The sequence below is a fragment of the Accipiter gentilis genome, chromosome 15 (genome assembly GCF_929443795.1).
Source record: "Accipiter gentilis chromosome 15, bAccGen1.1, whole genome shotgun sequence".
In the NCBI taxonomy this organism is placed as follows: Eukaryota; Metazoa; Chordata; class Aves; order Accipitriformes; family Accipitridae; genus Astur; species Astur gentilis.
The window spans coordinates 1,390,451-1,513,253 of record NC_064894.1 but is presented as its reverse complement, the minus strand read 5'-3'; the positions used below and the strand labels follow the sequence as shown (position 1 = coordinate 1,513,253).

General features: G+C 41.2%; 2 protein-coding genes and 1 long non-coding RNA gene across 6 annotated transcripts; 2 read left to right on the top strand and 1 right to left on the bottom strand.

The window, feature by feature from the left end:
- Window positions 1-3,623: 3,623 nt before the first annotated feature.
- PTP4A1 (protein tyrosine phosphatase 4A1) lies at window positions 3,624-18,786 on the bottom strand. Of its 2 annotated transcripts, none has more exons than XM_049818232.1 (6): window positions 18,542-18,786; window positions 10,125-10,675; window positions 8,550-8,642; window positions 8,054-8,184; window positions 6,319-6,393; window positions 3,624-5,232 (listed from the first exon to the last, which is right to left on the bottom strand). In XM_049818232.1, the coding sequence occupies exons 2-6, from the start codon at window positions 10,227-10,229 to the stop codon at window positions 5,115-5,117; spliced, it is 522 nt and encodes a 173-aa protein (XP_049674189.1). In that variant the 5' UTR covers window positions 10,230-10,675; window positions 18,542-18,786; the 3' UTR covers window positions 3,624-5,114. The 2 variants fall into 2 exon arrangements, with proteins under 2 accessions (XP_049674189.1, XP_049674190.1); XM_049818233.1 differs by having other exon boundaries at window positions 10,125-10,672.
- A 161-nt stretch (window positions 18,787-18,947) lies between these two features.
- On the top strand, window positions 18,948-121,193 carry LGSN (lengsin, lens protein with glutamine synthetase domain). 3 transcript variants are annotated; one of them, XM_049818229.1, is made up of 6 exons: window positions 18,948-18,969; window positions 56,820-56,949; window positions 59,749-59,862; window positions 108,062-109,058; window positions 117,573-117,751; window positions 119,994-121,193. In XM_049818229.1, the coding sequence occupies exons 2-6, from the start codon at window positions 56,920-56,922 to the stop codon at window positions 121,191-121,193; spliced, it is 2,520 nt and encodes an 839-aa protein (XP_049674186.1). In that variant the 5' UTR covers window positions 18,948-18,969; window positions 56,820-56,919. The 3 variants fall into 3 exon arrangements, with proteins under 3 accessions (XP_049674186.1, XP_049674187.1, XP_049674188.1); XM_049818230.1 differs by lacking the exons at window positions 18,948-18,969; window positions 56,820-56,949; window positions 59,749-59,862 and adding exons at window positions 100,687-100,716; window positions 106,864-106,926; XM_049818231.1 differs by lacking the exons at window positions 18,948-18,969; window positions 56,820-56,949; window positions 59,749-59,862 and adding an exon at window positions 100,687-100,716.
- On the top strand, window positions 81,150-86,959 carry LOC126046179 (uncharacterized). The gene is made up of 3 exons (XR_007508247.1): window positions 81,150-81,595; window positions 82,620-85,319; window positions 86,011-86,959. It is a non-coding gene; the product is annotated as an uncharacterized LOC126046179 (long non-coding RNA).
- Window positions 121,194-122,803: the final 1,610 nt, after the last annotated feature.

The window sequence follows — 122,803 nt, the reverse complement described above, 5'->3', positions numbered from 1 at the left end:
GCCCATGGATCAGGAAGAAGACTTTATTGTCTTCGATTATTTCTCCTCCAAAGCCCAAATGTAATTCAAGTTCTGTCTTCTTCAGAAGAAGCATCTGTGAAACCCGCTGACAAAGTATTGTCACGTGCAAATTTATATGGACAAGGATCTGCTACTGCTGTTACTCCACCAATAAATTGGAATTAAGACTCCAGCCCACTACAAAGTACTCTTTCCATATACTTACTTAGGTTTGTTAAACTGACACAGGTTACATGTAGCGCTGAGAGTGGACGTCGTCTGTTATTTGAGTATTTCTATGCTGATCATTCCCATGTATCTAAAGACCACGGTATCTTGTTTTCTTCAGCTATGCTTTGAAAGAGTTCTCATTTGAATCAGAAATTGAAGCAGGCAACTTGATCTCCTGGCACTGTCCTTATCGTTTCTTGTCAGACCACTGTTTAACCACTATTACCTCACAAAGATGTTTTCCACTGATAAGTAACTTGTGTTGTTATTGAGATAATTAATTATCAATGCATTGAGGACAGAACACTTAGAACAATATCTATCAAAATTAACAGCATTCGTGCCGGCAATCAAGAGGAAAATAATGCCTAATAGGGCTTGCTGTGGTTACCTGTAGCATAAATCCGTATCAATAAAAGTCCAGTCAGGTTGTAATTGTCAATGTTTATTACACAGTAAGAGCAGTGTATGTTGAGGGAAATACCCAATTCTTTACCTGGTACTTTGAACTACTGCACTTAGACAAGTTAGGTGAGCTTTACTTAATCTACCTGTAGACACCAACACTGCAAACTGACTTTGCTGTCCCACACTCCCTTTATAGACTGTGCTCTCACCTTTAGAGAGCTCTTCATCTAACCCGTTTTAGGTATCTCTTGGCATACAATTAGCTGCGCATTAAGTGCAAAATTCCTTTCGCCAAGTGGAAGGGAAGCATCTACTCGCATGTAGACATCAGTATTTGTTTAGATAAGTCCCTCCCAGCTACTAAAAACCCCTACTAAATTTCAGCCTGATTTTAAGATTTGAATTCAACTTGCAAACTATTCTTCTTAGCACAGTGGGATTACACAAATAGGTACAGAAGAGAAGATTGTTCCACATAGATTACTGTGATCTCCAGTTTGACAACCTCCCCCCTACTTACAGAAAATAGTTGCTTAATGATACAGCAAAATCCCAACAGATCTAAAATATAGTTTTGAATACTACCTCCCAGTAACTACTTGAATTATGTTGCACATATTTAAAAAAACCCAAACAATATTGAAAACCCAGTGTTGTTAATGCTGCAGTCAAGCACTCAAAAGCTTAAAAATGATACAGGCAAGGTCATCTATGAAACCTTAGTCTGGGCCTCTCCAATACTTACAGCAAATTACACCACATTTTTTCCCCCCATCTCACTTGTAAGGATGAGCAATGCTGACATGAATGAGCAGTGCTTTACTACTTTTCTTATGGCCAAAGAAGATCTTAAGTCTAACCTAGAATTTGTGCTCAATACAGAATTGCACATTTTCCTACTGCCTCTTCTGCAATAATACAGATGGGTCTGACTACTTCAGAAATCACTGCTTATCTCCACAACTGCCCTCCTTACGCGAGGACTGAAATAAATTGGGTTTTTAGGCACAAAGAACTGAAGACCAGGTAGAACAACAACCAGAAGCATTTCCTAGTTGCAAGTACTCTATCTGAAATGCTTCAGGACTATTCAGAAATACGTAGTACTACATAGTTTCATGTATTTTAAGTACAGTATTTACAGAGTTCAGTTGAAACTGACTGCTCAGCACTTCTGAGAATCAGATTCAAGAAAATCACATTTAACTTCATACCTGATTTTGCATGTCCAGTAACAGAGTATGTTGTTTGACTGTCTTTCCTCAGCATTATTTAGGGACTACATGACAGAACAATATAGAGAGCCCATCAGTGTTCTGCTGCAATAATTTCAAGATCATGCTCTCCTCTTATTCCCTGTAAATATTTAACTTCTGCTACATGCTAAGGAACCCTATAAACACCACCACCATTCACAAACCACACTTTAGCCAAGCTATCAGGTCTACAGCCCAAAACAGCCTGGCAGATGACAAAAATGTGCTACCATATAATTAAGTACTGCCACAACATAACCCTTGAAGACCCTTGAAGAAAGGGCAAAACAGTTACATAGTCATTTTAAGCATTTAAATTAGATGTAACATTAGAGCCTGGCTTTAGCCTTAAGGGAAGATACAGTAATTTCATTTAATCTTTTTTTCCCTTTTATTTGTAAATTCATATAAATTACATAGAACTTTATTTAGCCTGCTTTATGCACTTCCATCTGCTATCGTATCTTCATGTTTTGAGTCTGGTCAACGTTTTAGTCCCTCAAACCTACCAGAGTTTTTAGACAAAAGAGGAAAAAGACATTTTCTGTTCCTTAGGGATTCATGTCTAAATGTGGAAACAGTTCAGAACTTGACTTGTTCTTTGCTTTAAACAGACACACACTCATTAGACAAAAGTTTCTCCTCTTCAGAAATCTGTTTGCTGAAACCAACTACAGTCAAGCCCAGTCTCAAGTTTAAAGAGTTCAAGGGAACAAGCTCCCATCACCAACACGTTAGAGCTCTTGAATCTAAACGCAGCCCTCCTTACACATGTAAATCCTGCAGAGACACAGCAAAATGCGATGTATAGTAAGTAAAAAATTTCACAGGCATTTTACTGGTAGTTGTTTTACTAATTCCTCCCAGTTCCATGAGTGACCAAATTAATATTTTTAACTCAATTTGGATACTAATTTGTGTTAAACCAGTATTTACATCAGCCTGCTGTACTGCCGAGTTACAGAATTTTAAGGTTTTGTCTTTGCAATTGCTCCTAAACTCCATTTTGACAACAGAAACGTCAATGACTTTGGACGGTACTCCAAAAGAAAAGGCCTTATTTCCTCAGCCAACTGAAGCTGTATTCCTTTAATCAAAATACCCTTTAAACTAAGTTTAATTTCCAAAGGAATGCTGAACTAGTTAAGAGTTTATTTTACTACTTTACAGGCTAAGTTATATTCAGTTTCAGGCATTTTTAAATCATACAGAATTTTAAAGTGCTCTTTATAAATGAGACTATACCTTTCCAAAAGCAATCCTTCAAAAGTCTCACTGAAGCTTATGTTGTACATAGCATCCCACCTCACCATTTAGAAAGGCAGGACACGTTTAACCAACCACAGGTTAATTTCAAGCAGACATGGGCCTGACCTTACGATCACTAGAAAGAACAGTATCTCACCTGGCTCCTCAGAGCATCTTCCAGTTCTCATCAGGAAGTTTGGTCACCATGCTGGAAACTCAAACACAGGCCTTAGCTCACATAATTTTGGGGATATCTTCTGTTCGGACATAGCTTCAGTCTTGACGAAGCATTGCATGACACTATTTTGTAATTAAATTTAATGCTACTGATTCAAGGGTTCTCCAAGCTTTACAGATGCACATACTCTTCTACATTTACTGCAAAGACAGTTTCAAGAAGACTAAGCAAGTAACCTATTCTAGTACTGGGGAAGGGAAGTCACAAGTAAGCTACAGAAAGAAATACCGTACTTTCTGCTATTAATTTTTGTCCACATTTATTTATGAGTAAAACAAACAGCAAACATTACAGCAAAGGGGACGTTCAGGCCCAGATTTAAAAAAAGAAAATGGATGCCTGGAGAGATTCTGAATGTAGGCACCTCAAGATGGCTGACAAAGTACACAAAAATAAGTGAAAGTCATGAGCGTTTCAGCAAACTTCGTAAGTGCATTTCAGTATTTATTTAGATGTTTAAGCTCTCGCACTAGATTTTACAAGCTGGTGAACACTGGCAAAATTATTTCTCCCACAGAACTATAACCACACATTCCCAAGACAGTATAAATATATGGTTGAACTAACATTAATACACATCACCATTTTATCAATTACATAATAAAACAAATTATCAAGTATCCAAATATTAAGTTACGCAGCTTGAAAGGCATACAAAATATTACAGAGGTCTGCCCAAGTCATAGCAGAAACTCAAGGAGGAAAAACAAAAGAAAAAAAATAAAATCACACTTTCAACAAAGCAATAGTTGGTAAACAACTTTCAATAGGTACAGTAAAAGAAACTACAAGATTTTTCAGAAATTTTCTGATTAAGAATTTTTAGCTACGATAACAAAGCATTTCTACGTTTTAAAAAAATATTTACTAAAGTAAAGGGCATATTCTATACTTCCTGCACAAGACAAAGGCAACATTTTACTAGAAATATTAAATAGCCCCTCCCAACCTTTTCAGGCCCTCTTTTAAGTTGCACGTGAAGTGCCAACGTTAATTTTACTGTAAGGCTTTTTGTCTGGAGACATTAAAGACTTGTGTGCTTCTGTACAATTTAAAAGATTTTCTACATGAGTAACCAGAGAGTAATGATATGTAAAATGGAGAAATTCAGGTAACAGAAAAATACAGACGCTGGGGTAAAAAGTTGCTGTAATTCATAGTATTAAAAAGACAGACTGTGCAAATCCTGATAATTCTAGTGCGATCGTGGGAGACAAAACATACAGTGAGCAGGCAAGACTACCTTAGAGGCCATATTCTTCAATATTGAAATGAGTGTAGAAAAAAAGATAGTAAGGTCCAGATAAGCTGGTAGTTCTCACATCATCAGAGCTATGCTCATTTATAAGGAAAAAACATATAGCTGATATGCTGGGTATTTTGGCACCTAATCTCTCTACAGATTGATTTATTTTAGTACCCCAATTTTTAGTAGTTGAAACTAGGTGGGAAAGACTCAATGGCATGATTAAAGGATATTTGAACTGGTAATTAATGAACAAGGAGACAGCTCAGAAACAGGGTACAGCAAAAACATTGACTGGTCTCCAAACAGATGGATATTTAGCTAAAGATAGAAGTTGCATTTCTACTAAGCCTTTAGCCTATTAAATACTCCTAAGGAAGCTTCCTTTACTACTAAAAAAATATCAGACTGATGTCTTTGGCATGCAGTCTGCTTAATTGTAGTTTCCATCCTTTATTCCCAAAGGAGTACTAAAGGCTGTTGAGCTTTACTGAATACAACAGTTATTTCGGTGACCATTGGAGTCTTTAAAGCGCAAACGCATCTTGGGGCGGTATTTCTCCAAGTACAGAAGTTGCTTGCTGTTAAAAGCTCCACGCCGCTTCCTAGATGGAGGAAAAAAAAATATTTTGAACAGAACATTAATCTACTGCCCAGTGAAATAATATCACCAACCAGAGAAAAATATTTTTAGGTCACTGAAAAAAAACCCACCATTAAGTCAAGACTGTAACCAAAATAAGGATAATTAAAAGTTAAGTGCCAGGAAAGAGGGTGGCAGCTTCCTTTCACAAATACCTCTAATGACCACATGCTCAAAGGAGTACACAGCATTTTCTACAGTGTTTTAGCCTCTGATATACACAAGCCAAAGATCTTACATTAAGATCTTAAAAGGAAGCTATAGTGCAGATGTGAGATGGTCGTCTTAAGAAAGCTGAAGTTATTCAGTCTCTGAAAATAATTATGAAGAATACTGCAATATTAAAAAAGTACATAAACATTGTAACACTCCATAATAAGAAGTTGAACAGAAATTGGGCTTTCTTGGTTTTCTCAAACTAGAAATGTGTGAAAGAAGGGTACATTTTTGTTGAGTGTTTGGAATATGTACCAGGCTTCCTGTTCCTCGCTTTGTGTACACAAGACTGCCAAAATGTCAAGCTATTAAAGAATTAAATTCAGCTTGTACAATTATGCAGGAAGTATTTTGGTATTGTTTATACAAGCTGCTGCTTTTTTAAAATATAGTTGAAACCTGCAAAATTAAGGCATTGAGATTAAAATTGTTCTCATCCAACTCACATATATTTATAAAAAAATCCAAGGAAGTAGTTTTCTTCAGTAGACTAACTACCAGAAATGACTAGGAGGAATTGTTTGGGTCTTGTTTGTTTGTTTTGGTTTTGTTGGTGTTTTATTTTTTCCAACTTGGTCAAATAATTACCTGCCGATTCTGGTTGCCACGTGAACAGAAAACACCCATCCCACAAGCCAAGTCCTACAACACTGACTGTATGCAGTATGTGTGTTAAAAAGTTCACAGGTACCAAGTATTTTACAAAAAAAAAAAACCCAAACCCAAACCCCAAAAACCAAGACAAGAACAGCGTACAGAATTTCCTTTAGCGTCCACGGACATATCAACGCGATAAATCTTGGAAACTGCTAAATGTTAGCTTCACACTTACTGTCTTATGAACTGCACTGCATCTTCATACTTCATTCCACATTCTATCAGTGCAAGAGCAACTAAGACTGGAGCTCTGGTCAAAATAAATAAATAAATAATTATTATTTTTTTTTTTTTTTTCAGTTTAGCATTTGCCAACGCATACTTAGAAAAAAGTATGAAAACTTTCCCCAGTTTTCTTTTCCATCCTTCTGTGTATCTGATGTTTCTTCTCTGGGGAAGTAAAAAAGACAGGCAGAAGGCATTTCTACATTAACTGAGCCATTATACCATCTGTTTGAGCTACCTGTCCTCATTAAGAAAGGGGTTTACATTAATTCTGGTCAACCTTAGCTTTGTTCATCTGACTTTAGGTATGGGAGAGGACAGCAGGAATAAAACGCAAGTAATCTTTACCCATTTGTTTCAAAACCAATTGATTCCGGGGAAGAGTTGCATGTGTTTCTATTCCCACAAACAAGCATGTTTAGAAGCAGTCAGGACCCCAAAGCAGAAATCAGAAGAGGGTTCAGATTCAATAAGAACTGACAAGTCTTAGAACTAGCGTCACAAGTTTTAGGAACAGATGCAATCCACAGGCTGCTGCACACCCCTGAGGATTTCCTTGCTTGCCACAGTATTCTTCATTGGACAGAATACAGTTTTCCATTAGGAAAGCTTGACACTAATCAAACTCAAATACATCAGCAATTTATGGCTCAAGAAAAAAATTCAAGACAAACCCTCATGCTACACACTAGCAAGAGACTTGTGCATCTAGTAGCAAGCTTAAGTGGTTTTTCTATGTTCAGGGATTTTAAAAAAACTTACATGATAAAGAGCTAGGATCTTCTTTCAACCTGTTAATTGCTCAGTTTTGAGGAAAAACCAACAGATATCATTGTAAGCAGCTGAATAGGACTTCTTTTGGTAGCATTCACCACTACAGTCAACTTTTGTTACGTGTGAAGCCATAATGCAAACAGTGGATAAGCCAGGCTTATGGACAGCAAGACCAGAAACCTCTGTTTTATATTGGACATGCTGAAACCCATGGCTAGAATATGGCAACTGCTTTTTGAACAGATCTAGTTCCCAGGTAGTCTAGAACAATAGCAGCAAAACCATTACCTTCTTACAACTGTTGGAATTGTATTTAAGATAGTGGCAGCAGACAGAGGGAACAGGGCTAAGAGGAGAATATTTAGCATTATCTGTAAAAATTTTGAGGCTCAGTGTTAGAAATGTGACAGAAACAGAGCTTTGGGACTTTGGAGAACACTTTTCATCCCCCAAATAGGTGGTGGATGAAAGTTGGTCTTTATGTGCCAGAACACCCCACTTGTTTGTGACTAATGGTTACCAATGGTTACTGGCAGTACTGCTGAAATGGGGATGAAGACACTTACAGATGACTCACTAAAAACCAAATCCATTAGAAAAAAAGAAGACATAGCAAGACAAAAAAATATCAATGGGACACTCATCAACATGCTTGGTACAAGGATATATTTGTTTACTTCATTCAGTAGTTTTTGTATGAGAGCTGTGGTAATAGCATCACCTGTTGACTAAAGGCCTTTAAATCTAATATATACATACAACAGCTTCCTGCCACCTGAACTACTTTTAAGTGTGAGGTCATTCCAGTACTGGATACGTCACTATTTTCCATTTGCCTCAAACTTTTGTACTAGATCTTAACAAGTCTCACCAGGGATGGCAATTCAACAGATGTTTGAAACTTTACCCACCTTCCAAGGCCAGCAACACAGTGTACAGCAATACAACAACCAGGTTCTTCACGAAATTTAACTTTAAGGAGATTTAGCCAATCATCAACAATCTGGTTAGATGGTGGAGCACCGTCGTCAAAGGGCCAATCCTAGAATATAGCACAACATACATAAAGATAGAACTCTCTATGCTTGCATGCTGTGTGCATACATAAAAAAGGAGAGGACACAACAGACAAAGGAGCTGACCGCTAAGGGAACCACTCAAACTCATGGTTTTCTAATAGTGCAACTATAGCAATATTAGGAAAACATTCCTTTCAATCTGTTTTCATTGAGCAAATGATTTTGCTCAAAAGCAGATTTTTTTCCTGAGAAGAGAGGATGTCTCTACAGTTTTGGCCTCCATCGGTTGCTGGAATACACTTGTAGAGTTAAGAAGATGGTGTGAAAGCAATTTTTTTGGGGGGTGGGGGCATGGGTTGGTTTTCAACTCTGCTTCTACACTACTTACCAAAACCTGAATGCCTTCTTTTTCCACCGGAGCAGTGTCGTAAGTAGCTTCGCACACTCTTACCACTGTGGTAACGCCATATTTCTTAAGTTCCTAGGGAATGAAAAAAAACCCGCTTTAAGAGTAAGCTGACTTCACTTACCATTTAATTTTCTCAATAGGTTAGCTTATTAACTCATTCCAAAATTTTCAGTAAACTCACGCAAATGCTTGCCACCCTGTGAAGAACACAGAAAGCTGAAATAACTGAAAACCTCTGTGCTAATGCCAGATACCTTTAGCTCTTCTGTAAACATAAATGAAGACTAAGTTTTGTTGTGTTGGATCAGGCTTTTGTTTTAAAATCAGATCCAGATAAATACTGATGAAGTAAGTAGCCTACCTCCAAAAGATCATTCCTTTTAAAGGAACAGGAAGTTTCCTGGTTTGCAAAGCTACATACTTCACTAAAAGCATTCTGAGTGAGGTTTAGATCTTCCCCTTCCCTCCCCCTGCTTAAAACAACAGGTTTGTAAGACTTCTTACTGTTAAGAATTATGAGCACAGGACAATAAATTATTCTAGTTCCTCAGTTGTAACTAGAAAATGACAAAATTTAACTTTCCATTTTGCTATTACCCTCCATTAAAAAAAAAAAAAAAGGCAATCACTCTTCATTCTCCCTGCAACAACCCATCATTCACACTGTAACTGTCACAGTAACAACTGAAGCATAGCCTAAGCATACTTTATGTAGTTGTGAGAGTATAAAGGCAAGCAAATGTTATCTCACTATGTTTTTTGTAAATTATCCCACACTGAATGCAAAACAAATATAATACACCTAAAATCTTGCTAATGAGGGACTGCATTACAAACTCAGACCTTGCCAGGAGGTAACTTTGGAGGAACCTATTGTTAACATACATGCATACATACACTTTTAACTGTGCACTTTATAGCTCCAACATGCTAGATGCAAGGTTTAGATGATAAATTCAGACACTAGCAACATATGCCAAGCCACCTGGCTTTAGTCAGTAAACAATTTCAGCATGTACCAAACCGCTTTAAGTAGCTTCAGCAGCTCTGGATGCAGAGCAAGCCTACTGCCACAAATTTCACTCAAGTAGACACTATGACACCCAGAGGATTCTCTTAAGCTACACTAGAACCACAATCTGCTAATACAGAAGGCAGGCAGTGAAAGCATATTGCAATCTTGTTATGTTGTTGCAATGTGAGTTCCACTAGCAGACCTTTGTATTGTTTTACACATAACTCTGCCAGATAACGCCTGTTTTCAGACCTAAACAATGTACTTAATGTACAATGTACTAGGCAGTATAATTATTTCTTTGCTTCACTTTCAGAAGTATGTTTTTGTGAAGGGTGAAGTAGATCTGAATAGACTTGTCTGTACATCTTTGAAGCACGGCATCAGTATTTGAAAAAAGTCAATATACGAACAGTCTCAGTACCACTTCATATGGCTTCCACAGCTGTTATCAACTGGTAAAGAAGGAAATTATTAATACAGTATGCTGTTCAGGCATTAAAAAAAATACATCAGTAAGAATTCTGTCCTGGCCTTACCTCTATAAATTTGTTTAAGGTTGCATTGGTTGGATTGTGTGTGATTAGGAATCTCATGTTCTTGTAGGTGATTTCCACAGGAGCTGGGCGGTTCATTCGGGCCATATTGATTTAGTTAAACATGCAACAAGATTATGAAAGGATTCAAAAAAAATTCTAATACAGAAGTGATGTAGAGAAACGGAAGTCTACTTCACTATACTCCACGTGAAATTCTCAGTGCTTGGAAGTATGAAGTTGGGAGCAATGGGAAATGAAATGAACCTCCTAACAAGAAGCAGCAATTCTTCAATCCAGTAATACTGAGGCAAAAGAAAGGCAGTGCACTGAGGTTTACCCCATCCAGGTCTGAATTCTGTTGTTAAATGCTCTGCCAATTTCAATTCAATACTTCTTATCCTGGTCAACCACTCTTAGGGGGGCTTCTTGGTGGAGTAGTAATGAATTTCTACAGTTCACTTGTCTGCATAGAGATCGTGCTGTGCCTGGCAGTAGTCTCCACTGCCCTTCAGAAACTCCATAAATGTGTGACCAAGAACACCACAGAACTGCTGTAAAGAGAAAGGGGCGGGGGGGAGAAAGAGAAAGAAAAGCGTCATGAGCACAGGTGAAACAAGGTTATTTTGAAGACACCAAACATTATAAAACTGAAAAAATAAAACCAGAGCAACTAAGCAGTTTCACAAAGTTTATTTTTTAATCCAGGAGTTAGGTTTGTAAGAATCCTGTTGCTTTTCTCAGTGAGGACTACTTCAAAATAAAAACGTTTACTTAATACAGAGTTTCCATACAGCTTTGTTTCAACACCAAAACCTGAAACATATTAAAATACCAATTCAAATGTGCTAAACATAGCAAGAAGAGATGGAGGTTTAAGAAATCCAGTATTTATATAACGCATAGCTTTTCCAGGATACCCATACAACTGTGTTTTCTGTTCTGAATTGAGAGACATCACAACACCTACTAAAGTTACACTGACCTTAAGTAATCCCAGGAAGGATGAGACTCCTTGAATATTCAAGCTGAGCATCAATTTCTAGTGTTTAAACAAAACTACCAGTCTCTACATAGATGCAGAATCACTTGTCTTAGAGGGTAAAGATTTACTTTCCACGTAAGCATCATTAATTCACATACAGAACAGCCAGTAGAAAAAAAAAGGCATCTAAATCTACCTGTCTCAAATAGGAGGCCTTGAAAGCAAATGCAAAGTCTTTGTGGCCTAACAAAACAATGCAAGCTTTTGAACATATTTTGAGACTTTCAAGGCACACAGATTTCTAACTAAGGAACATATTTCACGTGAAGACACATGGCAACCTTCATCTGCCTTTAACTGGCTTTTTACACCATGATTTTATTAATGTACCAGGACAGTGGCAATGGTCTAGCTAAAAACATACACAGGCAAGTTTATTGAACAGGTTCTTTCTGCCCAGTGGTGTGCTATTTTGCTACGGTTAAATTTACTTATAAAATTACTGCAAGATGTACAACCAGGAAGTAGATAGCTGATGAACTGCTCCGAGTCATGTATTCATCTGCGGATGTTGCTGTGCAAATGAACCAAGAATATATGCTTTTATGCACTGTGGAACCTTATAGCAGAGGAGCTAGTTTTGTGCCCAGCCACAGAACCAGCGCTGGTGACAATACCTGTCTAGGCAACAGAAGGTAAGAAAAGAGAAGTTTTGTTTCCCAAAAGATAAGTACGAGCTGAACCAAACATCCCCTAAATATACTTAGGTACTAGAAAGAAACATCATTTATCCTACAACTATTTAGCAGAAAAAAATTACTTATGTTGGCCAGTCAGCTCCAAACATTGGAAGGAATCCATGCATTTCTAAGCCCAAACAAAACATTGCCCAAGACAATTTGGAAATTGACTAGCTGAGCACGCAGTGTCACAGAACTGCTATCACAGACTGACTGACTTAAAAATGTGGTCAGTTTTTTGGTTTTGGGGGGGGTGAGGGGTGTTGTTTGGGGTTTTTTTTTGTTTTGGGTTTTTGCCTTTTTTTTTTTTTGGCTAGCCGGGACACAGTAATATCAGATCTTTGCCTTCGTGAATCTAGTTTCTAGTGAACAGAAGCTGTAACTTCATTGTAGCAATATTCAGATTTTTCTTAAACTACAAACCAGCTCTATGCATCCATTCATGTATATGATCAGGGCAAGTGCACATGAGAAGATAAGGAGAAGAGACAGTATTTCAGTGCTCTACACTCAAACCTTGCCATTCAGAAGGCCATGAAAGCAGCAGCCTGTGCTGAAAAGCTTCCCAACCACGAGAAAGTAGATTCAAAAGATCAGGTCCTAAAGACAACTGTACAATAAGTCCTGACAATAGCCAATATCTTAATACTCTTTACCAAAAGCTACATGCAAATAAGTCACGGTTGCTAACTGCCATCTAGGACTTGGAGTCAGACCAAGACTCCACTGCAGGCACTAAACCATACCGTAAGACTACAGTGAGTCTATCTAACAATGATTAGTATTAAGCAGAAGTCACAACAGATCAATAGTCTAATAATTGTTCAGTTTTCTAAGAGGTAAAGAATCATAGACTAGTTTGGGTTGGAAGGGACCTTTAAAGGTCATGTAGGCATCTTGACAGTACAGGAGTTCTTAAAGTGAACTACAATTGCAAAATTGCAACGTTTTATGTTGTAGACATGGCTTGGCTCCATTCTTAAGTCCATAGAAGAGGAAGTTCAGTAACAGAGTATTTATTAGTAACAGAGAAGATAAAAATCATTACGAGATTGGACTGTAGCAGATTAGTAGAGCTGCATCACACAATGTTGCAAAAGGGCTTTAGAAAAAGCAGACCAAACACCTCCAGGCATCCTTTTCATGTTTCCAGACAGCTTCCTGGTAAGAAGTTTTAATCACAGGCATGGCGTGCAAACTCTCCCCCCAAAAAAACCCCAAGCCCAAAACCACCAAACCCCAACTGCTAACGAATACAGGAAAGAAGTCAGCAGAAAGAAACTCGTAGGACAATTTCACATGCACTTCACTGCCACTCCAGAGATACTACCACCACCATTTCCGTAAAGACTGTAGGATTAAGTTTGCCCGTTATTTGCAAAAAAAACCCCAAAACCAACAACCAGAACAGTTTCAGGGTTTTTTTTGTGATAACTTAAGGAATGGTGAGAATCCTAAATATAACAGGTATGAAAAAGGAGCAAGAAGGATCCTCTTAAGTCAAAGGCCAACAGAGTAACAGGAAACAGGAGAATTCTGACTCGGAAGAACTCCAAGAATCATCATCTGACACACCAGCCATGCCCTCGCAGAAGAAGGTAGGTGTGCGTTAAAAAGACTCCTAGGACCAGACCTAGGGAACACCTGAAATAGCAACTGAAAAAAAGAACTGAAGATAGCTTATTTAAAGTCACTTTCAATTAGCTTAAGAAGCAGAACAGCAAAAAGGGGCACGACAGCTTTAAGCAGATACAGCTGCACAAGGTCTTGTGCCGCTTTTTGCGTGCACTGGCAGATCTCATGTTTACCTCTTCTTAAGACTGTTAAGAGGAATCATAGCCAGTCATTTTCCCTGGCAGATGATGAGGAAGTGGAGGCTATCAGAAACAGAAAAATCACAGAATGGTTTGGGTTAGAAGGGACCTTAAAGACCATCTAGTTCCAACCCCCTTGCTATGGGCAGGGACACCTTCCACTAGACCAGGTCGCTAAGTCCCATTCAACCTGGCCTTGAACACTTCCAGGGATGAGGACAACTTCTCTGGGCAACCTGTTCCAGTGCCTCACCACCCTCACAGTGAAGAACTTCTTCCTTTCATTCAATCTAAATCTCCCCTCTTTCAGTTTAAAGCCACTACCCCCTTGTCCTATCATGCAAGTGAGCTCAAGGAGATAGAAGGGGGTCACTAGGGTAAAGACAAGACCTTCCAATCTGCAAGATGGAGATTTTGGGGGAGAAAAGAATGTAGAGTTATTGGAAACAATTAACATAAACCATACTGGGGCAGGTAGAAAGTAAGAAGTAATCAGGATTCATCCAGCCTGGGAGGCAGGCTGCCCTTAGTACACAACTAGGAGTACTCAATACGACACCAGACAAACTCATCATGGGGGTAAGGAGGAGGGCAGGCAGCAAAGCATTAATTAAGTAATAATTCCTACCTTTTTAATGCAGATTGTTAATCACATCTAGCAACTGGGTGCACAGTTCAAATTCTTATACAAAGGAAGCAAGTACCTTACGCAACGCAACGTTAAGTTTAAGTTCTACATGTAATTAACCCCTACAAATGAATTCATTTTGTTAATACTGACTTAACAGTTAGCAATTAGACACATCAGCACCTTACTAATTCATACAGCTAAGGACCTAACCAAGCATGTATTTGAGTCTCACTGTTTGCCTTTGCAGCTGCGGCTGCCACATTATAAAGGAGCAAAGCTCACATTTTCCTTTGATGTGAGTGCCATCGCTTCTCACCATGGCTAGCCAGAAAGCTCCACAGCCAGACCAACTCCTTGAGGCAGCATCATGCTGTACTATCCTAAGACAGCTTTGCCAGCCTAGTTTAGTTCTGTTCCAGGAGTTAAATGAAAATTAAAGACAAGTAGTACACTGGCATACTGTCTGTGTTACAGCATTAAGCCAAAGTACAAGGCTTCACCCATCTTCAGCAAAAAGACCTGAAGGATAAGAAATTGGTTATAAAAAGTGTTGTAGTAATTAAGACCACCTCGGGCTTAGGGGGAACTCAAATGACATGAGCAACTTTCAAGAAGCTTTGAAATACAGCTTTAAAATTACTATATTGTCTCAGACAGTTAGTTAACTACTTGGTAGGCAAGCTATCAAAAAAAAAGCCAAGATAGTACATAAAAGCGTAAGGCTGCTTAAGTGAAAGTCAGATGCATAGTACTGTATGCAGAAGTTTCTTTAACTGAATGACAAAACTCATTGTTCGTACCATCAAGTTGGGCACTCCAGCACATTCTTTTCAATTTACATGTGAGTTTTCCTTGAGGAAAATTAACACTGAAGGGTTTTGGAAACAGAAGCAGCAGTTGCTATCAGTAACAAAGCCAAACAACATGTAGACTGTTAGATCCATCAAAGTAAACTTGGAAAACAAAACTAAGGTTAATATGCCAGGACCACCTATTAAGAGACGGTAACCTGTCCAATATGGGATGAAGTCATGTTAGTTATGATTGTACCATCTACTATCATTTACGCTAGGAGAAGCTAGAGAATAGTTTATTCAAGTGAGAGGAAGCCATCTTGAAAAGAAAAGCTTTAATTCATGCCCTTCTTTGGGACAGAAAGCTAAAGTGTCTGTCTTCACTGACAAGCAGATTCACACGTGTTAGTTCTGGGTCTGAAACAATCACTCATGTCTGGCAAAAACTGCTTATGAAAGGAACCTATTAGATTGTTACCGATATGTGGAAAGCAGAGAGGTGTAAGGTTATCCCATGCTGTTGTCATTCTTGTTCACAACTCGGTAGCATCTTGAGAAGCATGCAAACAAAAGCACTTGTTTACACAGTTACATGACACTTCACTCTACCTTCAGAAGATGTGCAAGATGGCTCACGGTTGCTTAATCCACCTGCTCCTAGACCAGAAACATTTGCACCCAGAACCAACTACGTGGCATCACATTCTCCAAAGTCAAGACGTGCCACACACTCACCTACTGAAAGCACAGGATCAAAACTAGAAAACTAAAATAAACTACATTTCATTACAATTTGAGAACACCTGCAAGTAAGTTCATTGTTCTAACTCGCTACCTGACAAAAAGTTCCTGAAGGACAGAGGGACAAATACCCCTGACTTTCTCTTACTAATCAAGGCCTAAGTAGCAACTGCTAAGGCAGACAAGGAGGAGTGGGAGGGTAAGGGGTACAAACTGCAGAGCCATTACGCAAGGCAGAGGCACACCTTCATTAGCTATTGTAGACAAGACGCACCTCCTATCTACTGGGCACATGAATGTCTGTGTTATGATATCCACAGTGATAACACTACCCATTTTGGACCAGAGAAAGCGACCCATGGCCTAAGAAAACACTCTCATGTATCACAGATGGGCGATTCCAAAGGTTTGTCATAAATTTGTTGCGACATGCTCTGTGAAGGACGGATGTTTTTTGTGGCTCACGTATGCAGTTTAGGGGGAAGAAAAAGTTATCTCAAAACTTCCTGTATAAAAAGTCAATGCAGCTTCCAGAGATGATGAAACTGAGGCCATGTGACTGTGTTCCTAGTTCTTCTGCTTCGACCATGAAAAAAGTACGCAAAAAAGCCTTAACAGATATTGGGGAAAATGAGACATCACAGAAACCATTCCATCCACCTGAGTTTCTGAAAGCAAGGAGTCTCAAAATGACTTAATACCGTCACTTCAGTAGCAAGCTACGTGAAACCTGTCAACCTACGCAAAAATTATTCCATTACGTTTTAAGCAATAACATGAGAAATTTAGCATATGCACACAAAGACAGTTATCGCTTTATTTTATTGAGTCTAACAAAGGTATGAGCGCCAAACAAGAAGTTGCACCTGTGAAGCAAGCTGTAAGGAGTTATGGACTGCATTTAACACGCAAGTACCTCTGGTGTTGACCTGATAAGAGCGAGTTTTAATTTTTTAAACAAGGTGACAATCTGCTACTAGTTTAGAATTCAGTAATAGTGTGATCTGGGCGTTCTGGTTAATCTTTAAGAGAAGAAGTGATCACTTACAGTCAGCCTACACACTGCGATAGATGCAGCATTCTTACGTGGCGTGTATTCTGTCAGAACAGGAAGGTTTCACAAGATAAGCATTATTAGATAAGGCTAAATTCTATTTATTTGCCGCCTTACTGACACATTTAGTTTTGGTAAGACAATGACATCCTTATCCCTTGGCTCCTGCTGTATCTGTCCCTCATTTTTCTTTCTTTCTCACTCACACACTTCCTCCCATGCCTGTGCAATTTCTATATTGCTTCTTCCACATTTTCCCCCGAAACGATTCTGTTCCTGTAAGACAATTTCGAGACCCTATTCAATGGAATAGTAAGAGCTGACATTTAAGCGTCATCTTCAGGTTTTTTGATGTGACAGTTTTATGAGAGACAGGGTTCACACTTCTGAGTCACCGCTTTGGAAAGACTCCGCAGACGCAGGTAGACATATTGGAAAGTTGTCTCCAGCAGCAATAACAAACGCCAGAATTACGGGACCCTCGTGCTGCGGAGCCTGTGCATTTGTCAGCTCATGATATTTGCAACGTGCGTAGCTGGCTACCGGATGGCAACCAAGACCTGTGCGTAACCGCCGCTAATCCTGCTTCTATTACCATCGATTACTTGATCTGGATAACGCTTTGTCTTTCTTGCTTCCCTACTTTTGGAGGGCGTACTACCACCAGCAAGCCTCGCGTTTGTTTGCGCTTAAACACGCAGCGCTCTGCGGCCACGGCTGTTAGGCAGCGCAGACACTGAGATTACATGGGGAGTTAAAAAAACCCCAGCACCCCCCACCCTCCCCCCCCCCCCCCAAAGTACATGAGGAAAGCGAAAACTTCTGGTGCCGAACCGCGATCCACCTCCAGAAGGAAATGCCTTGCTGGAGAAGCCGGATGGCAAGGGCTTAAAGGCAGGTTCGCTCACAATCCAGCGATTCCGAGGGTCGGCGCAGGCTGTGCCGCTGCAGCAGCGCCCGCTCCACGCTGACCCTCCCGCCGCCGAGCCGCCCTCAGCCCGGCCGGCCCCGGGCCACCCCGCGGCTCGTTTCGGAACGGATTCACGTCCTCGGCTCGCAGCCGGTCCCTTCTCCCCGCCGCAGACAAAGAAGCCGCCTTCACGCGTGGGGCGGCGAGCGGGGGTCCACGGCCCCGGCCCGGCCCGGCCGCCCCCCCCGCCGGGCACCCAGGGGCAAGCCCCGTCTTGCCCGGCAAGCCGCGGGCTCCGGCCGCCCCCGGCGTCGCGCCAGCCGCCGGGCTCCCGGCCTTGCCCGCCTCTCCCCGGCCGCGACACCGCCCCGCGGGCCGGGCCGGGCCGTCGCCCCAACGGCGGCTGCGGTCACGGGTTCGCATCACGCTTCCATCAGGGCTCCCGACGCGGAGCCATCTTGTCCCCCGCAGCCGCCGCCCGGGCCCGGGCCCGGGCTCCCCCCGGCAGGGGGCTCCCGGCCGCCGCCCTGACACGGCCCGGGGCCGCCGCAGGCCCCAGACAGACACCGGCGGCGGTGGCGCCGGGGGGAGGAGGGGGGAGACACACACGGGACGGAACGACCGCCGGCGGCGACCGGGCGCACAAAGCGGCTTTGTGCCCGGGCCGGGCCGCGGCGGCAGAACAAAGAGACAACATGGAGGAGAGGGAGCGGGGAAGGCGAGGCGCGGGGGCTCGCGGGGCGGCACTCACAGGAATATGGTTACTCATTGAAGACTGTAGCCTGATCATACAGCCGGGGTGCGGGCGCCACCGCCGGGGGCAGGAGGAGCAGGACCGGGAGGACGCGGAGGCGCTGGGGGCCGCGGAGCTGCCGGAGGGGGTTCGGCGGCGGAGCGGGGATGGACCATACAGCTGCGGCGGCGGGCGCGGAGCGGAGCGGACGCGGCTGCGGCAGGAGGGACACTCGGCGCCGCCTCCCTCACAAGAGCCCCGGGGCCCGCCCCTCGCTCACGGACGGGCGTCGCGCCCGGCCAATTAGGGGCGCCGCCAGCGCGTCGGGGGGCGGGAGCGAGGCCGCCGGCGGACGGGGGTTGGCGGAGAGGGGGTGGTGGTGGTGGAGGCGGGGGCGTGGCCCCGGCGGGAGGGAGCCGAGAGGCGGAGGCAGCCGGCGAGAACCGGTTAGTGAATGAAGCGGCGGGGGCAGGGCGGGACGCGGCGGGTCGGGGCGGGACGGGACGGGGCGGGAGCCCCGCGTCCCGCCGGCTGTGGCCCGGCTGGCGGGGCCGGGCGCCCGGCGGGGCCGGCTGAGGGGAAGGCGGCGAGGGCAGCGCGGGAGGGGGACGTCGTGAGGAGCGGCTGAGGGGAGGCGGCTGAGGGGAGGCGGCTGAGGGGAGGCGGCTGAGGGGAGGCGGCTGAGGGGAGGCGGCTGAGGGGAGGCGGCTGAGGGGAGGCGGGCCCTCGGCGCGGGAAGGGGTGATAAAGCCGGTCGAAGAAACTCCTTAAGACTCGTTTTGGGGTTTTAGAAAGCAGGCATTCTTCATCGCAGCGCTGGGTGCACGGGGTTAGTTTCACCTAGCGTGCATGCCACAGCTTTAGCACAAACGGGTTATATAGAATAACTAATTGCATATTCATCAGATTAGTATGCATATACATAAAAATGATTGCAACTGATTATCGTAGTACTGCCTACATCCGATCACGCGCCGTGAAGGATCCATTTGAGTCGAAGGGCTGCTTTCGCGACCACCGACCCATTTGAAGTTCTTGCTGGCTGTCCTCGAAGTATTTATTCTTGTCCTCATTCTTTGATCTTGAAGCTTAACGCAGTTTCAATCACATGTGGTCAGTTTCAGCATTGTTCCCATCTTGCTTACAGGAACGTCTAGTCATAAGAGCAAAGAACTGCAAAACTTACAAGTACCTACCTCTGCTAGTTAATCACTTGGCTATACTTTTGTCTGTTGTTTCAATCATGGTGTTAGTATAAGATTTCTAATATTTATTTACCAAATCTCACTTTTACAGTCACCTAGCAGCAAACCAGTTTCCGTAGCTGGTACAAAATATTAAAACCATCCAAATATTTAGACACACCATACAGAATGTATGGAAATATGCTATCAGGGGAAGGGCGGTGGAACGGCCGCAGCCCCGCACCCATCCCGACGCCTGAAGCCCTTCGCCCTCAAAGCAAAAGCTCTTTTCTTGAATTCAGCGGTGGTAGGGAGCTCTTCACACGTCTTGCTTGTGGGTTGTTCTGTGCTTTTAAGTCGAGGGACACCTGCGGTTTCTGATTTTACCCCATGGGAGACCAGCCTGGTAGGTAGGCCAGAAGCAGCGTGGGAGGCAAGATGGGACCCTCTCAGCCTCGCGCTCTCTCCCGCTCAGAGGACAGGCTGTCTCCCAGGACATGGGCGCTATGGAAGGGCAGACATCTCGAGGGTTAATCCCGGCGGTGGGAGCCAGTCGCCAGCTGAATGCCCCGCACCAGGACATCGTCGCCATCGCCTGGATCAGCCCCAGCCCTGTGCAGGAACGCACAGGCCTCTTCGAGCTTCGGCTAGTCTGATGCTCTTCCATTTACCTTTAACCACTTAGGCCTTTCTCCCACATCTTATTTTGTTGCTACCGCACAGATTACGAGAGTCTGCAGAAGTTGGTTGTGGTCTAAAAAGTAAATAGCTCGGTTCTGAACCTCAGCAGTTTGCATCGGCTTGTACAAAGGCATGGCTGGTTCCTGGGTTTGCCCAAATTTTCTGTTTTTCTGTCACCTGCAGAAATCGAGGTTTGTACAGAGTAGGATTTCATGGTAACTGACACACGAGAGGCATGTTATTCAGAACAAGTCTGTATTACCTTTCACTCCACCTGGCTTCGGGTGGGCATAAGCTAATTTCTAACCAGGAGCCACCTCTCTGCTAGGACAATATAGTCAGTGTTTCTGGGCTATAAATACATCTAGGCTGTATTTATTTACATTAGCCTTTTGTATTTACTGTCTGGCTCAGGGCACGCATCTGATGAACTTGCAGCTGTTTCCACTTCTCCATGTAAAACTTGTTGAAAATGTGCTCAGAATCCTGTAAAATAAGACAATGATCCCAAGGTTAATAGCTGCGTGGATATTGTTTATTTGTTGGTGGTTACAATGTTAGGAAGGTTTTGGGGGAAAAAAGTGAAAAAGTCAACAGAGCTTCTTTCTCTCGCCAGTAAAGCTTGAGGAATTTGCTCTGGATAGAGTTCTGAGACAGATTAAACAGCTCTTTACCTGCTCTAATCCATTATGTTCTTTGTGGGTGTTTTTCTTGTTTTGGGTTTTTTCCCCCCACTCCAACAATGCAAGCTTTTGTTTACTGTTTCACTGCACATTAAACTGATCAGGATTTTAGGATCAAATTACTTTCTGCCACAACATCCTTTCAGTACCATAGCACAGTAGTTTACACTGGAAATAAGAGTCACTGTCAGTTTCTTTGAAATTGCACACCCTAAGAAGAAAGGATTTAGCTCAGAAAGCTTTTAATCTAAAAACACATGGGGGGGGTGAGGAAAGAATGCCTGTGTCATTTTGACTGTTTAATATTCATTTTTACTATGATAGTCCCTATCTGGACCCCTTAGTTGTGATTATGTCATACTAGTTGGCACTTAAGATGCAGTTCCTGTGTTTCATGTTCTGAGGTGGCAAGAGATACTTGGAGTGTTGAGAGCAGTACACTACAATAAAGCAGCCTACTCTTTCATATGACATAGGACAGAGACAACGATACTTATAGGAGAGAGAGACAAGTGGAGAGTTACAAGGTGCCAGCTAATGAACTGATGAAACAAAGTGGATTGAGGAGGCAGAAAGTAACAGAAAGAGACAAGGCTTGAAGAAGCCTTTTAAGATGAGAAAAAAAAGAAATGCTTGTAAAGAGAAATCTGTGGGGCAAATTCAGAAGAGGTGGATATTTTCAGTTTGAGAAGCAAAGATGTGGTTGTCACCATTGGTGTGGTATTAGGATGATTAACACAACTGTTATGACAAGAAGCTATAACAGGACAAAGTTTAAATATGTTTTTGAAGCAGTGTGAGTCAAAAATAAAATTTGGGCAAAACCTGAATGTCCAGCCCTTACCTAGTTGACCATTATCGATAGTTTTTGAAAGTTCTAATAGGAAGTTTTAATTAAACCAGTCAATTTAAAGAATACTAAAGTTTCAAAAATCAAAATGATAAGTTACACCTTATGATTACTTTCTTTTGCTTTCTAAAACCTGCCAGTTTGTAATCTCTGATAATTTGATGTTGCCTTATTCACTCAAGTACAATAGTGAAAAAAATGTCCTATTCACTTTCTTTATGTAAAAGTGTATATGCTTTATATGCTTTCTTAGCCATTTTTGTCAAGAAGGGGAACCCTAGTATAATTAGGAAGTGATTTCTTACTTCTGGTCATCTTTGTCAACCTTCCTGTACTTACAAAAAGTCCATCATACTATTTTTCAACTAGAAGAACCAGAGCAGGAAGTAGTCTTCAATATGCAGTCACGCAGTGTCCACGCATCACTTTGAAATGGTTTGTGTTAATTTCTTGCTGGTACATGTGTTCTGGTTGAAAAATGCTGCTTCTATGGGTTTCGTGAAAGTTAAACTTTAAAATGTGACTCTTGTGTTTGAAATATGTATCTTTATGTATCAACTAATGTAAATATTACTCAAAGACTAAATAAAATACTGATTCTTAATGTATTTGTCTTTTGCAGGCACTTAACATCCTTAGTCCCTCTAGACAGAAGTCAGTTGTCCCTGACATACATGTGGGTCTTCTGTATCGTAACACAAGGGCAAAAAAGTCCAAACAATTGTATACTGGAAAGAAATGTCAGAATCTGAATTTGTTTAAGTACCAGTTGGATGTGGTTTCACTGTGTTTATGTGGACTAATCCTATTTTAAATCTGAATGCAGTCAGGGGGATTTTATATAGATAATGATGTAATGTCTGTTACTAGTCTAGCTGTATGGAATTAACGTACACACTTAAGGGTTTGCTGGTTAAGTCTTTGATTTGCTGATATTAACTGTAGCTTTTTATGGTGAAATTTCTGAAGGCCGTATTTATGCCCATGTCATGCCAATGTTTAAAAAGGTGAAGTGATTGTGACTGGGTTAGTCTGTCATCTAATAGAAAACTCCTACATGACTAAGCTGGTTAAAACAAAAAAAGAATTAAAGGATAAGAATATGATTAACGCAAATCAATGTAGTTCCAGGGAAAATAGCTATTGTAAAGAAAGCTGACTTAATGCTTTGACAAGATTACAAGATTGGCATAAAAGTAACTGCAGAGCTGTAACACAAAATGTTTTTGAACAGTTTTATCAAAGGAGTGTAATCAAAGATCACTGAAAAACCCAAGTGTGACTGATGCAAAGACTGATGAATAGCAAGGAACAATGATGTCAACGTAGTTCTGCAGAGTAATCTAGATTGTTTAGTAACTTGTGTTCACTCAGAAATGTATTTCAGTACAGACACTTGCAAAGTCGTACCAGGAACGCAAGTAAGATTTATAAGTTTTTAAGAATGCTTCTGTTACTCTAAAAAGAGTCCAAGGGTTATAATGGACAAAGTGAGTCAATATGAACTCCCAGGGCAGTGCTGTGGTAACAGTAAAACTGATCCTTGTGTGATCCTTAGATATGTAACACGAAATAGTGAGAAGGAGTAGAAGGATTTTTAAATAGCATCGATACTAACTGTTGAAATACCACGTGCAGTTCTGTTGACCACAGACCTCTCAAGTTACCTTATTTTCTGATATTAAAAAAACCCCAATGTGTCTGGAGCCTGTGTGGCATTTTTCATATGCCCTATTACCTGCTTCTTCTTTTACGCTTACCACTCCTACTCTCAGCCCTTTTTCCTCCCCCTTCAGATTGGGTTCAGCACCGTGGTGTCTCTCAGATTCTGTGGTCTTCTGGTTTTCTGGTGAACAGGGTAATGGAGTGGAAGAGACTGCGGGGCAGTGTCAATTGTTTCTGTAAAATTTGTGTTTGGGATGTGGTAGGTCAACAACCATGGCTTAGAAGAGATAGTGACGCTTCGGTGAGAATGCAAAGCTGCAAAAAATATTCAAAGACTGGAAACAGTGAGACATGTAAAGGACTCTCCCTATTTAACTCAAAAAGTAGATACAGTGGTATCTCACAGGGAGAAAGTGTAGGCTTCTCAAGGTTTCTTGAAGAGTAAGGTAGAACAGATGATGAAAATCTGACAAATTCACATGCTCTGACAAATATAAGGTACTGGCTTCAGTACGGGAATCACTGGGTGAAACTTCATGCACTGTGATGCAAAGGAGATCATAAACTACAAAATACAGGTTTTCACATCTTGAGGTTAAGAATTTAATGGGGAAAGAAGGCTTTTAATAGAAGGCCCTTTATTTGAGTTTTTTTAGCTAATTCAAATTCCTCATGGTATTTATATCACAATGCAGGTGTATAATTTCTTAAATTTTGCCTCACCTGGAAATTCTGCTTTTAATATTTCTAAAGTTCATTAATACTTAACTGAGTGCTTCTTCATGTTTTCCCACTGATGATCATTTCTTTGTGCGTATGAAACTCTTCTAAATTACTTAGCTTCTTGCTCTTGTCAATTTTTACTATGCCAGCTTCATTTCTGTGGCTTGGTCTTGTTATTCCCCCCCCAGCATATTTTCCTCTTTATTGTTTGATGGATGTCTTCAGTCCAAATCTGTTTTCAAACTGCTTCCTTTTGCGCAGTCCTTTAAAAAGTCTCATGCTTGTTAAACGTTAGTTCTTTCCTCTCCTATGTCCATGTTTCGGTCAATAGTGCAGTCGGGAAGCCTGTTCTATTTCCATGGCCTGGGCCCGCATGGTCACAGCGTATACGTTCACATACGTTCAAGCCCTCCACTGCTGGCATATAGCACCTAAGGAACACTGTTGTAGCGGAAGATTGATGGAACAGACCTGTGCTCTGTGCTGGTGGGGGGAACCTTTCTGCTATGGAAATTTCAGTGCTGGAGCTGTATGTGATGTGTTTGTGGTTTTGAGTAGAATGAAGTGGTTGCAGGGTGATACAGAATTAAGCTTATTGTAGGAAATCTACGTGTGTTGCTCTAGCACATTATCAAAACTGAAAGACTTTACAGTGGATTCTTCATATTTGTTTGGTTTCTTTGGCCATGCATATTTATAAAAAATACTCTGAATTTGTTATGAGGATTTAGCACAGACCTTTTCACCCATTAATGTAAATAAGCACTTCATATACAAGGTGTGGTATGCTGAAAGTTTCTGGTATAGCATCATGACCTTGGGCTAGATCTTGTCTATAGGCTTTAGTGATAATGAGAGTAATTTTCCATTTTCAGCTCCTAAAACTGCTTCTGGTTTTGGAAGAGAAGGTAATTTCAGTTTCTTTCTGGAACTCTGATAATGTGCGTTGGCCATGGACTGGTTAGAGGGAGTAGGGAACTACTACTGATACTTCACAGATACAAGCAAACATTGTGAAGCCCTTTTTCAGTTGTTTATTGGGAAAATTCAGTGAATTCCTCAGGTTGCCTTCTGTCTGTTCAATAAAAGAATTGTCTCTCTTATGGACTTTACGCACAGTATGTGTTAATACTTTGGAGATCTGCTAAAGAAGGATTTTTCATGACTGAAGAAGTCATGGTCTTTTATAGGCACATGCTGTAGTTGTCGCTCAGCAGGTTTAACATTCGTAATTAGCAGTTAGGCAACATACAATCCAAGTAGATGGTATTTAAGTATTACAGGAGTAATCCTAAAGATTGATAGTTTCAAAAAAAATTTGCACAACATTGCTCACAAGTGAGTTTTCTGTTATGCGCTTTTACAACATGTCTATTTACTCCTATTGAAGTAGATTATGCCTATACATTAGGAAAGCTGGGGCTTTTTTATTTCATTTAAGTTAGATTTTCTCCAAACACTCTTTTTGGGACAGTCCAATGGTCTGACATTCTGGATATATCACGACGTTTATCTCAGCAAGCTGTTTGAGCTGACAGCCTGGGAATATTTTCTTGAGACATGTTAGGGGGCAAATCAGAGCCTCACCATAGGGACAACAAATGGAGCCTTTGGCACTAATGGCACTTTCCATATTTGCTATGACTGTATATGTAGGAAATTGTGCCGTAAAGATCCTATACAGCTGCTGTTACAAAACTGCAATCTAATTCTGGGTTTTTTTGTTACTGTCTTTCAACAATGCTACCCATGAAGACTGCTCAAGTGGTACTTTAATAATAATAATACCTTTGACATTTTAATGGCAATTACAAGGACTCATAACTATTCCCTTTTGAAAAGTTTTTTTGGATGAGTATGAAAATTCATTTATGGTTTTGGTCTAAGATGTTAACAGATTTTATTGTCTTATGCTCTTAGTGCTGCAGCCAGAACTAAACAGCGATGTCTTTGCTCAGTCTGTTCAGATTACTGCAGCTATCAGTCACTCATTGCCTGTTCAGCATCCTCTCCACCCTGCTCCTGGTTTTTTCCCCTCTGTTGCTAGGGAGGAATGTTCATTGATTTTTCTGGGCTTTTGTGGTGCAGCAAAATACCAACAAATTATCAAGACAGGGAAACTTTACAGGTCCACTTCTTCTGTCAAGTGATAAGCTCTACTGTCACTAGACTCAAAATCTGTCTTGTCGTTTACTGTTGGGATTTCATTATTGTTAAAAATTGTTGCCTTTGATTTTAATTCTGAGATTTGAATTAAAAATTGAAAGATAGAAGCCAAAGCTGTTAACAGAAGCTCTGTTGCAGTTCTATTCCATGCTCAAATACAAGGTTATACCATTAAATGACAATTAAAAATATTGTACAAGAAGGACATTTAGAACATGTCATAGAAAATATAAATGATGATATTTTCTTGTTAGGCATACATGTCCTTTTGTTGCTGCTTTGCTTAGTGAACATTTCGCTTTTGTATAGTAGCATAATTGTCAGTGTATTAGAAAAGATATGCCTGTATTCAATTTAACAGGAAAAACAAATCACTTGGAAACCAAAATATGTGTCATCTTATGACTCAAAGCTCACAAACGCAGAGGTTAACTAGTATTGCTTTAAATGGAGAAAATAATGTGTATTTAAAAATCAAGATGGAAGTTGTAAGCCAATACAAGGAAAAGATAGTGATTTTGTCTACTTCCTAAAAAAAAATCTAGTGGCTTTGCTATTTCGTTTTAACAAGAAAGTATCTGAGAACTATCACCCTCCATGATCTGGTGCTGAGATTGTTTTGGATCCCTAATTTCCTTTTGCTTGAGTAAACTGGTTCAGCAAATCAAAAATATGCCAAGTCCTCATTATAAAAAAGGATTTTCGTTTGGTCGTGCAGCAGGTAGAGTGTATCAGGCCATCAATAAACATGCACTTTTTGCAACACTGACATTCAAGCGGCATTGTAGGTCTTAACGCTATTTTGCTTTCAATCTGCCAGATGAACTCTGCGCCAACCTTTGCTACGAGTGTAATTAAATTGTCTTTTCCTGGGCTTGCACAGTCAGAATATTACTTTGGCCAGCACTTGTGTGAGACTGTTGGCCAAAATAATACATCCCAAACTAATAGCAGGGACCTGTACCCCACTGAGAATATGATGACTGAATACATTGTAGTTTCCTCACGCAGGTTTCTTTATGCAGAAGGGCCTCCTTCGTACCCCTACTGCAATGCACCTTTTTACATTTTTCGAACTAGTAGTTTGGGCCATCAAGCCCAAAATCGGGGAGTGTAATGTTGTTGCAGTTGGTGTGTTCGTATGTGTTCTCAGCAATGCAAGCTGTAGGCACATGCATCTCAGCAATAATCCTGTTTTCTGAAACTAGCTATTGCTTGAACGGGTTTCTGATGCCATATGGGTAGCTTGCTTTAATAACAAGTTAGCATCTCCACACCAAGAAGAGTGGGACACATTTGTTTCTACACCTGTTTAGATGCAAAATTCTGGAGCCACTGCAACTATTCCTTATCTGTGTTTAAATGTTCCCACTGTAGAATTGCGCAGTTCCTACCTGAAACACTAGTGTATACACTGGTGTATTCCAGTTTTACTCTGCTTTATTCAGGTGCATTCTCACGTATGAAACTAATTTTGGAAACAAATAAATGCGACTTCATCTCTGATTAAGAGCTGAGCAAAAGGTAAGTTTTGCCTTTGGAAATTGGCCTTCAGTTTAAAAGTTTACTTTTCAAAAGCTTCTAAATTATGTCAGAGCATAAGTCACGTTTTGCAAGGCAGTAGTCATTTGGGGCTGCCCAGCTTTTGATGGTTCCAGCATAAGGGAATTCACACCCTTAATTAGATGTTATGGATTCCTGTTCAAAACATGAGAACTAGGAGATGAAGAACAGAATCAGTAGGAGACAGCACAGCTCACTGTGATGTGCAGCAGACAAAAAAATGTAGAGAAGAGGAATAAAACTTAAATAACTTGCCCAACTCTTGGGGGATGAGGCTGACTTTCTTTAGTCCGGCTGCAACCAAAACAAAGTAAGAAAATAGGCAAATGTGGGGGTAAAAGTTCTTGAACATAACCATGAAACTAATATTTTTAAAAAGTAGAACATTTTAAAAACATACTATGGCTTCTAAGAAAACTTACTAAAACTGCTGATTAGTTAAGGAAACGGAAGAGGTATCAGTACAGCCTGCAAGTGAAGAAAATTACTGGCAAAGTACATGGCTACTCCAGTCAATTCATAAATACATTTCAGCCTGTGAAGCACCGTCAGGAGAATACTGCTTGAAACAAATTAACGTTGTCATTTATCTTCTTATTCATCATAGCCATGAACTTTAAAAAAAAAAAAAAAAAAAGTTCCTACCTATAATTTTCCCATTCACTCACTGCCTCACTCAAATCCATTCATTCTTCAGAAACGAAGCAGCGTGCGTTCTTCGTTATTACGTTATGTAATTATGTAACATCTTTACGTTTGTGTACTGCTTTCTCTACTCGCAGTACAAGTTCTTTATATTTAAGGATTTTTACTTACCTGTGTTTGACAACTCTTCCTTCTGCTTTTTCTCTGCTGGCATTATAGGGACCAATGAATAGTAACGATATTGTTTTTTTCATCTTACTTGCCACAAGACTACGTATTTATTTTTTCTTTATTCCTGTTGTCTCTGTCCTGTATCTTGTGCACCAAGTCAGTGACTGTCTTTATAACATTCTTCAAGGATTGTAGTTTTCAACCTCGGAAGCGGAGGTAAAAATGTATTACTTTATTTCTCCCTGCTGAATGTCAGGAATGCAGTTTTATATTGAGTTTTAGGGATCAGTTGGTTTTCCTCTCCCTTACACTCTGTATGTTTCCTACACTGTCTTTATCAAGTTTCCCTGATCTGAGCTGTCCGTTCCTGCGTACGTATTTGTATATTTTCCTTATGTTCTGTCTTCTGACATGTTATTATATGGCAAAAATGGTGTAAGATGTTGTCTTCAAAGTAACTGTCATGGCTTAAAGAGGGTAAATTACAAGAAATTTCATTGATCTGGTGTTGTATTATATAAGATATAATGTAAAACAGGAAACAAAATGACAAGTACAGAAAACCCTAATCAGAGGACTGACTGGTAACGCAGCAAATTTGTGAATTGGTAATGCCACAAATTCAGACATTTAACTCAAGCTAAATCAGAATCATTTCGCTTCAAGTGGAAAACCAGACACCTAACTCTGGGCTGCACCTCATTTAGAAACCTACTGTAGTAGGATACATCCCACTTAACTTTTGCCTCCATGAGTTAAGTGTCAAATGTGAGTTAGTGGTCTAGGCTTCCTCTATAATTCATGGAGAGAGAGAAGCCCTTCTAAAGGGTAATTAATCCTGTTCTGAAATAAGTGTTTAAGATGGGATAAATTGCTTTTCAGCAGTATTTCTCTTGACCGTAAAGAAAGAATAGACAATTAGAGTAAGCACCTATATTTCAAACTGGTCACATGAGGTACCATGAATCCTGTCCCCCATGGGCAACTGAAGGTGGATGGTTATACAAACTCCCCCGTAGTTTGTCACAGACTCGCAGAGTGGTTGTTAGAACAGACCTCTGGAGGTCGCCTTGCTCAAGCAGGGCTACCGAGGTCCAGTGGCCCAGGTCCACGTCCAGACGGCTCTTAAATGTCTGCAAGGACAGAGACTCCGCAAGCTCCCTGGGCAACCCGTGCCAGTGCTCGGTCACCCTCACAGTGAAAAAGTGTTTCCTGATGTTTAGACGGCACCTCCTGGGTTAAAGAGTGTGCCCGTTGCCTCTGGTCCTGTCACTGGGCACCACGGAAAAGAGCCTGGCTCCATTTTCTTTACACCCTTCCTTCAGCTATTTATAGACATTGATGAGATCCCCCGGAGCCTTCTCTTCTCCAGGCTGAACAGCCCCAGCTCTCAGCCTGTCCTCCCAGGAGAGATGCTCCCATCCCTGACCTCTCGTTCGGCTCCTCATCCAACCCCAGGCAGAGCTCCATGCGTTCCAACTGCTCTCTCACACAAAGGGCAATTCCTCCTCCTTGTCTTCTAGCCTGTTCTTGCTAAAGAGCCAGTCTTCCTCCATTCCATATGCCTCCTTAGTATTCAAAAGCCTAATTTTTTAAATTGGTGAAATTATAGGATTGGCAAGAAATGTAAGACTATTGAACGGCACACAGCGTCTGGTATTAAGTTCTGGTATTTCCACATCTGTCTAATTATAGTCCTATTTGTAGTACTCCCTAGCTTTGTGTTAATATTTATTCATGCTAAAGTGTACACATTCAGTGAGTCAAAGTGTGTAATAAGTTAGTGGCCATAAATATTAGAAAGATTTTTCCCTTTTAACTGTAATAGTAGATAATGTCTCAAGCAAAAATAAATCTACAAGTAAAGGGAAAATTCTAAATTTACATTGTAATAACCTGAATGCATCTAATGCTTGCTGTCCTAGAGCATTTAATATAGTCATATGCAAACTATAACCATACTGAAGTGAAGCTGCTTCTTTGCATTATAGTCTCCCCAACAACTTGTGATAGGAAGAAAATAAACCACCTTTGTGTTCTGTTGAAACTGGAGAATTTGTGTGGGGTTGGGTGTCATGCCAAAAGTGATACTCCAAGTCTTGCCAATCCAGAGAGACATGGACTCTCCTTACCAATGGCTTTAGTGTATCACTCACCTGAAAATATTACCCTATCAGTATGTAAAACCATGGTAGGTGTCTGGCTTAGTTCTGAGTCAGAGGAAAGCGTGTCTTTTGAGTCAGCAGTATCTGTTCCCATATGCTGCCTGATGTTTTACTTCGAGCTGTGCTACGTACCAAATAGACCGTAATCCACTTAGCTTGTGAAAACCGATAGCACTGCAGCATGATCAGATATGACTGTTGATAAATATATTCAGTCAGTTGACACAATGCATCCACTATTCCACAGGACATGATTTTCTGTTTTTCTTCTGGAAGATTTCAATACATTCTCTTAACTCATCATCCTGAAGTTAAACAGTAATACTATATTTAGAGCATAGGGTTAAAATGACAGGTCGAGTACTTGCAAGCCCTAAGTACATATGTCCATATTTCAAATTATGCAGTTGAATCTAAATTTTTTATATTTCAGATGAACTTGTAATCTTTAAGCCTGTGGGAGAAATTTCTGCTTTTGCTAAGATTAAACCCAGTAACCCAGTCTGATCCCTTCTGAAGAATTAGAGAAAAACAGCTAGCTAAGACCCTCAGGAAGTCACCCAGTCCATTTTCCTGTCCCAAAGAGTTATGGATCAGTGCATGGCACTCCTGACAGATGCTTTTCTAATCTGTCCTGCCTGTGCTCCAAGATTTGGGACACTACAAACTCTTAGACATCTGTTTTAGTTCTTTGTTATCCTGACCTTGAAAACATTCAGAAACCATAAGGAACAGAAACCATCATAATTTCATTTTTACAGCATGAAAAGGTGCATTCGACCTGAAATGATTTATGCACTTTTAAGAAAAAGAAAATAAATGAAGAGCCTCACATGGTTTCCAAATCCAGCTATGTCGCAGTATTGGCCTAATCGTGCAGGGTCAGGGCACTTGTTAGGGACTACAAGACCTTAAATTTAATCTTCTCTTCCATCTTCTGGGATTTAAACCTGCATCTCTCAGAAGACTCCTTTAATCCTCAGACTGTACTGTGTGGTCAGTATATAGCGAGTGACTAGAGCCTCTTGATCTCTCCTGTTACTTTTCCACTCTCTAACAAGATGTAAAAAACTTTGCTGAAACACAGGTGCCACACCTATTAGTTAAGTGTCTACCTTCTTATCTTTTGGTCTCAGACTCACTGATTATTTGTGCTTTATATCCATAGTGGCACAATATCATCAGTGGTCCAGGATGGTCCAGGATAGACCAGTGATTGAAGAAACAGGGGTTTAAGTTAGGTCTGTTTGTTTCTGGATAATGATTTAAACAGAAGTCTCAAACATTTCAGGATAGAGCATTAACAACTAGTAACTTATTTCTTATTGCTGCATTTAAAAGAGCAGGGAGGTATTGTATATTTCAAACATATTTTAAGCAATTCAGCGTAATATAAGACTGAACACTGAAAGGCTGGCAATGAGATTAACGTCAATTTAGAAGGGACAGATCCCTAGACTGTAGGGTTAATGAAGCTGTGTGCTGTGAATATACTTGACCTGAACTATGGACATTAACTTTAGTTAGTGTGACACAAAAAGAGGAATTTGGGTTCTGGTTACTGCCTTCTGGCAGGGGCATTCAGCCAAATTGAATCCTTGTCTTCTGCTACTTACCTTAAAGGTACAATAGCTCAGTCTTTAAACATTCATTTAAAAATATGGTTTTGACCATACGTGGTGTTGAAATAAAAGTTTTCAAGTATGGTTTTGAACAAAGAGCTTACATTTGTCATGCCTTTTAACATGAAATACAGACCTTAGGAAGCACCATTTCCCACCCATGTTGATGCCTGTAATAAATGATGTTTGTTTATTAGCGATGTCTGAGATCTCCCTGTAATTTGGGAGGGAGGTCAAATAATCCAGAATAAAGATTACTTTATTTAAGTAAACAGTTTTTCTGCTCACTGGACAAAATATATGGTAACTTCGGATTTTGTATTAAGGCCCTTCTAAATTTGAAAGCCAATTTTTAAAAAGTTTATATTAAGTATTAATAGTTAAATTAACATTTTTAATGGCTCCTTGACAAAGTTATTCTGCTGCACTAAACAGTGTAAGGAAGACTTTGCTAATGACCTTCCTGTGGGTAGTATTTAGTCATCTGGTTAAAAACAGAGGCTTGCTGCATAGGTGCCTTGGTTTTCAATGAATATTCCCCTAACTTATAAGGGCTGAAACTGATCTTTTAAAATATATTTCCAGATATAGTTAAATATTTTATTAATTTTTCCCCCAGTTTACATTTCATTTAAACTTACTGCGGGGTTTTTTGCCAGATTTGTTTTCATTTGCATTTTCTGTTTTGAGGTCTGGGATGTCTGCTTCAGCGCTGCGTTCTTCTGTGCAGTTTGTGCTGACTTTACATTGCTAATAATGGGGTTATTCATGAAAATAAGCCAGACATGTTAAGGAGGGGAAAAAAAGAGGAAATACAGTAGCGGTAGTCTTAGATATGGATGACATGGCCCCCCAAAAGCAAATCTTTTCAGTTTGGGTTTTCTCACTCAGGAGGAGGACAGTGGAAGCAACCTAATTCTTCACAGCCCTTCAGACACAGCTTTGGTCATTTCATAGAGCAACTAATGGACTGTCTGCCTAAATCGTTGCTGGAGTTCTATAGGTTTAGTTTTTTTCTGAAATTAAAGAAACCCTGTTCTTTTAGTCTTTTGCTCCATTTTGCCTCTTAGCCTGCTCCAATTGGTCCAACTCCTTTTGTGAAGTTGCAATACTCGATTCAAGCATCTCTCTGTGTCTGTGGGAGTAGAAACGCTACTTCATATTGCATTGTCTGCCACACTGTTTTTTATGCATCCCAGTATGGCTTATTTTTTCACAATAGTAAGACAGTGATGATTCACCTTGGCTTATGAACCACAGTGACTCTCAGATTCTTTTTTGAAGGAATTCTGCCTACTCATCTTGCAGTGGTACTTTTGGTAAACCCTAAACAGAATAAGACTTTGAACTTGTCTTCTTTTTTATTGCATTGATCATTTCTCTGATTTGTTGAAGCATCCAAATTCTGATCCTGTCATTCAATCTGCTTATGTACTCTCCAAAACCTAATATAAAATACAACTGCAATAAATTACTCTTTTATTTGATAATCTAATTTACTGATTACACATTATTGAGTGGTACCAGATGTAAGGAAAATTTCTGTGGTTTTATACTCAATCATCCCTCCCTTTGGACAATGAAGTATTAATTTTTAAAAAATTTTCTTTAAAAAATAGTTAAAATAGTTTCCAAAGGGCTTTTGCGCCCATCTTACCTTAGTTTCATCAAGATATTTTTTTTGATTGCTTGAAATTAAGTCTCATGATACTATCAAAAAACTTTTTTGCAAGTTAATACATATGATCTTTTCTGCTTCTTTCCTGTCCACAAGGCCTATTGCCTGCTTTAGCATGAGATTAAATTGGTTTAATGCAAGGGGTTCCCTATGAATCTGTCAGGCTATCCCTTAAAGACCTTCAAATTGTTTCATTGTTTATTGCAGTATTTTTCTGAGAATTGCAGTTGGCTGACTAGTTTGTAAGTTCCTAATTCCCTCTCTGTCTCCTTTTAAAATGTGTTATAACTCTTTTGGAACCTTATTTACTGCCTGATGGTATGTCAATTAGAAAATTCTCTAGAAAATAGAAACCATGGGTTTGAGGTTGAAGAGGAATTTTAAACCCAAGGCAGTCCTTGCCGTAGCAGTGTGTTAACCTCAAGGCAGTTATGCCGAAACCATTCCACTGCAGTCTAAAAAGAAAGGAATAAATCTGGATCCAGCCTACTCTCCAGCAAAAATTCCTGACTGGGGATCACGAGTGGACAGGAATGCCTTACTGTTGTCTGTCATTACATGCAACGTTTCTGGAGAGGATGGATTTCAGACATGTCACTATCCTTGGGATTTTGTATTGTGTGGGCAGCAGGGTATCAAATTTTTGTTTTGTCAGTCTAAGTCACTTACATACTGCTGTGTGCTATATATGTCGTATGGATGCCAAATCCTCAGTTTTGAACTCTGCTCCTGGGACCGAGTGTTTAAATATTTTTATTGGGTCTATTTTCACATCTTCTTTGAATAGAGGATGCAATGTGACTTTAGGCTAAGGGTTTCCAGCTGAAAATACCAGGAGCAGGGAGGACACAGGAGCAAACTGCATTGGAAAGACGGGTGCTGTTCAGTCTTAGGAGCAGACCTGGTAGACACTCTTGTTGAGCTTTCTGAGGGAAGAACTGTCCAACTATAGGCTTACTGGATTTTGCTGCCTTTTTGCAAAGTTAATAGCATCTCCCTAAAAAAATAGTCAAAGAGGAAAAAGAGTACATGTGTAAGGCAATTCCCTTGCAGGGGGAAACTTACCTCTTTAAAAGCTCACAAAGCTCCCAATATGCTGTTTGGCAGAAGTCCAACATTTTTCTGTTGGGATTTTTAAGATCATTGCTTCCTACAGAAATTGCTCTTTGTCCCATAGGTCTTGGCCAGACAAAGTCTAATTTGATAGCACCTTTCCTCAGGCAGGCGAGATCGCATGGGCTGTGGGCCAGCAGCTGTATCTGGTAGGTCCTCTTTGTACTACGGCTGCCATTGAGTGCGTTGGGTACCTCCTCATCGCCGTAGTGACATTATGTGCTCCTTCGCCCTCAGCCCATCAAACTTTCTCTTCCCGTGTCAGTGCCAAGCAGAAATGTTGCCTGAAGAAATGTGAAGGAGTGGTAGTGTGGAAAACAATATGGAAAAGTATTTTTAACGTCAACTCTTTTTTTGATCAACCTACCATTACTGGACTCCACTTTAATATTGTTTTATGAATCATTTCCAGAAAATCCCAAGGAAGAGAAAAAGGATGTAGTTAATTTCCAAAGGACACAGGGCCACTTAAGTGCTTTGACTCTGGTCATTGCAGCAGTACAAACAATAATTAGACCCCAGCAAAAGGGTAGGTTATTTCCCCCTACTGGTTCCTTCTGTCTTGTTTGCAACCTGTTTTTGCACAGAGCACCACAGCTGTTTATAAACTGCAAGTGGGAGCTGAGACTAGGAAGAGCTTTGTGTTCATATAATGACAGTGTCAGGAGACCAATACTTTAGCTAAATTGGGATGGGGTTTACAAAGCCCTATTTTTATGATTGTAATACTACTGGTGTTTTGGGGAATGAAGTCTCCCAGACACAGGCCCACCTTCATGTGATTTATCTCTTCTTACGTACAAAAATAAACTAAGTTATGTTAAAAAGCCTTTTTTTTTTTGAGTAAAGCAAAGCTGAGTAAAGCTTTTTAGCCTTCAATTTTAGCTACATGAAATTAGTCAATAAGACAGGCTGTTCACCAGAAGATACAAGCAGTTTACCTGAGACGGCCAAAAAGTGATTGTTACAATACTGGATTATTCTGAGGAGAGAGTAGGGATGTGGGTGGGACAGGTAGATGCATTAAGGGAAAACAACTGTCTTTGAAAGACTTTGCAATGGTAGAAAATGCAGTACAGTTCTAGCAGGTCTGCCTGTGCCTGCAAATGAGCATCTCCAATATTATTTTTCTGTTTCTCCTTTCTTTTGTTCTAGGTGAAAAGAAGACACTGCACAAGGGAGTGGGAAGCCTCAAATTTCCAATCTTACTCTTTGCAAGGGAGGTATCATTCCAAAACTTTCTAGAAGAAAATTCTTCTCCAGCTCATTTGCCACTAAGAGCTATAGTGTTTGGTTTGGAGCAATTTGGCCTGGAATTATTACCTGGCAAATGTTGGCTTCTAAGAAGAAGAAGAAAAAAAAACACCCCCAAAACCAACTTTCTTCACTCACTTTGGGTGCACTGGGATAAAATGCTGTAGAAATACTAGCTAGCAGCAAATTGATTTAGTATCAATTTGAGCTCCTACCGAACTATTAGATTCTGTTACTAGAACAGAGACCTGCAACCCAGTGCACTACCTGCTTTTGCCAAATAGATGTTAGAGAACTATATATTAAAATAGATACACTTTTAGATTTTCTAAAGAAAAAGTTTTTTTAAATCAGTCAAAACTCTTCTTCAAATTTGGCAAGATACTTGCTTCTCATTTGAACGTAGCAACAAAATAACAGTAGGACATGTTTGATTCCCTTCTTAAAATTATGGAAAGGGAGTTTGCAGTTTCCTGGAACTGGGATTCCAAGCAATGCATTACTGCTCAGTTCATGGGTAACATACTTTTTAAACCTACTGTTCATATTCATTCAACACCAACGTCTTTGGAGGCAATGGGGAATGAGTCAGCACCAGAGTTGTTACTGTTTTTAACACTTCCATGGGTATGACTAGGAAAATGTAGTTAAGAAAATGATAGCTGCTCAGTTTCTGCAAAAGAACATTTAAGAATAATGGGACTTATACAGCACTTTAAAAATGTAAAACAAGTACAGACAACTCCCAAATAATAATTGCCAATTGCCTTTTGTCACTGTCTAGTGATTTGGAGATCTGAGACGGGAGAGGCAAAGGGAATTATTCAATTCAGCTATCCATCTTGTTAAAAGAAATAATAGAGTAGAAAAGTAGAACAATGACATGAAGTTAAAGAAAAGGTGGGCAAACTTCCTTTTTGATATACATGAGGATTAGGTAAACTTGTACTCTCGTATAATTACAAAACACAACCAATGATGTTGCTGTCTGATAAATGCAAGTGAATTATACAAATTTACAAATATTGATATTCACAGAGAACTGGTTTTACTCCAATACATATTTAAAGAAGTATTTTTAGTTGTTAATATTGCTAATATTTCATGAATAAGGGAAAAGGCTAGATTAATTAGGTAACTTTCTTACTGAGATTTTTTTAATCACTGTGGTTGTACTAAAACAAACAACTATCTACATGTGTAAAAATGCCTTGTTGAAACTAACCATCCTCCTTCTTCTTGGTAAAGAGAAATCTGCTCTGTTATTTGACATCCTGAAGCTACAAATAGAGAAAGTATTCTAACAGCTCAGCATTTTTTTCATGTATTTATGCTGTTTACGTGCTTAAATGCTAATGTAGGGCAGTGATCTGTAGCAAAGACTTACTAAACCTTTGTTAGTGACTGGAAGAGCCTAGAATCTCAATATACCTGCTCTTTGGACCCTGGGCCCATAATCAAATGCAAGTCTTCCTGCTGGCCTTTAGGGGCTCTGGGGGGAAGCACTGCCTGCTTAGGGGCTTGATGCCCAAGGTAGCATAAAGTTAGCTTTCAGGTACCAGTGCTTGTACGTGTGTTGTATTCCTCTTCCTTACTACTGTGTAAGGTGGTCCAAGCCTCTGGATAAGGCTGGTGAAGAATCATTTGTATGCTGAGAGAAAAGCGAATACTGACATATTTTAAGACCAGCATAATTTTAATAACTTGTTGAGTAACTAAAGGAGGAGACTGTGCATGCTAGGTCCTTGAATTAATTTTGAAGAATCAAAGGAGACTTTGTGCAGCTAATCCGGTGAAGATTTTCTCTTGAGGTCGGAGCTTACTGAGACAGGACCTTAGAATTTCAGTCAGTAAGATGTAAATAGACAATGGTTATAAAAAAAAAGAGATGAATGGGGCAGGAATCTCTTAGGGAATCTGTTTCTGAAGTTTGTGGTTTAGAAGCACATCCTACAAGTATACACTACCCCATGAGCTGAGTTGGTCCAGTGCTCTTTACGATCATTCTCACTTATGTACCTCGCTGTTAGTTCTGTACTATGTTTAAGTACCTTTGCATTAATCAAAGTCATAAGACATGTGTGTTGTTACTAAAACTCTTGCTTTTTTCTGTTGTTGCAGTCTTCTAATCTGATTGGCTAAATCATTAATGTATGCTAGAAAAAATAAATGCTACTCTGCTCCATGATCATGCCTTGGATTTTCAAAGGGTTCAAAAGGAGCCTACTCCTTCAATTTTTTCAGTCCTCTTTGAATATCCTTGCTTTTATGACTGAATCACTGATTTTAAGAAGTCAAATCCTTAGGAGATCTAAACCTTATAGTAATTTCATGTTTGTTATGGACTTGTTCCATATCTCTTGATAATTTATTGATGTTTATCATGTGATTTGAAAGTGACAGGCGTTGAGGATAATTTTGATAGGGAACAACTTTTGTAGAAAAATGGATATGTATACAAACTCAAATGATCTTTTACATAAACAAAACCCCATAATGAAATATACACTATTCTTAGTAAAGGCTTATTGAAGGCATGAAAACACTTTCTTTCCCATTTTTCAAGTCCAAGTCACTCTTTGTGAGAGGGAAATTGTGTCAGGGCTTCAGAAGTCTTAGTCTGAACCACCTGCTTTCATATACACAAACAGAATAAATAAATACTAATGCATACATACATAGCTGGCACTTGTTCCTTTAGTGCCAATCAGTTGGAGTAATCTCAGTGAAATTCATCATCAATTTATAATCAATTTTGTATTGTTATTATGTAAATCAGGAGAAGTTAAGAAAGCATGTGGCAAATTCCATTCTCACCGTCTTTTGAAAGCTGCAGAGATGACACAAAGGTTCTCTAAAACTTGGGTTTAGAGCTTTCAGAATTCTTTATGTCCATCCTGCCCTACTGCTGTGGTTTAACCCCAGCCGGCAACTAAGCCCCATGCAGCTGCTCGCTCACTTCCCCCCACCCAGTGGGATGGGGGAGAGAATTGGGGAAAAAAAAAATAAAACTCATGGGTTGAGATAAAGATAGTTTAATAGGACAGAAAAGGAAGAAAATAATAATAAGGGTAATAATAATAATGATGATTATGATGATGATGATAATAATAAAAGGATTGGAATATACAAAACAAGTGCTGCACAATGCAATTGCTCACCACCTGCCGACTGATGCCCAGTTAGTTCCCGAGCAGCAGCCCCCCCAGCCCCACTCCCCCCAGTTTCTATACTGGGCATGACGTCCCATGGTATGGAATACCCCTTTGGCCAGTTGGGGTCAGCTGCCCTGGCTGTGTCCCCTCCCAACTTCTCATGCCCCTCCAGCCTTCTCACTGGCTGGGCAGGAGAAGCTGAAAACCCCTTGAATTTAGACTAAACACTGCTTGGCAACAACTGAAAACATCAGTGTGTTATCCACATTCTTCTCATACTGAACCCAAACCACAGCACTGTACCAGCTACTAGGAAGACAACTAACTCTATCCCAGCTGAAACCAGGCCACTACTTAGTTGTTTTTGGTGTTTTACAAAACTGATGACAGCTGTTTGGAGTTGCAAATATTATTACATTACTTGAAGGAATCACAGTCATTATCTGGTTCAGATATTGAATAGAAAAATGTAGAGGAGGAACAGTTTTTGGATAATATTGTGACAAAATGAAACAGTTTGGTTCTCTGAAGGAAGGTTTGGAAAAGTACAGGCAGATTAGAAATGGGATCAAGTCAGGCCTGCAACAGCATCTCCAGCATTTACAGTGACTTTATAGAGAGAGAACAGTGCTGATGGCATGGTCCTGCTATCTTTGATATATTTTAAAAGCTCCTGTAATTTTTATCTTTTTGGAATTCTGGTTTAGCATTTAGAGGGAGACAAGATAGAACATTTTTATTATGGTGCTTGAAATGTTAGATACAAACTCTCTTCTGACTGTAATGCAAATTGGTCTCTACGTATTTTGTAGGAAAGCTTAAAACTTATTGCCATTATTGATATAACATCGGAACCACAATGCAGTGCACAGTTAACTGAATTTTAATTTTATTAAGTTTGGGCTGTAATTTTCAAAAGCTGTTCTTTAATGTGATGTTAGTTTTGCTCCCTAGCAGCTTGCTATGTCTAATTAGTGCCTACATGTGTATTTGAATGCTACCCTAACACCCATCATTTGTAGGACCTTCATTATGGATCAAGTTGCAGCAGTGCAACAAATGTATTGAAAAAACCACATCATTTTTGTCTTGTAAAAGCTCCAGTGAATAAAACATTTTCAGTCTGTATTGTGCCCATACTGCATTGCTTAGAATGGTGACCATGATTTCCTATGGTTTTTGTACATGGGATTCTGTTTCTGACGGGTTTTGGGATGCTGCTAACATACATATTGTATTTGGTACACCCAATTATCCTGCTCAGGATTCATCAAAAATTTTATGTCCTTTTTACATTTGTGCTCTTTAAACTTACTAAAATATGGATGGTATTCCAGACTTACCTTTGATATAGTACACCAAACGTTGTAGTTATTCTTTTGTGTGATTTTCTTCAGCATGCTTTTAGTTTGTCTCTAGTTTATCACTGAGATAAAGGACTTTTACTTTGTAAAATTGATTTGCTATGATGAATTTCTCCTGCTGTTATTTTAATCTTTGTTTATCTGGATTTATAGTGACCTCTCTTAGAGAAATTGTTTTGTATAACCTGGGGTTTTCCCGTAGGATTTAAATGATTGCTTCAGCTAGATCCCTGAGTTTTTTTGTTTAGTTTTCATCTTCAGGATTATTTCTGTTTTACATTAGCTGGGTTGCTGTTTTCTTGGTGACCTACTTGGCTGTCACAATGTCCAGACTCAGTTTTTTTGGCTACGCTCTTTTTTTAAAAGACTGTTTCTAGAAACCTGCCTGCTTGAACAGGATACAAGTAAAACAACAGTTCAAGTCTTTCTGATGATGTGCAAAATTCACCACAGCATCTGTTACTTTTGGTGTTTTTCCATGTTGGCTTTAACCATGGTATTGGAGTGAATGTATAGGCATGTTGTCTTTTCTATTAACTCTAAGCTATTGGGTGCTACAATTTCCACTTCATTCAAATTCTAGTTAAAATGTCAAGCTGTGACTTTCCTTGGACAATATTTATGTAAATATGGCACTTTCTTACCAAGTAAATCTATTCCTTTATTAACTGAGAGCCACACCTGCAAAAGTAAGCCAGCAACAGAACAAAGTAGAAAATATATTCCTGCTAACCCCCTTCACATCTCTAGATTTAACATCAAAGACATATTTATACAGCTGATTGTAGCTGGCAACAGTTAAAAACGTTATTACGTGTATTGACATGTAGCACAGACTGAAATTTTTAATCTTCCTCCAAGTCAAGTGATGCTAAAACAAACTGGTCAGTAAAAATGTCCCTTAGAGGTGAAACGGGGCAAGAAATGTTAAACTGTTACCTGTTTTGCTGTTCATTTATCTGATTTTATAGCCTGTAGGCAAAAATCTGGGAGTAAATCTGTTCTCTATTAGTGCATTGGTAATTTATTTTTTGTTATGGTCAGCAGCTGAAAGATTAAAATATTTATAAGCAGAGCTCTGTGCTCAGGTAGCACAGCTATGCAGCAGCGAGCATGTTGCAAAGCAAGGAGAGACAGGGTCTCTGAAGTGACTCTCCAGCTCTCACAAGAGTTACAAGCACACAAGGCAGGGCATAGCGTGAGAAAACAGACTGTAAGAGCAAACTACAGTCAGTAGTCATTAATAACAATTACAAGAGCAACAACTGTGGCAGTCAGAAGTAAGCCCCTTTCTATTCAGAGGCTGTAGAATTTACTGTTAACTACAGATTTAGAGTGCTGCTGCAGCAAAATTTGCCGTTTCAAAGACTGTAGGCATATGCACAAACATCAAAATGTGAGTAAGGTTGAGAAACCAAGCACTAAAAAGTTTGTAAGTGCCAGAATGAAAAATGCCTCTGCAATCTTAATTTGGCATCCAGGTGCCTATGTATTATGATATAGAGGCACATATTTAAAATATTGCTTGATTCATTACAGCTGGCAGTGCACGCTATTTAAATTCTTCTCTGAATCATTACCTTTCTCACAGATTTTTCTATGAAATGTATCACTTGCATCTGAAATCACCACAAAAATTCATTAATTTATTATCTCAATGCCCATGTGAAGTAATGGAATGTTTTATCCCTATTTGATTTGTAGGAAGCTCAAGTATGGAGGGGTTAAGGTCAAAAGGATCCATTAATTTCATGTGTCGAACTAAGAAAGCTGAGGCCTCATTTTTCAAATAAGGTAGTATTTTTAGCAATTCATATGTCTGGAGCAGAGGTCGCTCTGACAACTGTTACAGTCCGAGTCCTTAACGCTTAAAAAATCAGACTATGGGGTTGCAGTTTTCACCTCTCATACCCAAACCTCTGTGAGGCAGAGCAGCTGGGGATGGCTAGGAAAGGGAAAAATTTCCAAAACTCTGTGTATGAGCTCAGTCGTTCACTTTATGGAGTTGGTGCAGGAACAGCCTCCACATCTCTGCAAGCCTTGTAAAGCTTTCATGTGTTCAGTGAGTACGGAATTTCTAAGGATTTTGACTGTGGTCTCTCACAGGTCTCTATGAGCATGTGTGAGTGGCACTTTGAAGCTTTATCATGTGGCCATTTAAGACTGTGGCACAAAGTATGAAGAAGAGGAGGACAGGAGGAGGGTGAGATGGGGCTAAAATATTGCCGAGAAAAGATCTCAGATTTTTATTAATATGTGGAAAACAACCTGGTTGCCCTTATTCTCTTCTCACAAATAACCAAAGTGTTATTGCTAATATTTTCTTAAAGTTTCCAGACTCAGACGGATTTCTAGTATGGAAAATGTCAGCTTAAACAACTATTGTTGGGCAAGTTTAAAATAACTGATCCAATTTCTTCTACTGGGAAGTATTGGCTATGGTTGTCTCAGCCACCTGCCCTTCCAGTAATTCTGAGGGCCTCATTCTGCTCTAAATTACACCTGTATAAGTTCAAAATAATTTCATCTTTGTAAAAGAAAGAACATCAGTGCAGAAGTGACATCAAATAATCAAAATATTGTCAAATAAAAAATTATTTTAAGTAATTTCTTGGGTTAAGAGACACATAGTGCCTAATATAAATGTAGTGAATACTGACTGCTAAGAAAGAGGTAACAAACGGCTTTTTTGCCTCGTTAAGTATGCACCCAGTATTTCTAGGTCCAGTTGCTTTTCCAGACACACTCCGGCAGTTTTTCTAGGAGAAAGCCCAGTTTGTTTTCCAACTTGCCGTCAATTATCTGCATCCTGACAATCAGAAATCTCAGATAAGCAATTTAATTTACATCGAATCTTTTTTATTTTCCAAAACTGGATCAATCCCTCAGCTAAAGCACATGGAGAAGTGCATATGTATCTTTTAGAATGGAATCCATTGATGTTCATAAAAGAACAATCCCATGCCAAAGGATCAGAGATCTCTTGCACTTTTATTGTGTAAATCAGGAGTTATTTCAATGCCATAGAAGAAAATACACGACTTTAAAAGTGGGGCAAATGAGAGGAGTGTACTAATTTTAATGAAGTTACATGGAATTAACACTTAGGACAGTTTCTATTCTATTTTCAACTGTAAGTCAGATAAGAAGATAATACTTAAATGTATGTTAATAAAGAGAAGGACAGAACTGTCATGAGTTTGAACTAAAAAAAATAGTACAAATTATGATAAATTAAGCATATTTTTCCTCTTTTTTTTCCTTTTGCACTCTAAAGTAAGAAGTTAAATAGCTATGAGTGTCTTGTCTCTCTAGGCAAATTCCATTGTCCAGAAAGTCTATTTTGATGAAGAATTATAGTCAGGACTGACTTTTGCCTTACTTCTGCTGTAGCAAGCACAACAGTGGCTTAGCAAGACTAGACTAGAATGACTCTTATCCTGTTTATGTTGCCTTTCTTTTCTTACTAATCTGGAAATTAAAAGTATCACATGGCATATTGGACTTTGTATGTATCTGGAGCTAAGTCAAATCTTTCATGCATATACATTGCAGTGGCTTTTCATCATAGCAGCAGCTGTCTTACTTACCTTATATCCTTTCTTTGAATTGTGACTTCTTAGTTTCTCACAGAAAAAGCCAGTTGCTTTTCTTTGCTAATAACCTCATTAGTCCACTTGTAGTCACATGTAAACATTAATTTATTTTAAAACTGTGTTACTTTAATAATAGGAAGAGTGCACAAAAAATACATTACATTCCTGTGAAATTAGTCATTTCAGGAAATGATAAAAATATTAGGCATATTGTGAAATGCTTGGCATTATAGGCATTACTGGCTTCTGTCAAGGCTTCTATGAACTCTAAGGAGAGTAGTGTGGAGTTAGCTTCTTTTTCTGAAGGAACCTACAAGGATAAGAAGCCTTAGCTCCTCCTCTGCTTCACCTGTATTCTTCCAAAACCAGTTAATTTTTTGAAATAACATATTCATTTCATGAAATAATATTGGTAGAAAATTGAGAAGTGATACATGTTACTGTATGGCTTTCAAAGTAAACATGTAAAACTGTAGAATTTTATAAATAAATTTTGTAGAAGACAGATAAACCTTCTTTTGAAGGCATCAGTCCCAAGTAATCAGGAATTATGTGCTACAGCTCATGCTTACCTACTACTTACAATCATTTATTGCAGTTTTTGAAAATTTTTGTTTTGCAAATGTGAGGTTTACAGTATGACTGTAATGTGTTTAAATAGCTGAAATATTTCCTTACACTGTACAAGTTATTCACATATAAATTACTGTTATGTACTTTGGAGAAAATAATAACCTTAATTTCAAGGAAGCATGATGTGACTAGAAATCCAGAAAGATTTTCATAAAAAAACTCTCTTCCCTCCCACTGATTTAAAGAGGTTCTTGACAGACTCTAGTCAAAGACCTTTTAATTCCTTTTTTTTTTTTAAAAAAATATCATAATCGTAACTAATCATTACCTAAAATAACAATTAAAAATATTTTTGCAATATTAATTTTTCATTACACATTTGAATGGAAATGCTTTAGAACTAATTTTTTTCTTCAAGAAAGAACCATGAATACTTAAATGACATTTATAACACATTTCAAATAGATATTTTCTTTATAGCTACTGTAGAAAAATATTTGCAAATATTAAAATTATTTTGAAATGTGCTTTAAGTATTAGATCTAAGTGATGTATATTCTCCCTGCTAGCCATTAATTCAGTCTCTGGGAATGACTCAAACAAGTTGTCTTTTGGTAAATTCTTCACCCCTACCATCAGACCTTATATCCTTGTGTTAAAGGTTTAGAAATGTAAGAAGACTTAATATGAAGTGATCATATATCCGGAGTTGGCCTCAAGTGTCCCAGAATGCAGGCACATCCTGACAAAAAGAAAAAAAAGCAAAATTTTCTTTAATTTCCTTTCTGAAGCTGGTGAACTGGATCAAGCAAATAACTGGGTTAAAATAGTAATCTTTTTTTTTTCTTTGGTTTATTTTTAACTTGCGTCAGCTTCTCAATCTGGTTCATCCATGGCCACACAAAGAAATGAACCAACAGAACGGTGGGGGCAGCACACAAATGGAAGTGAGCAGCTGGGATGGAGAGAAAGGGGTTGTTTAAATTCAAACTAACATGAGAAGGAATGGTTGTGAAACTATCTTTATATGGGTGACATATGCCAGCCAGGATGTGTTTATCTTTTCCTATTGAGTGGGGAATGAGACCTTGACTTGGGTGGTCAGCCTGGTTAGGCTTAGAAAGATTTCCTGGTGTAGTTGTAGCAGTGAACTGGTAGAATAGCTCCGTCCATGCTAAGGTTTCTTTCAGTACAGTTATATCTCAAATAAACTCTGTTTGCCTAATATATAGGCAAAACTGTTAGTGCCCTTTTATTTCTTGCTTCAGTGAGGTTTTCTTTGCTCACCTATATTTTGGGAGCTTTTAATGTTATTTCTATAGAATAATATTGTCAGTGTTCACCTTCCTAATTTGATCCAATAGTAAGTGAAAACAGTGCATCTATCTCTATTGAATTCCGTCAGTGTTGGGTTGGGTTCTTGGTGAATGGTCCTTAAAAGAGGAGAAACATTTAGAAGTGCATTAATTGATATGTTCTATTTCTACAAGCTGTAACATCATTTAACCTAGTATCTTCTTTCTAGCAACGGGAGTAGCCACTTCTGTCTCTGTAAAGAGAGTGATAAAATAAATGAAGAGAAACAGCATTTTAAATGAAGTTCTTATTTGCAAGCATAAATATAAATAATTTTAAAAAATATGCAAACCAGAAGAGGATCCAGTCTATCAGGGAATCCAACCCACTTGACTGGCAGAAGTCAAGTATTTCTCATGGGTAAGAAGTATAATTGCCCCAGATTATGAAACTTAATTCATACAAAATAACTACATCAGTTGGAACCAGCTGGTCAGTGGCTATTTTATACAAATTTTAATCACCAATCCTTTATATTAAATATTCTGTTTTTAAAAATGTAACCAACATGAGAATGTCAGGTCAAGATTATGCAACAACAGAAAACCTCCTAGAAAGTATGATTAATTTGGATTTCCTCCAGATTTAGAATAATGAAAGTTGCCTTACCTTTCACAGCATGGCAGCGTGAACTCTGGTTTTGCTCTTCATGCTGCATTTAGTAAAATAGGAAGAGGGGCTGTGGTGGGGGAAGAAAAGAGTGAGACCTAACCACTTCCAGATACTCTGGCAACATTAGATTATGTACTTCTCAGTGAGATCATGCTTAGCCATAGTGGTCATGTCCTTCCTTTCCCTGGTTTATCCCAACAAGGTGGGCCATAGCAAAAATATATTGTACTTGAATAATTTTTTAAAATAGTGATTTATTTAATCCTATTGGCAGCCTTATATATCAAGGCTGCTTCTTCAGCGCAGTTTTAAGGGCACAAAAGGAGAAACGATGCCTTTTGAAACTTACCCTGCATTGAAGTAAATATGCATTTTGAATACAAGAGATCTAAATTAACCTGTGAAGAACAATGATCACAAAATACCTCTGTTTTCCATTGCATTTGTTTCCTGTCCATTTCAACCAATTTCCTTTAGAAGTGGCAAAATAGGACTCGTGTTCCTATTAGGTTGGTTGCACTGTTGTAAGAGAAGAGTGGTAGCATTCATGTTAGTTTTCTACATAATTACAAGAACTACTTTCACTAAAATGGAAAACCTGAAATATCCAGGTTTGCCATGGCTGCAATATTTCTCAGATGTGTACATTTTAATGAAGTTTCAGCAGAATTTAATATTATGATGTATCTCTGGCAGGGTTCTCTGATTACTTCTAGTGATCATACAGCTTGAGTTCTTGAAATTCAAAGAGTTGTTTCAACAGAATTTAATTTGGGAAAAAAAATCTACTTGTTTTTCTTTTTCACTCTGCATCAAAATGAAAGTATCTTGAAAGCTATTGGGAAATGGAATTGTTTTCCATATAATTTTAAAATTTAACTTTCTTTCCAGTAGTTAGTAAGGACAATAGCTACCGCAGTTCATTGTTATTAACAGAGGCATGGATGGCAAATCCACTTCTGGTATGCTCCCTGAGATGTAGTTTAATAACCAGTGTGTGTCAAATGTCAGCACTGCTGTTCCTCCTGGGATTCCTCCATCAAGAGAATACATATTGGGTCTGTGCTATACAGGCATTTTCTAAAGCCATCCTCCAACTTGCTTGCCCAAGACCCACAGAGGATTCAGAAAAACAACAAAATAAGTTCTTCAAACTACTACATGAGTAGTTTTAAATATGTGATGCTTTCATCATCATAAGGCAGTGAAAGGCGAAATTGCCATTTCAACCAACTCTTCCATAAAAATCTCTCTTACTGCCCAGAAAAAGGGGTACGGCTGTTGTGTAGCAATCATGAATGAGGGGCGATGAATGGTGGGGGCGAGATGCTTTCTTTAGGTTTCCAAACTCAGTGGTATTCTGGTTCCTTTCTGAATTACACACTGTTAATTGCTTACCCTCCTTTAAATCACTTTCTGACATGTAGTTATTCTAAACATGCTGACAAGGGCTTTAAAATAGAAGATATAACATTTAGAAAATTTAGTTATTTCCACACAACAGTATGATTGCCTGTCTCCAAATATACTTTGGGAATTCATTTCAAGGATCATATATTCATAATGGATGCTTTTGCTTAATAAATTAAGTGCCTTTCAAACATGCTATGGTTTAAGAAATGTCATGGGTTTAATTAGATGGCTTTATTTGTGACTGGAATATACTCTGTCTATCATGGTCAGACACTGGAAACACTGGGACTGAATCCACAGCTCTCCAGAAAAACTTCTACTGAAAATACATGGAATTTACCCTCAGCAGCTGCAAAACTGGTCCAAATTTAGTAAAATATTGACATCCTCTTGATATTCATAACTTTATCTACTTTTCAAAAAGAAAGAATGTACTGACATAAGGCCTGCACAGAAGAAAAAGCCTTAAAGACATTCATTTATGGGTAGAAATTAATAACCACTCTATTTATTATAGTAAATGCAGGAATTAATCATAAACCAGTTGCTTTCTGGAAAGCAAATGTTCAATCATTTGGGGGCTTTATGTGTTTCTGCGACAGATTTCCAGTTTACATTTCTAGTCTTGTTTTTGAAATAATAATATACATCCACACACATGTCTACACCTGCCCATCCTTCCAAACATGTATATGTATAGGTAGAGTGTACATATAACCACGTTTTGATACACATTCTGAAGTGCATAACATTGTTTTATGAACTACATAAATTAAGATAGTTAAATACTGTATCATTCTTTGTCATCAATTTCTAAAAATGTGTGACTGTATTCAACTGAAAAAGTCCTTCCTTGTACCATCAGAGAGCTTTATTTCTTAAACATAAATAAAACCAGTGAAGAAATAGTGTAAGTTAATTTGATCTTCTTCTTATAAAAGAGAAAAAAGAAGAGAGCTAAGAGATAAGGTTGGAAAGACAGCACTGGGGAAAGAGGACAGGAAGAGGAAAGGAAGAGAAATGAGAAATTTTAATCTTATAAGGTGCCAAGTAAAAAAAAAAAAAGATCTGGGCTGGGTTACAAGAAAAAAAAAATTAGAGGACGTTGAAATCATCCATCCTGAACTCATTCTGTCAGTCAGAGATAGGAAATACCGCCTTCAGAAATCTGAATACACTTGATCCATTGACTTGTCAATCACAGGAGGATTTCAGTACGCTGATTCCAAAGCCTGATTTACACCACTGTAGCAGTTACTGAGTGAGGATTAGGGAAATAGGAAGCCTGCTTGGGAATACAATTTCTGAAAGGAGGTTAAATGAGAGAAAAAAATGGAATTTTTTTCTTGCCAAATGGAAAATATAAACTAAAGAGAGGGAAAAAAGAGGAAAAAGGAAGAGAAGGGGAATCTGGCTGTAATGTCTTTTGGTTATTTTCACACAGACTCTCATGTTTGCTGTTTTCCTGGGACAAATTTTTGGCCAAAGTGATCAGCTGATGCCCATGTGTAACAAATGCTTGATGCTCTAATGCCTCCTTAGATAATTAAAATTGATTGTGATACCTGGGAGTCTGGCTCCATGAGCAGCTACGATGTGTGAATGTTTCATGGCATGACTTGCTTGACCTACCTTACTCCTGGTTTGGAGCATTATAGTGAGCAACAGACGAACATTTTCAAGCTTGAATGCTCACTTAAGTCCTAAAACTAGAATTAAACCCGAAATAAATAACCAGGGGCAGTCTGTGTTGGTGGAGCCAACACTTCTGAACAGCTTCTTTCAGACAAGATGCTTCTTTCACTGTGTGCAAGGCGTCTGAGGATTTATACTTGAAAATGTTGGCTTTGTTCCTCAGAATATTTCTATGCCATCTGTGAATTTTCCACCCCAGTATTTTGCACTGTCCATCTGTTTAGACTAAGCATTTTCTCATAGGTCCTGAACACAGTGTGTTATCCTAGAAAGCTCCATGAAAGACTGTTTATCTGTTGGTCTCAGAGCCTTGCAATTTTTAAGGCATTTATTTCCCCACAATCACCACAAAATGCGGAGATAACAGTTCTCTCCATCATCTGAGACAGGGGTCTCATACCAAAAGATGCTTAATGCAAAAGTCTTTCACTCAGGTAGTGCCAACTTCCTCAACTTTGCAGACACGTACTCCTGCAATTCAGGTACTGTGTGAATTTCTGCCACTGAGGTGCTTCTGCAACCTTACGCTGGATTTCACTGCATTCCTTGGGGACCTACACTGAAAACTATCTCCTGACAGGATTGCCAGACCAGACATCTTCCCAGCTGTCTTCTCTTAGGGGACCAATTTAGAGGATGCTCTCGTACCTTTTCTGATGAACAATAAAGACTTTTACAGTCTGTGTGGTAGAGGATATACACATTCTCTCCAAAAAAGAGATAGCTGGGGCACTCGTGAGAAGAAAAAAAGTATATTCAAATTTTCATTTTAATGTATCGGGATTTGGAGCAGTCTTCCCCTTTTATGTGAGAACACCTTAATCAACAGAATATGGGGGAGAAAAAAAAACACACTGACACAGTTTCATTTTTATAACATAATTACTCACTGGTACAGAGAGAAAACACAACGGAGTAGTTTTAAACTGGGATATAGGAGAGTCAGACTTATATTTCTGTTTCAGTATATTTTATATGTTGCAACAACTTTGAAAAGTAAGACTTTCAGCTGCAGTATTGGGCAAAATGGAACAAGCCGCTAAAGTTGATTTATGTAAGCAGAGGATAAAATCTACAACTTTTAAAAAAATCATGTATTTCAAAAATCACAGTAGGCAGGTTTTAAACATTAACAGATACTGATGTATCAAAACAGAGAAAGAATCACTTCAGCATTTAGGCTAATGACAACCTATCCTGAGGATATTTTACATGGCGACTTTTGGCATTTTTGGCAGAATTAAATGGCAACAGGATATCCCCAATCTGCTACTGCAAGCAAGAAAGAAGAGTTTCATGTTCTGCCACTCATCTTACATTTTCCATAGATGTTTTTTACATCATACCTCTCCTGACAGGCATGAACAATTAATGATGGGACTTTAAAATTTGTCTGTGCACTACACCATGGCCAGGATATGTGTGGACTAGTGGAAGGCTATCCGTGCCACTGCTAGAGCTCATTTCCCTTGCACTTAGACATATGCCTTTTGGATGTAAATCAAAAGAAATAAAAAGTTACTAAAAACATGCAGGAGTATCCACCACAGTGCTATAATCAACAAAGAAGGCATAGAATCACAGAATGGTTTGGGTTGGAAGGGACCATAAAGGTCATCTAGTCCAAACCCCTGCCATGGGCAGGGACACCTTCCACTAGACCAGGTTGCTCAGAGCCCCGTTCGTGTTCCGCTCTGCCAAAGGTGTGGGGGAGGAAGGATGCTAAGCCCTCTGTAAAACTGCACAGGTTCCAGCTCCAGTTGAGGGGATGGAGAAGGGGTGCCCATTTGGGAGGAGGTGTTCCCGTGGGACTGCCTGCCCAGCATTCTCTCCCTGGCTTTGCACGTAACCACTGGGAGGGAGCAAAGCAGATGCTTCTTCCTGGAGCTCTGTAAAGCGACCCAAATCAGGGCAAACATAAACACAATCAACATGAAGTTTCCAAGGGTGTTTGTGTGTAACAGCAGGAAGAATAATCAGAACTTTCTTCAAAACTCAACACCTTAGTGATATTTAAGATGAGTAAAATAGATTTTAAAAGCAACATTGTGACATCTACAGCACTTGTTAAAATTTGTTTTCATGCTGAATTATATGAGATTCTGGACTATACCATGAATACCATACACAAAGCAAAACAGAAATGAAAGTTAAGGGACTGCACAGGGCTGAACAGTCATCAAAGAACTGTTAATAAAACCCCAAAGTCTTGATTTCTACTTGTACTCTAATAACTGTACAGTCATAGTGAGCTTACAAGCAAGAATCACATAAAAAAAAGGGCAGATTTTATCTCATTCTTTGGAAACTAGGAGTATTTTATTCAGCACTGAAACTATTGGCAGCCAAATGCAGGGGAAATTTACTTTATCGTTAGATATGAACGTTGCTATGTGACTAAACGAGATTTCAGATATCATTGTTGTCAGGACTTCCAAGAACAAGAGTTTACTCTCACTATAAAAAGAAAAATGCAACCTGATCCATTACAATAGAAATATCTGAACATTCTTCCATGGCATGTTATCTGTGAATAACGGAAAATCTGGGGGAGCTAAACAGTAAATAATTGCTCCACGTATACTGAATTTCATGTCACGTAGTCTGTCCATTGTTAAACTTTCCGGAAACATTAACCCAGAGTATGGTACCCTGTTATGCTAAGCATAGATACCACCGAACAACTACAGCAGTTATGAATATGCCAATTTTTAACTGTGTGAAACAGTTCTACTACACAAAATTAAACTTTAATTCAAGCAATAAATCATTAAAGCATGAATTAACAATCTTCAATGCTGTTATTTGAACAAAGTGAGAAAGTTACAAATTGGTCACAGTAAAAATGTTGTCAATCATGAAAAATAGAGGGGCATTCCTAAACAAACTGTTGCAGAAATGTGATTTATAGGCACATGCAAAGAGAGAACAATGGCATCTAGAGCAAGACATATGCATGACAGTGATACTTGTCTAGACATTAAGACCCTTAAATTTAGATTTTTATATTTAGATGCATACAGACATGCTTACAACCCCATTATAGTCGATGGAAACCTAATCAACACAGTTGGAGTCTAAAAGAGCAGTTCAGTTCACCTTAGAGCAGGCTTAAGGCTATGACCTTACTAGCAAATAAAACAGTTTCACAGCTTAGATACCTAAACCACTTAAATTTAGGTGTCTTAATCTCATACTCAGTGCAGTCATACATCAAAAACCTTCATGTGGCAGCTGTAAATGCTTCATTTCAGCAAGTCATCCTGACTGTTTCCTTGGTGCTCAGAGTTTTTGTTGCTACACTGTCCCAGTTTAAGCAGCTCAGTGCTTGGCTTCCACCTTTGCTGTAGTAGGATCAAAAAACTACCCAAACCAGCTGTTAAGTTTTCAAAGGGATCCAGTCTGAAAACCTTCTTCCAGATATGCCTAACTCCACATAAAGATTTGAGATCCTTCAAATTCAATCAGAGCTCTAGCTCTACTTTCTAAAACATAACTAACGGAAGAGATAATGATGATGATTCTCTTATCAATAAAGAATTTAGTCAGCACTATGATTCTATTGCCTCATAGTCAAGGCACTCACAGAAGAAACAAATTTGTTAAAGAAGTTCTTTGCTCAATTGATTATACATTTTATTTTAACTGGTCTCTCTTTGGGGACCATTTACAAAAAATTCAGCATGAACATCCCTTTTCTCCTCAGCTTTGTGGAAAATTTATGTGAAAAAACTCCATATGAGAACTTACAGAAAACTATTTTTAAAAAAATTCTTTCAGTCAGCCCTAAGTTTTCACTCACTCATACCCACATACTCCCAAGCACAGAGATGTGTATGTCCAGGTGGTCTGGCAAGGATTGTCTGTGTGTTTTGTGGATGAAAAAGGATATTGTTTTTTGATTCCTCACTATATCTCTTGGCTTCGTCTTTACTGCTGATAACAAATGGGGTTTTGGACTGCTCTTCAACACCATTTAGAAATCAGTCATTAGCTTAGGCTGATTCTTCTGTTTCAGAATTTAATTTCACTTTCCATGAGTTTTAGACAGTGTGTTGGCTGTTGTATTTGTTTCCTCATTTCAGGTATCTTTTAAGGTTACAATCTACTTTCCTGTTAGGATAAGAGGAACAAGAATGATACATACAATATGGTGTATCTTTATTGCCATCCTCCTGTTATGAGACCATGCGCTGTCTGACCTTGACAAAACCACATTCCTCAATCTTTGCCAGTTTGATTACTGTCAGTTTTGTCCTTTGCCATCAACACAGGCCCTTCTTTTAGCTCTTGCTCTATTATTTCTTATAGAATAATAGAATCAGAATGGTTTTGGTCGGAAGGGATCTTTAAAGGTCATCTAGTCCAATCCCCTGCCATGAGCAGGGACATCTGCAACTCGATCAGGTTGCTCAGAGCCCCGTCCAGCCTGACCTGGAATGTTTCCAGGGATGGGGCATCGACCACCTCGCTGGGCAACCTGGGCCAGGGTTTCACCACCCTCACTGTAAAAAATGTCTTCCTTGCATCTACTCTATATCTGCCCTCTTCTAGTTTCAAACCATTGTCCCTTGTCCTGTTGCAGGCCCTACTAAAAGCCTGTCCCTATCTTTCTTATAAGCCCCCTTTAAGTATCGAAATGCTGCTCTAAGGTCTCCCTGGAGCCTTCTCTTCTCCAGGCTGAACAACCCCAACTCTCTCAGCCTGTCTTCACAGGAGAGGTGCTCCAGCCCTCTGATCGTCTTCATGTCCCTCCTCTGCACCCAATCCAACAGGTCCATGTCTTTCCTGTGCTGAGGACCCCAGAGCTGGAGGCAGAACTGCAGGTGGGGTCTCAGCAGAGCGGAGCAGAGGGGCAGAATCCCCTCCCTCGACCTGCTGGCCACGCTTCCTTTGATGCAGCCCACGATAGGGTCGGCTTTCTGGGCTGCGAGTGCACATTGCCAGGTCATGTCCAAATTTTCATCCACCGGTACCCGTGAATCCTTCTGGTGCTTTTGCACACAAACTTGTCTGTATGTAATTCAGCCCATACCAATCTTAGTATTTCTGTTACAACTCTCTACTCTTGGACCAATCATGAAGATAAAGAAAGTTAAGCTTTCTTTCACTGCACCTATATAGCCAAGCAATTTTAATTGCAGAATAAGTTGAATTTATTAACTTGCCTGTCTCTTACCACCAGCTTAGCCTCAGTCAGCTGGAATGGACTTTGGGATAGCTTTTACAGTTAATAGAAAGAATCTAGTAAACAGAGATCTGAAAAATCTCAAAAATTATAGTAAATGTACTTTTCATTAGGTAAATGAGAGCCTTTCTGACTTTTTCTTTCTACTAGGATTTAGGCTAGTGGAATTCTATGTCATTGTAATCAATACCACCCAAGTCCTTTTTTTATTACGTGCTATTGCTTTTGATAAGAAATGTGCAGTGTCTCAAGTCCTCAAATCAGGCAAAAACCAATGTACTGAACTTTATTATAACAAAACATAAACAAAAGGGGAGGAAAAGACTGTACTCTGTCTTGAGGATTTTTAAATTTAATGTTTTAATTCCAACCTTAGTACTGAAACTTTTTCTTTTTTCTTTTTTTTTTTTTTTAATGGGGATCAAGGCATATCCATCGCTGAAAGCTTTTAAGGACAGAATAGACAAACTTCACTGTGTGACAAAACTGATCCTGCACTGCAGGAGAGAGAAAGAAGACTAAATAACCTTCTGAGATCCTTTCCATGGCTGTTTCCTATTGTTTTGTTAGTATCGTGTATAAGTCACGATCATAGGATGCTGAAATTCCCATAACGTCAGGAGGTTAGCATATATATATCTATAGTAGTGTGTGTGTACGTATATATGTATATATATGTACATACAGTCTGTTAGTGAAAAAGCTGTCAAGTTGGTGTTTTAAAAGAGATATAAAAGCAAAAGCAAAAGCTCTTGTTCACGTTATTTTTTCAATAAATATAAGTCTCAACAAAAATTAATCTTGGTTGTTCTATTAAAATGAGACAGTCTATTTTGTATCTGGTGAAATTTTAATATGAATTTATAAAACTTGCAGGTTTGAGAACATAGAGTTTATTTGATTTTAGACATAGTTATTAAGTCTAATGATAAAAGTAGTTATGCCATATCTGTACAGAACCACTCTATCTGGTAGAGCAGATTAAGGAAAATTCAACATGTACTTGCAAGGTCAGGTCATGAATGCTCACTGCCTACATTGGAAAAATCGTATACTGTGCTTTTGTGCCAGTATTTCTTGTGTATTTTATGTGATCTTTTGGGTTGTTTTGTGTCTAACCTTCTCTTTATTTTCCACAAATCTGCCATATCCAGCATTTTTCTGTCTGCTTTTTGCTTCAGAGCTCAGCTGCTGCCCCAGGAGGCAGCTGCACTGGAAGCCAACTCTGCCAGACATAGCCACTGCTTCTATCTAACTTCCCACCTGGGCTGGAGCGTGACCATGAACACCACGCTGGAAGGACTTCTGCAGGTGATGATGTTTCTGCTTCAAGCGTATGAGTACTGATGTGTGTCCAGCCACTGAATCACTGCTGAGCTCAGTGGGACACTTACAGTGCGGAAATTGTGCACTCCAGACGGACTGGCTGGCTAGGACCTGCTAACCTCATCACCACCTTTGTTGGTCCCGTCCTCATTCCACTCAATTTCTGAGTTTCTAAAGAGAAAAATGAATGTTAGCAGATAGTTGTGCTATAAGGATTGTGAACAGATGCAGAAGTTTCAAATGGGGACAGTGACATTCCCGTGTATCGCATGCTAAGGAAGAATAAGTGGCTATTAGCAATTCTTTACTTAAGGCTGTCTTAGGTCTTGGAGAATTGGTTTCATTGCCTGCTGTGCTCTGCTGTGAGCTCAGGAGTGTCTTCCTCCTTGATATTCTGGAATACCTAAGACCGTGGTCAACCCTAGCACAGCAAGGGGGGGCAACCGGTCCATTTCAGGCAAGTACATGAAAACACTTATTTGCTCAAGCCAGGAGAAGACTGGGTGCATATGTCTAGTAATGTTGCAAAAGGTGGTACTGCAAGGAAAGACAAGCACCCAGGCAAGAAATATTATCATCTGTGGGTCACTGGAAAAGCAAAGTTTTGCTAAGGGTGCATGCCATGAGACGATTAGCAGTATGTTTGTGTCTGCTGGATATCCTTCTGCAAGGAGGGGATTATTATTCCTTCCCTGGAGATTAACTGATTCTGCTTGGGGAGAGAAACTTCCAGAGGTGATAGGATAGGTCAAGTGGAAGAGAGTGAAGAGTCATAGGAAAGAGCTCGGTGCCTGCATGTGAAGGAAAGACTGTGTTCAGTCTGTGAAGTCGGTCAGTGGCCGTAACGTGACAGGGACAATTGATATATGGGGTGTATGTGGGCTTTGCACAGACAGGCCATGGCTCCAGAGATGAGATGGAGCCTGGAGCAGGATTCTGAGCTGGACTTCAAAGCTATTGCTTCATAACTCTCTCTCTAGAGTCAAAATGGGTGTAAGCCCAACCTGTAAGATGTCCCTGTTCGCAGAGCACCCAGGGCCCAGTTGTATGCCCATACAATGGAAAAAATAAGCTAAAGCATATGCATTCAGATACACATACATAGTCATAGAGTACTGCTCACCTGGGCTAGCTGTAGAGACCCCGGTGGACACTGAGGCTAATTTTCCTTGGTTTCTGCTGTAACAAATAGCCTTACACATTAGGAGATGCTTGTGTGCTATTCAGAAAAGCCATTAACGGGTCCAGAAACAAGGTCTTTATCCCCACAAATGATGAAGCCATCTTCTCATAATTTGGAAGATCTGATAGGGTTTCCTGCAAACCCTTAAAATGCCCTTCCTTTCTTGAAGTCCCTCAGGTGTCCATGGTGGTCCTTCAGAGAAGAGGTAAGGCAAACAGCTGAAGTCAGTAACAGCTTCAAACCTTCATTTAATCCTCCCCTGCACTCAGGGCATCAAGCCCGAGAGCACTGGATGACTATTCTGAATATGGCTTTAGTGTCTCACAGGGGACGCAGGTAAAAGGCATCAGCAGAAGTATACGCTTCCATTGGAGCAGCCCTGTATCTCAGTGTTTGTGCTATTCCGCGTATGATACTACCAGGGAACTGCTGTGGTTTGTCTGATCGGGTTGTGCCTAGGCAAAGAACTTGTTTAGGAGGAAGGTGTTCTGGATGAGGTATCAGCCTCTGAAAGACACCAACATGCAGCTATAGCTCACTGTATTTACCAGCTACTCAGAATGTATGGTTACATTTATCAAAAAGCATTTATTAGCACTTTATCAAAATGTATAGTGTAGACCTGCCTTGGCAGTGAGGTGTTTCATGTCTCATAAGTTCTAACACGACGTGTTGCCAACAGATGGTGATTGCAAACACCTCAGTGCTAATACCCTAATAGGGAAAAAATGGGAGGAAAAGTGGTTGCTTTACCCTTTTTCTTAGGGGTTGGGAAAGAAACATTGTTGCAAAGAGTTTGAATAAGCGTCACACAGCAAAGACAATAATGTGTAGCAAAAAGCCAAGCAGAAACACTTCCATGGTATTTAAAGGATTAAACAGTTTATTTAAGTGCCTCTGAAGGCATAGCAGACACAGCAGGACTGAAATACTAGACTGACAAACCAGCTTGTTTCAGAAGAATGGGGAAGGTTGAAGGCAGGAGCATGATAAAAAGCAAAGTGTTCATACCCTTAGAGAATGAGAAATAGGATATACACAAATTATTTTCTATTTCATAGCTGTATCAGCCTCCCAAAAATTTGCAGAACAGAATTGATCGCTTTCACAGATGCGCTTCAATTCTAAATCACAAGTGAAACCAAAACTGGAAAAAGAAGTGAATTAAGCAAATATGATCAAAATCTGTAGGGATATGCCGGTTTTGCCACTTAGTGCTAAGTTAGCAGTTATAAGAGGGCAGAAAAGGACAGCTGGAGTGAAAACCTCTTACAAGATTCCAGCTACATCAGTCCTTTTTAGTTTGGGTGCAGTATTGTTAGGTGGCATTTGAGTGAGTCTACACCTCAGCAATCCATCAACGTGTAAACACTACAGACGATGAATTTAGCTTTGAAAAAGCAAATTAAAACATTATTTTCTCTCATTTATTTGTTTTCTTTTCTAGTGAGAAAGGTGTAATTTAAAAAGAATTAATTTATGGTCTGTCTGATTGTGTAGCAGGTGCATTGAATTTAAATATCATTAGGTTAGAATTTGCCCTGCTGAACTGGTAAAGACAGTAATTTACAGAAAATTAGCTGCTTGCTGATGTCTTTCAGATGCTGATCACCGTGAAACATAACCCCAGTGCCATGTCTGCGCAAGCAGTTCCTGCCATCCTCCCACTGCTGCCTATTCATCTGCACTTCAGCTTTCATAGGCTCCTTTCAGCAGTAAGTAAAGATTTGACATTGTTGGCAAATTTACAGCTATCTGGTACCTGAATTTTGTAATTCAGACATTGTTGTCGCTGTGCTGTAATCTGACTAAAGCAAACTGGCAGAAAGCATGTAATCATGTCTCAGACCATCCAGAATTTTGCAGCTATCAAGAGGTTGTCTATTCCCAATACATTGAGCAACTAAACCCTATTAAACTATTGGAGAACAGGTGTGCTTATTCTATTCTCATGGAACCTCGTAGTTATGGATTTGTCAGTGTTTGAACTTGATCAACATCTTTCCTTGGCAGGGATCTAAAATCCATTGCTTGTCTGTATCTGGTTTATCATCTGTGCTATCTGAACTGCCAGTGATTGTTTCTACAGAGCATGATATGCCTCAGAGTCCACATGTCCAGTAATCTGCCTGGCTTCCAAGCAACAGTATTTAACAGCACTGATGAAAAAGAAGTATATTCCACAAAATAGTGATTATAGTATTTAAATTCCTCATAGTAGTCAAGGAGGAAGTACGCTCCTATGCAAAACATGCAGAAAAATGAAAAAGAGCTACACAGCTTAAAAAAAATAAAGGAAATGGTTTATTATCAGCATGAAAACTCAGTAGTATTGTCTTTTCTGAACTAATTATTAGTTTTCAATGGTTTCTAAATCCTCCACTATGTTCAGGGGGCATCGTATAAACTAAAGCATTAGTAATAGAGATGTGAAAGGATCTCTGCTTCTGTTTTTTCCTTTTCCTGCCTACCCTGTCACCTTCCCTTGGCTATTCAACAGCACAATGCCTCCTTATCCATTAGGAAAACATGTATTAAATGAATAGGCAAAACTTCAGTTCAGCCTCATCTCTGAAAGCAATGAAGTCTGCTAACATGGGCTCCATTGGTACTCCCTACACTAACACCTGCCTTGTCACTTGCTATTGTCTAGGTTGAAGCTCTTCCATGGATTCTGAAAGGAGAAATGGTCTGAAATGTTCATTCCCTAGGCTGCTTAAAATTAGGCAGGGGCCCTAGTCCTGAAAACTGGTAGGTGCAGGGAATAAGTCTGGATAGTATCAATAAGTAATTTTCAGAAGATTACTCTCCAATTACATTAGTGAGAGTTTACAGAAGCAGATCCTAAGACCTGGCACACAATCAATGGTTGTCAGTGCAAGCGTTGTGATGTACCCCAGTCAATGTGCCTTGCTAATGAAGAGGGCTGCAGTATGTTGAACCAAGGTCCTTTTCGTTTGGAGTTTTAATTGTGAATACAGCTTTAGGTTGCAATCATCTCATCTCTGGGAAACAGACTGACCCCATCAATTCTATCACAGAAAACAGCCATCAAATGACAAGAGCTTCTACTCATTGCTGGAGTTGGGATAGCATCAAACCAGTAATTTCATCATTAGCTTGCAACCACTGTGCAACCACTGATAAAAAGTCCAGCCATGACATTTGTTTTAAAGTAGGCTCACTTTAGAATAGGGGTGATGTTCTTACTTCCAATGAAAAAAACCAGTTGAATTCTTGTGCCAAAGTATACGAACAACTTTGCTAGATCGGGACAAACGTCTGTCTAGCTCAGTGCTCTGTCTCTGACAATGGCTACTTGCAGATACTTCGTGAAAGGCAATAAAACAGGGCAAGCACAGGATGACTTTTCCCATGGTTATACCCTTATAACTTTCAGCAATCTGAGACTTGGGGACTTTCAGGATGGAGGCCTTCCATGAATTCTTCCATTAATTTTGTTTAATTGCTTTTTGAGCCCATTTATACTTTTGGCATCCACAACATCCTACAGCAATGAGTGCTACAATTTAATTATGTGTCACATGAAAAATACTTCCTTTTATTTGTTCTAAACCAGTTGCCTGGTAATTTCATTTTGTTCCACCTTGTCTTTGTGTTATGGGAAACAGTGAATAGTTATTCCCTATTCACCCTCTCAATGCCTTTCACAGTTTCTACATATTCTCTCCAATTTCCACATATTTATTTATTTTCCATACTGAAGAATCTTAGTTTATTTAACTTCTCCCCATGTGGAAACATTCCAAATCCCCAATTATACTTATTTTCTGATTTTACTGTGTTCCTTTCGGGTAGAATCGCAGTACCTTATTTCCATTTGATTCTTTACTGTTTTCATAATAGTTCTTGCTATTCTATTTTCTGTTTTGATCACTCTGAACATTGAAAAGATGTTTTCAGAGAACTTTCCATAAGATCTACTTCCAGGATCATCTTCCTCATGGTCATTTGAAATCTAGTATTATGTTTGTCAACTTATGCTTTGTTTCCCTTCACAATGATAGGTAAGAATTTGCATTCATGAAGGACGAATTTTATTTGCCCCTCTACCATGCAGATATTCTGTATCATAAGACCATTCTGCAACTTGTACTTGTCAGTTCCAGTGCTGACTCTCATAATTCATTTTGTACTATTTGGAGATTTTTTACCTCACTATTTACCTCTTAACCACATCATTTAAGAATATGTTTAATATCATATGTCTAAACACAGATACCTGAGGGACTCTGCTGGTACATTCCTTCTTTGTGAAAAATCTACCGTTTATTCCTAATCTTTATTGATTGTTCTTTGACCAGTTACTAATCCATGAGAGGACTTTTCTTCTTCCTCCCTTGACATTGAACTCTTTTAAAGGAGCCTTTGTCAAAGAATCTTTTCAAAAGCCTCTTGAAAATCTAAATTCCTTGAGGAGCTTCAATGGTAATTCCTTAATGCTCATGATAATAGAAATAATGTATAGTTCTTGATCAGGGATTAGCATTCAGCCATGCTTATGCTGCTGAAAAGTCCAGACTTGACACCTGTCAGTGTCTAATCTATCTTGAAGAAAAGCTCAGGAAAGTAGCAGGAAGCTGGTTTTTGAGTGTCTCCAGGCAATGTTTTCAGTTGACCACCTTCCTGTGGTTCCAGTGGAGGACTGTGGGCTAAGCAATACTCCAGACTCCATGTTGGTGATTGACATGGGAGGATGAAAGCTGGAAACTATACTTCTTAAAATCAAGATGCAGGTAGCTAGTGTCTAGAGATCCACAGTAACTACCAATTTAGAAGACTTGGATATCACTGTAACCAGAGCTAAAAGTCAGTATGCATTTCACTGCAAATCTTCGCTAATATGTCTTGATTGTGAAGACAGGAGTAGTTTCGTAAGATTGAGTAGCTTCATGGAAAGGTACCCTATAAAAGGGCTCAGCAAACTTATGGGAGGATAGGCTGGAATGAGATTTTGATCAATCTCTTCCCATTTTCTTGGATACCAAGACTACAGTTTCTATATTTTATAGTCTTGGCTCCACAAGGTATTGTGTTTCCCTAACAGAGACATTTTTTCTCCTGTAGCCCTCATTTGGCCTCTTTTATGCTCCTTACCCTTATAAGTTAGACATACTAGTGTACATTGGTAACAGTGATCCATTTGGGATCGTCGGATAACAGAGAAGCAGAGATGTCACAAAATGTAAATGTATATAGTCTTAACTGCAGGAAATAGAAACTAAGTGTATCTCAGCTTCACTGTGTGAAACCTGACAAGTCAAGGAATACCTAACTTTCACCAGAGGCTGATGCAACCTTGCCAAACTTGCTAGTATTTTTCTTTGCAATTTTACCAGCTGATAGCCATTCTTAATTGGAAATAAGAGAGAATTTAATCTCTGAGCAATAGACAAAATTTACTATGAGCCATCTTTAGAGTTATTGTGGAGACTGAATTTTCTTTGTCTAGGAAAAGATATCAGAATAGTGCACGTTGTGTCTGTCAAATATCAGCTGGTTATGAGTAGAAGTTTTTAAGCTTGGGTGAAAAATACTAAACTGAGAGAAGGTTTAAATGGGGTATGGGAATTGGAGATTGCTTTGTAAGAGATGACATCTTAGAGGAACAAAGCAGTTTTAAATATCTGCAACCAGCATGTTCTTAAAGGTGTAGTCTGCTAAAATACCCATAAATAAAAATTGAGGCTTTCAAGGGGCTGAAATTTGTTATGATTTATAGAAGAAAATACATCTGAGTGGAAGTATGTAATAAAGCTGAACTCTTTCTTAATCTACCAACATAAAAGAAACACAAACAAGTCTATGTATTTATTCTTCATTAACTCTACTGAACATCTGGAGCCTCATTATGGTTCTGTTTTCCTTCCTGGACTTCAGTTATGCACCTAAACTTGGACATATTTGTTATATACATATGATTCAAAGTCTTGTTATGCAAGATAGAAATTCATTACACAAATAGAGCAGAGTTGTTGACTTCAAGTCAACACTGAATTTTGAGATTGGAATAATAAAATAAAAATTCATGAGGCACATTCATTAGCTTTTCCTACAGATAAGGACTTGCTGACAAAGTAGCATTGTTGTTAAATAAGCTCTCTGACAAATTTAGTCCGTTTCTGTTACCAGAGTAATCCTAATTTATCCAAACATATTTAATGTTCAGATATTTCACAAATCTTGGCAACAAATAATTTGTAAGCTAAAGTGCTTTATTTGATGCTGCGTCCAGTATTTTCCTAGTCACTGTGTTTGGCAACCAGAAAGTTACCATTTGGATTTCCTACCAGCTTGCTATTCGACCAGTATTTGGGGCAATTCCTGATTCTGCTCATTCCTTATTCCCTAAACAGTCCTGACCACTGTGCACAGAATCTTCTTTTTCATATCAGTGTAGATAAGAGTGTGTAGAGGTTACAGTCACGAGGTATTGTTTCAGCTGCCCAGTTGGAAGACAGACTTATGAAGAGTATAGTGAAAGGGGAAGACTAAATTTTATGTTTCCAGTAAAACTTTAATTGAATCAGAATTCACACAAAAATTAATTAAACTTTCAGAATTCACAGCCTTTTATCAACCTGTAGTCCTTTGCATATATGTGAAGAGCAATACAGACTCATGAAAAACTAAAGAATCCATGTAACTAAACACTCCATGTACATATGGCTCTTCCTAAGAGTAAAGAAAGAAGAGGGAATGAAGGAAATAAGAGGATAAAGAAACACTAGGAAACAATATAATTTGCTGAAAGCTTCGTGGTGTCTCAGATGCAGATTTCTGAACTTGTATGTGAAATCCCACATTCAGAAAACCAGCTGAGCCTCCTATTAGAAGCAATTATTGTATCTTGCAGCTACCCCTTGAATTATTGTTTGCATAAGGATTATAAAGAGGGGTTATTTCTTTGGGAAAATCTAGACCAAGGTATAATAACTCAGTTTCACTTCTTGACTTTCAGTGTGGTTTCTGAAAGGATTAGCTGGTATGAAAGAACTCAGCCACGATATGTTCTTCCCTTGAGACAACCCTTGTTCATTTACGAAAGGCTTACGTCCCCAGCCATGCACCTCGGAGTCTTGTTTGCCTCTCATTTAGCACAGGCTGCCAGGGCCAGGCTGCCTTGCACAGCCTTTGGAGAGGCAGAAAATAGGTATGTATACTGTAATGTATACTGTATTCAGAAGCAAACCAGAAAAAAAAATATGCTTGATTCATACCAGGGAACCGTTTTGGAGACTTGTAAGTGTTCACATGTATTTTTCCCTCAGAAAAGCATATGAAATTCCCAAAGTTTATACAGAGGAATGTTTTCTGACCCAATTGCATGCCCAAGCATCTCAACAGTTCACTGTCTGCAGTAATTTGAATCTAAAACTGAGTAACTTTTGCCCTTGTTCTGGTTACCAGTGTTTGGAGGATACAAGATGACTTTAGGGATTCCTACTTTCCTTAATGTCATCCGACATCCGTGATTGTGCTGGCCTGGACTCTAGAGCTACTCCTTTGACCTGCTTATATTTATTTGTGGGACCGATGTCCAGTCCCAAGATTTAAACTGTACTTGATCCTCCTCCTGCCAAAAGTAGCTATGCTAAGCCTAAGAGATTAAGGGTCCAAAAGCCTTGATTTTTCCTGGGATTTTCCTCCTGCTGCGAGGAGCAGTGCAGTAAGCTCCCTGCCCTTCAGTCAGGTACAGCTGGTATGGATAGATCAGACCCAGTTAACACAAGGATGATGTGTGTGAATAAGGCCGACACATATAGGAACACTAGACCATAAAGTGAGCAGGGGTCCTGACAAAAATAGTCAGAATTACTTTATTTAAGATTTCAAGGCATTTATTATTATTATTATCTTGTAAGTTGTTACAGGGCTGATGCTCTTTAAGCTATGTCTAAAAGATGTACCAATCCCAGAAAAGGATAATTCCTATCTGTGCTTCTGCAGCCTGCTTTCAGCCAAGTGTGGATAGTGGTATGAGCGACAAGTCATTCTGCTCATGCTCTTTGTGGAAATAAAGCATTTGGAGAAGGAAAGCGGACCAGTTCACTGGACTGTGAAGACAGAGCACAAGAGAGATCTTCACCCTGTAGAGTAGTAATTAGGGCATGCACTAGAGGACAATGACCTGGATTCCGACATGTTTCTGTGATGAATGTTGATATTAGAGCATCCATCGAAGGTAAATTATGTAAAACACCTCTGGATAAGGATCAGTGCTCAGAGCTCTGTTTACTCTCTTGTTCACCCAAAAGAGCGTTTTTGCCTACTTTGTCATGTCCCCTCTTGCATTTGTGCTGTGTGGCCAAGTGACTTTTATATTCTTCTGTGTTCCAGCAAAAACGATGGCAAGTACCATTTTTATACAGTTAGTCCCTTGTTCTGTGCTTAAGGTACAATCCAAAGTTATCTGGGCTTAAATTTCCTCAAGTAGTGGAGAGTGCTGAGGTTGCACATCCACCTCTCTGAAGGAGGTGTGACATCAAACTGATGTTCATACATAAAATTTAAAGGGCAGCCTTCATTTGTATTTAAATATAGTCCTCACTGCCGAATTCTTCAAAATGTGTCTTTAAAAACAAACCCTCCACAGGTAAGGCTGAGTTTTCAGTCTCTGGGGATTGGTGAACTCAACTGCAGGTTTAAGAAAGGCACCAAATCTCCAAAAGAGAGACCAGCCCCCCCTTTTTTTTAAGTGATTCCTTTTGGCTGACTTTAGAAAACTTCCTTTTAACAGGAGGTGGGGTGGGGGTGTGATTCCATTATCTACATTCCTACCTCTTTCTATAGGCTATTTACAAAATCAGGGTATCTAACAGAAGGGTATGTGGTGACCAGATACTTAAGCTAGACATTGCAGTGTTTATTTTATTCAATAATTTCTGTATGTGTTAAAGCTTTGTGACTAATATATATTTCATTCCCCAAATTCACAGATCTGTAGAATTTAAGAGAGAGTATCTCAGAGATAGCTGTGTTCCCAGCTTGTCTCAGAAGAGCAGAATATCTGCTGTACCTCTCACATGCCTTGGCTGCTTCTCTTCAGAAATAGCAGATCTGTATGGATTTCCCATTATTACAAGACACTGCCTTAGCCAGTAAGCAGAGAGGATGTTGGGTAATGCTAGGTCAGATCCTAGGGCAATTAAGAAAAACAGTTTTGTTTTAAATTCAGTGCCAGGAATTCTTATTACTAGAAAATGTTTGATGGCAAAGAAATAAAACAATAATTATGTGGGTTGAATTTTACACTGAGCTGAAACAGTATTCTAGAAATATTACTTGAGATAAACAGCCAAAGGGGATTTCTGATAATTAGGTGTGATTTCCAACTGAAGAATTAAACCAAAATGATGCAGATGCATTTTGCTGCCTTTTGTTAACATGCAGTCTAACTTCCTTTGTCTTTCCTTTTCCATTTTTTTCTACTACTTGTATTTATTGTAGTGCCTTGAGCTAAGCTTACTGTGGGCAGAAACTAACGTCTGCTGGGGTAGAAACTGGTGTTCTATGTTATACCTGTACAGCACCCACAACACAGAGCTTAACAAAAACCCTTATAAGGGATAAATAATAATAATTTAATACATGGCAAGATAAGAAATGTTGTCCAGTGTTGGAATATATCTTGTACGAAGACATAGTCTTTTGGAAGGTTTTCAAGGTAGATAAAAGAAATGTAACATCAGATAAAACTTTCTACTGTCAGACTTGTACAAAATTATTTTGATACCACCGATACTGGTATAACCCTTGGAATGAATGTTGGTTTTTTTCTTGTAGGAAAGCTGCAGTAAAGAAGGACATGTAACATGCATTACAGACTGGCCTTAATGGCCTTGACCGGCCTCCCCTGGGACCCCCACCCTCCGCCCGGGGCTCCCCGTCCTTCGTTTGCCCTGAAGCCTGAGCGGTGGTGGAGGAGTGCCTGTCTCCTGGGCAGACCCCTGACCTGTGCTGCCGGGGCTGCTCTCCTGGCCGGACCCCTCAGCTGCGCCTCTGAGCCTGGCTCCAGCCCTGGCTCCTTCTCGCTCCTTCGGGAGCTCCTGGGATGGACCCCGGACCTGGTTCATCTCTTGCTGTGGCCGTTGAGGGGACCCTGCCAGCAGCCCCCCGGGGCTGTGCCCCGCTGCTGCTGCTCAGCTGCCACCACTGCTGGGCTCACCCCTGGCTCCCGGCTCGCCTTCCCGCGGTGGTTGCCTCTCGCTGTGCCTGAGCGTGGGTTTCATCTCGCTTTGTAGCTACAACCGGTCGTTTCAAGGGGAAATTTTTGCCAGAATTGCAAAATAAAAAAGCAGCTTTGCAGCCAGATAATAGTCTTCTGCTGGTTTAAAAAAAAAAAAAAAAAAGAGGAAAAAAGAGGGGGCTAGCAAAAAACCCACCATTTTTTTATTTACAGAATGCTTAAGTGCAACTTTTTAATACTGTCATGTTGAAACATTAGATAAAAAGTGTTTCCAGCTGAAAGGAAATAGTAATAGAAATAGTAATAAAATAAGCTAAGAGTAGTGTTTGCTGCAGCATTCAGTATATGCTGTCCAAGGATGTGGCTATGGCAGAAGCATTTACGAGCAACTCAATATTCAGGAGTGAACGGTGAGGAAAGCTGCTCTAAAGTAATTTCTTTGACCTCCAGAACCAGTGGTGTTTCTTTAGCACTTTGTTTTGCTTTTTGCTAATCAGTTTCTGCATCCGTAATGCTGGCTGCTTTGTTCTACTGTAAACCCTGGAGTTTCTGGAGTGCGCTCTGTCTTTGTGCCTGGATGGGGGCATGTGTGTGCAGGTGGCTTAGAAAATGATACCCCAGCGTTGCACCACTGTTTCATTCCTGGAAGGGAAGCTTCTTGTACTACGTCCTCTCACAGCCCATGAATATGACCATGTGTGCTCCTATTTGCCTCAATAAACCAAGAAGAAAATCTTTAGAAAGCTTGCAGCAAAGGGAGTTGATTGTTTAGCTAAAGAATATTTTCTTTACTGACCTCAGAAAGGTAATCAAAACACATTCCAATACAAATCTTTTGCCTGCGGAAAACTCAGACTCTTGGATGAGGAATGTAAATTAAATAAAAGGCATCAAACAGGCTACGGGCAGACACCCCTTCTGAATGTACCAGTCTCGGCTGAAGCCATTAAGGGCCCCAAAGGTACCACCTAATTGTTTGTGACTTGGCTGCCAAAAGGCTTGCGCATTCCTTTTCTAATCTACTTTCAGGCAAGAGGGAGGAGATAGTTGGTGGCAGTGGTGATACAAGAGGGCGGACCAGCCCAGACACCCTTGCCTGCAGTAAATCAGGGATTGCCAGACAGATGGGAGCAACCAACCTGGGACTGCCAATGTTTTCGGCCACCTAAGCAGATGTTCACCCTTGCCTAATTTGTTAGCTTTGTAATGCTACCTTTTCGCTTTCGTGTACTTTGTGACCTGAGCCCCTTTACGTTTGTTTCAGGTGTGGTGCAAATATAGTGGGGTACAAATGTACTCCATTGTGGGCATTAGCAAATTAGGTGGTGATGAGTAATCTGTGCTTTCAGATTCTCTCTTGAGAACCGGTCTGAAACACAGCTTAACAGATGTGCCAAGCAGAAAATAAGCTATATCAAAGTGGAGTATCGAACAATAATTATCTTGCAATTTGATTAAAATAAATTTCAACTACCAATTGCTCCTCCTCCAGATTTCTCAATATTACCTCTGACGTGAAATCTATGAGCCTGTCTTCTAACTGAACGTGGCTAGATTGGGAGAACTGGTATTTTTTTTACCTCCTTTTTCCTTATGTGTATCTGAATCTTTGATATGTATAAATATACACTTTTGTATACAGAAGTGAACTATTTGCTTGTCTCTGTTGTGTCCTACTCAGGTTTATAAAGTATAAACTATCAGGACAGATATCAAATCTTCCATATGTTTCACTGAAATACCAGTGAAAATTTAATCTGATTTATCATCTCTTAAAAGTTCTTCCTTCGGTTAAGTTGCATTAACACTTTCTGTTCATGGAAAATACCATACAACAATTTAGTGTATGATCCTACAGATGTGAAAGATGCCATGTGCCGCCATAGGTAGATAGTATTTGTGATGATGAGGTTGTATTATTTTAGTGACTTTAGAAGCTCCAAGAGAATTGCACACAGAAAAAGAATTTCAGAAAGTCAGCTAAATGCAGTGAATTAGCAAAAAATACCAGGTGTAAGGGATCTATCTTTGACTCAGTTATTGGTTTTGTTTGGCATTTCACATTGAAACAAAAGATCACATCAGAGCTAAGTAAGTCAGACGGCACTCTTACAAGATGCCATACACGTTCCTGCCAAGGTCAGCAACCTACACAAATTACGCTCCCCCAAAACCAGGCTACAATACTCTAATCAATCTCAAATGAGCCTAACAAAACAGACACATTTTTTGTAAGGTGGGGTTTTTTTCCTTTAGTCTAACTGAGGATTGATTTGTGTTATAGAATATTTTCCAATGGGCAGAAAAAAACACTCTATTGATTTGTTACCACATCTTGCTCCTTCTAAATATCTTAGATGTGTGGTTGTTACTTTGCCACTATTGCAGGCCTGTCACGGAGGAGCAAATCTCTGGCAATTTTCCGCAGTGTTATCTGAGCCAGAGTCGCTTTTGACCTCTGAAGAAAAGGTGGAGGTTTCCAAAGATTTAGAAAAGTATTTTCAGCAAGATGGACACTGACCACAGCCTGGTCACCAACTCCACGCTTTGTTCAATGGCTGAATCTCTGGCATGGGGAGACTCACAGCGGGCAAGCACATCCCCTTGGGGTTCCCCGGTCCTGAGTTCCCTTTGAAGGAATACCTACCTTTGCTCAACAGCCTGGGAATTAGAGCACTTGCCCAGGAAATGCAAGACCTTGGCCATCGCCCGTGTTCTGGGAGATGCTGAAACCACACCTTCCTTGGCTCAGAGTCTGGGCAGCACCTCATCATCTACGGGGCGGGTGAAGGTGGACCACAGCGCAGAAGAGACTGCAGAAGATTCATGGAGCCAGGAAGAGAAAAACTCACGGGGAGTGGGGAAATGTCTGTTCCCAATACTGTTTGTGCTTTTGATCCCGTCTCTCTTAAATGGGCAGTGCACAGGCAGAACTCAGCTCAGGAACCAGAATGAGAAACACTGTCTCAAAAAGGCTGTAGGCGTATGTGCCTTCTGGTTTACCCTGTCAGGCTAGTACGCACTTTAAGGCACCAAATTGCGGACAAACTGGGTACAGACAAGGGCCCGAGGGTCCCGTTCCAGCCCAGCAGCTGTAACAGTGGGCGCAGGCGAGGGAATGGCAGCAGCAGGAGAGGTCACTGCTGGTCCAGGCACATCCAGCCCCAAAATCCAGGCTGTAGGTAAGTGGGATGGATTTCAGCCACTGTGGCTCTAGTCCCCTTGAATTTGTCCATGAACCGTCATCACACAAATGATGTGTAATATTGTTGGACTTCATTGAAGCCCACGGGGAAAAAGTTGTGAAGGCGGATGTTAAAAAAGCAGTTTATTACAGATACGGGCCTATTAAATTGAAGGACATTAAGTGGTGAAATAAATTATTAAGAAAAATCAAAACTAACAGACAATTGCAGGCATTCTCTTGGGGAGAAATCTATTTTCTTCTCAGCCACAAGCTCAGTAATGGTGAGACATGATCCCTTTAATGCTGTTTGAAATGTAAAAGCACTTGTACTAGATCACGTTGTATGAACTGTGTACACTCTAACACTGCATTCAAAGATAAATATTGCAGTGTTGTACCAGAACCACATACACAAACTTTTCTCTGGGAAAGTTCCGCACCCCTTTGTATAAAGAACTGATTTTATCACCTCAGAAAATTCTTCTAAAGTTAGTCAATGTTGTTACGATTTTGCAAAAACACTCGTGTTGTGTTTGTCCTCATTAGCAAGCTAAGAGGTGCTCCTCCTTAGCATTCAGATCCAGCTCCAACACTTCAGTGAACAGGGTAATAATGAAGAGAAAATGGGAGAAAGAAGCTTCCCTCCTTTAAGAGATTGTTTAGCTATGAAGACATTAATAGCAGTCACGGGGGATCTGAACCAAGGCTCTGTCTTCAGAAACTTCCCAGATGATAATGGCACAAAGAAGTCAGAGCCAGATTTAAATAAAAATGTAGTAGAATCCTATGGGCAGCTCCAGGTCCTAAGATCCAAGAACCCTCACATTTTAAATCCAGATCTGAATCTTTTACAGTGCAGACCCAGGCTAATGTAGCAACCTTCAGTTTAATGCAGTCAAATTAATCTTGGGATCCACATTTTTAATTTAATTTTTTTTTTTTTTTTATTTGGTCAAACAGAAATGAGGTTTATACAATTGCATGTACTGAGGTTACTCTGCATATATGGTGATTTTCTGAATCCTCCCTAATAACCAGAAAGTCCTGTCTGTTTTCTACTACTTTTGGCAAAATGGTAGAGATCTCAAAAATAATTAAGCTCCAAGTTTTATGCAAATAAATGAACAGTTAGAGGACAGGAAGTCTGTTAATTAAAGCCTGCAGTAGAAATTTATGCTCCATTAGAATGTGCATGAAAAACGAGCCTGGAGCCTGGAATGAAAAACGCCATTCGGACAGCACAGTTTGTGAAAAGCAGTGCTTCCAGTGCTCACATCTGGCCAAAGTCAATCAAGTACAAGGCACAAATTTATAGGAAACCAAGCTTTATTAGCTTCAATGTTCAGGAAGATAATTGTTTTACTTAGTAAACAATTTATTCCTTCATTTTTTTTGCAGTCTGATGTGCCTCTGCTTTTGGCTGGGTTTGGGAGCAGAAATGCAGTAACACTGTGAGAAAGGCCAAGGCATTTCTGAGCCAGTCTAAAGCAGAAAGTCTGGGCAGTCATGTGAAAATAAATTTGTTATGAGATTTGCAGCCCAGCTTCTAAATCAAATAGGTTTTGATAATAAGCAGCCATTATAGTGTGTCTTGTTCCGTTCTTTCTTTGGGTTGTTTCTAGATGGCTGTCACCTTAGTATAAGATATATTGATTCTAATTATCTAGTCTAAGACTTTTTGTTTTCCGTGATACATCATTTACAAAGAAACGCCTCACTGCTAGAGCTTAAACCACTTTGTTCCTTCTTCACATTCTGATTGAGAAAACGCTTTTTCCTGGTTGCTGTATCAGAATGTCTGCTAACCGTGCAACTCTGTGTCAGAGTGTCTGCAAGGGAACTGTATAGACGTGCATATGCAGTTAGTCTTCACGGAGCAAAATCTGTCCAATTACGCAGCTCTTTCCAAATGCTTATGTCCGAGGAAGCCAATATCACTGAAGCCCAACCACAAGTTTGATCAAAGTGCAGTTTATGACTGTGTCAGCATTGCAAATGTACGACTGAGTCAGACAATTTTTGTCTCCTTTCTCCTCTGTTTTTCTGCAATGCACAGTAAATCAAATTTAATGTTTCTAGCATGCAAATGGTAGCCTCAGTAACTACTCTTTAAGCTTAAGAATATTTGCAGTGGGATTTCCTAAAAGGCTTCGTAGAAAAAAAGGCTCATTGTTTGAAGCCCAATTCATCTTTTGGTTAAGACTGATCAAAATAGTTTATACAGATTTTCATAAGCTTTTTGCTCACACTGTGTATTATTTGCCTTAGTGATCGCAGCTGAAAAGCACGATTTTAATAAAGAAGGTGAATAAGTAGATTAAAGTAGGTTGCAGGGGCTGCCTCATTCCAATGGTAAACAAAGTAAACTGGTTTAATCAAGGCGAGTTAGGTTATATATAGCATCCGCATTATCATTACTTCATTTGCTTATTGATTTACTTTCATATTTAAAGTAGCCGACGTACCACAGATGGTAAGAAAGATTACTTTTTAATTACCAGCTGAGCTCCCTGATACGTTTTTACAGTTTCTTCTGATGAAGTAAGGAGTTGCTGTAAACTCTAATTCTAATTAGCATCCCCCAAACACCCAGGAATCAAGAATTTGTTTACGAGCCCCTATAAGGAGTGACCGAGCTAATCGCCTCTCTGAGTATACCCCTCGTGCAAGGGCAAATCCATGCTGCTGCAAAGGGCTGTGCTAACTGCAGACTGATTTTATTGACTCAGTTCTTTAGCATTAGGTGAAAGAAGGGGTGGGAAGGAGACTGGCAATGCTGGTATCTCAGGCCACGTGTGCAAGGAGACACATCAGGGTAGGGTTGAATGGGCTCCGGGGCTCGGAGCTGGGAGGCAATTTTGCCGCGGGGTGTAGCGGCCACCGACCGCAGAGGATTCCGGAGGTTTCTGGCTTTGTTAAAATCACGCGAGTGTATTCCACGCAACTGCGTTCCTGCAAGTGCTGGCGGGAAGGTGCCGGTGACCCCGGCCGCTCTGTCGCTGCTGCTGCGGGTTGATCCAGGCCGCGGGGATGCCGCTCCCCCCGAGCCGCCCGTGCTCCTCGGGAACCTCCAGCACGTACAAGATGGCCCGTGTGAGCGCGTGGGCGCGGGCGCGTGGTTGCTGCCAGCCTTGATACTCATCGACAAGCAACGGTACGCGCCAGCCCGACGCCAGCGCCGTCCTTCTGGGGAAGGAAGAGTCACTTTATACGAAAACGTACGCGCGAAGGGACTCGGCTGCTTTTCCCGGGGCCTCTAAAGCTTCTCCGGGGCCTCTCCCGCAGGGAGCGTTCCCAACCTTTTGCCCCTGGACAGAGGGCGGCTGCGCCCCGGCGCCGCAGCCCCACGGTCGGGAGCCGCCGCCGGGGCCCCCGAGGCCGGGGCCGCTGCGGCTCGGCAGGCTCCGCCGCGGGGCGCTGCCGGCCTGATGCGCCCGGTCCGGCGCCCGGCGGGCGTTCGAGCGGGGGGGGCTTCCAGGCCGGGGGCCGATCCCGGCGGCCGCCGCTCCCGAGGGACGCCCGTAACCGTGGCGACGCCGTTGCCTGGCGACGCCGCCTGCGGCGGCCGACTCTGTGTCTGTCCCCGCTCCTGCTCCTGTCCCCGCTCCTGTCCCTGCTCCTGCTCCTGTCCCCGCTCCTGTCCCTGCTCCTGCTCCTGCTCCTGTCCCTGCTCCTGTCCCTGCTCTTGTCCCTGTCCCTGTCCCTGCTCCTGTCCCTGCCCCCGCTCCTGTCCCTGCTCCTGTCCCCGCTCCTGTCCCTGCTCCCGCTGCTGTCCCTGCTCCTGTCCCTGATCCTGTCCCTGTCCCCGCTCCTGTCCCTGCTCCTGTCCCTGCTCCTGTCCCTGCTCCCGCTCCTGTCCCTGCTCCTGTCCCTGCTCCTGCTCCTGTCCCTGCTCCTGTCCCTGCTCCTGTCCCCGCTCCTGTCCCTGCTCCTGTCCCTGCTCCTGTCCCTGCTCCCGCTCCTGTCCCTGCTCCTGTCCCTGCTCGTGTCCCCGCTCCTGTCCCTGCTCCTGTCCCTGTCCCTGCTCCTGTCCCTGCTCCCGCTCCTGTCCCTGCTCCTGTCCCTGTCCCTGCTCCTGTCCCTGCTCCCGCTCCTGTCCCTGCTCCTGTCCCTGTCCCTGCTCCTGTCCCTGCTCCTGTCCCTGCTCCCGCTCCTGTCCCTGCTCCTGTCCTTGCTCCCGCTCCTGTCCCCGCTCCTGTCCCTGCTCCTGTCCCTGCTCCCGCTCCTGTCCCTGCTCCTGTCCCCGCTCCTGTCCCTGCTCCTGTCCCTGCTCCTGTCCCCGCTCCTGTCCCTGCTCCTGCTCCCACTCCCATTCCTGCTCCCACTCCCGCCGCTGCTCCCACTCCCGCCCCTGCTCCCACTCCCATTTCTGCTCCCACTCCCATTCCTGCTCCCACTCCCGCCCCTGCTCCCACTCCCACCGCTGCTCCCACTCCCATTCCTGCTCCCACTCCCGCCCCTGCTCCCACTCCCGCCGCTGCTCCCACTCCCGCCCCTGCTCCCACTCCCATTCCTGCTCCCACTCCCGCCCCTGCTCCCACTCCCGCCACTGCTCCCACTCCCATTCCTGCTCCCACTCCCATTCCTGCTCCCACTCCCGCCCCTGCTCCCACTCCTGCCGCTGCTCCCACTCCCATTCCTGCTCCCACTCCCGCCGCTGCTCCCACTCCCGCCCCTGCTCCCACTCCCATTCCTGCTCCCACTCCCGCCCCTGCTCCCACTCCCACCGCTGCTCCCACTCCCGCCCCTGCTCCCACTCCCATTCCTGCTCCCACTCCCGCCCCTGCTCCCACTCCCGCCGCTGCTCCCACTCCCATTCCTGCTCCCACTGCCATTCCTGCTCCCACTCCCGCCGCGGCTCCCACTCCCGCCCCTGCGCCTGCGCGCGCTGTGCAGCACAGCCCCGGCCAGCTGCCCCCCGGAGCAGGTCCCTTGGCGTAGGACGGGTGGGTTTGGGCTGACCGGACAGTCCGGGAGGGCAGCGTTGGAGCTGGTCTGTTTATCTGCAGAAAAGGGAGGGGGAGGGGGCCGAAGTCGGGGCTCTCTTACAGCAGCACCAGCCCAGTTGTGGCTTAAGGCAGGATGTGACTCGGTCTGTTGCTGTAAGACACAAGCGTGCGCAAAAGTTCATTTGGGGCCGGATTCGAGGGTATCGAGTAGTTTCTCAGCCCGGACACAGAACCAGTGCTAACGAACTAGGGCCTGGCTCCTTCGCTGCGTGAACTGCAGCATTACTGCGTTTAGAAACAAGTAATGCCCGCTGATGTTGTTTCAGAAGCAGAAAATGCCTTTCTTTTATAAATGAGATTCAAACCCACACTTACAAAGAGGCCACGAGTTAGGTGCTCCCTATTATGTCAATTTAATCTGAGTTAATTGCAATTCAGAACAATGAGTTTTCCTGGCCTTGGTTAGGAAGGGCTTCTCAAATGCCGCTGTTTCACGCACGCCGTGGCTCACCGGCCTCCGGTGCTGGTATGCAGCGGGCCTCGGCTGGAGTCCCGGCCTTGGGCTCTGCCTTTCAGAGCATTTCCTCACACCGGTGACTTGCGACCGCTTTTCACCTGAGCGCTCAGGAAGGTATTTGTGGTCTGGCTGGATTGCTTACACAAGCAGGAGGACAAATCGCTTATGTGAGTCAGGCGCTTTGGGTGCAATCTTTGTCTGTCTGTAAATAGGGATGCCCTTGTCTTCCTCGTCAGCCTGCCCCTCTGCAGCACGCAACAAAGCCATTGCCTTGCAGGAGGAACAGACAAACGAAAATAGTTTGTGTGCTTACAGCCCTGAATTTGCCCTTCCAAGCAGTGTTGTGCTGAACATCAGCTCCTTTAGGAGCTTCCTTTCTGGAGTATTGATCTGTTTTCTGCCCCTGGTACATACAGATGTGCAGTCCGGTTAATATGCTTTTGCTGTAAGCTCTTGGAAGCACCGTTGTTCTCCTCCAGTTAATTCTTGCTCACGACTGCCTTGACGTTAGTGCCACAGGTGGTGTCTCTTATGCTAAATCTTCCAGAGTAACAAACTCAGTCATCTGCAGTGCTGGGTCATTAACGTGGTCCCTGGTGGGGCTGGATCAGCTCGGACTTCTCCCGGCAGTTCCCGGGCACTACGTGGGAGTTGGTACAGAGCAGAGGCTATTCCCTCTAGGCAGTTTGGAAGCAGCTCCCATGCTTTGGAGAGAACGAGTGGTCAGCAGGGCCGGCATGGGACATTCTGGTCTGGCCGGTTTCGGTGTCAGAGAGAAGTTCTGGGTGTGTTTAATCTTCTGTAAAGTAGTGGTAGTGCTTTAACTGGTTTATTCCCGCAGGTTGCTTACTTGCCAGCTCTGGAGCAGGTTCAGCCTGATCACTTTTTGCAGAGGTACAGACAAGTACGTGACTCTCATTCTGCTACGTTTCCCGAGATCCGCTCAGAAAATCAGAAACTTGCAAAACCTATGTCAGCGGTTAGGGTGCAGTCGTTGGCAGTTCGGGTGCAGATGTTCTTCAGCTGATGTCTCTTAGGGTGAACAACTCAGTTTCAGGGCGCTTTCCTGTTTCCGTGGGGATGCTAGACTAGAAAGGACCACCGAGATCCACTGAACGATGTTCATCTGCGTTTATCTGTTAATTCTTGTGTTGTAATTAGATTGGTAGCAGTAGGGGGCTTGTCAAGCGCATGGTAAATAAGAGTTACGGTTCAAGACTGCAAAGAAGTCCTACAGTTCAGTAAGGAAGGCGATAGCAAGGACCTTAGCCAAACAAGGGCTCCGTGCTGCCCAGTGTGGTGCTGGTGTCCTTGTACAGTGAGGAAAGAAGGGACTTCTTGCTCACTTGGAAGCTTGTCCAGATTCTTTGTAAGAAGTGCATTTCTCCTTCATTTCTGTGCCTCTTCCAGAACCTACTGAAACTTTTCATTGTTTTTCTCCTTATTTCCCATTGCGATCGCACGTCAGGACTACTCTCAAATCACACCCTTCCTCTCTTTCTGTCTGTATATCCTACGCTTAGCATTAGAGTTGTGTTTTTTTCATTCTACATGCTGTTCCTTGTAAAAGGCTTCCTGGTTGAATAGAATTTGTTTTTCTGTGTTAATTTAGGATAATAGTTCCCCTTGCCCCGTTTGCAGCCCACATACTGATGCAACTTCCCCTTGTTTTGTACCCAGATACGTATTGCCACAGTACTTTTTAATAAAATGATGTAGGACTGTTTACAAAAGAGTGCTTCTGTGGTATCGCACTGCTTTCACAGGAAGCTTAACAGCTTGCAGAACAGTAAGTGGCAAATGTTTAGTGCAACATTATGCCAGCTTGAGGACAAACTGTTCCTCTCAGGAATGTTTTCAGGCTTAAATGAGAGGAAAATCCCCCTTGCAGAATGTGAATTCTTGGAGGGGGCAGGGAGTGACTGCCACTTCTGTGCCTTGCCAGCAGCTCCGGTTCTCAAGCACCTTCCAAGGCTTTTTTCGATCAGCTGGAGCGTATGCTCAGCAGCCAGGAGTGATAAAGCTGTGACTGGCTTTTCCGGAGGAGCGAGGATTCCTCTTTCGTGGATGAGGCAGTAAATCTTCCAGCCTGCCTCAGACAGCCAATGTTGGCTTGTGCCCACAGAGACCGGGAGGGTGCTGGGGCAGACGTGAGGCCGTGGCAAAGCTATTAATGGGAGTAAGCAAAGACTAGCAGCATAGCTGAAAACAGCGTGAGGCGGAACAATTCCGAACTTAAAGAGTAATGAGTCAGACTGAAATATGTGGCGCTTCAGCCATGGATGCGAGTCACTCATCCAGAAGATAAGTGGATATTAATGAATTAATGATTAGTTTGACTAACCGCTGAAAGGAGTTGAATTTAACACCGTTCTCTCTGTTAATCCCCCTAAGCGGTAAAAAAATCTTTGGCGAGTGGGGTCCGCCTATCAGCGGTATTCTTCATCTCTGGACCGCAACCTCGGGTCAAAATATTCTGCTGGCTTTCTGTGGCTGTTGGGTCTTGGGCTCATTAACGGGGAACTGCGTGGCCGTTACCTGTCCGTGGACCGGGGACTTCCAGATGGGTGGCTGAGCTGTACGGTGTGCTGTAGCTTGAAGGCACAAGAAAATGTGTGGTGTGCTTTCTGTTTTATATCCAGTCTTTCTGGCAAGGCAGCAGTGAGGTGCTCTAAAGCTGACAGGGTGCTCAGGCGATGCGGCGGATTCGCCATAGGGAAAGTACAGGGAGCTGCAGCTCACGGCTCTCAGAAAGTCCCAACAGTGCCTGAAGGCTCTGTAGAGGCTGAATGGACGTCAGCCCCCCGTGCCCCAGTCGTCCACCTCTGGGATGTGGTCTGGTAAGGGGGGGAAAGAGGAACAGGATGAAAAACTCGTCAGATGAAGCCTGCGATCTGATAAAGAAATGCCGTCCTTCATGCTAGTAAGGGGTGTCTCCAGTAAATCATGGCAAGTAGAGTCTGGCCAGGAAGCTTTCTAGGAGGCGAAGGGGGTAAGAGCTTCTAGATCATAAGGCTCCTGAAGCCATAGTTAGAGCTCAGTATGCAGCAAAGAACGCTTTTACGTTCACGATAAAGTGAATGATCACGTTTCAGTGTTTCTCATGAAAAAAAATAAGTTTTCTATGGAACATCCAGATTTCGCAGCAACCGTGTTTGCCACGAAAAGCTGTTTTTCCAGCATTCCCCCTTCACACGTCTGCGTAAGCTTCCGCCGTGTCTGAGGGAGGCAGCAGGGGCGCTCCGTGGAGGACCCACCGCCCGCCTTGGGGTGCTGCTGGTGCGCCGAGGGACCGCGGTCTGGGCCGGGCGCCCGGGTTGCCTTCGGCTGGAGGCTGGGGGGAGCGGAGGCATTCCCAGGCTTTGGCTGGGCAAGGATTTAGGCAGGGTCAGCGTGTGCCTTCGGACCTGCTGGAAAGTGTCCCACAGCTTAAACAGCCGGAAAGCATCACTTGGTGACTTGGCCGTGAGTTGCAAACTGGGTAGGTGAACAGCCTTTGCAAACCAGCAACAGCAGAAGACTTTCTAGAGGAGGTACAGTGGCCAGAGGTAGGCTGAGAAGATTAACTTACATGACCATAAAAACGTTCAGAAACAGACATTTCAGCGCTCCAAAATTTCAGAGGGCCAGTACATGAAGAAGTAGGGGGTTTATACAGAAAGGATTTTAGTTTTTCAAGCACACAGAAGCATTTTGGGGAAGAAGAACTTACTAGAAGAGCCTCCTTGATACCTCTGGAACTAGACTGTGGACGTGGAGTTTGGCAAGCTTTTGAGGGATCATTTGAAAAGTCCAAAAAATCCTTTAAATCATGTGGAAATCCTTCTTCAAATGGAAATCCTGCCTTAGTAAAGAAAAAGGAAAGAGCATGGCTGATGAAATGCTTGCCTCTAACATAGAGGATGTACTGAGAAATTTAAAGAAAACATCACATTATGACATACCATCCATTTTTCATGTGGATTTCCAGCAGTAGTAACTGTTTAAAGTTGTTTAGTTGTTTTGCTGGGTTTTTTTCAGGTGATCAAATTATGCCTGTGTTGAGTGATAGGAAACATCATAATGAGGACATATGAGATGGCCTGTACTTCCCCTCACATCTTTGGCAGCAGTTAGTCGGTATTGATAAAAAGAAAAGACTGGACTTGAAAATTAAAAACTGAGTTCAAGACCTTCATTATGAGAAAGTGAAGATTAAAAGGACAGTAGCTTTGATTGCAGTATTATGCCTCTGCAAATTAATGTTAAGTGTCTGAAGCTTCATTAGGCACAAAAACATCAAAGATGGAGGCATTTTCATAATGTTATTTTGATCACTAAAAACTAGCAATATGTTTTATTCTCACAGAAAATTAATTTCTAACAACGCTTCTTTCTTTGTGGCAGTTTTGCAATGGCTACACCCACTTGTGCAAGAAAATGAGAACAAGTATGCTAGTCAAATAAAATGTATTGGTTTGGTTTTTTTTTTTTAGTATCTTCTACAAGCAGTAGTCATATGCCTGCATCCTGGATTCACTTACAGATGACATTAAGACTCCAAAGCAGGACTGCAGGAAGCAACAGGAGTCTGAAAGCAGCAAAGGTCAGTAAGTTTTTGTGCTGTGCTGTTTTCCCCCCATTTTTATTAGAAACAGTTGTGTGAAAGGTCTACTCCTGGCACCCATTTATCTCCTGTGTAACTCATCATAAACATGTATGTGAAAATAGTATTCTTCATGACAGTCTACTGCAATGTCTCATACACCTTTATGATGTTCATAGAAAAAGAATTCATTTTTGCTGCAGTAGTGTGGTAGATAGTAACTAGTTAGTAGTAACTAACATGTTTTATTGCTCTTCAAAGATGAAAATTATTAAATGAATGCAAAAAAAATGGTGGTCTTATGAATAATTCTCAAAGAATAAAAATCCTGTTTTCATGCAAATGTTTATTTTCATAATAATAAAAATGAGAGCAATGATACCCGCCCCCCCCATAACTGCACCATAAAAAGAGAATGCTTTTCTCAAAAAGTGTTTCCACAAAGCAACAGAGGTTCTCTGAAGGAGCCATATTCAATGCACAGAAGTGGATTTGATTCAGATAAGCAAAACCAATTACTAATTGTCATTTCTTGAACAGATTGTTTATAGGTGCCTCTTGTGTGCTGTGGGTTCCCTGTCCCATAAACTAATACAGCAATGAGATAATATAGGCAATCTGCATCAAGCCACTTCTGATGAAACTGATTTTAGTGGGGTAAAGGCATTTCAGTAGCATGAAGGGCTTTTGGAAAGGAGGACTCCCATAGGAATCCACAGCATTGCCTTTTAAATTTTGATATTGCAGCTATTTATTAGCTCCAGGCACAGGATGTCTGGTGCAAGCCATAACAAAGTCTGTACAGTGAAAAATCTGTTTTCCTAAATATTCATAAAAGAACTTAATACAAAACCCCATCAGCCTAAAGTTTTTATCATAATAAAACTTTGTAAGTCTCAAGTATTTCCTGTGTTCCATGGTAGCATCGAATCTCTTTGACTAATTAAATAGGTTCACCTCTAAGAAAGCTTTGTTTGTCATCACGTTCCTGGAGTAGTTGGTTTCTTTTATGTTCTCACTTTAGGCTTAGTTACGAGACTGAAAAGAGGAGCTAAAATGAAGAACATCTGCCTGAAGGCAGCCAAGAAAAAACTGCAGGCAAACCCAGAAAAACAGGCTGAAGACATGGACAGACCGGAATAGAAGTAGCCATGACAGATGAGTCACCTAGTTCAATAAAGAGCAAACCTGAGATGGACACCCTATTAGCTACCCAGAGATTAAAACAGAATAAACAAACCCCTTTAGAACAATGCGAAAAGCTTTCCGGACTCTCAGTGGTGTGTTGGAAAAGATGCTTTTAAACAGGCATTAAACATAAGCAACAGATATCAAAGCTTCTCAAATTGCCAACAAGAAAACACAGTGTTGTGTTTTCAGTCCTTGGAGCAACTGACTGGCAGGGACAGAAACACCGTGTTCTTCGAGGGGGTTCGTCCTGCCCCCAGGACTTCATTAGAACTATACACAAAAGAGCTGAAGCAGGCGAGGTAAACAAAACTAGAAACCGTTTCTTCTCTTAAAATCCAAACGCAAGTTAAAGTACATTGAGGAAAGAATTTGGTTTCATTTGTTCTCTGCTGTCCTGCCATTGCCTAGTAACATTTTCAAACAGTGCTGGCTGCTACTTGGAATCAGAATTAGGAGGAGGCTTGACTTTCTTCCCTCAAAGCAAATATTGGCTTTTTGGTGAAAAATTGGATGCTGAAGGTCTGAGCCTGACCTCATCAATTTTCAACCTCAAGCTTTCATGTTTAAAACCATGTTTTTTCAATGTGGAGTGCTACTTTCATGCCTTGTGGGAACTGCAGCTCAATTGCTCGTATCCCATTTTCTTTCACGATTTCCAGTGAAAATGCAACATCTCACATGAAAAATGATCACATTTTAGTGTTTAGTAGAAGCAATTTTCTTCTGGAAACAAACCAACCAAACACGGAAACTTTTCACAAGGCAAGGCATGTTGGAATTCAAGCTTGTGATGCATGAAAAGCAAAGACTGCCTCTGCTAGCCACTTGCAAAGCTGTGGTAAAGTCACCTGACTTTGCCAAAAATATAATTTAGGGTGAAGGGTCAAGCTGCGAAGGCAGAAGCGAGGCATCACTGCACCTAGAGTTGCCTCCGAAACCTTAATTTAGCTACCATGGGAATCCATTTTCTGCATGCAATGTAAGAGGCAAAAAAGGGGACGAATAGAATGTGATTACATAATTAAAGACCGTATTGAATTGTAATTGCACGAGGGAACAGAATAAAGGCTGCCAGGAAATAATTTATCTGGCGTTTCCTAACTTCCAGTGTCAGACCTCAGTTCCTCCGCCTGCATTCCCCGCCGGACGGTCACCCACCAGCTGCGGTCCCACAGTTGCGCGGCTGTGTTAAGGTAGCGTGGTGCCAAGCGAACGTATTCAAGCACTCGTCTGCGCTTTTTGAGTCGAGCAGGCTAAAACAACTGAAGTGCCTGCGAGAGCGGCTGCTAAAGCCACTCTCCAGCATCTGGACTGAAGCTGGCCAACATCTGTGTGGCTGACAGCACAAGCAGAGCTTGCTTAGGAGCAGCAGCACTTAAAAAAGTAAATGACAGCAAAAGGGCTTGCAAGCTAAGCAATATTCTTTTTGCATATTGGTTTGGAAGTTAATTCCTTAGCTGTTTGCTTGAAAAGATGACTGAAACAACTTGTGTTACGTGACGGTGTAAGAATCCCCACCATGAGATTTGAACCCTCGGTTGTTTTTCACATCACCGATATTGAAGCTTGACAGGCCTTTGGACAACAGGAGTCTGTTGTTCTTTGTGGGCGTAGAAGTCCATGCGCTAGTGCTTCGATGCCCTCCTGAAGGAGAAACAGCGATTCTTCTGTGGAGTGAAGTTGTGCTCTGCGTGGGACTTCTTGACTGAGGCTGGGTAGCCGTGCCCTCCTCTCAAAGGATGGCTGCAGAAGGGCCCTTGCTCGGTGTTTGCCACCCCTGCTCCTCACCCGGAGCTGGAGGTCCTCAGCTCGCGGGGGGGGGGGGGGGCGGGTCGGGTGCTGGGGGCAGGCGGTTCACGGGCTGGAGTGGGATCTGCCTCTCCTTCTTGGGCACGAAAAATGCCCGAGCCTGTAAGAGGTGGCTCAGCTCCTTTTCACCAGAATTCAGTGACGACTCCTACCTTACAATATTAGTGCGTTTACTTATGTTAGTATTGCCACATATCAAAGATTTGGTGGAAAAGATGGTGCGATAAGAACTTCCCGGCGAAGGAGGTGCAATCCTGCTTGGTAAGAGGTGCGGAGGCACGCCCAGCCCCCTGCAGCTGTGTCTCATTGTAGAAACAATCACAGGAAGGTTACTGCAATGACTAAAAAAGTTACAAAAAGAAGGAGACCCTGAAAGCTACCAGTATTTCTCCTAAATTCTTTTAGAGATGCTCTGGTGCAGCTGTGCAAAGGACTCCTTGACTCTCCGTGTGGATGCTGAGTCATTCTGATGTCAAATGCCCGAAGGCTGCAGGAAATTGCAGGTTTGTTGCTGCTGAGTCATTGTGGCGCGTACATCTTGTACCTTCAGCTGGCACGCAGGAAGGACTGATCCCTATCTCGCTCCTCACATGCCTCCTTGTCTCTCAGGGGTTGAGGGCTGCGGGCTGCTTTGGGGATGTTCTAGAGAATGATCCTGGGAATCCCCTGAGATGATGTTTATTTTCTGGTTGCTTCTTGAGCTCCTAAATAAATGGCATGCTAGGTAGGGAATAAATGAATATTATATAGAATGGGTCATTAACGACCCTTCAAACTGTTCTGGTATTTCTATTAAAAGATCCTTTCCCTGCTGCAGTCATGGAAAGAGAAGCAGCAGGGTCAGAACTCTGTGTGTCTGTGCGAGCAGCACCACTTATTATGCACCACTGCAGGCACCAGTGAAGGCAGCCTCCTTTCCCATTATAAAACACTGGTTTTAGTTGTTTATACCTTTTTGAAGCACTGAGTTTAAGCCAAAACTTTTCATACCCTGTCTGTGCCTCTGGCTGAATTCTGTAATATTTCAGCCAAATAATTCAGCTCCTTCAGTGAATGAGCCTAGGAACAAAGTGCCGCTTGGCCCATGTTAATACTTCGAGGTCTTTTCTGTAAAATTCTCCAGCACCACCCTGCTTTGAAGCAGGGATTTTAAGTTTGGCAGAGGGATAGCTCTCCTGTCAAAAATAAGCCTTCCATCACACCTGTGAAAATTCTCCCCAATTTTTTCGAAGTCTTAGTAATTATGTCGATAGGAATTCATACAGGTTCAGGCAAGTTGTGAGAAAGCTGTTACTTCAGGCTTTTTAGAGATCTTCTACAGAAACTAAGGATCACTGCAAACTTCTTTGTCTCTTTAAGGTGTTTGTTATTTTACCCTTAGCTGACCAGACGTGTTATGCGTGCTTTCCCCACAGAGTAAAGGTGCTTCAGTCAAGGACTTTTGGGGAACTCAGAAAAACTTTTCATGCCCTGGGCCGCTTCTAACCCTATACTGGCTTTCTGTACATAGAAGAGGAAGCAACATAGAGTAGTGCTCAGCTGAGAAAAGAAAGAAGTGCAGAAAAGGAGATAGGTGAGACAGGGTCCGTGGGGATGAAAGAGAAGAATAAGGCACAGTTGCAGAATGGAGCCTAAAGATTTCCTGGAGACTGACTGTGGAAAGGGTGGGACCCTGTGTTTTAAGGTCAGAAATGAGCCTGGGAGAAGAGAAGAGGGATGACTGGGTAAAGAGACTGGAAACAACGTGCTGGGAATATAGGCTGGGACTAGGAGGACAAGGAAAGGAGTGTAGTACCTTGAATTATGGAAGGAGAGACAGATGGTGGAAAGAGGTTACGAGAGGAAAAGCAGAGCAATTTTTAAAGAAGAAGTAACAGAAAAGTTGCCAGACAGTATTTGTCTCTGGAGGTTGGAACTCAAGATGTTGGAGATTCTTCTTTCAGTACAAACAAATACTTGTGGAAACCTGAAGGGAAAAGTTAGGATGTTTATCTGCAAGTTGAAGTGTTATATATAAATGAGTTTTCTACCTAAAATTCGTAGTTATAAACCCAGCCCACGTAGATAGTGACCAATAGTTGTGATGACTAGTAACAATGTTTTTACCTAGCTTCTAAGAAAGAACTTATAAAAAGTTATCATCTAATTTATAAAAGCAATTGCTGCCCTGAAATGAAGTATCATTGACACTAGTTTTGCCATATTCCTTCTCTCCTGGAACCAGTAAGGAGGGAAGGTTCACTCTCCAAAGCTCTCCCAAGGGGTACCTCTGTGAAGCTGCAGGTCCTGGGGCAGCGCGTGGCGAGCAGCACCACGTTCCTCTGCGAGCAGTCGTCCCTCCTGAGCAGAAGTTGTGGGACACAATCTGGCAGCCGAAGTCTTTCAGAGGCTCATGGCGCAGATCATAGGCAATTCATAGCAATTTGGAGAGGCTGAAGCACCATAGGAGGCTAGAACATTTTATAGCCTCCTGTGCGCTCTACTGTCTCTACCGCCTTTTGCCCTGTTGGACCGTCAGCCTGAACGTAAACCCGTATAGGAATATGGCCGAAACAGCTCTGGCATCCTGAGGTTAACTGGAACTGCGCAACTTGTGCCTTTATGTCTAATCTCTCGTGCCTTCCCAAACCGGTCTGGCATATCTAAGCCACTTATTAGGAATGGCGCCTGGCCTGTGCTAAGCCCCGAACTGTGCCAAGGCATTGCTGAGTGGAATGGCACCTGGCACGTGGGCACGTACCAAACCCACGCCAGGCTCACCGGTGGCGGGCGGTGTCATAATAGCCCACTGTTGCCAAAGAAGAGCCGTGGGCCACGAGCACGCTGTTAGAGGGCCTCCCAAACTGATCCCGTTATGGGCCTTCAGTCCGCTCATCTGCTGCGCGCGTGGATGTTTCCAGACCGTTGTCTGGAGGTCTGTCAGGGTATGAATCATCCTCACAGGCTTGATTAAAAGACCAGTAGTGATAATACATAAACCTATTTGTGTAGCCTTGGCCCAGCGGTATTTCAATGGATAGGGTAGAAACGCTAAGTGTGTGTATTGTAAGGCATCAGGGACAGCACACTTCACTTCACTCTGTCCAGTTCCTTTCCTATTCTAGATAATGAGTATTTAATTCAGTGGTTCAGCCTTGCAGATGTTTGCTTCAAGTATGACAAATGATAAATGACATTTGTGGAATCTGCTGATATTACCTGACACAAGTAAATGGGCAAAATGGCAGCACCACGGTGAAAAACAATCACTATATTCTCGGCTGCAGTACGTGCTACTGTACATGTTAACTTAGATGGTTGGTTTTTACAGCCAAACCTCTTTACTACAGTTGCAGATACAGTCCCAGTAACAGTACACTAGATAAAAAGCCTCTGATTCTTTCCTCCCCCTTCTAGGTACAGACAGTATTATTACCTGGGAAAAATGCGTAAGAAAGATATGCAGAGGTGTATGGGAGTAAATCTGCTTTCCAGGACTACTGTGCTTTGCTTTACTGAAAACTTATCCAGATTACATGTCACTTTTATAAATGCCATATATGAGGCAGCTACATGTTTCCATTCTCCAATTGACCTATTAGGTGCTGAAAACCCCATTAGACCTGCTCCGTAAAGACCCTTACAGGTGGTAGGAAGGAACTCAGACAGGCACTTCAGAGCGACCCAGTAACCCTCACTGTTTAAAAGTATTTTCAGCAAGCTTTTGCTGCAGTTTTTTGAAAACTCTTTAACGTTGATACCAATGCAGTTTCCTTGAGAGGAACAGAAAAACTTTTGCTGCTGTGATTTGAGACAAGTTTGGGGTTTTTTTTAATAAATAGATCAGTCAACCTAATTCAGCACTGAAGTAGCAATATGAGCAAAAAACCGGCGTAAATGTGTCTTGTCATCAGACCAGTCTTACCTGGGACTGAAATACTATGATGCATTTAATAATAATTGCATGGCCGTTGCATGATGTCATCCCAAGACACAGTTAAGACTAGGTTTTTAGGGCCTTCCATATCTTAACATGCTTTTTACCTGAATCATAACTTCAAATTATCATAGCTTTTTTATTTGGATATAAACAGAGTGGAATGACATTTAACATTACTGGATCAAATCTTAAAGCTTATGAAAAGCCCTTCCGCTAGCACCAGTTGTAATGGGATTCAGAGTCTGGTTTTACCTGGTATCTGAAATTGCATATTGGGTCCATGGGAGATTTAAAAAAAAATCCCTCTGTTATCTAACTCTCATTTAAGTCACAGGCTGTTTGGGTCACCTGTCTCTGTGAGCACTGATAAATTGATGAGTTTGTATTCGGATGAAATTTGGTATCAGAGGATCATCAGCAATAAGAGCAATAAATTGTGTAGGTGAATATTTCAAACAGCATCTATTTGCCTTTATGAATTTGACCCTAACTCCTTAGGTAACTCCTTAGGCCATGAAAGAGAAGTTACTTAAACTGATTGCACGAACTCCTGTGGTGTTAAACTAGAGATGGAGCAATTAAATAGAAAGTCACATCTCTTCTGAGTTCCTGAAATATTTAGAGATGCTAGTTCCCATTCATCTGTTCCTATCTGTTTAACTGTATTTATTTTTCCAAGTTTGGCAAAACTAAACCCTAAGCTTTCAAGTACAGCTCTTCCGAGAGTTCTCCTTGAGACTAGCAACACTAGTGTCATGAGTCTTGTAAGAATTGCTTTCTAATGAGATTTTTCAGCTGTGATGGCAGACTAATGGCATGGAAATAGGACTACAGCCAGCTTGAACGCTGTTAGCAAAGTATTGAAGTACCTCAGAGTGAAAACCTTTTGCAGATATGTGTTTAAGATATAGAAAGTTTTCTTTTCTTCATTAGTTTTGGGGTACCACCTAGAGACGCTGAATATCCATGCCTAAAAGTCCACACTTTGCCTGACATAGAGGTGATCTGAGAAGAGGCTGACCTTAATTGAAATGGATGTTGGTTGCTGTTGCCACTTACCCCCTCCTTCATTCCTTTTCTAAAAGTGTTTAACAAGTTCTGATTTAATTTTAACATGGGGAGAACCACACTGAAATAGTGATGAATGTTACAAAATGGAATTGGCAACCTCAGTCAACTTTTCTGAGAAATTCCTCCATTATTAACTGAAGAATGTAAGGGTCCTGGCAAATTATCACAACCCAGCTAAATAAGTTGAATCATAAGTGGGTTTTAGCTATTATTTTTCTGGAACAGGACTGTTTAGAGGTGGAGAGTGCATTGCAGGTTTAATAATAAGCCTATTACAGAGCAAGGTTTACTAGTAAATCCCTTGGCATTTCTACTTTCCTCCTAGCTAGTCCTTGCAGCTTTTCTTCGGTAATGGAGATTTCTTTTATGCTGAAACTAAGTTCTCTTTCTTGTCTAAATAATGTAAAAGGTGTTTCTATTGGTTGCAAATCAAGTACCTACGGTACCAAGGTATTTCATACTCGATTTCAGAATGAATGTTTTACAGCTTTTTGACATAAACCATAAATCTGTGAGGATGGTGCCACCTAATGTAAACAGAGAACATGACAACTATTCTCCGTTCATTTAACATTACCAGCTGGGGTTGAAAAGTTAGGAATTTAGTATGCTTTTACCCCTTCTGCTTAATTATCTGAAGGCTATTCTGCCAGAGATTTCCGTGGAATGACTGAAAGGGTCTCATTCCTACAAGGTTCACTTCTATTCTGGTCTTTTTTCATCAATATGTTTTGAACTATTTCAAGTTTTTAAAACGCATACAATACAGAAAATGTTTGACTAACCGTCTCTTAGGTTTAGCTTCACGCAGCTCTCCTGGCTTCAGTCAGATTCATCTATCACCTGAGAACCTTTACAAACGCCACTGGAGGAGGAGGAGACAGCAGAATTTAGTAGATACTCTGCCTGCCGAGAAGAAACAAAGGAAAAATGACTCAAAGAAAGCCTAACAGAATAGCAGCTCTCTTGTGTCCTCAGTAATGATCCTCCTCCTACCTGCATTGCTGCAGACTTAGCCATGCCCACGCCCACGCAGTGGTGTACACCTTTGTGGGCGCTTTGTGCCACCACCATTTGCACCGGCGGGGTCAACTCAGATTTTGAGAGTGTGTATTGTGATTTGCAGCGATTTACCTCTTCTGCATTGCTGTAACTTCAGGCATTGAGTCTCAGCACTGGCTGAACGTGGTCAGAAATGTGTTTTAAAGAATCTTTTCCATAAGAGGAAAAGTGATTTTAAAGTTGAGTGAAGGCAAAGAGAGATTAGGTCCCTACCTTGAAGAAAGACATTATGGAGTCCTACTTTCAGATGCTCTGTTTCTTAGGCCATTTTTGGATAATTGGTATGAAAACTGTGGACTTGATATAAGCTGAGCTATTTGATACAGTGCTTTACAGGACAGTGCCTTTGTCTTTTAACTTGTGTAAATGGGCTAATAATTCTTCACCTTTTCTCCATGTAATCAAGCAAGCTCATTCAATCATAGAGGTTTGGGTGAGGCTGAGGGTCTACATCACTTAGGGAGTTTTTTTGGAACTTCTTTCTAAAATTACGGTAAGGAATCCTGACTAAAAAACATCCCAAACATAGTTTTGAATAATAATAATAATAAAAAGATAAACATTGTGACTGTGGATGCATATTTCAATTAACTAGAAAGCCATCTCTTCTTTTCACAAAACCTCTTGCTCTTTCTCTCCCTGGACTCATGTGTGGTGATTGTAGAGAGCTGAATAATGTTTTAGTCACACAACTTTCATTAAAGCTATCAAACCCACGCAGTTAATTCCTTGAGCTCAGCCTTGAAAACATAAAGGTTACTGTTTATCCCTGTATCTACGAGGATGAGAGATTTAACTGGCTTGTTGCTTTATGTGCTAATGTTCAACATTACTGTGATATTGTTTTGGTCTTTTGAAAGCCTCTTTATAGAAACATGAAGATGGATGAAAAAGCACAATATTCAAATGACTGGGGACAGGACTTAAAAGAATCCAAAATTCAGTCATTACACAGCTAGCAGATAAAAGCTGTGCAGTGTCATCTATACATACAAGTCACTAGATGAAAGGGGTTTTGAGTCCGCTATGACCTTTTTATTTTATCATTTGCAGATCCCACTAATATGCATTGTAAGTAGCTTTTTCCTTCACACAGAAAGAATTAGCATTTTTATTGCAAAACCAGCCGACTTGACTAGGGTTTATGTTTTGCTTAACATACTCCTATCGTTCCATAGTTTAGCTGACCATGGTACAGCAGAGTTGGCTGTTGTGCCCGACTCTAAAATCTAAGAGAAGGGGTTCTTTCCACATACAGCACAGAACATGTCTTCTTCTCGGTCGCCATCACATTGATTGGTTTGGGCCAGAAAACTTCACTTGCAGTTGAAGAGTATAACACTCCATAGATTCCCAATTCAGTATGGTTTTATTTTTCCCCACTTCCACCTAAGTCATCCTGTTAGACAGATTAATACTCCTCCCTCCTTATCTAATCTGTAGGAGGCTAAAAATGCTCCGTTTGGGGTATATCTAACTGTGGGAAAAGAATGTCCTGCAGACTGCTCATAGTCCTCGTTCCTGGGTATGCTCCTGGCTGTGTCCTGACTCCGTGTCAGGACAAGAAGTGGCTGTACGTCATCCTCCCTTTGGTCTTGCTTCTCTTGAAGGGAAACTCGGGTGTCTGGGTACCAAAGGAGCTAAAGCAATGGTGCAGTGAGTAGTTAGGTCTGCGCTACCTAGCCCAGACCAGCGCCGAACAGGTCGGAGTGGACTAAAAGGTGTCTGCCGAACCACTGAAATCAGTGAGACAGACCCATTAATATCAGTGGCAAGCTCCGCATGACTGAATCTGGACACCACAAAATAAAAGTTGTAAGTGATTTCTTATACAACATACAAACTTTTATTTACTAATAAAGGCTGGTTTAGCGCAGGGTTTGAGAAGAAAAGTCAAAACACACCCCCCCCCCCAGATTCTCAAAGAAACTGTTTCTCTGGCGCTGGCTTGTTTTCAAGGTTTCCTTGAAAACAGGAGATAGAAATGTATTTTTTAAATGAAAGTGAGGATTCTTAAATCGTCTTGCCCAGGGTCTCCAAGAAAACGCAAAAGCTATTGTGACACTTGTCATAATATTCTTGAGCGCTGTTAATAATATGTCTTTACACTGTTGCTTATGGGAATTCAGGAAAACATAACCTTTGTTTGATACCATTGATTCTCTGTAAGTGAATCAGAACCATCTGATTTCAGTCACTCCTAGAAAAAACTAGATTTTTGAGGTTAAATTTGGTTGAACTCATGTAACTAGGCTTGCATTTTCACAGCTGTGATCTGTTTGCTCCTGTATTCTTATGATTGGTTTAGTCATTCCAATCATTTCAGCAACATCCTATAGATATTGCTGGGTTCCTGCTGATGTAACTGAGATCATAGTGTAATCCCCTTGGACTGAAAGAATATCATCCAAAGGGACAGGACCCTAACCATCTATTCTATCCTAATAGAATTCAAAACCTGCCTGGCAGAAAAGCTAGGTAGACAAAAACTTCAACATAAAATACTTAATTTTTGCCAAGGCAGAGATAAAACTCGGTGCTCCCTCTGTCTAGAAGAGTGTCCTCCTAGTGGTATATAGAATTAAACTTATAATTCTTCCCTTTATCTGACCCAATAGTTTTGTAATCAGTTTACATCAAGTGGAGCAACTTCAACATGGAAGATTATGCACCTTTGTCACCTATTCCATTAGCAACAGCAGCTGTTGGCCTGATTTAGAATAGAATAGAACAAACCAGAGCAAAATAGAATAGAATAGGACTATTTCAGTTGGAAGGGACCTACAACGTTCATCTAGTCCAACTGCCTGACCACTTCAGGGCTGACCAAAAGTTAAAGCACGTCATTAAGGGCATTGTCCAAATGCCTCTTGAACACTGACAGGCTTGGGGCATCGACCATCTCTCTAGGAAGCCTGTTCCAGCGTCTGACTGCCCTCTCGGTGAAGAAATGCTTCCTCACGTCCAGTCTGAACAGGAATCCATTCCCCCCTTCCCAGGGGCAGGCAGGAGTTCAGCCATCTCCAGGACAGCAGGGCTCCAGCACGCCCAACACTCCCTTGGGAAGACAAACGCCATCACTCCCAACGTCCCCCCTCCTTCTTCTTCCCCCAGATTTTCTTGCCGAGCATGACGTCCTCTGGTGTGGGACGTCCCTGGGGTCAGTTGGGGTCAGCTGTCCCGGCTGTGTCCCCCCCCGACCCCTTGTGCCCCCCCAGCCTCCTCGCTGGTGGGGTGGGGGGAGAAGCAGAACAGCCCTTGGCTCTGGGCAAGCCCTGCTCAGTGGGAACCAAAACGTCCCTGGGTTATCAGCACTGTTTCCAGCACAAATCCAAACCACAGCCCCATGCCAGCTACTGGGAAGAAAATTAACCCTATCCCAGCCAAAACCAGCACAAGGCCATAAAAGGACAACGAATTTTTCCCATCCTTCTGCTAAAATGGGGTTGGTAGGCAAAGTGTGAAAAGGCTCTTGAGGACTGACTGGATATGGAAAGGAAAAAAGCTGTGGAAGGTGGTAGCAAGTGACCAGAGGTAACAAGAATCAAATCACGATGCAGTTGTCATGGTCCGTGCTGACAGCCGACGGTAACCATCTAACCTTCTTGCAGCGCGGATTCATGGCCTCCTGCATCAGCACGGTTCTGGAAGGAATTAATTATCAAGGCTTTACGCAGGATGCCAAGATCTGTAGTTACAACAGCTCAGCCAGTGACACTGCTGTGTTGATGAGTCAAGTGAGGTCTGCTACATCTGCCAGGAATTTGGTAATTGTGGTAAATGAATGTGGAAAATCCCAGCTGCTGCAGAAGGTGCTGTTTGGGCTTCTGTTGGGCAGCTTCTTCCAGCCCACGTCAGAGAGCGCGCCGTAGCTCAACAGCATTCTGGGGATAGCTGTAAAACCGGAATACTGGTACTAACGCTCACATGACGTATTTCGCAGGATTAGCAGCCGTTCAAGCATTACCTGGATTTAATTTAATCCAGATTAATTGCTAATTGCAGTCTGCAGGGCCCGCTGCAGCCCTAAGGGTCGCTGGGAGGAGCGTCCTGCACCTTGCTGGCCGCCGTGCCCTCGCCTCGCCAGGGCCGATGCCGCAGGGCAGACTTCCCACCTCGTCCCGTGTGGGAAAAGGCGTAGGAAACCACGGACCGAAATTTCTAGCTGCTGCACAGCTCTGCAGCGGCTCACCTGCGGCAGCGTCTGCCTCGTGGCCGTGTGTGGCTACCGGGAGTGAGCATTGATGGCCACCGTGGTGGGAAAGGAGGAGGAGGAGGAAGAGGAGGAGGAAGAGGATGAGGAGGAGGAAGAGGAGGAGGAGGAGGAAGAGGAGGAGGAAGAGGATGAGGAGGAGGAAGAGGAGGAGGAAGAGGATGCGGAGGAGGAAGAGGAGGAGAGGGAGGAGGAGGAGGGGGAGGCAGGTGTGTTGGGCAGCTCAGGGGCACAGGGACTCTTGTTCTAGTTACAGTCTTATTGTGGTTCCGATTTAATCTTCTTCGTCGCCTGCCTAAAACCCCTTAACTTTATTCTGTAACTTGGTTTTTTAGATTCTGTCACAGTGACAGCCATATGCAGGAGCAAGTAAAGGAGCATGTGCCTTGCAAGTAAAAGCTGGCCTATGAGGAAAGACTTTTGGCACAAGGCTCTTTAATATGTGAAGAGCAGACTGGCTTCCAGAGTGCAAGAGGAATTCTATTTTTGGCAGAGAACGACAGCAAAAAATAAAGCAATAGACAGAAGAAACAGAACATTTTACAGTCACTTAGTAAGACAGAAGAAGCAATGGAAAGGATGAAAAAATATTTGATTTGTCTTATTAGTAATGATACAAACTCACAAGGGCTTGACTGTTGCTGTAACACTTTGACTCGTAGAATGACAGACTCTTCATGACCTCCTAATCAGTGGTTCTTTATAATTTGAAAAGTAATTTTAAACTTCCAGTATAGAAAATGAATCAAATGTTTTGTCAAGAGAAAAATAAATTAAAGGTCCCTGCATCTTGCTTGCATATTTGATATATAAAAGAGCAAGAACTGGGAAAGGTGTAATAAGGTCTGGCATTTCATTTTAATGCTGAAATTATGGAGAGCATGTATTAAGGCATCATTTGAAGCACAAATAGTGCTACAGTTTCCAATAATCAACCTTTCTGACAACTGTAGTTCTTATGAGTATAAAATAATCACTTATTACCTGTTGATGAGATTTCTTATACGTGCCATTGATGTAAAAGTTAACTTTATTAACTTCTAATACATCTTAGGCCGATTTTTCAGTCCTATCCTTGTCTGTGGGTACCATTTGTGCCTACCTTTTGGTAGGAGCGAGCAGTGCTTCGTTGTGGCATGGCTAGCTACTTAACTGGTGTATAAATCAAGAAAGAAATACTGTGCAACAAATGGGGGATAGTGGATAAATGCAGTCACCCATAGTGAAGGTATACTTGCAAGAATCCAGGAAGAGAAAACCCTATGAAGAAATCGTAAGAGAGGACCTAGCAGAAAGGTAGCTACAGTAATGGAGTAAGGATCAGTACAACTCCAAGCTCTAATCATTCTTCTATTTTTATATTTTACTAGGTGGCAATATAAACTGGAATTTAACTAGATGAAGTCTTTTCCAAATCTTGATGCTGAATAATATTTTATGTCAGCTTGAGGAAATGGCAAAGAAAAAGACACTTTGTACAAGACAAGCCACAGTGTTGTTTAATTATGGCGGCAAAGCACAGGGTTAGAGGTAAAACCAGAAATATATCCTGTTGGTGAAGGAACACATTAGGTTAGATTTTCCTGAAGGGATTTTGATCTTTGAATTTCTCCTTTGGCTTTGTAATGCCAGCCTTTAGGTATTAGTACAGAATTTTATAGATTTATGGTGGTGAGGGAGAGACTTAGTGAATATCTCCTTTTACTGGCCATGTAATTGCCGGACTTGGAACTGGGGAGCTCAAGGGTCTTTGTTCTCAAAAGCTCCCGAGATAGGTCTGTGCAAAATCCGTCTTAGCTGGTATATCCGTGCAGTACTGTGTAGTGGGGAAGTTAGTTGGCACTAGCCAGTTGGCGCCAGTTTGGAAATGTCCGTGTGTTATAAGAATACTGTAAGTCTTTAAAAGACCTTTTATTTTTAAGGCTTGTGAAATTAGAGGAAACAATTTTTGATTTGTACTGTTTTCTCTGTCAAACTTCAGTTACCTACTTTAGCTGTCTTTAAGGAGAAGGCGACTGTTGATAGAAAAATGTGAAAAAATTATTCTGAGAAATTTTCCAGCCCCATGAACAATTACAGGATGCAATCCTCCTGTCCTCCAATGTGAGAAGCACTGGGCACTATCCAAGACCTATCCCAGATACAAAATCTGTACCCTCTAAAGTTTCTTTTGAACAATTTGGGATTTTCAGGGAACCCACAGAAATTAACAGCTGAAGGTAACCTAAGCTAGTGGGGAGAAGAGATGTTTCCTGGTGGGTGGCCCAAGGCCTGATTCTTTGTTACTTAAAACAAAATTAATTCAGAGTATCTAGAAATTTCCCCTTCTGGAAAACCAACCTGAATGGGAGGAGAGTACAAGTAGTGATAATTTTAACCTCTTTTTTTGAAAATAGATGAAACCCCCTGACGTTGGAATCAGAAGTAGTTCTAAGCTATGATGATGGTGAAGTTGTATGTATGGAGGTTGCTGGCAGCTCGCCAGCAGAGAGCTCCCCTGAACTGGCAGTGATTTGCCACAGTAGTTGTCATCAGAGAAGCTGTATCTCTTTATTAGCTGCTGAAGAGCCGCTAATGGGAAAATCAGCAGTTTGCACTTTCTCATTACCAGTTATTCATCATAGTCAGTGCATACGAAGTATCTGTAGTTAAAGTATTAAGTGATCGCTTTTGTGATGTTTGGTTTGTATTATATTTCTGAAGTGTCTAGGTTTTTAGATTAGTATTTGATAAACTGTGGTTGAAACCCAGCATATTTAAATTAAGTAATTGTGCAAACCCATGATATAAGTTATACATTCTAAAAGAAAGGGATCATTTTGTGTAAATCTCTGCTTCTCCTCCAGAACACACCTTTATGGACTGTTCTTCTGAGGCTCCCTTTCCAGTGATGCTACAAAGAATATATAGCTATCCAAATATTAGACTACATGATGCACACCCTTGAGGAACTGGGTTTAGTAATAATGATTTTAAATATGATTTTGTAGCCCGTATAAGCTGGAAAAAAACATTTTTAGCACAGAGTTATGCTAATGTTAAGATTGAAACCATCTGAAGGCTTCTTAGCAAGGAAGATGAACTAAATTTTGCTACACCAACCTGCAGGGATTAAAGACTGGAAAAGGTGCTTCTGTAATCAAATGGAAAAGGAGGAGGGGAGGGCAGATGGAACAAGCAGCTGAAGGGAGGAGAGCCTGAGAGGCAGGTCTGCTCCAGCCCATCCGTCTGCCAGGAACCGAGGTCAGTGGTGTGGAAGTTTCTCGCAGGTGCGTCCCTTACTCCATACTCTTTGACCGTTTCTTTGGTGGCCAACACCAAAATCTCCTGCCTACCTTAATTTTCGAGGCATATTAACTTTGCATCTTGATGCTGGAAGCTGTTACTTTGTTTAACAATGGCCATTCACTCTGGGCACAGGTAAGTGTAGTTATAACTAGACTTTTGTACAATCATAAACTTTTCTGTACTGTACAACGCACTTACCTTTAACAGAAACGCATCTCATGCAGAATTCAATAATAAATGTAAAATAAATACGGTCCTCTTCATTTTATCTTCCCTTCTCTATACTAACAGAATACTTCTCCCTCTTGGGACGCCTTCCTCTCTGGAGCTTTTTTGGGGGAAAGACTGTAGAGAGGTTTGTTTTTATGAAGCCGTACTCCTACCTCCATGTGAAAGCAGATTTTTTGCAAAAGCTTACTGACAGAAAATGTCTTTCTGAATCCAGTTTCTTTACAAAAACCTGGATATTCCTCATGCAGACACAGTACATTTGGCCTGATTTGTCTTATTTGCCAGAGGTGGGAAGATGATGAATATTACCGAACAAACTGTGCTCTTTGCAGTAGCTGGTGTATTGTGGCAGATGTGAAATGGGCTTCCACCAGTTTCTGGATCAGATTCTCAGCTTCTCTGATCAGCACAGTTCTACTGACACCAGCAGCCTCTCGCAGGCACGTGTTGGCAGAGAACCCTCTCCCTCTCCCAGTTCACTCTGTCCAGAAAAAACCCAAAACAAACCAACACTGTTTTTAGGAGGATCTCATAGGCACTTGAGATGGAAATAGCTGATCCTCCCAGTGCTAATGAAAAGATTGTTCATTACTAGCGGTGTTTGCCAGGCTAGTGCTTCAAAAATGATACTCTTTAAGGCACGAGTTGTTCTTTCTTGTCTTTTATGTAGAACAGAATACAAAGTATGGTAGAGATATTTTCTACTAACAAAAATGTAATGAAGCTTGTTAAAAAAAATGTAAAAATGAGTCGGAATAGTTTAGCCTGGGCAGCACCTGTGCTAGTCATCAGGTTTGATCTGCCACTTAAATCAGGGCCAACTTTGAAGTTGTATCAAGTTGCTCAGGTCCCTGTACAGTCAAGTTCTGAATATCTCCAAGGCTGGAGATCCCACAGCCTCTCTGGGCAACCTGTGCCAGTGTTTGACCACCTTTGTTGTGAAGAATATTTTTCTTGCTCTGAAGAGTGAGATTTTTAACCTGAAGCACTTCTCCCCCACCCCCCCCCCCAACTATGAGCTGAAGTTGTTCAGGCTTGCATTCAAAATAGAAAAAAAATGGAGAGCCAGAAGACCTGTTTCTGTCTGTCTTGCAGGAGCCCAGCCTTACAGAGTGTGCTGGCTGCTGATTTTTTTAATGTCTGCTTGACAAAATGTCAGCTGTTGTATGGAAGCCTATTTCTTGAATAGTAGTAAACTTCTAGTTGTCTGCTCTGCTCTGTGACAGGCGGGGCAGTTCAGAACGGGGGCAGTTCCAGAAATTGTGCAGATGGAGTCACAAAGTTAGGAGCTGTGGCCTTTCAGTGCCTCCAAGACAAGGAAGGATTTTCAGAATCATAGTGTGTGTCTTGGACACCTGTATTTACAAATTTCACTAGAGATGCCTAAGATTTTTGTGAACTATAGCTCCTAACCCATAGTTATTATTGTGTTGTGGCAATTTTAACAAACTAATTTTTTTCATTATTTTTTGAAAGTATAAAAAAATGCCGTACCTGTATTGTCACAGGGTTAAACACCAATCCTAACATCATGCTTACTTGTGTTTATTAAGTGATCAGTTGTCGGGAAGGGTTGCTGTAAGCACACCTGGTATGGGCATCCTGTAATGTCATGTCAGCTAAAGGAACCTGAATGAATGAAATATCATTTAATCACAGTCCTTTGAATTCATATTAAACCTGATAAATAAAAAAGCATAAGAAAGACAAGCTTAACTATCTAATCTTTGAAATATTTTTAGAGATCTAATGCAAAAAAAGACCCCTCTCCCCAATTCTAACACAACCAGATCTACCAATATTAATTAACAACATCCAAGCACCTAGAATAACAGGCTAGTACCACATGTTGTTCTTGCAGTGTGCTGTGTCTTTCAAATCCCTGTCCATGTGCCTCAATAACATACTGTTGTTATAATGCCCAATATAGGTTTTACCTCTAAGGAGCCTAACAATAGCTTCTATTCCAGAACAGAAATGGCTTGTTACAGGACAAAAGCCTTTTGTGAGGAAGTTGAGCAAAACAGTTTTATACTCAGTTGTCTTTGTTTCCAGGCAGGCAGCTAATAATGTGCATTTGTCAGTTTACTACTTTAACGCTGTTCCAGAAAGCAGTGCCCTTGGCCACGACACGTTGGGGCTGCTCTTTATGCTTCATCACCTGCGTGGCCTTCTGGGAAAAGAACTTTACAGTAATTCTGGTTTAACTAACCTTTATTGTATCTATGCCTATAAATATGGGATGACTTTCTACTAGATTTTTACTAGGCCATTTCTAATGGTGCCCTGAACTAGAATGAAGTGGACATGAACAAAAAGGAAGATCTGACTCAGCAGGTAAGAGACTGATTGTGAATGACTTTTGAGCAGATACACTGATATACAATAATTTTTGCATTCACTTCAAGATTTCAAGTGAGTGAAAACTTCATTGTGGATTGTGTGCAAGGCTCTTCATGCATGTATGTTGAGCATGGTCTAACTCTGAAGCAAATGCAGGTCAAAGGGAGGCTTCTTGTTTAAGCTGAAAAACCCCATTTGCTTTAGGAAGCAAAGCTAACGCCTTTTAACTTCCTACGTCTTTCACTTATAACTCTATCAAAAGTAGATAGAAATAGAGGTCGAAAATCTGATTCCATTAATATTTGTGGGGAAAAAGATTAGCTTCATTAATGTAAATGAAAGCACTACAATTTGTGGACCAGAGTCTGACCTGAATGAGAAAGTGACACTCTTCAGTCAAGCTACCAACCTAAATGGAGCTGCTGTTCCTGTGTAAGTGCATTTTAAAACAGTTTCTGGTCTTGACATTGTAATATATACTTCCAATAAAGTAAAAAAAAAAAAAAAAAAAAAAAAAAAAGTACCTGTTATTTTGAGTAGTGTCCAGAAGATCTCATTGTGAAAACGTGGAATTAAAATGTTTCATTAAAAATATAGAGAAAGATGTAAAGTGATGTGGCTTGGAAATGATGGTGCAGGCAGACTTCCTGAGGCTACTACACATTTTTATCAAGGTGAACAAATGGATACTTTATATGCCAGAGATGCACCTACTCTGAGTCACTGACTGTCTCCTAGACCATCTTTGTGTATGAAATGAGTCATAGAAATTAGACATAAAAGTCTTGTAGATCATCAAGTCTATTCCCTCGTAAATGTCTTCCTGAGGATTAGTCAAATGTTAAATGGATCCTGCTTTTAGATCTCATTTACACTGCTGCAAATTGGAGATGACACCACCAGTCTACTCTTGTGGTCCCAAAACACTCTGAAGACAGGATCAGCTGCTTCATTTGGAGACTCTGTCTTACTTCGGGGATTTTTTTTTTACATGGTGCAGGTGGCATAGTCCAAGGGAAACTATTTGCAAATAACCTTGCCACAAGGACAACTCTGCTGCTTTGAGGCAGCAAGAGAATCAGTGACCTTGAGGAGCTCACCTAATAATTGCACATGTAGTATGAAGGCATTGGATGAGAGTAGCAGATAAAGGCAAATGTCACATGTGAAAATAAGTGACACAATACTGTGAGCTAAACTCATTCCATTCATTTTCACATGAAGGATGTTAATAATCTTGAGTATACTTAAAAGTTTCAAAGAAGAAATGAGACTTTGCTTCTGCTTCTAACATTACCACACATCTTCCTGTGACCTATGGCAAGTTTGTGCTTCAGCTTCTCTAACTGCAAAATAATGACATGTACCTAATACTTATGCCACTTTCAGGTCCTTCACTAGGAGGTCTTTGTAGCAGTAAATCACTCTCAAAGAGCCACTTCATCAAACAAGGTCACCGAGAGAGAAATTCGTCACAGCAATATCTTGACGATGTGCTGTGGTTTTCATATGTCTAGCTTACGAGCCACCAGTGTCTGTTTATGGTAGCACACATGGTTTTAGCACTGGGTGCAAGAGCCAAACCCCCTCTCTGTGCCTGGAGCTACTCCCTGGAAATGTCTCCGTTGTCCTCCGTATGGCTCCATGGCCAGATTCCCTCCTGGTCCAAAGCTGTGTAGCTCCTGTGACTCCAGTGAAACTGCATTAATTCCCAGCAGTAGACAATTTGTTCCTCCGTCCTCTCCTCCTTCGCTGCCCCGCTACTGGGGGAGCAGCTGGGCAACGCTTTCCATCTGCCGCGGAAGGGACAGGGAAGGCACTTGGGCACGGGCGTACTTGCTTTATGGGAACTGTCGTGTAAGGTCTCAAGCAGCATCTCCTGTTGACTTCTAGTTTTTGAAAGTCGTTACTACACAAAAAGATTAATTAAACTTGACCGTACCAACCTGGGGGAGCTGTAAATGGTAACCTGGTAACAGCCAGAGTGGGCCAGAAGAAGTTCCTCAGCTTTGACGGTTTCATAGCAATTGAAATACTTTGAAAAACTGCATTACTTTTGAAATAAAGCTGGGAAAAAGTTCAGACAACGTGAATAACGTCACATGTCAACTTCACTTGAACAACATTTTTAGATTTTTTTAGATTGGAAATGTTTTGTCTCAGTTTTTTCAACATTGCTTTATGTGATAGATAAAAAAAAAGTCAAACCTAAGTGAAGCAGTTTAACTTTTCATAAATAAAAAATTCAGCCAACCAAATCTTACATATTTTTGACTTTTCTTTCTTAGCTTTCCATGTTTTTCTAATTCTTAGTTATACCAGATTTTGACATTTTGATGTTCTTCGCAAAATTAATCTTTCATTCTTGAAAAATCTTTAGCAACAATTCAGGAAGATCATCACAATTTGACCTCTTAACAATCAGTTAAAATAATGGCTAAAATTGGTTAATGATCTGAAACAAAAGAGAAAAGGAGAACATGACTGAGAACCCAGCGCATTTTGCTGAGCGTTTGCATCCCTTTTTTGGGTAGCCAACAGCAGGAACGTTGGGTTATCTTGTTGAATAGATATACAAAAGCTGCGGCTAGAGTTGCACCTTGCCTCTTTCACCTTTTCTGTGATAGAAATCCTTCTGCAGCTATTCATCTACAGTTACTCAGAGCATCTTTTAAACTAACTCCCTTTCTCCCCGTGTCTTTTCATCAATATGTTTTTGAGAGGTTTATAAACCCCAATACCATTTGCAGTCTTGCCTGAGGTCATGACGCAAACAGAGAGTAGGAGAAAAATAGGAGGTCCCCTCTGCAGCCTCTGAATTTGCCTCATAAAACATTACAGATATATTTTCAGTCACCTATAAAATCCTTTTAAGGCAGAAGTTCAAGAATTGCCTTGGATTCTCACCTGTGTTTCACACACCAGAAATCGCAGCACTTATTCCTCCCAAAGGCAACACTTTACATTTCCAAATGCTCTCAGCTTGTGGGTTGGCAGGTTTACAGGTGAACTGCCTTTTGGCAGTGCTGTATTTCATGATATAGTTAATGTTCCACTTCAGAGCTTGTACGAAGCCTAAAAGTGAACGCAAACTGATTAAGAAAAACTGCTTTAGATGTATGTTTTCTGTGTTACCACGAGACATAAAATGTCTATCAGCTGTAGAAGCCTGATGGCATGCCAGAAGTGGCACGTAACTGCGTTAAGTAGAGCAAGCAGTTTCATCTGCACAGGGCTGAAATATTTGCTTGCTGATACTGTCCTCTATTCTCTCCTCTTCCTACCTGCACGCTGCCCGAAAACGCTGCTGTAATGCATCAGCATAGCCTTGACGCTGTGTTGACAGTCACAGAGGTCCAGACTCTTGCGTACCCGAAGTGACGCAGTAGGTCCCTGGAGAAGACAAGCAAGGCTGCTGTTTGTATGAGTTGAGATTGTCCATAATGGAAATGAAGTCTGATCCACCACTACTCTTCCTGCCTGTTGTAGGACTTGCGCTGGTCCACCTCTACTGAAACCTTACCCCGGTGCAGAGGGGATCCGTGTACCAGCGCGAGTCACAGCACTGGGGCAAGAAGTCCTGATGGAGATCAGCACCTGGGGGAGTACCAATACCTGTCAATGACAATTAACATCAGCTACGTCTTTAGAAAGAAAAAAAATCTAAATCGTCACTTGTTGCGTAGTGTGGCCCACACTGTTTATATTTTGGACCTACTCCTTCTGGCAGGAATATTTGAATCACCACCAGAATGTTCACTTGCTACGAAAGAGAAGCAAATTTCGAAACTTTCAAGACCTCTGACTTAGGGTGCCAGTAAATATTTGAAAACACGCAAAAAAAGGAAATTGAATGATGCTGAAACAAAGGCTGGCTAAAAGAACTTTCAAGTACCTTTGGTATGTCCTGCTACTGTTGCTACACAGCCACAAAATTGTAGGAACATTCAGCAATGAAATAAAAAATAATCAGAACTTTTGCCATATTAATGCCATGACTGTTTTGCCTTCCTGGCAGCACAGCAGGACACATGGTTCCATGAAATTGTCATGATCTGTATCCGGGTCACTTGCACTGTAACTCTTTCAAGTGGCTATTTTACTTAATCATCCCTGTCTTCTGTAGAAAAAACTTGCCAGAAATAAAAAGTTAAACAGATGATTTGTAAGTCCTATTTCCTGGGTGCTCTCCCCTCTGTGCCCAGGTACTAGGCCTTTTCTGATGGTAGACGACACAGAAACTACTAGACAAGTAAGGCTGTGTCATAAGTCATGCATATGACTGGCTTTAATATGAAGGGATGCTGTATTTGTACCTTGCAACAAATCTAGACCTGTTTAATTCACTGCCAAAAATTCTGTGAATGATTTCTAAATAAAAGTCCATAAATGTTTGAGTTTGTTTAGAAATGAAGAGGCATTCTGCAGAAAGTCAGTGTGCCTTGTGCTGAAGACCTTCAGTAATGCGTGGGTTGTTCTCTGTAGAAATGTAAGAGGTTTGTTTATTTGAAGGTAAAAATGATCACTGGTTTTAAGAGCAACGGGTGCAGCATCTCTTTCAGGTCTATGATCAAAAGGAAATACCATAGTCTCAATTTCTTCATGGAAAAGAAACTCTTTGCACACTACTATAAACACATTAGTTACTAGAGTTCTATTACAAAAGAATGCTTCCATTAACAAATTTGCAAGTGATTGGTCCTTATCCTGCTCATGTCTATTCAGTAGAAATTTGTTTTGGTAAGAATTATAATGTGGGGATGGTAATTTGTGTTCATGAAACCATTCAGATTGGCTAATGACGTGAACAGGCAGTTTTCTGATGTTTTGTTTTTGATACATGAGCTACTTTTTGTCTGACTTCAGCATACAGGTATTATAAAAAAGGATGTGCTCACCTTTCCTTGAGTCATTTTACTGAACATTTTTCAGAGACCTACAACAGGGACAAGAGGCAAAAACTTAGTCTAATATTAAAATTTTCAATGGTTATCTTTGAGCACAGAGAGTGGGAATACATTATAAAGCAGAAATGCAGATGGTGTTATGATTGTGTTACTGGCTTCGGGTTAGTCAAAGGAAATAAAAGAACTCTGAAGACTTCATAAAGTGGAAATCAGGATATTTTAACGATGGCAACCTCTGCCACAAAAGATATTTAAGTAATTATTTTTCATTAATACAATCTTTTTCTGACTATAGCTTTCATAGCTGGAACTCATCTCTTTTATCTCAAAAATAATTTTATACAACTAGAAATTTAATTTGATGCCCCTCTTATTTCAGATTTGGGGGTTTCCATTTGGCAGACACTGGTTCCTCCAGCCCTACTGTTTGTCTCCCAGTTTCGTTCACCTGCTTGTATTACTAATGAAGGTGTTAAGAGTCACCATTATAATTCTCCATTATAAGCTGCTTTTGTCTGCTTCCTTATTCAGGAAAGTTCCTTCATTACATTTATATTCCATAATGATGCAGAGCTGTAGGAATTAGGCCTATTCTACATGGGTGAATGTGTAGAGGTATCAGCAATACACCCAGAATTATTTTATGGGGTATTACAGGGTGCATTATGGGAATAAACCCTAGCCTTTAGATGAAGAAATGGGTTCATTAAACATTGAGTGCTAAAACTGGGGTAGGCAAGGATTTCTGTTGTGAACGAGCCAGTAACTGTTTGATTGCAAGTGGGCGTCACAGGCGTGTCGCTATGAAGATATGTGCCTGGGCGTTACAGGCACCAAGTGGCTTATCGCCCCGGTAGACCTGGCAGCCAGATGCCTTCTGCGCGCACAGCAGCGCCCGGCGAGCGCCCCAAGTAGCTGCAAATACCCCACGTCGCAGCAATTTAGAGCAAAGGGGAGAGAGGAAGGAAGTATTTCTGTGAGCTCTGCGTTAGGAGAGAAGTCATAAGCCTTCTTTGACGAGATAATGAGGGAAAATAGCATAATGAGAAAACAGGGAAAATAGGGAGGAATAATACAGGAAAAGGGAGGCGTTAATGACCTTAATGGAAGCCACGTAACTGTTTCCTTCCACACGCACATCAGACGCTGCTGCCTTTTCTTCTACGTGCTTTTGTCTGCCGACAGGAGTCTCTTTTGCCTTATCCAGACTGGCATTCACTTTGCTTTTGTGCAGATCCCTACTTCTTCTGGAAAGTCAGAAATTGGAGAGAGTGCAGATTATTCCTCTGTGGAAAAGGTAAAGAACAGTCTCGTTCAGAGGATAACTCTTAATTTCCCAGTGTTTTTACAGGTGTTACTTCCAGCCCAAGCCAAGCAAACCAAGGGCTGTTGGTTAAGCTACTGGGTCTTAAATACCTTCTTGAGTAGAGATTCATAAGCAATAAACCGTTTTGTAATCGGCTATGGGGTGATTTATATTTTGGTTAAACTGTATTACGGAGTCTTTTTTAAGACATTGTGAGATGGAGAATTCAATCCCTACCTTCATAGTTTGTAAAACAATTAATCACTTGCGATATTAAAATCTCTGCTGTTTTTTAATTTGAATGTATTTGGTTTTGATTTCCTGTCCTTTTCCCTGTCACCATCAGATTAATCACACCTGTGGTAGGATCAGGATACTTAGGAGGGACGATGATCCAGACACTTCTTGATATTCTTTGGGTTAATGCAAGCAGATTAATTTTTGTAGCTCCTTTTTTGCACCTTCTCCACATGTTTGCATCCATTTTAAAATCTGCTCCCAGCACTACAATATAAATCATATCGATGCCATATATAAAGGTAAACATCATCTTCTGGTTCTTTCCTGTTTACACATCCAAATATGGGTTTGTCCTTTTGACCACTGCCCTGGAAATTCAGTTATTTGGCCAAATTAGATCCTGAAATTCATTTAAAAGCTGTTTATTTTCAGGTTTCACTCCCCATACTTATAAGGATTGCCAGTGTTCAGTGTTTCAGGGCAGCAAAATTCCTTTATAAATACAAATGCTTTTAATATGAGCAAGAATATACTTAAATGTAATTATTAAAATACATATTATTCACACTTAAAGGGCACATGTTTGACAAACTACGTCACACGCCGTATGATGTCTTATATTTTAATTTACTAAATCTGGCTAAAAACTCTATTATGAAGGCATTTTCACCAATTTTGTTCTAAAACATACAAAAAAGAATTCTGTGAGAATTTTTTTTAATCAAAATAGCAGAATTTGAGGGTCAGTAAGTGTCCACAGAGACCTCCATCAGCAAGAAGCAATGGAAGTGCTACAAGGTAAATGCAGCTGGTGGTAGTACTCCATTGCCATGTCCTGTTTCATTCATGCATGTTATTTGGTTGTATATTTTATTGCTGGTTACAGAACACATCTGAAAGTGACAATGATGAAGTTGATGGCAACAATATATGTGGTTTCAGAAAGAAAAAGGGAGGCAAAAGTCCTACAAAGTACGTTCCTCCTTTAGAAAATGAGAAGATGGAGCCGTCCCGCACCTCAAAGCCCCGAGAGCCCTGTCCGCCTCGAGGAACCGCCGGTTGCTCGGAACCACCATCAGACCCGTCTCTTCAACACCCGGCCGGCTTTCCTCCAGTACAGAAGGACCGAGGGGGTCGTGACAGTTCCCGCACCGGCAGCGACGTGAAAGAAGACGTGTCTGGAGAAACACGACAAATCCAGGAAAACGCTGACACCGGCAAAAGAGTGATAGGAAAAATGCAGAAGGAAATAGAGGCACCGGCTAAACCGGAGCAGCCCGCGGGCACGGACCCTGCCAGGGCGGCAGGGAGAGCTGGGTGCGCGGAGGCGGCGAGCCGGGCAGAGGGCGGTGAGAAGGCAGAGAGCAAGCATGAAGAACGGGGTGGGATGGCAAAGAAAGACGTCAAGTTTCACGTGACGAAGACGGGCTCGCTGGGCGGTACTGTGATGACACAAGGAAGCGGTACGGCAGAGTCCTGCGCCGGGGCGCCCGAGATTTCGAAGCGAAGACTGCAAGAGCTGAAAAACCTGCTGAGTGAAGGTCCTCCGCCCGCTCACGGGCCCAGTTACGGTGGGAAGGCAGGCGGCAGTTTTCCTCAGAAAAATTCGAAGCCCTGGGAGAAAGCAGCTGAGAAGCAGGGCCGACCCTTTGAGACTTTTGGTCCCCATTTTGGAGAGGAGAATCGCAAGTACCACGGCTTCCACAGGGAGGGAGCGGGGCAGCAGAGCAAACCTCTCCTGGTCCTCAGCGCTGCCGGCTCCGACCAGCAGCAGCCGGGGGGGAGTGACGTGGATCAGCTCATCCTGGGACTACCGGCACCTTCCACGCAGGCGGAAAGCACGGCTCCCGAGGTTCAGTTTGACGCCTCTGCAGGCCACGCCGGTAAGGATATTTAAACATCACCCGCTCTCCTGTTAAAGAAAGCGCTCCCGTTGCTTTGCGGGGTTTTGTTGAGCTGCGAGCTTTAGTCAGAGCTAGCGCGTGAGAGAATTGACACCTGTGGTTTCTGTGTGGTCAGAAGTTGTCCTCTACACCTATGTGGCTTTTTTTTTTTTTTTTTTTTTTTTTTTAACTAAGGCATTTATAAAGCCCAGCTGCCTGCCAAAAACTGCCACGCGCAAGTGGTCATGTCTTCTTCACTAAAACTGAAATATTTCCTCATTTAAACTGAGCTCAGGCAACATTTCCCAAAGGTCTGCTAGGCACTGCAAAGCTCTGATGGCATCTGGGCTTCTTAAAATTTCCTTTTTGTTAACATTTCCAGCAGCAGAAATTGCTCCCACGTAGGGATGATGTTTTCAATTATCTGTCCTGTGAGAGGACTGGAATGCAAAAACATCTCATATAAACGATAGGGGAAGAAAAGCAAATGAGGCAGAGAACTTCCACTTATCTTCATGCTGTTCAATAAGTCCATTTCGGAAGTGTTTATAGAGCCAATTAATTGCTACTAATAGGCTGTGATTTCTTTGAAACTGTAAAAGTTATACTTCTGGGCTAGCTGGATCAGCAAACTGCAAGCTACTATTAGCTATGATAATGTAATGGGCTTGAGAAGTTCGTTGGCTCGTGTCTATTCCAGGAAGCACACAAACAACAATTTGCCAATTGAATAGATATCATATTAATAAATCTCCAGGAGCATCAGGCTCAGATCATATTATCAACTTTTCAGGATAGATATCTCGCCCTCTGAATTATCTCACTGGCACCAGAAATCCGAATCTCTTCTCTTCATTGATAAAAGACTTTGTCCACCATTAACTATGTCATAAAATATAATAGTAGCAATTACATTTTTACAACAATATGAAGTTACCCTGCTGTTTTTTAAAATCTCCATTCAGATGGGTAGAAGAATTGCTATACATACTCTGAAAACAGACAATTTGAATATATCAAATGTTGTTAGCTACAGCAGGATTTCTCAATAGACGTACTGTGTTACCCAGTTTGAACAGGTCTGGACAAGATAGCCATGAACATTATCAGTGCTAACTCAGGGCACTGCATGAGAAATATAAAGCTTTGAAAAGATATTTCACATGCAACCCACTCTTTATTCCTGTAAAGAGGTTAGAGGATTATTTCTCAGGCTACGCTTGATGCTGTTCCCTTTCCAGATTACATTGTTTTTCACATTGCTGAAAGGCTAGTGAAATGCATTGTCAAATTTACATTAGCACTGTTTTCTCATTATCTGCAAAACCAGTAAATAACTTTTAAAATATGGGAATAATCATTTGTCATAACACCATTTACAGGGTACAGGGAACTGATGAGATTAATTGCAGATTCCACCAGGAGATTCCAACCCGATTGTAGCCACTTGAAGCGAAGTGGCCAATCCAAGTTCATTACCTAGTCAGCAGAGAACGACAGGCGTTTTGTCTTCAAAGAGGTAGTCGGGGTTGATGAGCAATTGACCTCTGGAGGTGGGCATCTCTTTCCACTCCATGGGGAAGAAGCCCCATGGTGATTAGTTTAGATTATTTGCCTAACTCTGAAACGCCTAAAGCTGCCTGGGCTTAATCCTACTCTGCATCACTGGCGATGGCAGCGACTGTCAGAGAACTGCAGATGAGAACCGACGAGGAAGGGAGGTGGAGGAAAACGGCTTTGTCTCAGAAACGTATCCAAACCCAGAAGTTTTGGAATCTCATGAGGTTTGGATTCCATTTGGCTTTGACCAAACAAATTGTAGGGCTTAGTACGAGTTTCCACTAGTAAATGGAATGCACAGAAATAGTTTCTACTTAATTAGAAATGTATGTGTTTGAAATTTAATTTTCGTTGAATATATTCAGAAACTTGAGAGAAGAAAGTTTTACATAAATTCTGCACTCTTTAACGAGCCTTCGCATAAACAGTATTTCATTGCTGCCAGTGATAATTTATTAAGATTGATAAGAGAAAAATCCTAAATATTTTATTTTTATGACTAAAATATTATCTTAAATATTTTAGTTACCAAAGTGCCTGAAGTCTTGGATCTAAACATGTCCCGACACTGAGTAGATCTGAAGTACCACCTCCGGTATTTTGCAAATATTCAAACTTGCTCAAATCAGAAATCTCAATCCAAAGTGTTTGGAAAAATTACAAGAGGTCGTATTTCAGATCTGCTCAGTGTTGAGATACAGCCAAAACAGGAATATACCTTACTGTTCTAAAAGTACACAGTTAAGGGACAATCTCTAGAGGTCAGCAGTAGAAAGGCTAAGACATGTAGCTGAGCTTTAGTGAGTCAGCGTGATGCAGAGGACTGAAATACAATCATGCTACTTATGTGGTTAACACCTCTCTAAAATAATAAATCCAATACTTGTTCCAAAATTCTGATTGGAAATTGTGGAAATACTACTGCATATGAATTTTGTCCATTGCTTGTCAGCTCTTTTGTCAAAGAAGTGCTTGGACATGGGGGGAAAAAATAATAGAAAAGAAAGAGAGATGCAAGATATTTGGTTCAGTATGACAAATATTACTTGTACAGTGTCTGTGAAGCTGGAGCTGAAGCTACAGCCCTTTTGATCTACTTTGTCACCACGGAAAGATAGAAACTAACACATGTAGCTAATTAGGCAAATATACTGACTGCACTAACATGAATTTAGGAATTTTATTTGCATAAGTATGTATACATGATAATGGTGTGCACTTCTGCAAATTGGTACATAGCCATTAATAATCAGGTGCTTCTGAAGTTGCTCGGTGCCTGCATTCTTGGGAGACCAAGCGGGAGGCTTCCACACAGTAAAAATTCAGATGAAATTTCATGCATTTAGCCTTCTATAACACTTCATGGCACGTACACGCGTACACACGTGAGTGCACGCAGGTGCTAGAGGTGTGGTGTACATAGCACGCAACGCGAGGGTGCGCTGACCTCTCTGACGTCAGGTCTCGGCACCCGCTGCTCCGCGTGCTGCTCAACTAGACTTCTTATACTACGGTAGCCAGAAAGGAGGCCAAAGAAAATAACTTTATTTGAGCAACGCGACGTTCCCAAGGGTGACGCTACACCACGCTGTGGGGTTCTCCTTGTCACGGGTGGGGGGGCTGCAGGCGGCTTCGGCAGGGACCCCCTCTGCCCGCGTCGCTCTTCTCGACCCGACGAGACGGCAGCACCTCCAGGTAGCTGTAGGTGGGCAACAGGCTGGCAGCCACCTCCGGCTTCAAATTCCCTTTGCCCGTCTTGGTCTGTAGCTGGGATAAAAAAGTTTGTTGAAAGCTGCCCGTGTGCAGGTTGCAGAGCTGGGTCCCCGGAGCCCTGGGCCGCTCCGGGAGCAGGTCCTCTGCACAGGGCTCACCTTCCTGAGCACCCATCACGTGAGGGCATGGAAACAGGACCAGCACAGGGTCAGGAACTGTTGGAGGGAGAAGGACACTTCTGAAGAAAGAAAAAAATGTCTTAGCTATATTTTTATATATATATCTATATATATATCTATATCTATCTGCAGGCATCAGTAGCTACCGAGGGACTGCTGAAATTTCAAGTGTGCAGAAGAAGAAGGTTTGAACGCCCCAAGAATCACACTAAATGTTGTGCAGGTGCTGACCCCAAACACTAAGTTCCTTTGCTAAGTTGTTGTTTTCAAGAAAAGCCTATCAAGTAGATACCAACAGGCTATGTTCCATACTTATAAGTGGATTTCATCAGCCCTACAAGCAGTTCCTTTTTCTATTGCAACGAACAACCTCATGTTGTCACTCTTGACTTGTTTAAAGCTCTTAGTTTTAGTAACAAGACAGTCACAAATTATGATACCTGGTATTTAGGGGCAGAATTCTGAAAAGAAGTCTGCAACAAAGCAGATAGCTCGTTTTTTTGCTCCACTGAAATTAAACCCACATTTTTAACATTTAAAATTTGAACTCCCCGTGCGGTTTCCCTGTCCTCCGCACTCACCTGGAAGAGGCACGTCTGTCCCCACGGATTCTGCTCGGTGAGACTAGTCAGCGGGGAGCAAAGGGAAACGGAGGCTCTTTGGGAGCTGTAAGCGGACGACCGGGAGGTAGAAGCGGACACAGGAGAGGTACCTCCATCCCCGCTCCGGGCACCTCGTGTGCACTGCCTCTGCAGTCGTTCCTGCAGAACAACCACATCTGACTTTGGGGATTACTTGGGACGGGGTTTTCCTCTGGCCGCTCCCCTCAGGCGTGCCCAGACCCCTCTCACGGGGCAGGAGGAGGGTGGGCAGCAGCTGGGCGGCCGCAGCGGGGATGTGTCAGGAGGGAGCACATCTGGCACAGCTGGAGAGGCAGTGGGAGGAATGGGGGAGGACTGACGGAGACATGTCTCCCCCTCCAGTGCACGGCTTGTATCTGGGGTCTCCTTGCTGGCGTCTGCTGTTATCGCCCTGCGTTACGCTGGTGCTCGTGTTTCTCGGTGAAGAGTTTCCAATATTACTACATTTGTCAGGTCAGCCCGTTCCCGTCTTTGTCAAGTCCCCTGGCAACATGTAGCACGTTCTTTTCTTTTCATCAGTTTGACAGAGTCACCTCTTATACAGCCGAGAAATTGTTTGCTTTAGATGCGGTGTGATTTAATAAGGGACCATGGGAAAGGATTTCTTTGAACAAGCAGATAATGACAGATAGGTCTGGCACGTGCGCGCTTTCTTCTAACGTGGCACTCTTCTGTTGCTGAGAAGATAAAGCTGGTGTTAACTGTTTGCCCTAGCCCCGTGTCAGCTGCCCTCAGCAAACTGAACGATTTCAATATTAATAACCTCAGAATGGCACCACTCTTCCGCTAGAAATAATAATAATATAATTTGTATAATCTGTAGGTTTTGGGGGTAATATTTTTAGTTTTGTTTTATTAATCTTTTTTAAATGTATACACATAATTTGTTTATATTTGTAGATATTTTGTACTAACTACAAAAGCAACTCGAGTAATACTAATTGTTTCTCAGTGGTTACTTAAATGGGAAATAACAGATAGAAGCAAACAAAAGCAAACATTAAGAGCTTCTCTGTGCACTACTGATTTGATATAGATATCTAAGGATCTGTATGTACCATTCTGCTTGAAGAAACATGGCCAGTCTGGATTTATATTTGATTTTTAAAATGAAAATCTGAACCAAAATCTGAGCATCTTGTGAAATTTACATACATGTTTCCATAAGTAGGTTTTCTGAAATGAAAATAAAGACGCTGTTATTTCTAGAGGCCCAGAGAGCTAGGGAAACAGTTATAGTCATGAACACAGACCTTCCTCCTAAGAGTGTAAGACTCAGACTGTGAATCTAAATCAGCTAGACCTGTCTAATACTTACTTATTAGCCTCCTTATCTCCAGTAACTGATGCTCTGGATAGTGACTGTATGATCTGAGAAAAGACAGAGTACTCAGTTCCCCACTGTCAAACTTTCCAAAAAACTTTCCCTTTCCAAACTTTAGTCATCGTTAGCTTCAGGGACGTAGTTTGCCAGTGATTTATTTAGTGGCTACCAAGAAAATGTATTTTGGGACCTGTTCTGGAGAAAAGTAAGTACTGTCAATAGTTATTCACTGAATATTATTTAAGAAACAAATCCCCTTTCATATTTCCAAAATCAGAGATATTAAGTCATGATGATATTTTTTTATCTATCATACAATTTACAGAAACTTACTATTTCAATGGGAAAGATAATCTGCAAATGATATAAAAGACAAACTGCCTCTAAAAAGTATGTGAAAGCTGCAGGAGTGTTTCTATTGATTCTAACAGGTTTTTGGATAAGGCTATTGTAAATGAAGAAGTATCTGTCTTTTGACTAGCGGGCTGTTTGGACTGGTATATAGCCCAATTTTAGACTAATACCTGACCAATATATAAATTCTGGTCTCATCATTTAAAAAGATCTATCATTAATCATAAGAAGTCCAACTGGAGAAGACAAATTCTTGCTTCCTCAGTTAATAATTTTCGGTTGCTTAGTGTTCTTTAAAAACATTACTTTATAGGAACTTTCTGTTAATTTATGCTATTTCATATATTCTAATTATGTATTTATGCATTTATTCAAGTAAAGTTAGCTTGAAGACAACAGATAGATATAAAACTTGGAAAATCACCAACCATTGGTAGATGTTTAAATTAAGTATATTTGTAGCCTTACTTTTAAAATGAATTTGTACATCATTAATATGAATGCATATCTCATTTGTATTTTTCTTAGATATTGATTTGATATCATTTTTATCTCTTAGGAATACTGATTTAAAGAATTACTTGGGTCAGAGTTAAAGTTGTTGTTTTTCAGGAATTATATGTTTTTACCTGAAAAATGGTTATTCAGTAGATGCAAATTTAACAGGCAACATTTCAGGACATTGTAAGAAATACTTGCAAAATTTACATCAAAAGTTGACAATATTCTGATGTCAAGGGTTGCCAGTCAAACTTTACTTTGCATAAGATGAAGACATAAAAATCTCCACGTGACAGGTGGTAGATGGGAAATGCCTACCATCTTTGCGCAGGATATTAAAGACGTGCAGAATAAGGGACTGAGCACTGCTTTTACAAAGGCAAAAACCTCAGGCTTCTGGCCCTGGAGTTGAAGAAAACGCTACTTGCTGCAATCTGTAGGAAGACTTTCAGACTCTTTTTTAATTCTACTAATCTAATAAATAGCCACGCTTAATCAGCTTCTAGTTGATGGTCGACTTCATAAGGAGGTCACGTCTGCTAAATGTCGGTAAACATTCATGTTGTAAAACAATGTTATGGGATAACTGAAGTGGAATTCAAATAACTATTACTTGGATGACATACGCAAGACAAAGCCAGTTTACGTATCCTCCCTGGTTGCTATTGTGTTTTGGCAGCATCTGTAACAGGACTTCCTTCTTTAAAGCACATCTGCTAAAGGACATAGTGCCCTAGTGTTTATAGAAGACAGTGGAAAAAAGCTGTTTCCATAATCCGCTTACAGCTGAAGCAGACCAAAGGGAAAGATGTCACGAGGAGAAGTGGATGTGACGAAACTCTTTTTTTCCTGCTTCTACCTTTTCAGTTTTTACCCTGTGTTCCTACAGACTCTTCTATTTGCTTAAAATTTTGCCCTGTGCTTTCACCTGTCATTCCTCGGGGAGCACTGCTAGTACTTACCCTCTTCTTACTTTACTGACCTAGGGTGTCCTTGTCACCTCCTGGCCATCGGAAGCTGGAGGAAGCTCCAGTAAATATTCAAAGGCTCTGAGAAGTCTGTGACTGTGGGTGACCCTGCCGCCTTCGCAGGGAATTATCAGACAGCCTGGTGCTGGGCTACCTGCCGAGCTGCCTTACGGCCTCGCAGCTCGCAGTCCTGCTTGCCCCGAAGGAGAGGTCCTGCAGAAGTGTTTGTGCCTGCTGGCTGCTGCTAAAGGAGATCTGCTCTGGCTCGGGTAGTTTGGTACTGGAAACACTGGGCGTGCTCCCACCAACCTCCGTAGTGCCTCAGCATGAAGCTTTTGACTTCTGCTTGAAGGGTGGTGTTGGTGACCTTCCACTGCAGAACTGAAAGCTCTGCAAAAATTGATCATATCCTCAGGAAGAATGGAGGACTTTCCTCCCAGAAATGTAGAAAAAAACATTTTTTCACATTTTTTCATATCTTAATATCAGATTTTACCCTTGGTCTAGTTAGTTTATTGTACTGAATGGAAATTAATACCTTATGCAGTTTAACTTGAACAATAACAATACGCAAAAGAAAAGTGGTCGGAGAGATCGAGAGGTTTGTGTAAGGAAGTTACTATGCCCAGCTCTCTGCTCCATTACAGAAGTTACGCTCAGATATTACTGCTTTCATGTCAAGAAGTTTATACAGTCTACAGCTGCTGTAATGCAGTTAAGAAGACAATTCCATAACAGCAAATGCATAAATGTATGAACTTCTCTTAAAAGTCCGCTGCCTGTGGTGGAGGAGGCTGCAGTCCTCCTCGGGAGGTCTTGAGAAAGGTTTAGCAGAAGACAAGTGCCCTTTTTATCACGTCTCTGTATCCATGCACTTTTCAAAGTCACCGAAGAAACGCAGCAACTGAATTCTATCAGCTTTCGGTGGGAGATAGGTATCCAGCTGCTATTTGTACTGCTGAGAACACCCAACAAACCAGCTGAGGTGTCCCTCAGAAATTCCTGGCTTTACCCCATGATTCCCCTGTGTTCTCTTATAAACTTGAAAAAAAGTTTAAGCTATAGACCATTCCAAAACATACGGGATTTTATACAGGTCCTCGGGGAAAAGAAAGTGTGTTTATTTAAAAAAATGGTTTGTGATCCATATCTTTTCCTTATTTTTGTTTTTACGCTCCATGTCACAGTTTCCCACTGTTGCACTTTTTAGGAGAACAGCCTGTATTCCAGCACTCATTATTTTGTTTGACGCGAACATTCCTCTTCACTTATAGCGTCCAGCAGAGAGCCTGATGTAAACGGCCTCGGAAGTTCGACTCTCCTTCACCTGTTCTCTCATATTGAATTTATTAAGCAGCAGATGGCCAGGGACAACGTACAGTTTGTCAGATTTGAATCAATAGACCTCCATGGTGTGTCAAGATCAAAGAATGTTCCTTCTCGGTTTTTTCACGTAAGTTTTTTGGTTTCTAGCTGTACCTTCATGTGTTTTCATGGCCCTGTCCTTAATTTATTTATTTATTTGTTCATTTATTTCTTTTTCACGGTGCAGGCAGGAACTCAAACTTAGAACAAATTACCTGTTCCCTCCACTTGTTAATGTTCCCAAAGGATCTGGACTTTTTTCATCCCTGCAATCATCTATTCCTCTGTTCCCCCAAACAGCAATCTAATTAAATAAGGCTAGTAATTTCAGTACTTTGAAGATCTAATAATCTCTTCCCTCAGAATTATCTTTTCAGGCTCAATGCATTATAAAGATTTTGTTTTATTGAACATGTGTAAATTGCAAAAAGAAATGAGTAAACACTGAAAGAAAGAAAGAAAATGACTGAATGAAAATCACTTTAGCTATGAGAAATTTTATAGTCATCAATCGCATAAGAAAATACCATTAGGTTGCATGATGACTTAATAGCAATATTTGCCATGTTAATGATTGAGGAAATAAGAACCAAATTAGGAAGCAATCCTCACCACGAGTATCCGTGACCAATCAGCCCTCTCAATATATTGCTTCTGTGATGCTTCGTGTGCATAACTACATTATACTTCACTCACATATCCCTATGAATATTTTAAGCTTTACTGATCAAAAAAAAAGAAAAAGATAAGAACATGAAAGGATGTAGAGCACTTTTGTTTCAAGTCCCTTCTGAAGCCATGTTGTCATTATTTCCCTGTTAGATATTGCTAAACTGCAACTGTGTCATCTAGATACAACTTGCTCTCTCTGATGTCATTTGGATTTTATCAAAATAAACTTTCAGTCATTCTAATTCTTGTGAGGGGTGGTAGGTTAATTGCAACTTCTCTTTCAGTTGCTATGTCAAATTGCAAATGTTTAGATCAGCTTGTTCAAAGACAGCTTTTGTGTTTACCTCACCACCTGAACAAATTGGAGCTTTGCATGACAGTCTACATTTTCAGACACTAAAAAAACGTGTATGTGTGTACACAGACACAGGCGCATGTATGTACACACACAGAGCAACTGAGAGTAATTTCCTTTTTTTGCCGTCTTTTCATTTTTTTCGGTAGGGGGGTTGGAGGAGGGAGAGGTAGTACTGTAGGGTAGTCACCTTCAACACCTTTTCAGTGTCAAACGGACAGCTTAGACACCTTGGAGCAGTACCCACCACATGTGCAGTTTGGGTTACGGCTGTCACACAGGGAGAATTGCTACCACTGGACTGCCACCCACTTACGAGAAGGCAGGCTTTCTTTATTTAAAGAGAAGCCACTGTATGCAGTTTGAAGTATTTCAACAATTTTCCATCTCGATAGGCAACATTTTGTTTTTTTCAGCTCTGAGCTTGCCCCTTTCTAGGTTTGTTCTGTCTCCACTGCTCACTCAGATGGTAATCCTTTCCCTTAGAAGAATAAAGGTAAGAAGTAAACATGAGCCAAATTTCACTGCTAGAAATTGGCATAATTACAGTTTTCATCAGCTAAAGATTTGAATGTAAGGTAAGTTGTAAAGGGGCTTGTTTGAAGGCAAATGATCCTTCCTTGGGGTCCTATCTACATTTCATTTGCGTAAGCTGAAGCTCTCTGTTCAAATGGAGAAGAAAGTGTTAACTATGCGTTTATCCTGTTTGCTACCTAGAAAGGGAGTGCTGAAACATTAGAAAAATTTCTCACTTGGAAGTGCTTCCCTGCATTTCACCCCTCAAATTACTAAGTCCAGAAAGCGAGAATTTTCAGTTAAACTTTGCACCTGAAAAACAGTGAGGTACGGCATTTGAAGAGAAGTCACAGCCTGAATTTGTACTGCCATGAGTCTTGTGTGGTCACTTGGATCTATGTAAAAGAAATGCTCAGAGGATAGAGTAACTATAGATAGAAGTTTGACTTGCAAAGTTTGCACCTAACTGGTGATGCCCATAAGTGTATAAAGACCATGCAAGGTAAGTGTTGAACATTTTTTCAGTTCTTTATGGAAATTTAAAAAATGGTCATTGGGGTACGTGATGCCAGGGTTTTCATACCAACCTTGTAGAAGGTTGTTCTGCTTCATAACGCCAGTAATTGGCTGTTGCCCTCCGCTTTAGTAATAACTGCCTTTTAGTGTTCTTTTAGGAAAAATACTACTGTTCTTACTCAGAATCTGAGTTTTCTATATTTTGTATACCAAAAAAATGCTGTTGAGTTCTTTTCTCATTTGGAAATCTGTCATTCTGCTCTGTGTTTAGGAGAAAGCAATTCATGGTGTTGCCATGCCCAGGAGTTATCTTGAGCTGACGCTGAATCCCAAAGACAATGAATTAGATTACATCAATGCAACCAATTTTAATTGTGACATAATCCTGAACCCTGATTTATCAACGTTTCGGATACTACCCTGGACTGAGCAGACTGCAAGAGTGATATGTGATTCCTTCACCGTGCTGGGCAACCCGCTAATGACCTCACCGAGGCACATTGCCAAGAAACAGCTGAGCCAGCTTCAGGACAATGGCTTTTCTCTGCACTCTGCCTTCACTTATGAATTTTGTATTTATGGCATTACTGAGGTTGTAAATTCGAAGACAATATCCTTTCCTGCAGCCACGATACTAAATAACCACGACCAGACTTTCATTCAGGAGCTCATTGAAGGAATGTATTATGCTGGTGCCAACATTGAAAGCTTTTCTTCTTCCAGTGGGCCTGGGCAAATGGAGATCACTTTTCATCCAGCGTTTGGCATAGATGCTGCTGACAGCGCCTTCACGTTTAGAACAGGCATTAAAGAGGTGGCTAAGAAGTACAACTACGTGGCTAGCTTTTTCTCAGAATCGGGCTTCTACAATTCAGGGGCTCTGTCACATAGCCTGTGGGATTTGAATGGCCAGAAGAATTTGTTTTCTGTTGGTTATGGAGTTGAGGAGCTCTCAGATATCGGAAAGAATTGGTTATCGGGTCTCTTGGCACACACAGCAGCTATCAGCTGCTTGATGGCTCCTACCACCAGCTGCCGTAAGCCTTATTCTAAATACAGTAAAGAATCAAAAGAGACTGTAAATGCAAAATGGGCATATAATGATAACAGCTGTGCCTTTAATGTCAAATGTCATGGTGGCAAAGGCACTCACATAGAGAATAAATTAAGTTCTGCTACAGCAAACCCCTACCTCGTGCTTGCTGCTACTATTGCTGCCGGTCTGGATGGAGTAAAGAGAGGACTTCGGTATGATGATATGCTCCAAGAAGAAAATTACACTGCTGACCTGAAACATTCATCAGTCCCGCTGAAACTAGAAGATGCTCTTGTTGCACTCGAGAAGGATTCATGCATTAAGGAAGCATTAGGCGAAACTTTTATCCGATACTTTGTTGCTATGAAACATTATGAGTTAGAAACTGAAGAAATGGATAGCGAAAGGAATAAATGCCTGGGCTATTTTATTTAGAAGGAGCACTCTTCTGTAGTGATGCTGTGTAAATGCATACAGTGAATGGCTAAGAATCTTGAAATTAGTAAATATATTTAAAAATGTTTTTAATGCTTTAGGATCCCCCCCCCCCCCCCCCTTTGTTTAGTACATGGTGATTGCATTTTATTGTCTGTGTACATTCAGGAGAGTGCAAAGATGATATTCATACAATAACATTAACTGGCTTTTAAAAAACAGTATTTTTTTCAATTTAAGCAAACAGATCTGCTGGTGCAAAGAAGAAAAGAGGTTAAATGTAGAAGAGAAATGTACAACTGTAATAGGACTGCATAATGTGCAGAAAAGTAGGAATAATGGGGATGGTGCAGGAGGGCGGGTAGGAGAACTGGGGAAGGAGGAGAATTTCTTGTTTGGGATGGTTATGGGATTTCTCCCAGCCTATTCAGTAGCTGAAGGGTTGCTAATCCAGAAGAATGAATTTGATTTAAAACTTAGGCTAGAATGGTAAACTAGACAATGGTAAATGGCTAGAACATTGTAAAGAGAGGGGCAAAGGACTGAGGCTGTAGAACCTGAGAGTCGGGCGTCAGTATCTTAATGGGCATAAATAAAAAGACAGGAGGGATTATAAAATGATCTATACATCAGGAATTCTGCTGCTGAATGAAATTTGCAAGAATTATAGTGGAGAAAAATACCAAAAGAAATCAAATGGTGGCCTGAAGAGGGAATGATCCATAGAAAGCCAGGAGTGTCAGGCTGCTGTGCAGTAAAAAAGGAGCTGGTATTATGTCTCTTTTGATAGTTAATGGGTTAATTCAGAGTTGAATGGCAAATGAGGGGAAAAAAAAGGCAAAGAAGCCAGAGAATTAAGAGCTTAAACTGGACTTTATTGGGAAATGTGATGTTATCAAGGATGAGGAAGATGACTGCGAAGAGAGGAACAGAAAGAGTGGGTTAAAAGCAGAAGGAACAAGTGAAGATGTGAATTCAGAGACTGGCCAATAGTGGTTAAAACAGAGGAAGAGAAGACCCATCCTAAAACTAGAAATGGCAGCTGGTGTAAACAAAACCAAAGTTTTTGGAATGGCAGGAGGTGGGTTTTAGATTTGCTCTCTGTTTTTGTTGCTCTTGCCACTGTCATCCTTTATTATTAACGACAACCCTTGTTTCATACTCCACCTCCACATTAACAGTGATTTCTGATGTTCTTTATCTTGTCACAATATTTTGATCCATGTGTAGGAATTTGTGAGTGAAAGTGTTTGGTCATCAATGGAGTGAAAACAAGATTCAGTCAATGCCTCTGCCAACTTGCAGAACTAGAAGGTGTGAACAGAAATGTGCCTACTGATGGATCTTCCACTCTTCCCCTACAGAGTATTGTACTTGAAATGTAGCACCTGGTACGCTAAAACTTTCTGTGGGATTCCAAAGAAGAACTCACTTTATACTCGGGTAGCAAGAGGAAATAAATAATCTAAGGAAACTTGCTAAATGCAGTCCCTTGTCTCGGTCTGTGGTTGGTGGCTGGATTTGCTTCTCTCCCTTACTTTACACACCTGACACATTTTTTTGGGTGCCCCAGATCATGGGACTATTTTCCTTTGCTCCAGGCTAATTTA

Coding starts and splice junctions, on each gene's coding strand:
- LGSN (XM_049818229.1), top strand. CDS start 56,920: ATGAACACCACGCTGGAAGGACTTCTGCAG. Junction 59,863..108,061: donor TTCATAGGCTCCTTTCAGCA/GTAAGTAAAGAT, acceptor TGCTGGTTACAG/AACACATCTGAAAGTGACAA. Junction 109,059..117,572: donor CGCCTCTGCAGGCCACGCCG/GTAAGGATATTT, acceptor CTTCACTTATAG/CGTCCAGCAGAGAGCCTGAT.
- PTP4A1 (XM_049818232.1), bottom strand. CDS start 10,229: ATGGCCCGAATGAACCGCCCAGCTCCTGTGGAAATCACCTACAAGAAC. Junction 8,643..10,124: donor CCTTAAACAAATTTATAGAG/GTAAGGCCAGGA, acceptor TTCATTCCCTAG/GAACTTAAGAAATATGGCGT. Junction 5,233..6,318: donor GCAGTGCAGTTCATAAGACA/GTAAGTGTGAAG, acceptor TCCTCCATCTAG/GAAGCGGCGTGGAGCTTTTA.